Source organism: Aulonocara stuartgranti (genome assembly GCF_965226115.1).
Source record: "Aulonocara stuartgranti genome assembly, chromosome: 5".
Lineage (NCBI taxonomy): Eukaryota > Metazoa > Chordata > Actinopteri > Cichliformes > Cichlidae > Aulonocara > Aulonocara stuartgranti.
In genome coordinates this window covers 19,577,415-19,721,593 of record NC_138943.1, presented here as the reverse complement: position 1 = coordinate 19,721,593, position 144,179 = coordinate 19,577,415, and the positions used below count along the sequence as shown (strand labels likewise).

The window sequence follows — 144,179 nt, the reverse complement described above, 5'->3', positions numbered from 1 at the left end:
TGGCGCTGGTTGACTCGACTCCATGTTAGTGCACAAAGTAAACAGCACGCTGTAGTTGTGAAGCAAAAACGCTGAATTCGGAGAAATAAACCGTGCGAGGGGAACGATAACGACGACAAGAGTCTCCCGATCGTTTACTCTTGCTGTCCTGTGAACAACATCGGCGTGGTGTTACTTGTTTGCTGTTTTCGCGATCGCGTCGCGCATGAGGATATCACCAGGTAAACTCGCCACATTTTTAAACATTTTGTTGTTCAACAGCATCAAGACTGACGGAGTGTGTTTGAGACAACCTCACAAGTGTCACAGATGACACATTTGGCGTTTTTTTGCTGGTTTGTCGGTAGGAGCTACTGAAACGCAAGACTGCCACACATCTGTTCGACCAACGCCAGTTGATCTAAACGCCAGTAGATCTGGAACACCGGAAGTGTGATTTTTATCGTGGTGGAAGCAAAACAGCAAAAGTCAGAGGGAATTCATGACGACATTGATCAAATGTGAAGCGCAGTTTGCTGCTTCTTTTGCTGCTTCTTTTGCTGCTGGCTCGGTGAATTTTGGTTGGAGAGAGGCAAAACCTGCAGCTCAGAATCAGCGCAAAAAGACGTAAACACAGCGCGGACCCGAAGAATCGCTAATCTCCGACAGCGTGTCCGTGTTCAGGCCGTCGGGTGAGAAAGCCGAGAAAGACGAAGCTGATTCTGATGTGTTGGGTCCGCTCCGTGTTTAGGTCTTTGTGTGGAATCCGTTAATGAATTGATATCGCTTTATTCAAGCTACTCACCTCTCTCTTCCACCTGCACTTTCAACTGGACCACGGCCAATCAGAGAGGTCACGCCCCTGACTATCTCTGATTGGTTTAGTCCACGATAGGGGCATAATGTGTGTCTGTTGTTGACCACACAGAGAGTTACAGAGATTTTTTTTTTGTTACCGGAACAAAATATTTATTTTTAGTCGCACCACTGAAAAATTTGGTCGCATTTGCGACCAAATTGGTCGCACTCTAGAGCCCTGAGCTGTCTCTTTAAAAAAAATAAGTATACGTTTTGATAAAGAAATATATGCGTAAATAAGTAGTCACACTAATGTGTTCATGAATGTACTCACTGTTGAGCTTAACTCCCCTTCATGTCCAAAAGACAAATCTATCTGTCTACAAAATAATGTTTGACTTGTAAAACAATTTGCATACAGTATGTTCAAAACACATTCATGGTCTAATCTTAAATTCTTAAAGGTTAAGATGTATACTTCTAAATGTATGATATAATTACAAAATAATTAAAGAATTACTTTGAATGGGGAAATGTGGTGTTTAAACTTTTAGTGATATGTTTTTAATTCTTAGAATAGTTATTACTTGGGATACAAGATTTAGAAGAATTAGGGAATGATATTTAAAAAAACTTTCCTTTTTGCTAAAGCATATAGTTAGGGCTGGACCCGGTGACCCTGAATCCTCCCTTAGTTATGCTGCAATAGACGTAGGCTGCCGGGGGATTCCCATGATGCATTGAGTTTTTCCTTTCCAGTCACCTTTCTCACTCACTATGTGTTAACAGACCTCTCTGCATTGAATCATATCTGTTATTAACCTCTGTCTCTCTTCCACAGCATGTCTTTTATCCTGTCTTCCTTCTCTCACCCCAACTGGTCGCAGCAGATGGCCGCCCCTCCCTGAGCCTGGTTCTGCCGGAGGTTTCTTCCTGTTAAAAGGGAGTTTTTCCTTCCCACTGTCGCCAAAGTGCTTGATCATAGGGGGTCATATGATTGTTGGGTTTTTCTCTGTATCTATGAAGCGCCTTGAGGTGACTTTTGTTGTGATTTGGCGCTATATAAATAAAATTGAATTGAATTGAAGTGAATTGGAAGAATTAGAGATCTGGATGGATGAATAATTGATTTATATTTCACTTATTTTTAAACAAATTTCTAAAAATGGATTGAGCCCTTCGGCAAAGAAGAACTGTTGAAAAAGATGTTAGTGTTAAAGAATTTCAAGGGTCAATGTCTCTATGTGCTGATTTCTGTATGTGTACTTATTTACTGTAGGGCTATGTTCCTTTTTGATTTGACACATAATCTGTCTAGCAGGCAGATGAAGCCTAAAAACATTTTTCACTCAAAATGATACGCAGATAGTACGATTAAAATAAATTCAATGGGCACTCACAGACAATTACATAGGTCTTAATGTGTGGTGCTACAAGGTATAAAAGTATGAACAAAATAAAAACATTTTGTTACTCACTTGTTTCTTGACTGTGACAATATGTCACCATTCACGTAGGAATTAAGAAAGGAAACCTAAAAAAATGAAAAAACGAAATAAGAATAATGGGAAACAGGGAAATTAAAATCTTTTAAACATTAGTGATTTATATTTAATAGTTGGAATTTTACTATTTAAATGTTACAAAAGAGGGCGTTACAAAATGTTACAAAAGAAGGCGTCTAGTCTGGATAGCAGCTGTGAGATGAGCTGATATCCAGTTCTCTTCCATCTCCAAATATCTGTTGGTGTGTTCCAGACATTTTCATTCCCCTAAGTTATAGATATGTTCATATCACTCTTTATCCGGTCTTTAAGTCTGACGTCACTAGCCGTGTCTGGGCTCAAACTCCGCTGCACGTCCATAAATCACAGGATCACTGTGGCATCACTGAGAGTTGAAAAACTATCTAAAGTCTTTCATCTGTAATAAAATGATCAGCGTTCTGCTCTACCATGTGTAACAATTGAGTTTATCATCCAGGCATCCATGAGAACGAAATATAATATATATATACATATATATATATATATATATATATATATATATAAACACCCAGCACGCCCCTGCGGGCGGTTTATCCTTCAAGCTCGGGTCCTCTACCAGAGGCCTGGGAGCTTGAGGGTCCTGCGCAGTATCTTAGCTGTTCCCAGGACTGCGCTCTTCTGGACAGAGATCTCCGATGTTGTTCCCGGGATCTGCTGGAGCCACTCGCCTAGCTTGGGAGTCACCGCACCTAGTGCTCCGATTACCACGGGGACCACCGTTACCTTCACCCTCCACATCCTCTCGAGCTCTTCTCTGAGCCCTTGGTATTTCTCCAGCTTCTCGTGTTCCTTCTTCCTGATATTGCTGTCATTCGGAACCGCTACATCGATCACTACGGCCGTCTTCTTCTGTTTGTCTACCACCACTATGTCCGGTTGGTTAGCCACCACCATTTTGTCCGTCTGTATCTGGAAGTCCCACAGGATCTTAGCTCGGTCATTCTCCACCACCCTTGGGGGCATCTCCCATTTTGACCTCGGGACTTCTAGGTTATACTCGGCACAGATGTTCCTGTACACTATGCTGGCCACTTGGTTATGGCGTTCCATGTATGCCTTGCCTGCTAGCATCTTGCACCCTGCTGTTATGTGCTGGATGGTCTCTGTCCAGCGACAACCCAGCATATATATATATATATATATATATATATATATATATATATATATATATATATATACATATATATAATTCACACTGCACGCGAAAGCGCATCAAATCCGACTTTTTTGACGGTATGCGACCCATATCCAATCATGGTATGACGGTGTAAAAACAGCACAAATCCGATATTTTCAAATCCGATCTGGGTCACTTTCGTATGTGGTACTTAATCCGATACATATCTGATGTTTTAGAAAGCAACTGCTGTTTGAATGGTCATGTCGCCTGAAATCTGTCTTTTATTTCACTGACACAAAACATATGTCAATTATCAGCGCTGGAGAAGACAGAACACATTAGCGCTTCATGTGCATCCCGTGCAGATGTTAGTGAAACTGTTGGGAAGACAACGTGAACATTTTATTTATACTGTATAATCTGCAGATTCTGACAGAAATCTGCAACTATCCTTTGAAGCACCGCTCCTCTCTAAAACAACAATAAGGATCATTATTAGGCCATATATAAATAACAAAATAACTTAAAGCAAACTTGGACAACGTAAAGTGTCATGATCCTGGGTCCTTTTGAACTAGCATTTTGTGTTTTCTCTTCGCGATTTTGGTTCTGTTCTTCCTCTGGTTAGTGTTTACTCTGTTCTGCCCGTGTGTTCTGCCCGTCTAGTCCGCGTTTCTTAGTTTGTGTCCTTTCATGTGTAAGTTCCTGTTTTATTGTGAAGGTCTGCGTCTTATGTGAGTGTTTTCAGTTGCCTTCCTAGTCTCGTCATGTTAATCACTCCCAGCTGTGTTTCCCACCTGTGTGTAATCTCCCTGTGTTCTCTGAGTGTATTTAAGTTGTGTTTCCTGTCTTAGTTGCTGGTTCGTCTGCATTATTTCCCCGCCGCCATTCTGTGTTTATTCCTCCGGCTTCCTGGTCATTCTCCCTGCAAGGTACCCTCGTTCGTGTTCTGGTTTTGTGTTTAGTTTAGTTTTCCCAGTTTATAGTTTTTACCGTTCTGTTTCTCGCCATCCCTTTTTGTTGTACTTCTCCGGTTGTAAATAAAGCTCACCCTCCACTTCAGCAGTCTGCATCTTGGGTCCGTTATTAATCCACACGGCCTGCCTCGGCAAACCGTGACATAAAGTCTGAAACAAGTCTTTATATTAAGGGCCATCAGTCAAACAATACTGTTTGGTCTGGGTCTGAACAGAGCGTGTTGTGTGTGACGTCTGCTTTTGCGTATGTGGGCCACTTTAGTGGTTCACAAAGGAGCGCGTTTGCTGTCACATTTTATTTGTAGTGTGAACAAGCAGACACGAAATCAGATTTAAATTAAAAAAAAATCGGAATTGAGCATTAAGACCTGCAGTGTGAACGTAGCCATAGTGAGTTCAGTGCACTGATGTGACATTGTCCTGAAGGATTTAGTTATTCTCAAGTGGTTAAAGAAATTGCAATTATTTATTCATATTTATTATAAATAATCCTAATTATATATCTTGCTTCCATGTTTGTGTCCTGTGTCACAAAAAATAAATTTTTTACTATAATACATTGATTAATGACCTGCAAAATCTCCTTATCATATTACGTGTCCATAATTGTCACCTAAAGTCAAACTTTATGCTTTCTCCATCTTGAAAGTGATCACATCCTTGCATTACATACTTTAGTTTCATTTTCTGAAGGCAGGTTTCTGAAAGAGAACAGGCAGATTTGGAATATAACATGCAGCGTTCTATAGATGGATACATAAAAAAATGAAAAATTACATGTATGTGCTAACTTTCTAAATACTTTGTTACATTTATGATAAAATGGATTTGAAAGTAGATAAAACACATTTATGTCGGTCTTGGCTCATTAGAGTCCTTGTCTTTAAATTAACTTTGTATGTTTCAGGTACTGCACTCTCAAAGACTGAATGAACCAGCATTGGGTCATTGTGAGCATCACAGGGAGGTTGAAGCCGCCCACTGCACCTGTATGGCCGGAGTCGTGGAGACCTGCATCCATGGCGCTGCTCTTCTGTTTAATGTAGAAGCAACAGTGCAGATCTGTGGCACAAGGACTGTTACAGATGAACCTGCATACTGGGTTTTGCTGGGTAATATGACCAATATACAGCCAGAGGTTGGCCATAAGATAGACTTCTCCTCTTCAGCTGCCCAAAAACTGCTCTGGATCAAAACATAAACAGACCATCCGTATTGAAAGGTAAAAGGAGCTGTCCCCAAAAACGAAAAATCCCACCTGCTACTGTGGAGGAGTTGTCACTGCTATTGGAATCTTTGCTGGAGCACAGTAAAGCTGTGGGTCGTGGGAATGACCCATAATGTTTTATATAGGGATCTAGATTTATGCCTGAAGTGCACTGTCATGTAAATAATTTGCATTTACTGAATATGTACTGACTGAGTACCACTGTTCAAAAGTGAATAGAGAAACAAACTAATTTTTGCTCTTTTTTTATTTTTTTATTAAAACCACTTTATAGAACATCACATCAGTTACAATGTAGAATCCATGTCATTTATAGTTTATAAAGGACAAAATGTTTACACAAAATCATGACAGAATTTACACGATATCACCCACTATTAACGTTACTGTATTTACTATCAATTACTTCAATTTATTGTTTGAAAAATTACCGCTATTTATACAGCACAAGACTTAAGAATATTTAACAGGAGCAGGTTTCATTTTTCCCTGGTTTTATTACCACACTGTTCACAAAAACGGCAGCAAACCTTCACCATCTTATCCAGAAGGGTCACCTCTTCACCCTTACATGGAAGAAGTAATCTGATTGGCATGGTGGTATGTTTGAAGCAGGTCCATTGTGTAGCGCTGGAACCCAGTCACGATGTCATCCATTTCATAGGCTGGTTCGCGGCAATAATGCCAAATAATTAGGAAGTCTATAAATAGACGGTAGTTCTGCAAAATCAGTCAGTAGGATGTTTTTTTTTCTAATTTGCTATGAGCTCAGAGTGCATCGAAAATAAAACTAATAGGCTATAAAGAGTGATATGAACATATTTAGAACTTACCAGAATGAAAATGTCTGGAGCACCAACAAATATTTGGAGATGGAAGAGAACTGGATATCAGCTCGTCTCACAGCTGCTATCCAGGCTAGACGCCTTCGTTTGGTAACATCGATACACGAGCTGCCTCGTGTTGCTTCCAGGTTGGGAAAGAATGAAAAGACAAACCCTTTTCAAGCTTATTCTCTTGCCGGTCGAGTGATCGAACATTGCAGCCGACCACACAGCAAGAACCATGGCTATGCTTTCGCTCCTTTTTCACTTAGACCCCCAAAATGGCGGATCAGGCCAAAATCCTTTCCACGCCCACCCCCGTGACATCACGCTCCAAAGCCCTATTAGGCTAATCGTTGTGTCACCTCCGGTATTTCAGACAATCCCTTTCCGTCAAGGATTTTTAATTTGTTGTGGGGTTTTTGTAATTTGTTGTGGGGTTTTTGTAATTTGTTGTGGGGTTTTTGTATTTTGTTGTGGGGTTTTTGTAATTTGTTGTGGGCTTTTTGTGTTTTGTTGTGGGCTTTTTGTGTTTTGTTGTCGGGTTTTTGTATTTTGTTGAGGAGTTTTTGTAATTTGTTGCGGTTTTTTAATTTGTTTCTATTTGCACTTCCCAGCCACCGTAGAATTGAGATGAAGCTCTTGAAACCTGGGATTGCGTTCTTGGAATTGAGATAACATTTATGGTATTAGAGATTGACTTCTTGGAATTGAGATGAAGCTCTTGAAACCTGGGATTGCGTTCTTGGAATTGAGATAACCTTCATGGTATTAGAGATTGACTTCTTGGAATTGAGATGAAGCGCTTGAAACTTGGGATTGCGTTCTTGGAATTGAGATAACCTTTATGGTATTAGAGATCGACTTCTTGGAATTGAGATGAAGCTCTTGAAACCTGGGATTGTGTTCTTGGAATTGAGATAACCTTCATGGTATTAGAGATTGACTTCTTGGAATTGAGATGAAGCTCTTGAAACCTGGGATTGCGTTCTTGGAATTGAGATAACCTTCATGGTATTAGAGATTGACTTCTTGGAATTGAGATGAAGCGCTTGAAACTTGGGATTGCGTTCTTGGAATTGAGATAACCTTTATGGTATTAGAGATCGACTTCTTGGAATTGAGATGAAGCTCTTGAAACCTGGGATTGTGTTCTTGGAATTGAGATAACCTTCATGGTATTAGAGATTGACTTCTTGGAATTGAGATGAAGCTCTTGAAACCTGGGATTGTGTTCTTGGAATTAAGATAACCTTCATGGTATTAGAGATTGACTTCTTGGAATTGAGATGAAGCTCTTGAAACCTGGGATTGCGTTCTTGGAATTGAGATAACATTCATGGTATTAGAGATTGACTTCTTGGAATTGAGATGAAGCTCTTGAAACCTGGGATTGCGGTCTTGGAATTGAGATAACATTTATGGTATTAGAGATTGACTTCTTAGAACTCAGATACAGCTTTTGGTATCTGGGATTGTATTCCTGGAACTGAGAATGATTTTGGAATTAGAGATTGCTTTCTTGGAATTGAGATTAATGTCTTTGTCAAGGGTCGGCAACCTTTCTGATGATGAGTGACGTCTAAAATTTCCTTGGAAGTCAATGTGCCATATGACTGTATTAGCACTAAATTTAATAACGCTCCATATGGAGAGTTACACACTATGTAGAACAACTTTATAGAATTATATTTGTTTGCAGATGTTGGCAGCTATCAGCGAATCATTATCCACTATTTTGAAACAAAAAAAAGACACTTTATCCATAACAAGAACCAGTTGAGCTCTCAAGATGGCTGCTAGGGTGCAGACACACAGCTTGGCAGGTCCTGTGCGTTTGCCAAAAAACCCACCTAAAAAAAAACCATCTAAAAACCCCTGGATCTTGACATCAACTTGTCTTTTTGTTTTTATACATTTTTATCTGCTGTGGAGTTTGACATGTCCAAGAAAGCTGGATAATTATACCACTTTCCCATCCAAATGGAGTCTACATCTTTTGTTCACAAGATTCTTGGATTTTGGTCATGCTAGACCACCCCCAGGTAAACATGAACAATGAAATATACAACAACCTGGACCTAATTCAAACATCAGTGATTTGGACTGGCTACAACTAATTAGCCTAGTTAGCCTAGGCCTTCCTGGGCCTCCATCTCAGCTGCCTGGTCCTCCATTTCAGCTGCCTGGGTTTCCACCTCGGCTGCTTAGACATACACCTCAGCTGCCTGGGCCTCCACCTCAGCTGCCTGGGCCTCCATTTCAGCTGCCTGGGCCTACATTTCAGCTTCCTGGGCCTCCACTTCAGCTGCCTGGGCCTCCACTTCAGCTGCCTAGACATACACCTCAGCTGCATGGGCCTCCACCTCAGCTGCCTGGGCCTCCACCTCAGCTGCCTGGGCCTACATTTCAGCTTCCTGGGCCTACATTTCAGCTGCCAGGGATTTCACCTCAGCTGCTCGGGCCTCCACCTCGGCTGCCTGGGTTTCCACCTCAGCTGCCTGGGCCTCCACCTCAGCTGCCTGGGCCTCCACCTCAGCTGCCTGGGCCTACATTTCAGCTGCCTGGGCCTCCACTTCAGCTGCCTGGGCCTCCACCTCGGCTGCCTAGACATACACCTCAGCTGCCTGGGCCTCCACCTCAGCTGCCTGGGCCTCCACCTCAGCTGCCTGGGCCTCCATTTCAGCTGCCTGGGCCTCCATTTCAGCTGCCTGGGCCTACATTTCAGCTTCCTGGGCCTACATTTCAGCTGCCTGGGCCTCCACTTCAGCTGCCTGGGCCTCAACCTCGGCTGCCTAGACATACACCTCAGCTGCATGGGCCTCCACCTCAGCTGCCTGGGCCTCCACCTCAGCTGCCTGGGCCTACATTTCAGCTGCCTGGGCCTACATTTCAGCTGCTCGGGCCTCCACCTCAGCTGCCTGGGCCTCCATTTCAGCTGCCTGGGCCTACATTTCAGCTTCCTGGGCCTACATTTCAGCTGCCTGGGCCTCCACTTCAGCTGCCTGGGCTTCCACCTCGGCTGCCTAGACATACACCTCAGCTGCATGGGCCTCCACCTCAGCTGCATGGGCCTCCACCTCAGCTGCCTGGGCCTACATTTCAGCTGCCTGGGCCTCCACCTCAGCTGCCTGGGCCTACATTTCAGCTGCCTGGGCCTCCACCTCAGCTGCCTGGGCCTACATTTCAGCTTCCTGGGCCTACATTTCAGCTACCTGGGCCTACATTTCAGCTGCCAGGGATTTCACCTCAGCTGCCTGGGTTTCCACCTCGGCTGCCTGGGTTTCCACCTCGGCTGCCTGGGTTTCAATCTCAGCTGCCTGGGCTTACACCTCAGCTGCCTGGGTTTCAATCTTGGCTGCCTGGGCCTCCACCTCAGCTGCCTGGGCCTATATTTCAGCTAGCTGGGCCTCCACCTCAGCTGCCTGGGCCTCCACCTCAGCTGCCTGGGTCTCCACCTCAGCTGCCTGGGCCTCCACCTCAGCTGCCTGGGCTTACACCTCGGCTGCCTGGGTTTCAATCTTGGCTGCCTGGGCCTCCACCTCAGCTGCCTGGGCCTCCACCTCAGCTGCCTGGGCCTACACCTCAGCTGTCTGGGCCTCCACCTCGGCTTGGAATTGAGATGAAGCTCTTGAAACCTTGGATTGTGTTCTTGGAATTGAGATAAAATATATGGTATTAGAGATTGACTTCTTGGAATTGAGATGAAGCTCTTGAAACCTGGGATTGCGTTCTTGGAATTGAGATAACCTTCATGGTATTAGAGATTGACTTCTTGGAATTGAGATGAAGCTCTTGAAACTTGGGATTGCGTTCTTGGAATTGAGATAACCTTTATGGTATTAGAGATCAACTTCTTGGAATTGAGATGAAGCTCTTGAAACCTGGGATTGTGTTCTTGGAATTGAGATAACCTTCATGGTATTAGAGATTGACTTCTTGGAATTGAGATGAAGCTCTTGAAACCTGGGATTGTGTTCTTGGAATTAAGATAACCTTCATGGTATTAGAGATTGACTTCTTGGAATTGAGATGAAGCTCTTGAAACCTGGGATTGCGTTCTTGGAATTGAGATAACATTTATGGTATTAGAGATTGACTTCTTGGAATTGAGATGAAGCTCTTGAAACCTGGGATTGTGTTCTTGGAATTGAGATAACCTTCATGGTGTTAGAGATTGACTTCTTGGAATTGAGATGAAGCTCTTGAAACCTGGGATTGCGGTCTTGGAATTGAGATAACATTTATGGTATTAGAGATTGACTTCTTAGAACTCAGATACAGCTTTTGGTATCTGGGATTGTATTCCTGGAACTGAGAATGATTTTGGAATTAGAGATTGCTTTCTTGGAATTGAGATTAATGTCTTTGTCAAGGGTCGGCAACCTTTCTGATGATGAGTGACGTCTAAAATTTCCTTGGAAGTCAATGTGCCATATGACTGTATTAGCACTAAATTTAATAACGCTCCATATGGAGAGTTACACACTATGTAGAACAACTTTATAGAATTATATTTGTTTGCAGATGTTGGCAGCTATCAGCGAATCATTATCCACTATTTTGAAACAAAAAAAAGACACTTTATCCATAACAAGAACCAGTTGAGCTCTCAAGATGGCTGCTAGGGTGCAGACACACAGCTTGGCAGGTCCTGTGCGTTTGCCAAAAAACCCACCTAAAAAAAACCATCTAAAAACCCCTGGATCTTGACATCAACTTGTCTTTTTGTTTTTATACATTTTTATCTGCTGTGGAGTTTGACATGTCCAAGAAAGCTGGATAATTATACCACTTTCCCATCCAAATGGAGTCTACATCTTTTGTTCACAAGATTCTTGGATTTTGGTCATGCTAGACCACCCCCAGGTAAACATGAACAATGAAATATACAACAACCTGGACCTAATTCAAACATCAGTGATTTGGACTGGCTACAACTAATTAGCCTAGTTAGCCTAGGCCTTCCTGGGCCTCCATCTCAGCTGCCTGGGCCTCCATTTCAGCTGCCTGGGTTTCCACCTCGGCTGCTTAGACATACACCTCAGCTGCCTGGGCCTCCACCTCAGCTGCCTGGGCCTCCATTTCAGCTGCCTGGGCCTCCACTTCAGCTGCCTGGGCCTCCACCTCGGCTGCCTAGACATACACCTCAGCTGCATGGGCCTCCACCTCAGCTGCCTGGGCCTCCACCTCAGCTGCCTGGGCCTACATTTCAGCTTCCTGGGCCTACATTTCAGCTACCTGGGCCTACATTTCAGCTTCCTGGGCCTACATTTCAGCTACCTGGGCCTACATTTCAGCTGCCAGGGATTTCACCTCAGCTGCTCGGGCCTCCACCTCGGCTGCCTGGGTTTCCACCTCAGCTGCCTGGGCCTCCACCTCAGCTGCCTGGGCCTCCACCTCAGCTGCCTGGACCTCCATTTCAGCTTCCTGGGCCTACATTTCAGCTGCCTGGGCCTCCACTTCAGCTGCCTGGGCCTCCACCTCGGCTGCCTAGACATACACCTCAGCTGCCTGGGCCTCCACCTCAGCTGCCTGGGCCTCCACCTCAGCTGCCTGGGCCTCCACCTCAGCTGCCTGGGCCTACATTTCAGCTTCCTGGGCCTCCATTTCAGCTGCCTGGGCCTACATTTCAGCTGCCTGGGCCTCCATTTCAGCTGCCTGGGCCTACATTTCAGCTTCCTGGGCCTACATTTCAGCTACCTGGGCCTACATTTCAGCTGCCAGGGATTTCACCTCAGCTGCTCGGGCCTCCACCTCGGCTGCCTGGGTTTCCACCTCAGCTGCCTGGGCCTCCACCTCAGCTGCCTGGGCCTCCACCTCAGCTGCCTGGGCCTCCATTTCAGCTTCCTGGGCCTACATTTCAGCTGCCTGGGCCTCCACTTCAGCTGCCTGGGCCTCCACCTCGGCTGCCTAGACATACACCTCAGCTGCCTGGGCCTCCACCTCAGCTGCCTGGGCCTCCACCTCAGCTGCCTGGGCCTCCACCTCAGCTGCCTGGGCCTACATTTCAGCTTCCTGGGCCTCCATTTCAGCTGCCTGGGCCTACATTTCAGCTGCCTGGGCCTCCATTTCAGCTGCCTGGGCCTACATTTCAGCTTCCTGGGCCTACATTTCAGCTACCTGGGCCTACATTTCAGCTGCCAGGGATTTCACCTCAGCTGCTCGGGCCTCCACCTCGGCTGCCTGGGTTTCCACCTCAGCTGCCTGGGCCTCCACCTCAGCTGCCTGGGCCTACATTTCAGCTTCCTGGGCCTACATTTCAGCTACCTGGGCCTACATTTCAGCTTCCTGGGCCTACATTTCAGCTACCTGGGCCTACATTTCAGCTGCCTGGGCCTCCACTTCAGCTGCCTGGGCCTCCACCTCGGCTGCCTAGACATACACCTCAGCTGCATGGGCCTCCACCTCAGCTGCCTGGGCCTCCACCTCAGCTGCCTGGGCCTCCACCTCAGCTGCCTGGGCCTACATTTCAGCTGCCTGGGTCTACATTTCAGCTGCTCGGGCCTCCACCTCAGCTGCCTGGGCCTCCATTTCAGCTGCCTGGGCCTACATTTCAGCTTCCTGGGCCTACATTTCAGCTGCCTGGGCCTCCACTTCAGCTGCCTGGGCTTCCACCTCGGCTGCCTAGACATACACCTCAGCTGCATGGGCCTCCACCTCAGCTGCATGGGCCTCCACCTCAGCTGCCTGGGCCTCCACCTCAGCTGCCTGGGCCTACATTTCAGCTGCCTGGGCCTCCACCTCAGCTGCCTGGGCCTACATTTCAGCTTCCTGGGCCTACATTTCAGCTACCTGGGCCTACATTTCAGCTGCCAGGGATTTCACCTCAGCTGCTCGGGCCTCCACCTCGGCTGCCTGGGTTTCCACCTCGGCTGCCTGGGTTTCCACCTCGGCTGCCTGGGTTTCAATCTCAACTTCCTGGGCTTACACCTCAGCTGCCTGGGTTTCAATCTTGGCTGCCTGGGCCTCCACCTCAGCTGCCTGGGCCTATATTTCAGCTGCCTGGGCCTCCACCTCAGCTGCCTGGGCCTCCACCTCAGCTGCCTGGGCCTACACCTCAGCTGTCTGGGCCTCCACCTCGGCTTGGAATTGAGATGAAGCTCTTGAAACCTTGGATTGTGTTCTTGGAATTGAGATAAAATATATGGTATTAGAGATTGACTTCTTGGAATTGAGATGAAGCTCTTGAAACTTGGGATTGCGTTCTTGGAATTGAGATAACCTTTATGGTATTAGAGATCAACTTCTTGGAATTGAGATGAAGCTCTTGAAACCTGGGATTGTGTTCTTGGAATTGAGATAACCTTCATGGTATTAGAGATTGACTTCTTGGAATTGAGATGAAGCTCTTGAAACCTGGGATTGTGTTCTTGGAATTAAGATAACCTTCATGGTGTTAGAGATTGACTTCTTGGAATTGAGATGAAGCTCTTGAAACCTGGGATTGCGTTCTTGGAATTGAGATAACATTTATGGTATTAGAGATTGACTTCTTAGAACTCAGATACAGCTTTTGGTATCTGGGATTGTATTCCTGGAACTGAGAATGATTTTGGAATTAGAGATTGCTTTCTTGGAATTGAGATTAATGTCTTTGTCAAGGGTCGGCAACCTTTCTGATGATGAGTGACGTCTAAAATTTCCTTGGAAGTCAATGTGCCATATGACTGTATTAGCACTAAATTTAATAACGCTCCATATGGAGAGTTACACACTATGTAGAACAACTTTATAGAATTATATTTGTTTGCAGATGTTGGCAGCTATCAGCGAATCATTATCCACTATTTTGAAACAAAAAAAAGACACTTTATCCATAACAAGAACCAGTTGAGCTCTCAAGATGGCTGCTAGGGTGCAGACACACAGCTTGGCAGGTCCTGTGCGTTTGCCAAAAAACCCACCTAAAAAAAACCATCTAAAAACCCCTGGATCTTGACATCAACTTGTCTTTTTGTTTTTATACATTTTTATCTGCTGTGGAGTTTGACATGTCCAAGAAAGCTGGATAATTATACCACTTTCCCATCCAAATGGAGTCTACATCTTTTGTTCACAAGATTCTTGGATTTTGGTCATGCTAGACCACCCCCAGGTAAACATGAACAATGAAATATACAACAACCTGGACCTAATTCAAACATCAGTGATTTGGACTGGCTACAACTAATTAGCCTAGTTAGCCTAGGCCTTCCTGGGCCTCCATCTCAGCTGCCTGGGCCTCCATTTCAGCTGCCTGGGCCTACATTTCAGCTTCCTGGGCCTACATTTCAGCTGCCTGGGCCTCCACTTCAGCTGCCTGGGCCTCCACCTCGGCTGCCTAGACATACACCTCAGCTGCATGGGCCTCCACCTCAGCTGCCTGGGCCTCCACCTCAGCTGCCTGGGCCTACATTTCAGCTGCCTGGGCCTACATTTCAGCTGCTAGGGCCTCCACCTCAGCTGCCTGGGCCTCCATTTCAGCTGCCTGGGCCTACATTTCAGCTTCCTGGGCCTACATTTCAGCTACCTGGGCCTACATTTCAGCTGCCAGGGATTTCACCTCAGCTACTCGGGCCTCCACCTCGGCTGCCTGGGTTTCCACCTCAGCTGCCTGGGCCTCCACCTCAGCTGCCTGGGCCTCCACCTCGGCTGCCTAGACATACACCTCAGCTGCATGGGCCTCCACCTCAGCTGCATGGGCCTCCACCTCAGCTGCCTGGGCCTACATTTCAGCTGCCTGGGCCTCCACCTCAGCTGCCTGGGCCTACATTTCAGCTGCCTGGGCCTCCACCTCAGCTGCCTGGGCCTACATTTCAGCTTCCTGGGCCTACATTTCACCTACCTGGGCCTACATTTCAGCTGCCAGGGATTTCACCTCAGCTGCTCGGGCCTCCACCTCGGCTGCCTGGGTTTCCACCTCGGCTGCCTGGGTTTCCACCTCAGCTGCCTGGGTTTCAATCTTGGCTTCCTGGGCCTCCACCTCAGCTGCCTGGGCCTATATTTCAGCTAGCTGGGCCTCCACCTCAGCTGCCTGGGCCTCCACCTCAGCTGCCTGGGTCTCCACCTCAGCTGCCTGGGCTTACACCTCGGCTGCCTGGGTTTCAATCTTGGCTGCCTGGGCCTCCACCTCAGCTGCCTGGGCCTCCACCTCAGCTGTCTGGGCCTCCACCTCGGCTTGGAATTGAGATAAAATATATGGTATTAGAGATTGACTTCTTGGAATTGAGATGAACCTCTTGAAACCTGGGATTGCGTTCTTGGAATTGAGATAACCTTCATGGTATTAGAGATTGACTTCTTGGAATTGAGATGAAGCTCTTGAAACTTGGGATTGCGTTCTTGGAATTGAGATAACCTTTATGGTATTAGAGATCAACTTCTTGGAATTGAGATGAAGCTCTTGAAACCTGGGATTGTGTTCTTGGAATTGAGATAACCTTCATGGTATTAGAGATTGACTTCTTGGAATTGAGATGAAGCTCTTGAAACCTGGGATTGTGTTCTTGGAATTAAGATAACCTTCATGGTATTAGAGATTGACTTCTTGGAATTGAGATGAAGCTCTTGAAACCTGGGATTGCGTTCTTGGAATTGAGATAACATTTATGATATTAGAGATTGACTTCTTGGAATTGAGATGAAGCTCTTGAAACCTGGGATTGTGTTCTTGGAATTGAGATAACCTTCATGGTGTTAGAGATTGACTTCTTGGAATTGAGATGAAGCTCTTGAAACCTGGGATTGCGGTCTTGGAATTGAGATAACATTTATGGTATTAGAGATTGACTTCTTAGAACTCAGATACAGCTTTTGGTATCTGGGATTGTATTCCTGGAACTGAGAATGATTTTGGAATTAGAGATTGCTTTCTTGGAATTGAGATTAATGTCTTTGTCAAGGGTCGGCAACCTTTCTGATGATGAGTGACGTCTAAAATTTCCTTGGAAGTCAATGTGCCATATGACTGTATTAGCACTAAATTTAATAACGCTCCATATGGAGAGTTACACACTATGTAGAACAACTTTATAGAATTATATTTGTTTGCAGATGTTGGCAGCTATCAGCGAATCATTATCCACTATTTTGAAACAAAAAAAAGACACTTTATCCATAACAAGAACCAGTTGAGCTCTCAAGATGGCTGCTAGGGTGCAGACACACAGCTTGGCAGGTCCTGTGCGTTTGCCAAAAAACCCACCTAAAAAAAACCATCTAAAAACCCCTGGATCTTGACATCAACTTGTCTTTTTGTTTTTATACATTTTTATCTGCTGTGGAGTTTGACATGTCCAAGAAAGCTGGATAATTATACCACTTTCCCATCCAAATGGAGTCTACATCTTTTGTTCACAAGATTCTTGGATTTTGGTCATGCTAGACCACCCCCAGGTAAACATGAACAATGAAATATACAACAACCTGGACCTAATTCAAACATCAGTGATTTGGACTGGCTACAACTAATTAGCCTAGTTAGCCTAGGCCTTCCTGGGCCTCCATCTCAGCTGCCTGGGCCTCCATTTCAGCTGCCTGGGTTTCCACCTCGGCTGCTTAGACATACACCTCAGCTGCCTGGGCCTCCACCTCAGCTGCCTGGGCCTCCATTTCAGCTGCCTGGGCCTCCACTTCAGCTGCCTGGGCCTCCACCTCGGCTGCCTAGACATACACCTCAGCTGCATGGGCCTCCACCTCAGCTGCCTGGGCCTCCACCTCAGCTGCCTGGGCCTACATTTCAGCTTCCTGGGCCTACATTTCAGCTACCTGGGCCTACATTTCAGCTTCCTGGGCCTACATTTCAGCTACCTGGGCCTCCATTTCAGCTGCCTGGGCCTCCACTTCAGCTGCCTGGGCCTCCACCTCGGCTGCCTAGACATACACCTCAGCTGCATGGGCCTCCACCTCAGCTGCCTGGGCCTCCACCTCAGCTGCCTGGGCCTACATTTCAGCTTCCTGGGCCTACATTTCAGCTACCTGGGCCTACATTTCAGCTTCCTGGGCCTACATTTCAGCTACCTGGGCCTACATTTCAGCTGCCAGGGATTTCACCTCAGCTGCTCGGGCCTCCACCTCGGCTGCCTGGGTTTCCACCTCAGCTGCCTGGGCCTCCATTTCAGCTTCCTGGGCCTACATTTCAGCTGCCTGGGCCTCCACTTCAGCTGCCTGGGCCTCCACCTCGGCTGCCTAGACATACACCTCAGCTGCATGGGCCTCCACCTCAGCTGCCTGGGCCTCCACCTCAGCTGCCTGGGCCTCCACCTCAGCTGCCTGGGCCTACATTTCAGCTTCCTGGGCCTCCATTTCAGCTGCCTGGGCCTACATTTCAGCTGCCTGGGCCTCCATTTCAGCTGCCTGGGCCTACATTTCAGCTTCCTGGGCCTACATTTCAGCTGCCTGGCCCTCCACTTCAGCTGCCTGGGCCTCCACCTCGGCTGCCTAGACATACACCTCAGCTGCATGGGCCTCCACCTCAGCTGCCTGGGCCTCCACCTCAGCTGCCTGGGCCTCCACCTCAGCTGCCTGGGCCTACATTTCAGCTGCCTGGGTCTACATTTCAGCTGCTCGGGCCTCCACCTCAGCTGCCTGGGCCTCCATTTCAGCTGCCTGGGCCTCCATTTCAGCTGCCTGGGCCTACATTTCAGCTTCCTGGGCCTACATTTCAGCTGCCTGGGCCTCCACTTCAGCTGCCTGGGCTTCCACCTCGGCTGCCTAGACATACACCTCAGCTGCATGGGCCTCCACCTCAGCTGCCTGGGCCTCCACCTCAGCTGCCTGGGCCTCCACCTCAGCTGCCTGGGCCTACATTTCAGCTGCCTGGGCCTACATTTCAGCTGCCTGGGCCTCCACCTCAGCTGCCTGGGCCTACATTTCAGCTACCTGGGCCTACATTTCAGCTACCTGGGCCTACATTTCAGCTTTCAGGGATTTCACCTCAGCTGCTCGGGCCTCCACCTCGGCTGCCTGGGTTTCCACCTCGGCTGCCTGGGTTTCCACCTCGGCTGCCTGGGTTTCAATCTCAGCTTCCTGGGCTTACACCTCAGCTGCCTGGGTTTCAATCTTGGCTGCCTGGGCCTCCACCTCAGCTGCCTGGGCCTATATTTCAGCTGCCTGGGCCTCCACCTCAGCTGCCTGGGTCTCCACCTCAGCTGCCTGGGCCTCCACCTCAGCTGCCTGGGCTTACACCTCGGCTGCCTGGGTTTCAATCTTGGCTGCCTGGGCCTCCACCTCAGCTGCCTGGGCCTCCACCTCAGCTGCCTGGGCCTACACCTCAGCTGTCTGGGCCTCCACCTCGGCTTGGAATTGAGATGAAGCTCTTGAAACCTTGGATTGTGTTCTTGGAATTGAGATAAAATATATGGTATTAGAGATTGACTTCTTGGAATTGAGATGAAGCTCTTGAAACTTGGGATTGCGTTCTTGGAATTGAGATAACCTTTATGGTATTAGAGATCAACTTCTTGGAATTGAGATGAAGCTCTTGAAACCTGGGATTGTGTTCTTGGAATTGAGATAACCTTCATGGTATTAGAGATTGACTTCTTGGAATTGAGATGAAGCTCTTGAAACCTGGGATTGTGTTCTTGGAATTAAGATAACCTTCATGGTGTTAGAGATTGACTTCTTGGAATTGAGATGAAGCTCTTGAAACCTGGGATTGCGGTCTTGGAATTGAGATAACATTTATGGTATTAGAGATTGACTTCTTAGAACTCAGATACAGCTTTTGGTATCTGGGATTGTATTCCTGGAACTGAGAATGATTTTGGAATTAGAGATTGCTTTCTTGGAATTGAGATTAATGTCTTTGTCAAGGGTCGGCAACCTTTCTGATGATGAGTGACGTCTAAAATTTCCTTGGAAGTCAATGTGCCATATGACTGTATTAGCACTAAATTTAATAACGCTCCATATGGAGAGTTACACACTATGTAGAACAACTTTATAGAATTATATTTGTTTGCAGATGTTGGCAGCTATCAGCGAATCATTATCCACTATTTTGAAACAAAAAAAAGACACTTTATCCATAACAAGAACCAGTTGAGCTCTCAAGATGGCTGCTAGGGTGCAGACACACAGCTTGGCAGGTCCTGTGCGTTTGCCAAAAAACCCACCTAAAAAAAACCATCTAAAAACCCCTGGATCTTGACATCAACTTGTCTTTTTGTTTTTATACATTTTTATCTGCTGTGGAGTTTGACATGTCCAAGAAAGCTGGATAATTATACCACTTTCCCATCCAAATGGAGTCTACATCTTTTGTTCACAAGATTCTTGGATTTTGGTCATGCTAGACCACCCCCAGGTAAACATGAACAATGAAATATACAACAACCTGGACCTAATTCAAACATCAGTGATTTGGACTGGCTACAACTAATTAGCCTAGTTAGCCTAGGCCTTCCTGGGCCTCCATCTCAGCTGCCTGGGCCTCCATTTCAGCTGCCTGGGCCTACATTTCAGCTTCCTGGGCCTACATTTCAGCTGCCTGGGCCTCCACTTCAGCTGCCTGGGCCTCCACCTCGGCTGCCTAGACATACACCTCAGCTGCATGGGCCTCCACCTCAGCTGCCTGGGCCTCCACCTCAGCTGCCTGGGCCTACATTTCAGCTGCCTGGGCCTACATTTCAGCTGCTAGGGCCTCCACCTCAGCTGCCTGGGCCTCCATTTCAGCTGCCTGGGCCTACATTTCAGCTTCCTGGGCCTACATTTCAGCTTCCTGGGCCTACATTTCAGCTACCTGGGCCTACATTTCAGCTGCCAGGGATTTCACCTCAGCTACTCGGGCCTCCACCTCGGCTGCCTGGGTTTCCACCTCAGCTGCCTGGGCCTCCACCTCAGCTGCCTGGGCCTCCACCTCGGCTGCCTAGACATACACCTCAGCTGCATGGGCCTCCACCTCAGCTGCATGGGCCTCCACCTCAGCTGCCTGGGCCTACATTTCAGCTGCCTGGGCCTCCACCTCAGCTGCCTGGGCCTACATTTCAGCTGCCTGGGCCTCCACCTCAGCTGCCTGGGCCTACATTTCAGCTTCCTGGGCCTACATTTCACCTACCTGGGCCTACATTTCAGCTGCCAGGGATTTCACCTCAGCTGCTCGGGCCTCCACCTCGGCTGCCTGGGTTTCCACCTCGGCTGCCTGGGTTTCCACCTCAGCTGCCTGGGTTTCAATCTTGGCTGCCTGGGCCTCCACCTCAGCTGCCTGGGCCTATATTTCAGCTAGCTGGGCCTCCACCTCAGCTGCCTGGGTCTCCACCTCAGCTGCCTGGGCTTACACCTCGGCTGCCTGGGTTTCAATCTTGGCTGCCTGGGCCTCCACCTCAGCTGCCTGGGCCTCCACCTCAGCTGTCTGGGCCTCCACCTCGGCTTGGAATTGAGATAAAATATATGGTATTAGAGATTGACTTCTTGGAATTGAGATGAACCTCTTGAAACCTGGGATTGCGTTCTTGGAATTGAGATAACCTTCATGGTATTAGAGATTGACTTCTTGGAATTGAGATGAAGCTCTTGAAACTTGGGATTGCGTTCTTGGAATTGAGATAACCTTTATGGTATTAGAGATCAACTTCTTGGAATTGAGATGAAGCTCTTGAAACCTGGGATTGTGTTCTTGGAATTGAGATAACCTTCATGGTATTAGAGATTGACTTCTTGGAATTGAGATGAAGCTCTTGAAACCTGGGATTGTGTTCTTGGAATTAAGATAACCTTCATGGTATTAGAGATTGACTTCTTGGAATTGAGATGAAGCTCTTGAAACCTGGGATTGCGTTCTTGGAATTGAGATAACATTTATGGTATTAGAGATTGACTTCTTGGAATTGAGATGAAGCTCTTGAAACCTGGGATTGTGTTCTTGGAATTGAGATAACCTTCATGGTGTTAGAGATTGACTTCTTGGAATTGAGATGAAGCTCTTGAAACCTGGGATTGCGGTCTTGGAATTGAGATAACATTTATGGTATTAGAGATTGACTTCTTAGAACTCAGATACAGCTTTTGGTATCTGGGATTGTATTCCTGGAACTGAGAATGATTTTGGAATTAGAGATTGCTTTCTTGGAATTGAGATTAATGTCTTTGTCAAGGGTCGGCAACCTTTCTGATGATGAGTGACGTCTAAAATTTCCTTGGAAGTCAATGTGCCATATGACTGTATTAGCACTAAATTTAATAACGCTCCATATGGAGAGTTACACACTATGTAGAACAACTTTATAGAATTATATTTGTTTGCAGATGTTGGCAGCTATCAGCGAATCATTATCCACTATTTTGAAACAAAAAAAAGACACTTTATCCATAACAAGAACCAGTTGAGCTCTCAAGATGGCTGCTAGGGTGCAGACACACAGCTTGGCAGGTCCTGTGCGTTTGCCAAAAAACCCACCTAAAAAAAACCATCTAAAAACCCCTGGATCTTGACATCAACTTGTCTTTTTGTTTTTATACATTTTTATCTGCTGTGGAGTTTGACATGTCCAAGAAAGCTGGATAATTATACCACTTTCCCATCCAAATGGAGTCTACATCTTTTGTTCACAAGATTCTTGGATTTTGGTCATGCTAGACCACCCCCAGGTAAACATGAACAATGAAATATACAACAACCTGGACCTAATTCAAACATCAGTGATTTGGACTGGCTACAACTAATTAGCCTAGTTAGCCTAGGCCTTCCTGGGCCTCCATCTCAGCTGCCTGGGCCTCCATTTCAGCTGCCTGGGTTTCCACCTCGGCTGCTTAGACATACACCTCAGCTGCCTGGGCCTCCACCTCAGCTGCCTGGGCCTCCATTTCAGCTGCCTGGGCCTCCACTTCAGCTGCCTGGGCCTCCACCTCGGCTGCCTAGACATACACCTCAGCTGCATGGGCCTCCACCTCAGCTGCCTGGGCCTCCACCTCAGCTGCCTGGGCCTACATTTCAGCTTCCTGGGCCTACATTTCAGCTACCTGGGCCTACATTTCAGCTTCCTGGGCCTACATTTCAGCTACCTGGGCCTACATTTCAGCTGCCAGGGATTTCACCTCAGCTGCTCGGGCCTCCACCTCGGCTGCCTGGGTTTCCACCTCAGCTGCCTGGGCCTCCACCTCAGCTGCCTGGGCCTCCACCTCAGCTGCCTGGGCCTCCATTTCAGCTTCCTGGGCCTACATTTCAGCTGCCTGGGCCTCCACTTCAGCTGCCTGGGCCTCCACCTCGGCTGCCTAGACATACACCTCAGCTGCATGGGCCTCCACCTCAGCTGCCTGGGCCTCCACCTCAGCTGCCTGGGCCTCCACCTCAGCTGCCTGGGCCTACATTTCAGCTTCCTGGGCCTCCATTTCAGCTGCCTGGGCCTACATTTCAGCTGCCTGGGCCTCCATTTCAGCTGCCTGGGCCTACATTTCAGCTTCCTGGGCCTACATTTCAGCTGCCTGGCCCTCCACTTCAGCTGCCTGGGCCTCCACCTCGGCTGCCTAGACATACACCTCAGCTGCATGGGCCTCCACCTCAGCTGCCTGGGCCTCCACCTCAGCTGCCTGGGTCTACATTTCAGCTGCTCGGGCCTCCACCTCAGCTGCCTGGGCCTCCATTTCAGCTGCCTGGGCCTACATTTCAGCTTCCTGGGCCTACATTTCAGCTGCCTGGGCCTCCACTTCAGCTGCCTGGGCTTCCACCTCGGCTGCCTAGACATACACCTCAGCTGCATGGGCCTCCACCTCAGCTGCCTGGGCCTCCACCTCAGCTGCCTGGGCCTACATTTCAGCTGCCTGGGCCTCCACCTCAGCTGCCTGGGCCTACATTTCAGCTTCCTGGGCCTACATTTCAGCTGCCAGGGATTTCACCTCAGCTGCTCGGGCCTCCACCTCAGCTGCCTGGGCTTACACCTCAGCTGCCTGGGTTTCAATCTTGGCTGCCTGGGCCTCCACCTCAGCTGCCTGGGCCTATATTTCAGCTGCCTGGGCCTCCACCTCAGCTGCCTGGGTCTCCACCTCAGCTGCCTGGGTCTCCACCTCAGCTGCCTGGGCCTCCACCTCAGCTGCCTGGGCTTACACCTCGGCTGCCTGGGTTTCAATCTTGGCTGCCTGGGCCTCCACCTCAGCTGCCTGGGCCTCCACCTCAGCTGCCTGGGCCTACACCTCAGCTGTCTGGGCCTCCACCTCGGCTTGGAATTGAGATGAAGCTCTTGAAACCTTGGATTGTGTTCTTGGAATTGAGATAAAATATATGGTATTAGAGATTGACTTCTTGGAATTGAGATGAAGCTCTTGAAACTTGGGATTGCGTTCTTGGAATTGAGATAACCTTTATGGTATTAGAGATTGACTTCTTGGAATTGAGATGAAGCTCTTGAAACCTGGGATTGTGTTCTTGGAATTAAGATAACCTTCATGGTATTAGAGATTGACTTCTTGGAATTGAGATGAAGCTCTTGAAACCTGGGATTGCGTTCTTGGAATTGAGATAACATTTATGGTATTAGAGATTGACTTCTTGGAATTGAGATGAACCTCTTGAAACCTGGGATTGTGTTCTTGGAATTTAGATAACCTTCATGGTGTTAGAGATTGACTTCTTGGAATTGAGATGAAGCTCTTGAAACCTGGGATTGCGGTCTTGGAATTGAGATAACATTTATGGTATTAGAGATTGACTTCTTAGAACTCAGATACAGCTTTTGGTATCTGGGATTGTATTCCTGGAACTGAGAATGATTTTGGAATTAGAGATTGCTTTCTTGGAATTGAGATTAATGTCTTTGTCAAGGGTCGGCAACCTTTCTGATGATGAGTGACGTCTAAAATTTCCTTGGAAGTCAATGTGCCATATGACTGTATTAGCACTAAATTTAATAACGCTCCATATGGAGAGTTACACACTATGTAGAACAACTTTATAGAATTATATTTGTTTGCAGATGTTGGCAGCTATCAGCGAATCATTATCCACTATTTTGAAACAAAAAAAAGACACTTTATCCATAACAAGAACCAGTTGAGCTCTCAAGATGGCTGCTAGGGTGCAGACACACAGCTTGGCAGGTCCTGTGCGTTTGCCAAAAAACCCACCTAAAAAAAAACATCTAAAAACCCCTGGATCTTGACATCAACTTGTCTTTTTGTTTTTATACATTTTTATCTGCTGTGGAGTTTGACATGTCCAAGAAAGCTGGATAATTATACCACTTTCCCATCCAAATGGAGTCTACATCTTTTGTTCACAAGATTCTTGGATTTTGGTCATGCTAGACCACCCCCAGGTAAACATGAACAATGAAATATACAACAACCTGGACCTAATTCAAACATCAGTGATTTGGACTGGCTACAACTAATTAGCCTAGTTAGCCTAGGCCTTCCTGGGCCTCCATCTCAGCTGCCTGGGCCTCCATTTCAGCTGCCTGGGCCTACATTTCAGCTTCCTGGGCCTACATTTCAGCTGCCTGGGCCTCCACTTCAGCTGCCTGGGCCTCCACCTCGGCTGCCTAGACATACACCTCAGCTGCATGGGCCTCCACCTCAGCTGCCTGGGCCTCCACCTCAGCTGCCTGGGCCTACATTTCAGCTGCCTGGGCCTACATTTCAGCTGCTAGGGCCTCCACCTCAGCTGCCTGGGCCTCCATTTCAGCTGCCTGGGCCTACATTTCAGCTTCCTGGGCCTACATTTCAGCTACCTGGGCCTACATTTCAGCTGCCAGGGATTTCACCTCAGCTACTCGGGCCTCCACCTCGGCTGCCTGGGTTTCCACCTCAGCTGCCTGGGCCTCCACCTCAGCTGCCTGGGCCTCCACCTCGGCTGCCTAGACATACACCTCAGCTGCATGGGCCTCCACCTCAGCTGCATGGGCCTCCACCTCAGCTGCCTGGGCCTACATTTCAGCTGCCTGGGCCTCCACCTCAGCTGCCTGGGCCTACATTTCAGCTGCCTGGGCCTCCACCTCAGCTGCCTGGGCCTACATTTCAGCTTCCTGGGCCTACATTTCACCTACCTGGGCCTACATTTCAGCTGCCAGGGATTTCACCTCAGCTGCTCGGGCCTCCACCTCGGCTGCCTGGGTTTCCACCTCGGCTGCCTGGGTTTCCACCTCAGCTGCCTGGGTTTCAATCTTGGCTGCCTGGGCCTCCACCTCAGCTGCCTGGGCCTATATTTCAGCTAGCTGGGCCTCCACCTCAGCTGCCTGGGCCTCCACCTCAGCTGCCTGGGTCTCCACCTCAGCTGCCTGGGCTTACACCTCGGCTGCCTGGGTTTCAATCTTGGCTGCCTGGGCCTCCACCTCAGCTGCCTGGGCCTCCACCTCAGCTGTCTGGGCCTCCACCTCGGCTTGGAATTGAGATAAAATATATGGTATTAGAGATTGACTTCTTGGAATTGAGATGAACCTCTTGAAACCTGGGATTGCGTTCTTGGAATTGAGATAACCTTCATGGTATTAGAGATTGACTTCTTGGAATTGAGATGAAGCTCTTGAAACTTGGGATTGCGTTCTTGGAATTGAGATAACCTTTATGGTATTAGAGATCAACTTCTTGGAATTGAGATGAAGTTCTTGAAACCTGGGATTGTGTTCTTGGAATTGAGATAACCTTCATGGTATTAGAGATTGACTTCTTGGAATTGAGATGAAGCTCTTGAAACCTGGGATTGTGTTCTTGGAATTAAGATAACCTTCATGGTATTAGAGATTGACTTCTTGGAATTGAGATGAAGCTCTTGAAACCTGGGATTGCGTTCTTGGAATTGAGATAACATTTATGGTATTAGAGATTGACTTCTTGGAATTGAGATGAAGCTCTTGAAACCTGGGATTGTGTTCTTGGAATTGAGATAACCTTCATGGTGTTAGAGATTGACTTCTTGGAATTGAGATGAAGCTCTTGAAACCTGGGATTGCGGTCTTGGAATTGAGATAACATTTATGGTATTAGAGATTGACTTCTTAGAACTCAGATACAGCTTTTGGTATCTGGGATTGTATTCCTGGAACTGAGAATGATTTTGGAATTAGAGATTGCTTTCTTGGAATTGAGATTAATGTCTTTGTCAAGGGTCGGCAACCTTTCTGATGATGAGTGACGTCTAAAATTTCCTTGGAAGTCAATGTGCCATATGACTGTATTAGCACTAAATTTAATAACGCTCCATATGGAGAGTTACACACTATGTAGAACAACTTTATAGAATTATATTTGTTTGCAGATGTTGGCAGCTATCAGCGAATCATTATCCACTATTTTGAAACAAAAAAAAGACACTTTATCCATAACAAGAACCAGTTGAGCTCTCAAGATGGCTGCTAGGGTGCAGACACACAGCTTGGCAGGTCCTGTGCGTTTGCCAAAAAACCCACCTAAAAAAAACCATCTAAAAACCCCTGGATCTTGACATCAACTTGTCTTTTTGTTTTTATACATTTTTATCTGCTGTGGAGTTTGACATGTCCAAGAAAGCTGGATAATTATACCACTTTCCCATCCAAATGGAGTCTACATCTTTTGTTCACAAGATTCTTGGATTTTGGTCATGCTAGACCACCCCCAGGTAAACATGAACAATGAAATATACAACAACCTGGACCTAATTCAAACATCAGTGATTTGGACTGGCTACAACTAATTAGCCTAGTTAGCCTAGGCCTTCCTGGGCCTCCATCTCAGCTGCCTGGGCCTCCATTTCAGCTGCCTGGGTTTCCACCTCGGCTGCTTAGACATACACCTCAGCTGCCTGGGCCTCCACCTCAGCTGCCTGGGCCTCCATTTCAGCTGCCTGGGCCTCCACTTCAGCTGCCTGGGCCTCCACCTCGGCTGCCTAGACATACACCTCAGCTGCATGGGCCTCCACCTCAGCTGCCTGGGCCTCCACCTCAGCTGCCTGGGCCTACATTTCAGCTTCCTGGGCCTACATTTCAGCTACCTGGGCCTACATTTCAGCTTCCTGGGCCTACATTTCAGCTACCTGGGCCTACATTTCAGCTGCCAGGGATTTCACCTCAGCTGCTCGGGCCTCCACCTCGGCTGCCTGGGTTTCCACCTCAGCTGCCTGGGCCTCCACCTCAGCTGCCTGGGCCTCCACCTCAGCTGCCTGGGCCTCCATTTCAGCTTCCTGGGCCTACATTTCAGCTGCCTGGGCCTCCACTTCAGCTGCCTGGGCCTCCACCTCGGCTGCCTAGACATACACCTCAGCTGCATGGGCCTCCACCTCAGCTGCCTGGGCCTCCACCTCAGCTGCCTGGGCCTCCACCTCAGCTGCCTGGGCCTACATTTCAGCTTCCTGGGCCTCCATTTCAGCTGCCTGGGCCTACATTTCAGCTGCCTGGGCCTCCATTTCAGCTGCCTGGGCCTACATTTCAGCTTCCTGGGCCTACATTTCAGCTGCCTGGCCCTCCACTTCAGCTTCCTGGGCCTCCACCTCGGCTGCCTAGACATACACCTCAGCTGCATGGGCCTCCACCTCAGCTGCCTGGGCCTCCACCTCAGCTGCCTGGGTCTACATTTCAGCTGCTCGGGCCTCCACCTCAGCTGCCTGGGCCTCCATTTCAGCTGCCTGGGCCTACATTTCAGCTTCCTGGGCCTACATTTCAGCTGCCTGGGCCTCCACTTCAGCTGCCTGGGCTTCCACCTCGGCTGCCTAGACATACACCTCAGCTGCATGGGCCTCCACCTCAGCTGCCTGGGCCTCCACCTCAGCTGCCTGGGCCTACATTTCAGCTGCCTGGGCCTCCACCTCAGCTGCCTGGGCCTACATTTCAGCTTCCTGGGCCTACATTTCAGCTACCTGGGCCTACATTTCAGCTGCCAGGGATTTCACCTCAGCTGCTCGGGCCTCCACCTCGGCTGCCTGGGTTTCCACCTCGGCTGCCTGGGTTTCCACCTCGGCTGCCTGGGTTTCCACCTCGGCTGCCTGGGTTTCAATCTCAGCTGCCTGGGCTTACACCTCAGCTGCCTGGGTTTCAATCTTGGCTGCCTGGGCCTCCACCTCAGCTGCCTGGGCCTATATTTCAGCTGCCTGGGCCTCCACCTCAGCTGCCTGGGTCTCCACCTCAGCTGCCTGGGTCTCCACCTCAGCTGCCTGGGCCTCCACCTCAGCTGCCTGGGCTTACACCTCGGCTGCCTGGGTTTCAATCTTGGCTGCCTGGGCCTCCACCTCAGCTGCCTGGGCCTCCACCTCAGCTGCCTGGGCCTACACCTCAGCTGTCTGGGCCTCCACCTCGGCTTGGAATTGAGATGAAGCTCTTGAAACCTTGGATTGTGTTCTTGGAATTGAGATAAAATATATGGTATTAGAGATTGACTTCTTGGAATTGAGATGAAGCTCTTGAAACTTGGGATTGCGTTCTTGGAATTGAGATAACCTTTATGGTATTAGAGATTGACTTCTTGGAATTGAGATGAAGCTCTTGAAACCTGGGATTGTGTTCTTGGAATTAAGATAACCTTCATGGTATTAGAGATTGACTTCTTGGAATTGAGATGAAGCTCTTGAAACCTGGGATTGCGTTCTTGGAATTGAGATAACATTTATGGTATTAGAGATTGACTTCTTGGAATTGAGATGAACCTCTTGAAACCTGGGATTGTGTTCTTGGAATTTAGATAACCTTCATGGTGTTAGAGATTGACTTCTTGGAATTGAGATGAAGCTCTTGAAACCTGGGATTGCGGTCTTGGAATTGAGATAACATTTATGGTATTAGAGATTGACTTCTTAGAACTCAGATACAGCTTTTGGTATCTGGGATTGTATTCCTGGAACTGAGAATGATTTTGGAATTAGAGATTGCTTTCTTGGAATTGAGATTAATGTCTTTGTCAAGGGTCGGCAACCTTTCTGATGATGAGTGACGTCTAAAATTTCCTTGGAAGTCAATGTGCCATATGACTGTATTAGCACTAAATTTAATAACGCTCCATATGGAGAGTTACACACTATGTAGAACAACTTTATAGAATTATATTTGTTTGCAGATGTTGGCAGCTATCAGCGAATCATTATCCACTATTTTGAAACAAAAAAAAGACACTTTATCCATAACAAGAACCAGTTGAGCTCTCAAGATGGCTGCTAGGGTGCAGACACACAGCTTGGCAGGTCCTGTGCGTTTGCCAAAAAACCCACCTAAAAAAAACCATCTAAAAACCCCTGGATCTTGACATCAACTTGTCTTTTTGTTTTTATACATTTTTATCTGCTGTGGAGTTTGACATGTCCAAGAAAGCTGGATAATTATACCACTTTCCCATCCAAATGGAGTCTACATCTTTTGTTCACAAGATTCTTGGATTTTGGTCATGCTAGACCACCCCCAGGTAAACATGAACAATGAAATATACAACAACCTGGACCTAATTCAAACATCAGTGATTTGGACTGGCTACAACTAATTAGCCTAGTTAGCCTAGGCCTTCCAGGGCCTCCATCTCAGCTGCCTGGGCCTCCATTTCAGCTGCCTGGGCCTACATTTCAGCTTCCTGGGCCTACATTTCAGCTGCCTGGGCCTCCACTTCAGCTGCCTGGGCCTCCACCTCGGCTGCCTAGACATACACCTCAGCTGCATGGGCCTCCACCTCAGCTGCCTGGGCCTCCACCTCAGCTGCCTGGGCCTACATTTCAGCTGCCTGGGCCTACATTTCAGCTGCTAGGGCCTCCACCTCAGCTGCCTGGGCCTCCATTTCAGCTGCCTGGGCCTACATTTCAGCTTCCTGGGCCTACATTTCAGCTTCCTGGGCCTACATTTCAGCTACCTGGGCCTACATTTCAGCTGCCAGGGATTTCACCTCAGCTACTCGGGCCTCCACCTCGGCTGCCTGGGTTTCCACCTCAGCTGCCTGGGCCTCCACCTCAGCTGCCTGGGCCTCCACCTCGGCTGCCTAGACATACACCTCAGCTGCATGGGCCTCCACCTCAGCTGCATGGGCCTCCACCTCAGCTGCCTGGGCCTACATTTCAGCTGCCTGGGCCTCCACCTCAGCTGCCTGGGCCTACATTTCAGCTGCCTGGGCCTCCACCTCAGCTGCCTGGGCCTACATTTCAGCTTCCTGGGCCTACATTTCACCTACCTGGGCCTACATTTCAGCTGCCAGGGATTTCACCTCAGCTGCTCGGGCCTCCACCTCGGCTGCCTGGGTTTCCACCTCGGCTGCCTGGGTTTCCACCTCAGCTGCCTGGGTTTCAATCTTGGCTGCCTGGGCCTCCACCTCAGCTGCCTGGGCCTATATTTCAGCTAGCTGGGCCTCCACCTCAGCTGCCTGGGCCTCCACCTCAGCTGCCTGGGTCTCCACCTCAGCTGCCTGGGCTTACACCTCGGCTGCCTGGGTTTCAATCTTGGCTGCCTGGGCCTCCACCTCAGCTGCCTGGGCCTCCACCTCAGCTGCCTGGGCCTCCACCTCAGCTGCCTGGGCCTCCACCTCAGCTGTCTGGGCCTCCACCTCGGCTTGGAATTGAGATAAAGTATATGGTATTAGAGATTGACTTCTTGGAATTGAGATGAAGCTCTTGAAACTTGGGATTGCGTTCTTGGAATTGAGATAACCTTCATGATATTAGAGATCAACTTCTTGGAATTGAGATGAAGCTCTTGAAACCTGGGATTGTGTTCTTGGAATTGAGATAACCTTCATGGTATTAGAGATTGACTTCTTGGAATTGAGATGAAGCTCTTGAAACCTGGGATTGTGTTCTTGGAATTGAGATAACATTTATGGTATTAGAGATTGACTTCTTGGAATTGAGATGAACCTCTTGAAACCTGGGATTGTGTTCTTGGAATTTAGATAACCTTCATCGTATTAGAGATTGACTTCTTGGAATTGAGATGAAGCTCTTGAAACCTGGGATTGCGTTCTTGGAATTGAGATAACATTTATGGTATTAGAGATTGACTTCTTGGAATTGAGATGAAGCTCTTGAAACCTGTGATTGTGTTCTTGGAATTGAGATAACCTTCATGGTGTTAGAGGTTGACTTCTTGGAATTGAGATGAAGCTCTTGAAACCTGGGATTGCGGTCTTGGAATTGAGATAACATTTATGGTATTAGAGATTGACTTCTTAGAACTCAGATACAGCTTTTGGTATCTGGGATTGTATTCCTGGAACTGAGAATGATTTTGGAATTAGAGATTGCTTTCTTGGAATTGAGATTAATGTCTTTGTCAAGGGTCGGCAACCTTTCTGATGATGAGTGACGTCTAAAATTTCCTTGGAAGTCAATGTGCCATATGACTGTATTAGCACTAAATTTAATAACGCTCCATATGGAGAGTTACACACTATGTAGAACAACTTTATAGAATTATATTTGTTTGCAGATGTTGGCAGCTATCAGCGAATCATTATCCACTATTTTGAAACAAAAAAAAGACACTTTATCCATAACAAGAACCAGTTGAGCTCTCAAGATGGCTGCTAGGGTGCAGACACACAGCTTGGCAGGTCCTGTGCGTTTGCCAAAAAACCCACCTAAAAAAAACCATGTAAAAACCCCTGGATCTTGACATCAACTTGTCTTTTTGTTTTTATACATTTTTATCTGCTGTGGAGTTTGACATGTCCAAGAAAGCTGGATAATTATACCACTTTCCCATCCAAATGGAGTCTACATCTTTTGTTCACAAGATTCTTGGATTTTGGTCATGCTAGACCACCCCCAGGTAAACATGAACAATGAAATATACAACAACCTGGACCTAATACAAACATCAGTGATTTGGACTGGCTACAACTAATTAGCCTAGTTAGCCTGGGCCTTCCTGGGCCTCAATCTCAGCTGCCTGGGCCTCCATTTCAGCTGCCTGGGTTTCCACCTCGGCTGCTTAGACATACACCTCAGCTGCCTGGGGCTCCACCTCAGCTGCCTGGGCCTCCATTTCAGCTGCCTGGGCCTACATTTCAGCTTCCTGGGCCTACATTTCAGCTGCCTGGGCCTCCACTTCAGCTGCCTGGGCCTCCACCTCGGCTGCCTAGACATACACCTCAGCTGCATGGGCCTCCACCTCAGCTGCCTGGGCCTCCACCTCAGCTGCCTGGGCCTACATTTCAGCTGCCTGGGCCTACATTTCAGCTGCTCGGGCCTCCACGTCAGCTGCCTGGGCCTCCATTTCAGCTGCCTGGGCCTACATTTCAGCTTCCTGGGCCTACATTTCAGCTGCCTGGGCCTACATTTCAGCTGCCTGGGCCTACATTTCAGCTTCCTGGGCCTACATTTCAGCTACCTGGGCCTACATTTCAGCTGCCAGGGATTTCACCTCAGCTGCTCGGGCCTCCACCTCGGCTGCCTGGGCCTCCACCTCAGCTGCCTGGGCCTCCACCTCAGCTGCCTGAGCCTACATTTCAGCTTCCTGGGCCTACATTTCAGCTGCCTGGGCCTCCACTTCAGCTGCCTGGGCCTCCACCTCGGCTGCCTAGACATACACCTCAGCTGCATGGGCCTCCACCTCAGCTGCCTGGGCCTCCACCTCAGCTGCCTGGGCCTACATTTCAGCTGCCTGGGCCTACATTTCAGCTTCCTGGGCCTCCATTTCAGCTGCCTGGGCCTACATTTCAGCTTCCTGGGCCTACATTTCAGCTGCCTGGGCCTCCACTTCAGCTGCCTGGGCCTCCACCTCGGCTGCCTAGACATACACCTCAGCTGCATGGGCCTCCACCTCAGCTGCCTGGGCCTCCACCTCGGCTGCCTGGGCCTACATTTCAGCTGCATGGGCCTACATTTCAGCTGCCTGGGCCTCCACCTCAGCTGCCTGGGCCTCCACCTCAGCTTCCTGGACCTCCACCTCAGCTGCCTGGGCCTACATTTCAGCTGCCTGGGCCTACATTTCAGCTACCTGGGCCTACATTTCAGCTGCCAGGGATTTCACCTCAGCTGCTCGGGCCTCCACCTCGGCTGCCTGGGTTTCCACCTCGGCTGCCTGGGTTTCAATCTTGGCTGCCTGGGCTTACACCTCAGCTGCCTGGGTTTCAGTCTTGGCTGCCTGGGCCTCCACCTCAGCTGCCTGGGCCTATATTTCAGCTAGCTGGGCCTCCACCTCAGCTGCCTGGGCCTCCACCTCAGCTGCCTGGGTCTCCACCTCAGCTGCCTGGGCCTCCACCTCAGCTGCCTGGGCTTACACCTCGGCTGCCTGGGTTTCAATCTTGGCTGCCTGGGCCTCCACCTCAGCTGCCTGGGCCTCCACCTCAGCTGCCTGGGCCTACACCTCAGCTGTCTGGGCCTCCACCTCGGCTTGGAATTGAGATGAAGCTCTTGAAACCTGGGATTGTGTTCTTGGAATTGAGATAAAATATATGGTATTAGAGATTGACTTCTTGGAATTGAGATGAAGCTCTTGAAACATGGGATTGCGTTCTTGGAATTGAGATAACATTTATGGTATTAGAGATTGACTTCTTGGAATTGAGATGAAGCTCTTGAAACCTGGGATTGTGTTCTTGGAATTGAGATAACCTTCATGGTGTTAGAGATTGACTTCTTGGAATTGAGATGAAGCTCTTGAAACCTGGGATTGCGGTCTTGGAATTGAGATAACATTTATGGTATTAGAGATTGACTTCTTAGAACTCAGATACAGCTTTTGGTATCTGGGATTGTATTCCTGGAACTGAGAATGATTTTGGAATTAGAGATTGCTTTCTTGGAATTGAGATTAATGTCTTTGTCAAGGGTCGGCAACCTTTCTGATGATGAGTGACGTCTAAAATTTCCTTGGAAGTCAATGTGCCATATGACTGTATTAGCACTAAATTTAATAACGCTCCATATGGAGAGTTACACACTATGTAGAACAACTTTATAGATTTATATTTGTTTGCAGATGTTGGCAGCTATCAGCGAATCATTATCCACTATTTTGAAACAAAAAAAAGACACTTTATCCATAACAAGAACTAGTTGAGCTCTCAAGATGGCTGCTAGGGTGCAGACACACAGCTTGGCAGGTCCTGTGCGTTTGCCAAAAAACCCACCTAAAAAAACCATCTAAAAACCCCTGGATCTTGACATCAACTTGTCTTTTTGTTTTTATACATTTTTATCTGCTGTGGAGTTTGACATGTCCAAGAAAGCTGGATAATTATACCACTTTCCCATCCAAATGGAGTCTACATCTTTTGTTCACAAGATTCTTGGATTTTGGTCATGCTAGACCACCCCCAGGTAAACATGAACAATGAAATATACAACAACCTGGACCTAATTCAAACATCAGTGATTTGGACTGGCTACAACTAATTAGCCTAGTTAGCCTAGGCCTTCCTGGGCCTCCATCTCAGCTGCCTGGGCCTCCATTTCAGCTGCCTGGGTTTCCACCTCGGCTGCTTAGACATACACCTCAGCTGCCTGGGCCTCCACCTCAGCTGCCTGGGCCTCCATTTCAGCTGCCTGGGCCTACATTTCAGCTTCCTGGGCCTACATTTCAGCTGCCTGGGCCTCCACTTCAGCTGCCTGGGCCTCCACCTCGGCTGCCTAGACATACACCTCAGCTGCATGGGCCTCCACCTCAGCTGCCTGGGCCTCCACCTCAGCTGCCTGGGCCTACATTTCAGCTGCCTGGGCCTACATTTCAGCTGCCTGGGCCTACATTTCAGCTGCTCGGGCCTCCACCTCAGCTGCCTGGGCCTCCATTTCAGCTGCCTGGGCCTACATTTCAGCTTCCTGGGCCTACATTTCAGCTGCCTGGGCCTACATTTCAGCTTCCTGGGCCTACATTTCAGCTACCTGGGCCTACATTTCAGCTGCCAGTGATTTCTCCTCAGCTGCTCGGGCCTCCACCTCGGCTGCCTGGGTTTCCACCTCAGCTGCCTGGGCCTCCACCTCAGCTGCCTGGGCCTCCATTTCAGCTGCCTGGGCCTCCACCTCAGCTGCCTGGGCCTCCATTTCAGCTGCCTGGGCCTACATTTCAGCTGCTCGGGCCTCCACCTCAGCTGCCTGGGCCTCCATTTCAGCTTCCTGGGCCTACATTTCAGCTGCCTGGGCCTACATTTCAGCTGCCTGGGCCTCCACTTCAGCTGCCTGGGCCTCCACCTCGGCTGCCTAGACATACACCTCAGCTGCATGGGCCTCCACCTCAGCTGCCTGGGCCTACATTTCAGCTGCCTGGGCCTACATTTCAGCTGCCTGGGCCTCCACCTCAGCTGCCTGGGCCTACATTTCAGCTTCCTGGGCCTACATTTCAGCTACCTGGGCCTACATTTCAGCTGCCAGGGATTTCACCTCAGCTGCTCGGGCCTCCACCTCGGCTGCCTGGGTTTCCACCTCGGCTGCCTGGGTTTCCACCTCAGCTGCCTGGGTTTCAATCTTGGCTGCCTGGGCCTCCACCTCAGCTGCCTGGGCCTATATTTCAGCTAGCTGGGCCTCCACCTCAGCTGCCTGGGTCTCCACCTCAGCTGCCTGGGCCTCCACCTCAGCTGCCTGGGCTTACACCTCGGCTGCCTGGGTTTCAATCTTGGCTGCCTGGGCCTCCACCTCAGCTGCCTGGGCCTCCACCTCAGCTGCCTGGGCCTACACCTCAGCTGTCTGGGCCTCCACCTCGGCTTGAAATTGAGATGAAGCTCTTGAAACCTGGGATTGTGTTCTTGGAATTGAGATAAAATATATGGTATTAGAGATTGACTTCTTGGAATTGAGATGAACCTCTTGAAACCTGGGATTGCGGTCTTGGAATTGAGATAACCTTTATGGTATTAGAGATTGACTTCTTAGAACTCAGATACAGTTTTTGGTATCTGGGATTGTATTCCTGGAACTGAGAATGATTTTGGAATTAGAGATTGCTTTCTTGGAATTGAGATTAATGTCTTTGTCAAGGGTCGGCAACCTTTCTGATGATGAGTGACGTCTAAAATTTCCTTGGACGTCAATGTGCCATATGACTGCATTAGCACTAAATTTAATAACGCTCTATATGGAGAGTTACACACTATGTAGAACAACTTTATAGAATTATATTTGTTTGCAGATGTTGGCAGCTATCAGCGAATCATTATCCACTATTTTGAAACAAAAAAAAGACACTTGATCCATAACAAGAACCAGTTGAACTCTCAAGATGGCTGCTAGGGTGCAGACACACAGCAAGGCTGCCTGGGTCTCCACCTCGGCTGCCTGGGCCTCCACCTCGGCTGTCTGGGCCTCCACCTCGGCTGCCTTGGCCCCCAACGCGGCTGCCTGGGCCTCCATCTTGGCTGCCTGGGCCCCCACCTGCTGTACCCAAACTAGAGTCTTCTCATCATTAAATGCTCATAGCATTGTCAACAAAAGGACAATAAATCCTGCTATTAAAATTTACAGAGGAACAAAGATCTGCAAGACATTTAATCAGGCTAAAGTAATCTGGGACACTAAAAATAAACCAAAGGGGCTTCTATGTGGACACATTAACATTTGCAGTATGTTACCAAAGCATGAGCAACTGGAACATATTCTAAGCAATTCCAATATTTCTATTTTGGGTATCTCTGAATCTTGGCTCACAAGTTCTTCTCCTGAGTCTGCGGTTGTCTTTCCAGAGTACACAGTATTCAGAAGGGATAGAATTGGAACAAGAGGAGGAGGAATACTTCTGTATGTAAAAAAAACACCTGGATTGCTCTTTACTTAGTTCACCAATAGATTTCGAAATAGAACATATTTCTGTTAAAATCATTCTTTCCCCTGAAATGTCATTTACGTTGATCTGTTTATATCGCCCTCCTTCCGCAAAGAATATTTTTTATGAACAACTACAGATATTACTTAAATATCATGCTATAAATAATAAGTCTAATGAAATAATTGTAATGGGAGATTTTAATGTCAACTGGGACTGTGAAAAGGATAGAAAAACACTCAAAGACTTAATGGAGACTTTGAACTTTACTCAACACATTGAACAACCCACAAGAATAACAAGACACTCTAAAACTAAAATAGATCTGGTTTTCAGTAATAAGCCCGAGCGAATTATTAAATCTTATAATTTTATCACTGGTATTTCAGACCACAATTTTATATTATTTTCTAGAAAACGTATAAAATCACAGGTTAAGAATGACTTTCAAAGTTCATCTAATAGGAGATCCTTTTATGAATTCATACCAAGAAGTCAGCGACAAAATGTAGCAGAAGAATTAGCATCAGTTAACTGGGAGCCTTTATTGTGTAGTGATGATCCACAATTCTGCAGCAGTCACTTCACTGACATTGTTAAGGATGTTATATCAACATACTCCATTAGAGATCGACAAAAAATAAAGACAACATCTAATTTGCCCTGGTTAAACAAAGAGTGCAAGAATTTAATGAAAACAAGAGATCAATTACTAAAGCAGTTCCTGAAAACAGGTCTAACTCTGGATAGACAGAGATTTACTTAAATGCGGAACAAAGTAACAAGAAGTTTGAGACAGGCCAAAGAAAATTTTTTTATAAATATAATTGAAAGAGCCAAAGGTAATGGTAAAATTATCTGGCAACACCTAAATAAATTACTAGGCCGTCATTCAAACAAAAGTAAAAATACAATTGAACTTTATGTAAAAAAGCTCTATTGTTAGAGAGCCTCTATCTATAGAGATTGACAGACCACGTGACTTTCGCGCATTGCATGCCGGGAACTCGTGGAAAAACAATCCAAGTACCGCATCAAATGCAAGCATTTGCAGCACCGCAAAACATTCATTCTCCGGTTCCAATACCTTCTTGCTTTTTCTTTGTCCCCCAAAAAAGTTATGTACAAAACGAAGGAGAACAATGCCGGTCCGTACAAAGACAGACTTGATGAAAAGTCAAAGAAAAGATACGAGGAAAAAATCAAAGGAGTGAAAGGGTTAGACCCGTACGAGCACACAGAGTGGACAAAATACGTTAGCGTGCTGCCCAACTTTCACCACGCTCATATTTATAATTATGCGGTTCTTGGAGTGAGTGCATACACTCATGAAGTTTAGTAACTTCAGGTCACTGCAACAAGCCCAGGTACAGTTTACCGACGGATGGGTGCAGGACCATGAAATGCACCGTGTAGATCGAAAGACCATCGTACATATCATAAGTTTACCAGTCTCACAAATCGTATTCATAAATACACATTTGTTAACCATTTATTAATAGGACCTTTGAGCTCAACGGTAATTAATTAGTAGTGGAAATAATTTCTGGTTCGCGTTACAGAAATGTAGCAGTGACAATGATATTGTATGCTGTAATCGTACTGGGCAAATAGTGATACAAAGCAACTGTTTTATCCTGTGAATAAAAGTATATGTTTTTGTCAATGTACCATGGTAATAACAGAAGTGAAACGCAATATCGTGTCAGGACAATTCCCTATTTATGCACAATAAACAAAGGAGCATAGCGCGACAATTTCTGTTCAGCGCCAGACTTGCTTGTAACCCATATCACCAGTTATGTTAAGAAAAATGACGCATTAACTACAACAGCAGACTGACCTTTGTGGAAATGTTTGGAGCAGACTAACCTGTGAGCTGGAGTGTTCTGGGACGTTATATTTGGTCTTTGAATGGCTGCAATCCAGGCCATCCGTCGGCTCTTTGTTACTTCGGAAACATGGCTTGAACAATTTCTCTTCAACAACGTAATCCGATAACAACTGATCTCTTTACCCGTCGGCTTCCCGTGGCTGTCATGCGACTGGCTATCGCAGTTAATAATACAACAGCTTCTTGCCATTTTTTGTGTTTCTTTTTATCGCTGTGTAACTGATTTCAATTGAAAGCCTGTGTGCGCTAGTACCTCTTGCCACGAGTTCCCAGAATCCTTTGTGGTTTTACCCCTGAATGACGTCACATTTTCAAATTCTATTGCCAGTAACTTAAACACTTTCTTTATTTCATCTGTTAAGGAGATCAGTCAGAGCTTTGACTCAGTCGTATGCTCTGATAATGTGAATGATGCTGGTCAAAATTTGTTCACCATCACTCATATTTCAGACACTGAAGTTGCTAAACTAATTACAGGTTTAAAACAATCAAAAGCACTTGATGTATATGGTATTAACACAAATTTCTTAAAGGAACATATGGATTTGCTTGTACGTCCAACAACTCATGTTTTGAATATGTCATTCGAACATTCCATTGTTCCAACAGATTGGAAAATTGCTGCAGTTACACCAATTTTCAAAGCAGGTGTGAAGACTGACATGGCTAATTATTGCCCCATAAGCATACTCCCGGTCGTATCTAAAATAGCTGAGAAGTGGGTGGTTAAACTCCTCACTGCTCACCTAGAAAACATCCAACCATCCATTACATCCATTGCAGTTTGGCTTTCGGGCACATCACTCCACAGATACTGCCCTGTGTATGTTAGTGGAGAACTTGAAGAACTTGCTGGACAAGAGTCCCTGTGTTGGAGCTGTATTTTTAGATCTGAAGGCTTTCGACTCTGTAAACCATCAGATATTGTTGTCCAGATTGACTCAGTTTAATATCTCCAGTCAGGCTCTTCAGTGGTTTGCCTCATATCTCTCACACAGGAAACAGTGTGTGGTGTTGGATGGGGTTAAATCTCCATATTTAGACTGTGATACAGGGGTTCCTCAAGGATCTGTTCTTGGGCCCTTATTGTTCTCTCTTTTTATCAATAACTTACCTGAAGTCTGTACAAATATATTTGCTCAAATGTATGCAGCTGATGCAGTTATATATATGCAAGCAAATAGTGTCCAGCAGGTGGCAAAAGATCTTACAGCTGCTTTAGCATTAATGCATAGCTGGCTGGAGGACTCATGCCTAATGTTGAACGCCTCAAAAACTGTCTGTATGTATTTTTCAAAACGCCCCTTAAACTTGAAGCAGTCAAACATATTCCTGGATTGAGTAGAGCTTGAATTAGCTCCAGAATTTAAATGTCTTGGGGTCATTCTAGACCCAACATTATCCTTCAAGAGTCACATAAAGAAAGTGTCCCAGGTACTTAAATTTAATAATCGAAATTTTAATCATATACGTAATAATTTAAATATGAAATTTGCAAAAACTTATTTTTACTCAATGATCATCTCTCATATGGACTATTGTTTGACGTCCTGTTCACTTGCTTGTCCAACAACACTTAAAACTATTGAAAACATTTATAAAAGAAGTAACTACTTGACAAAAAACCGACTTCCCACCACCACTGTCATGTGTTAAAAAAACATAAATTACTGAACTTCAATAACTTAGTGAAACAGTTCATTGGGCATAAAGAAAGCTCAGACAGGACCACTCGAGCTACAATCCGAGGAGACTTGTTTATACCCCACAGACGGACAGCATTGGGCAGAACGTCCTCTCTGTCCAGGAAGGCCATCTGTGGAACAGTCTTCCTCAACCCATTAGAGAATGCTCTACACTCAATTTGTTTAAGGGAAAGGTTAAAAACTGGTTATGGACAAATCAAGTGTGTGATCATGTACGAGTTGTATAGTTTTAATGTTTTAGTTTTTATTATGAATGAATGATGAATTTTTATGAATTATTATGTCTATTTTTTATGTTTAAGGACAACAGATGGAAATTAGCCTTTGGCTATAATCTGGCATGTAATTCATGTATTTTTTTTTTTTTTACATTTATGTTCATTAACATGCACTGTCCTAAATAAATAAATAAAAATAACAGCAAATGAACTGTACAACCGAAAATGTAAACGCTATTTATGGTCTCCTCAGAACAATGATAAGAAAAATAAGCTGGGCCAATATGGCATGTTTGTTAAATGGTAAAAATGATAAATGGCCTGTATTTGTATAGCGCTTTACTAGTCCCTCGGCAACCTTCTGATTACAAGGCAAACTCCCAACTCTTGAGCCACGATCACCCAACAATACAGAGATACACATGTCAATGTGATCTCTGGTCTCCCACTCAGAGACACAGGTCTCCGATTGTCCAGCATTCAGATGGCTGCCTGAGGACACTATTTGTGTGAGAGAAAATCTGCTCACACAGATATGTAGAGCCAAATACTGTCAATAAGGCCTTGGATTAACTGGCTGGACACAGAGGACATCGAAATGCAGCTGATTGAACTGAAAAGATTAACTATGTGGGGTCAAAGGTTGCAGATCTCCGAATGCAGTCTCTGCAATGTTCTGAAGACAATTAAACTTGTCAGGTAGTGATGTCCAGCAGGTGAAAATGCAAGCACAGCTATGGATTCCAGCTGCGTTCGGAAATCTGCAACCTTTGACCCCACATAGTCAAGCTTTTCAGTTCAATCAGCTGAATTTCGATGTCCTCTGTGTCCAGCCAGTTAATCCAAGACAAATCCAGCAGCTCATTAAAGTTTTCTAGTTTGATCAGAAAAGATAACATTGGTCTATACATGCTGGACTGGGACAAATAATCAGTCCGGGCATTTTGACTAGAGACCGGCCCACCAGGTATTAGGAAGAGGAAAAGCCATAAAGTCTTTGAATGAAAACAAACGCTTTTGTGACAGTGATGTACACTGTCTTGTTGGTATATGTATGATTTGTATACATTTTACGTCAGATAAAAACTTTGGTTGTAAGATTCAGATAATCATTTATTAAAAGCTAGCTGACAGCTGGTAACTGTGCAGGGGCGGGTCTAGCAAAGCTTTGCCAGGGGGTCAGGTAGGGCATTAACAGGGAAAGGAGGGCACAAAGAAATTCAGATTCAGATTCAGAAGACTCTTTATCCCCAAGGGGCAATTTAGAGACTGACTTTGCCAACCGTACATACAATACACAAACATCACATTGGGGAGACAGGTCAGGCTAGGTAGTTGGCCGGTCAGCCGCATGAGCAGCGACCTGGAACTGAACAATGGAAAATACACAACATCAGGAAAAACAAGGAGAAAAACAAACTCCCCCAAGACTGAGCTCCAACAGGGAGATCAGTTTGACAACAGAAAAAAACAACTCTGCGCATAGCACATGAAAAAACTCTTAATACACCACAGAAACACATGACAATCGGCACGGATGGGTAAAAGGTGAGAGACAGCCAGTTTAGACAGCGCATCTAGGCCTGCAGCATATGCGCTGGTCCCCTTTGATCTACCATTTGCATCGGGAGGGAATAAGCGTCGAAGGCATTTGGAAGGAGAGGGGGGATGAGTGTATATCTGCATGTGTATATGTGTGTTATCATGGTTCCGAAAAGGTGTCTTCAATGTCTTACAGTCAGACTCACCCAAGCCCAGGCTTCTCGTTGAGAAGAGGGTGTCAATTACATTCAGGGGCCAGTTAATCAAATCCATAATTCGTCTTTTATGTTTTAGAGAACAGATTGTGAGAGAGTGTTTCAGGGAAAAAGTAATAGACAAGACTAGAAAAGGACACAAGACGCTAAGCAGGAAAGATAAGGGAAGGGAGAGGTGAAAAGTGTGACTGCCTTCACCAAGAGCCATTCTTGTCCTCATAGAAAAGGATCCTGGTGTTATTTGTCTCAGAACCAGTTCATAACTTCCCTTCAACTCATTCATGTCACCTAAAAGGTAAACCTGTTTCTCCATCACCTGTTCAGCTCTGTTGATTCAGTAAGGACATCTCCTGGTTTCATGTTTCCCTCAACACCAGATAACCACACGATATCATGACCAGCAGCTTTTACAGCTGGGGCTCCAGCAACAACAACAGCTGATCAAGCTTAAACGTGCTGCTCTTGTTTAGCGTGAAATCCGCTGGTTTCCTCTTTCTGGCGCATAGTGAGCGATAAACAAGCAAGAGAGAAAAGCCGATCAGCTGATCAGTTTCATGATTGAAGTGGCAACAGGAGAGGGAGGAGAAGAGAATGAGAGAAGAAGATGCAGCTGACAGTGTAAAGATGCAGAATAACTCCAGCTTTGTGTCTTTTTTTCATTCTAGCTGAAGTACGGGAAAAACGGTGTTCTTTTTCAGCTCAATACGAAACAAGTAATATTTTCTCTGAATACGAGACGATTCACCGAAACTCCGTCATGCTAGCTAGTACGCAGTACAAGTTATTGTAACTGACTGTAAAAAGTCAGTACAACGAAAATAAACTCCACCTAAACTTGATTTATATCTGACCCAGATGGACTGCAGGTCATAACTTCTTACCTGAAGTTCAGTTCACCTGACACTGTGGTGTTTACACGGTGGCCGCCTCGGGTCTCTCTGGAAGCTCTGCCATAGACATGACCAAACAACTGAGTTATTTTTACACATCAGCCAGCATCTGGCCAATCCACCACCTTTCATTGTTTATACGGTTACAAAAAACAAACAAACAAAGCCTCCACATCGGCCCATAAAAATGAAAAATCACCACCGGCCCATCGGGCAAGTGCCCGGTATGCCCGGTGGCCAGTCCAGCTATGGTCGTGCCATCAGTAAACCCTTCACGTGCCAGCGGTGACACGTGTGCCCAGGGATGCCCTGATCTATGTTATTACAGATTGCTTTCTTGGAACTCACATACAGTTCTTGGTATTTGGGATTGTGTGCTTGGAATTAAGATAATGTTTGTAATATTAGAAATTGCTTTCTTGGAACTGAGATACAGTTATAATAATACTACTACTACCCCATGTTACTAAGATACTAACTCTACAATTCATCCATCGGGGTCTGAATGTGTATGAATGATAGACAGAGCACTTAACAGCTTAGAAGAACTGCCTGTGTGAATTTTGTTTTCAATATTTACATGATGACAGCAACTTTTAAGGGAGCAGGAACAGTTCCCAGTGGTAAGCGAAGAGTAGACGATAGCAGATATGAGAGGAAGCAAAGAGGGTAGACAGGCCTTGACCAAAACTCTAGGGATGGGATCTAGCTGACAAGTAAAAGTTTTTAACTTACAGATGAGATTTGAAATATCAGCAACAAAGGGAAGTTGGAAAGCAGAAGAACAGTGTGATGGGAGTGGAATTGCAATGGAAGAGCTACATGGAACATCAGAAACCAGGTCTTGGTGTATTTTGTGAAATTTCTCAATGAAATATAACATTGGAGAAAAACAGAAGGAAGATGAGTAAAGGTGAGCAGGTAAAAAATCTGGTAACGTGAAAGACTAGTTGAACAGGGAAAATAGTATCTTGGTTGAATCTTCATTTCAACAGATAATGGTGGAGTAATAAGCAGATTTTGTTTGATTAATACACTCCTTATAATACAAAACAGAATTATTACACATTTCCTTATGAATAGTAAGTTTTCTTATAGAGACATTCAAGCCTTTGACTTTTTGCTTTCAGAAGCCTTAGTTCAGCTATAAACCCAGGTGCTGACTGAGAGAATGATACAGATTCAGTTTTGAGTGGGGCAACAGAGTTTAGAATACTGTTGAGACTAGAGTTATAATAGGAATCCAAGTGCTCTTGGCTGAGCAGGTTATGAAAATGCAAATGACTAGAGAAAGCAAAAGAAACGTTCTCAGGATTGATTTTCTTAATATTCCGAAAAATAATTGTACGAGGGCTCTTGGTTATAGAAAAGGTAATTTTGCAATTGAAAGAAAGAAGCAAGTCATCAGAAATTAGCAGTTTATTAGCTTTGCAGTTGGAAGGAGTAAGTCCAGAGCAACAAACAAGGTCCAAGGTAGGTCAAACAGCATCCCACATTCTTGATTTTTAGTTCACACACACTTGTTGTAATGACTAACTACTCCTGACATGTTGGAGATGTTAGCTCTTTATACAGTAAAGTTAGAGTGGGATAAAAATAATATCAGGCTGATCCTGCCGCAATTTGTTCCCCCGGTTCAAATCACAAACAGCATCCCACAGTTGTTTATGTTTTTGAACCCATTTTGCACAGAGAGGCATTTTTTGAAAAATGTATTGATAGCATTGTTGAATATTATTACACAGGAAAAAAAAACAAAGACATGTAAAATAATTACACCTTGACGCCCCTGCCTTTCTAAATGGAGGGACAGTAACTGCGTGTGTATATGTAAGCATGTAAAACCTGAAGATAGTCAGATTAACAGTAACAGTATTTTGTCTCTATCTGCCATTCTGCAAATATACTAAATATTCAGGTTAAGAAACAGTCTGGATAATTCTTAGTATTGTTCATGGTTAAATGTACAGTACTCAGTACAACTTACATCCTTTGAAAGAAATAATTGAAGCATTAATTTTTGTTGTCTGCAAAACTGTAGAACCGAAAAAATGTAACAATAGAACTTCAGATCCCCAGTGTGTGAGGACAGAGAAGGATTGCTTTTATTTCAATTTCGAAAAATAAACTTTATATTTCAGTTTGTGATGATTCTGTTCTCATTATGATTACAGGAGCTGTCATCAGATTCAGACCTCAGCACCAACCAGTGACAGCAGACAGATCATCCAACATGTTCACAAGTTAACTGCAAAATTAATTAATGAAAACAGTACAAAGGTTCAAGGACCACTTGTGCTGTCAGTGAAAGCTGCAACTGTTGTGTTGTGTTGTGATAAAACACTGCAACTGACTGGCAATACACAACACAACACAAAAGCCAAGCCATCATGAGTAGTTTTTAAGTGTTTAGTTATCCATCAGTAAAACATGAAAAAAAAGGCACTGAACTGAACTGCAAGTGTGGATGTCCAGGTCGGTCAAAAAGGATATAGGGTACATCAGTGAAGTAACAGTTTTTTGTTGATCTTAAGGAAAACTCGCTACTCCAGAGAAGTGGTTGTTCTGTTTCTCAGCCAAGATGACAGCAGTTCACACACAGAAAATATATTAATATATTATCATGCTGTTTACAACTACATGAATGTGATTTATTACTATTACTGAAGATCTGCGGCTCCGAACCGTAGTAAAGGGACCTCTGGCTAATACGTCGTAGCCAAAAACTAGCTTCCCAGATAGCAAGGAGACATTGAACAGATGTTGATTTTCCATCTGAACCATCAGAATCGTCAGGATTGAAATGTCAACACAAAACCAATGTTGAAACAACATTGAAATACTGATGAAACCTGACACTGACATTGAAATAACATTGATTCACTGTTGTTCTGTCATCGTTGATTGTTGATCTATTTATAGTTGACAAGGTGACAACAATCACGTTGAAAAACCATCGATTTATGGTTGAGCGGGAAATTAAAGCTGCTACCACTTGGACTATTCCGCAGCACCCCTATCACATTGGTACATCCCTCCAGGTAACCATTGTCTTGTACAGTAGAGCGGGACATTAGATTTACTCTCAGCGGAATTGACCGGAGAAGGCATCAGTTCATGCACTGCACTGGCCTGCACCACGATTAGTATAAGGTAAGAATGAATGACTTTTGTTCTATTCGTTATTTCCACGGTTGCATTTGAATAACAGTTAAAAAAAAACAAAAACTTGTTAATGTAAAGTTTCGGATAAAATGTGGGAGCCCGAAATTGTGTCTACTTTCATCTTACAATCCGGCAACTAATAAATTCCACTGCAAACAAAGTCTATCAACAAAGAAAACATTTTCGTTTCATACTTTTCCGTTATATACCCTTACAAAGCTAGCTTTAACGCTTCGAGGGTTCCTTTGTTCTTGCCGTCGCCTCGGCGCTTGACCCAGACTTTCGCTCTGTAGTTGCTTTTTAGCATAGTACTACAAAAAATTGTAAATCTGTGATATATGATTGATAAACGTAAAGGTAACTGTATAAATGTGTTCAATGACTTTGTTACTTTTAATGATTGGAGAGCACCCGCTTCGATTCGCACTCAATTCAAACTTTACGCTGCACGCTCACCTAACTTTACGCTGCACGCTCACCTAACTTGCGTTTGCACCTTTTGTCCACACGTAAACTGCGTTTAGCATTTACGTGCGGACGAGGAAGACGGAGAAAATGCAGCGTCAAAGGTGTGCGCCTATTTTTACGCCACACTGTGCGCCAAGTTTTTGTCTCGGTGCCATGAATTCCTTTTTTTTTTTTTTTTTTTTTTTTGTGTCCCGTTTGGATCTTTAGCCATCAGAATTGTTGTCTTAAGGCCAAGAAAGATGCCAAGCGGATTTATTTTACCAAGTGGATCATCATGGCCTTGCCATATTGGTCCATTTGATTGACCTTTATTATAATTATGAATTTATTTTATTTTCAGTTGCTACAAACGGGACAGACATGACTGGGGGATAGGACAGGGAGAGAGAATGAAAGAAAGAGAGGGAGAGAAAGAAAACCAAAGGGGAGAAGAGACAGTGAAAAGGGGGAGAAGAAAGAAAGAAAAACAAACAAAAAAAACAAGACACCTGGGTCACCTGTATGGAGAAAAAAAACAGAAGAGAAAGCAAACAACAAAGAGCAACATAATAAAAAAAACGGCACCATCACAATAAACTAGCTAGCAGTAGATATCAGTAGATACTAAATAATAAACGATATTGTGCAGCACGCAAGATAGACAGCGTACAATGTGCTTTGAGGCAGCAGCCAAGAAAGCTGTAGTCCGCGTCTGTGAATACCCGTGTGTACACCTGTGTGCATACCTGTGTGGATCAGCATGCTTGCATTCCAAAGGTTTCTCCATGTAACGATCTGCTAGGGAGTGTGGGGAGCCACAGCCCCGTCCTCCAGGGTATGAAGCAGGTATGGAGGAGATCAAAACTCCAGACATCCAGAGGTCCCCAGAACACAAGAGACCAAGGAAGACCAACAGAGGGGCAGCCGCGCCACTGTCCCAGTAAGAGCTGAGGAGAGTCCCAGATGAGGGCTCACTCAGCAGCCGCGGAGCAGAAGCCAGGGGGAGTTGCAGTGACGCGCCCGTGAGCTCCGCCGGCAGCCAGCTGTGCCTGAGTGACCGAGCCCAAGTCCGAGAGGCCGGGGGCACCCCACCTCCGAAGTGGCCCGAGCGAGCCCCAGGCTCCAGGCCCCGATAAGCGGCCGTCAAGGAGTGAGCCGGTGTGTACCCGGACGCCCACCCCCAGACACAAAGAACCACCAACGCACCGACACCTGAGGGAGTCCGCCACTGGCAGGGGAAGTGGTGGGTGGAGATAGGCCTCCAAACCTTGGAGGGCCTGAGATGTCCCCAGAAAGGTGGCGTCTGATACCCAACCTGACATATAGACACAGACATACAGGCACACACAGACACAAACATCCATCCCCACCCTCATGCTCTCATATGCACTTACTCCACACTCAACCAACGTGGAGACAGACATAAAGAGACGCTGTACACACGATCACACTCCCCAAGCATACTCTACGAACCGGGTCTAGGTACCCTTGCCCCTGGAGGGGGGAACTGCACCCAGACCCAGGTGGTGTTACCCTTTTCCCTGCGGTGGGGAGAGGCAGACCGCCCCAACTCCACAGCAGCAGGGAGGCCCCACACTCCAGACCGCAGTTGGACGGCCAACTCCTCCTAGCCCCCCCGCTCCAGCAGGCCGCAGAGAACGAGGGTGAGAGAAGACTCCAAACCATGGTGCCATGAATTCCTACAATGGCAGACTTAGACAAAATACTGTTAATTTTATTATCTTCAGTGTTTAAATGCTTACATATACGGGTTTGCTTGTAATTGTTGCCTATATACATTTTAAGCTATTATTTATTATTTAGTTCAATCAATAGATCAAGTTTTGTAGTGACTATGAAATATATTGTAATTATCTGTTTCCTGTTTATCCTAGACAGGGCAAAAAAGGACTCCAAATTTAAAAAAAAAGATAAAAATGAAAGACTGGTGCATTGTGCAGTTCAGCACTGGTGGTACAGAAATAGTCCCTAGATCATGGATAAATGGGGAGAAATTGTCATGGCCTCCATATCCTCCGTGAGACACATTCAGGATCCACGACGCAGTAAAGAGGAGAGTTCATCCTGGTGCAACATGGCTCACCTATGCACCAGTCTGACTTCTAATAGGCCATGGTGGGTATCATCTGGATTGGTATTGTATAAATGTAACAATAACAAGTTTTTCGTGTCCTAATTTATGTCTGGCCATACATTGTGTTTGTACTTCCAGACACATTTCACGAAGCAGAACGCAGTCTTCAGAAATATCTAAGTGAACACTGTGATATGTCTGACCTTCAGTCCGAAGCTGAAACTCAGACCAGTCATGAAAGAAAGCACAAGTAAAACTTTTTTTATTTCACAAACATATCTTTGATTGCTAAGAATTTATGATCTTGTCTTTTATACATATCTGTGGTGCTTGCATACTGCAATATCACCACATAATATAGTCCAAAAAGTGGAAGCTTGTAAACTTTTTATAAATGCAAAGCCGTATACACTTGTGCACTTCAAAAATTTCTTGTATACTGTACCTTCTTGCACATCTCCGTTTCCTGTGTGTGTTGTTATAAATCAAACTGTAACTTTAGGAAAAAATATTCCAAAAGCACATTTGTAATTACTTATGACCCTTTTCAACTTTTTTTCTTTAGACCAAATCCCCTGTACACATATAGTGACTCAAAGGATGAGCAGCCCACAAAAAAATGGTTTCCCCAGGCCCCTCGAGTGAAAATACCAGGTAATAAAATACTGTCTAGTGTCTTTGTACATATCTGTGTGTGAGACACAAGGAAACTTTTGACAAGTTGTCTGTATTCTTAAATACTTTAAAAAAAATTATCTTTTTCTGTCAGACCTGACGAGAGCTGTTAACGAACTCTGTGAGGAGGTCAGAGCCATCCGCAATACCGGCTGCAATGAATCGGTAGATGCTGGGGTACTGCCTCTGGATTTGCCCTTGCACAACATTGAGGAGCTAAACAATGCAGAGCCAGCTCTTCAATCACAAGAGGCAAATAAGGCAATGGTAAGTATATAAAGGTTATGTACACTTTGTAACTATAAAGTGTAATAGCTGTCAGATGTGATTTAAATACATAACAACGGCCTGTTGATTAAACACACAAGCACTTGCATACACATTTAAGACATGAGACACGCTAATTCCATCTCTTAAAATGTGTCTATAGGTGAGACGCTTTGCCTTGATTGGAGCCTGACGCAGCAGTTAGGGGCAAACTCTATGTCCGAGTTTGTCTTTGCACAAGCAGTGCAGAAATGGCTCCGATACGCCCCAGATCGTTTGGCTGGTGCAGGACGCACATCATGCAAAAAATTACAAACTTCTGTGAATCATATAAACGTAAATAGGAAACTGTCTTTTAATAAAGTATTTAGCAAACGAAACATGCCTATTGACCTTTTTTTGTTTATTTTTTTTCTCTGTTACATCACATGCAATGCTTTCTTATTTTAGGATATTAATATTGACATGATACATTGTGAGACATTTGGGTTTTTTTTATAAAGGGTGTCCAATTTAAGGAATAAGTACAATTATGTGTTTAGGTGGTTGAAGTATTGATGGAAACATGCAGTAGTTTAGTATTGGTTAAAATACCTATAAAGAAAGGTAGATTTCCAGTCATGATTTAACTGTTGTTTTAATAAAAAGCAACTGTGCGAAAGAGGTGGAAAATCAACACCATAGCTTTACTTTGTTGTCTGGGTCAACTTTGCTAGCAAGAGACAGAGAGAGGCATTGAAAGGCTGCTCCAACAGAACTTATTGTTTCGGAGGAAAATACAAACACGGTGTACAGTCGAGTCTTAATGGCTTACTTACAACTGGGCTCGTCAGGCTCTCTTCTTGGCTGCAGTGGTTATTATTATATTTACATGCTTCCAGCTCCCGTTTCTGCTCAATGACAGCTTGTACTTTTCCACTCTCCTTTTTCTCCCTCCTCGCGCTCACAGACACATAACGGGTATGGCAGTCCATTCTCCCTGCAGCAAGGACTACACTGCCCATGAGGCTACATTCTTTAGAGCTAAGTCTGTAACACTCTCCCTTTTAGCTTAGCACAACAACAACAAAAAGGCGCTCTCTCACCCTGGAAACACACAGTCGCAAAGAGAGAGTGCGTCACCATGTAACCATGGCAACCGTAACGCTGCCGCCTGGAACAACAGAGCATAGCTGTCAAACAAAACCCAAACAATACTGACCCGCAACAATACAGTTACTCATATTTTGTATTTTAAATATGTAACGGCGGTACATGTACTCTGTTACTCCCCAACACTGTCTGTATGAATGACAAAGGGTTCAAACAACTTGACAAGGTTCTCCATCTTGGTCCAATCACTTGTGAGAAGTGTATCCATCCCCAGCTTCTCAAGTAGTTGGTTTAGTTCAGCTCTGGTTTGGTACTGTTCCAACAAGTGGTACAATCCCAGATCAGACTTTTGTCACACCTTTTAAACACTTCTTCATTTGTCACTGATGATTTTCTAACAACATGTACCAGATTTCTTGCTTTCGTTATGACTGAATCAGCAGTTGGGTGTTTCATGGCATCTTTCATTGTGAGATGGAGAGTGTGTGCTAGGCGCGGCATTCTGTGGAACTTGCTGCTTTCCCCATATTCTTGCAGCTCAATGTCTAAAAAACCCCCAAAAAACAGACAATTATAAAACGTGTAAACATTATAGACATAGAAGCAATAATCTAAAAATCTTGTTATATTTCCACTTGAGGTATGTATTTGATTTGATAAAAACAATTTCTCAATCTACGGACATTAGCTCTGTGCTGCAGGTCTCTTCTGCAAGCAGACCTGTTTTAATTAATTTTATTTCTTAATAGTGTGAGTCACATAGCTATGAGTGAAACGTAATCAATATTTAATACTGGACAAAAGATTAGTCAAGATTAGTCGGTTACGTTGAAACCAAGCACACCATTGTTTTTCTTGTGACCAAATTGTGCTCTGCCTAGATTGATTACAAGAAGGCCTATGACTCAATCAACAGCTGGATACTGGAATGCCTAGAATTGTACAAGATCAACAGGACCCTAAGAGCCTTCATCAGGAACTCAATGGGGATGTGGCGTACAACACTAGAGGCCAACTTCAAGCTCACAGCACAAGTCACCATTAAGTGCGGGATCTACCAATGAGATCCTCTATCCCCTCTGCTGTTCTGCATAGGCCTGAACCCCCTCAGTGAGATCATTAACAAGACTGGCTACGGATGCTGACTACGGAACAGAACAGTTGTCAGCCACCTCCTGTACATGGATGACATCAAGCTGTATGCCAAGAGTGGTGGAGGTCAGACAAAAACTGGTTCACCCGAAAGACAAAACGCCAAAACACAGACTTAACAATGTGGTGTATGCTGTACAGTGCAGCGAGGAATGCCCAGACCTCTACATCGGAGAGACCAAACAGCCACTTCACAAGTGCATGGCACAACACAGAAGAGCCACCTCCACAGGACAAGACTCAGCAGTCCATCTGCATCTTAAGGATAAAGGACACTCTTTCGAGGATGCCAATGTTCACATTTTGGACAGAGAGGACAGATGGTTTGAAAGAGGAGTGAAAGAAGCCATCTATGTCCACTGTGAGCGACCATCTTTGAACAGAGGCGGGGGTTTACGACACCAACTCTCTGCCATCTATAATCCAGTTTTGAGATCCCTTCCCAGACGCCTTAACGCCCACTCACATCCTGGGTCATCTGATCTCAGGAATTCGCATGATAAGGTGGGGCCAGGTTTCACAATGAACTCACCCGAAACTCTGGCTGATTGGGACCCACACCCAGTTTCACACCTTGGCTCAGGCGATTAGAGGATCATCAGGGGGTCCTTTTGTCCCTCTGTGGGGGGTCACTCCCACTGGGTTTATATCTGGGACTCTCCACCATTTGACCTTAGAACTGAAGAAGCTTCTCGGATGAGAGGTGAAACGTCTTCAAGCAACTTAAAGAAGTCCAGACGCTTTTCTTTGCAAGCTCCTTTGTCAAAATGGGAGATATCCTCAAGGGTGGTGGAGAATGACCAAGCTAAGATCCTTTGGGACTTCCAGATACAGACGGACAAAATGGTGGTGGCTAACCAACCAGACATAGTGGTGGTAGACAAACGAAGCAGATGGCCGTAGTGATACACGTAGCAGTTCCAAATGACAGCAACATCAGGAAGAAGGAACATGAGAAGCTGGAGAAATACCAAGGGCTCAGAGAAGAGCTCGAGAAGATGTGGAGGGTGAAGGTGACAGTGGTCCCAGTGGTAATCGGAACACTAGGTGCGGTGACTCCCAAGCTAGGCGAGTGGCTCCAGCAGATCCCAGGAACAACAGCGGACATCTCTGTCCAGAAGAGCGCAGTCCTGGGAACAGCTAAGATACTGTGCATGACCCTCAAGCTCCCAGGTCTGTGGAACACTCACCAAGTGTTCCACATTCCTCACACTCAATGTCTGACTCCTCCGACTCAGACTATATCCACAGTTTTGTCTTGGCCCTTTCCAGCAGCTCTTTGCTCATCCTGAGAACCGTTGGTATCAATCAGTTTACATGCGATTCTGAAGAAGCCGTACAGCCTTGACGATGTTGGCCCCATTATTGATTACAACGAGCAGCACCTTCTCTTTCCCTACAGCCCACTCTTCTAATGTCTGATCAGTGCAGCGGGCGATGGCTTCCCTGGTATGTGGGTGCTCCATTCGTTGCACGTTAAGCAAAGCATCATGGACCTGGCCCAGGTGGGTGGTAAAAACAAGTGGAAACACCCATGAAAGATCCTGTTAATCCCCTTTTGCTCCAGCCATCTACACACAGAGTTAGCTTCCTCGCTTCTTTTATTAGTTCTTTCAGTTTCTGCTTTGCTATATCCATCTCGGCCCCAATCAGACTATTAGCTCACACAGTTGTGTAGATATCCCAATCTCAATAAACATATTCACCAACGCTTCCTCTCGCTTGTGATGTTGCTGCGAATAGAATAGAATAGAATAGAATAGAATAGAATAGAATAGAATAGAATAGAATTCAACTTTATTGTCATTGCACATGCACAGGTACAGGGCAACGAAATGCAGTTTGCATCCATCCAGAAGTGCTTTAGTGATATAGATATATTACAATATATATTAGCAATAATATAGATATGTGAGTATATTACAGAAATGGGTCTATTATGGTATGTTATAATGTACACGGTATGAAGTATGTTGTGAATATTCTATAACTATAAGTATGTACAGGCTGAATGGACCAACCTTGGGCTTGGGCGTGCACACTTACCTTCTCAAGATAAGCTAGTTTAGCCTTCTTTTGTGAACTTTTCAAGTGCACTTTAAGGTTTGTGGGATTTTTTGCCCTTTAGAAATGTCCCACAAATTTTTATCTCTTTCCACTAAAAGACACTTGCTTTTATCCAAAACACAGTCATATTCAGAGAAATCCCAAATTCGACTCTAGCGCTTTCTCTTGACTTTTGCTGACAAGATGCTACGCGTGGACGGAGCGGCAACACAGACGACTCGACCGAGGTACTTGCCACCTGCTGGCATAATGAGACAAAGCAAGAAAAAAAATGGAAACTACAGTTCATTTTCCCCCTAGACCAGGCGTAGGAAACGTTAGTCCTCGAGAGCCGGTGTTCTGCAGGTTTTAGATCTCACCCTGGGTTGCCACACCTGAATCAAATGATTAGTTCATTACCAGGCCTCTGGAGAACTTCAAAACATATTGAGGAGCTAATTTAGCCATTTAAATCAGCTGTGTTAGGTCAAGGACACATCTAAAACCTGTAGGACACTGGCTCTCGAGGCCTGGAGTTCCCTACCCCTGCCCTAGACTAATGTATGACACACACACACGTGAACAAAAACTGAACACATTTTCTCTATAAATTCAGTTAATTTTAGTTAGTTTTGTGAACGGTCATTTCAGTTTTAGTTAGTTGTCCAGTCTTGTTTTTATTTCTATTTCTGTTAACATTTTTTTATTTTATTTCTAGTTTTCATTATTTCGTTAGTTTTCATTAAGGATAATAACCTTGCTTCTTGTTGACATTATGCTAAACGCTAGAGATGTTCTTGGAACCTTGATAATGTAATTGAACATTTATTTTGTTATGTATTGATCACTTTAGTATTAGTAAACTTCAGTTAGTCACTTAGTCTTACTCATTTATATGTCTGTAGAATAAATGTGTCTTTATGCTCTATCACACACAGATACACAACACAGTTGAGGCATTGTAAGTTCATGTGAGATGTAAAACAGATATCGGGGCTCCTCCTTATCAGGGAGCAAGTAGGTAGTAAGTATGTTGCTGAATACTTTTGTCTGTGTGTTTGTATAAAAGACATCAAGGCCGTGTTTCTCTGGTTTCTCCTTATTGCAATATGTTATTAAATGTACATCAAAAGATGCTCATCAGGTGTTTGCAATTAATTTTAAAATTTTTCACAATGACACAGCTATTGGTATTTGAGATTTAGATCTTGGAACTGAGATATAACTCTTGGTATTAAAGAGTTTATTAGTGGATTTTAGATGCAAATGTTGGATTTTGGGATTGTGTACTTGAAAAAAAGAAAAAAGTTTTGTTATGATCGAGTGTGTTATTGGAATTTGGGTTTAGATTTTGGCTTCGTTAAAGCATTTTCATTGCTCCACTCAAAACCAGTTGTCTAAAATCTAAAACCCAGCTTTGGTATAATAATGCTACCAGAGAACTCAGATGTGTAGAAAAGCTGAGCGAAAATGGAAAAAAAGACAGACTTCAGGTATGGTTTGATGTACTTAGAGAATCTTTGATAAATTATCAGAAAGCTTTAAGAGCAGCAAAAAGTATTTCTATAAGATTGTGTCTAATAACTGTCACAAACCTCATATCAGCATGATTAAGTCTGTTATTAATCCACCTACTGCAGCTCCCCATGCAGCATCGAAAGCAACGTGAAAACTTACTGAAATTCTTCATTAATAGGATTGCGGATATCAGGTCATCTGTTCATACGGCAGCTTCAATTGCATTTGATCATTTTAAGCCCTTTTCCTTTTCATTACTGAGTGAAGTCAGCAATTTGAAACCCACAAGATGTACGCTGGATATTGTTCCATCCTGTTTAAAGAAAGTCGTTGGATGATGTTTTTGACACTGTGGGTATGTGTTTGCTTTGTATTGTCAATAGCAGTATTCAGTCTGTGTGTGTCCCTGCTGACTTCAAACATTCTGTGGTGGAACCTATTCTTAAAAAAACATAACCTGGATCCAGCAGTTTTATCCAACTACAGACCAATTTCTAAACTGCCTTTTCTTTCTAAAGTCCTGGAGAAAGTTGTCCCCCGTCAGCTCCAGACCTTTGTATGGCATTGGTGAAGTATTTCAGTCTAGTTTTAAAATGCACCAGAGCACTGAAACTGCTATTTTAAAAGTTTCTAATGACCTTTTAACTTTTACTGACTTGAGAGATTTTGCGATTTTAATATTATTAGACCTCAGTGCTGCCTTTGATGATCGTAGATCAGGGGTGTCAAACTCAATTTCACAGCGTGCAAAAACTCAAGGCACACTTAAGGTCGCAGGCCAAACAAGATAAAAATTTACTGACACACTAAAACACACACTAAGACCCACTGTTTTTTAAACATAAAAATTAATAATTTAGTGAACTCAGTGCGCAGTTCGCTCAGTTTATCAGCAAAGTGTGCCGACTTGGTTCAAAAAGTAAGGCACTGGTGCATTTGTGACAGCTTCACTTGAAATGCCTTCATCGCGTCATACATGCCATGTCCATGAACTGACAGGTTTCCTTGCTGAGCTCAAAAACTGTTGAGAACTTTTCCCCAACTCAGCCAATGAACCTCTATATGATAAGGCAAACTGCAAACTGAATCTATTTTCCACATAAAAGACTGAAATTGACAGTGATTTAAACTTTTAGCTCAGATAAAATTTATGGTTTGCGTCACGGTGATGATTACATTCTCCATTTTCAAGACTTTACCACACAGCGTTTCCTGGTTCATGATGCAGTATTCTGTTAAGCAGTACAGTTTTCCTCCTGCATCTTTACTCACATCCTGCTGACTACTCCACTTTTTTCACCTCATAACACCGGCACTCCATCTATTAGAAGTCCAAAACGTTTGTCCCAGGGCATGTCGATTACACTTTGACAGACATTTTTAAAACTTTTCCTGTTGTTGTCCAGTGCATCGATTTAATGTCCTTGTCCTGCAAATTGTAGTCCACTCCACAGATGATGGCCAGCTGTGCAATGTCCATCATGTCTGTACATTCATCCACAGCAAGAGAGTGTGCAATAATGTCTTTGCTTCTTTGACACAACTGTGTTCTTAAATCAGTGACCTTCTCACAAACCCGATCAGCAATCGTATTTCTGCTCAGGCTCACATTTGCCAAATTTGCCATTTGCCAAAATCTGCATTTTGTCTGGACACAAGACATCGCACACCTTCATCATTCAGCTCCTCAGAGTGAAAAATGGGCTGATTTGGCTTTCTCCTCTGCCAAAATAAAATTTGCTTTCACAACAGCTTCCCTTTGTGATTTTGCTGTGATGAAAAACATCTTCTGAAATGTAGCCTAGCCGGCAAGGAGGCTGCAGCGCTACATTATGGGATCTGTAGTTAGTTTGTTATTAGCGCCTCATATCGCCGGGCCATGTGAAAGAATAATAATAAATCTATATAAAATGATTTCGTGGGCCAGATTTAAAAGTACTTTGGAGCGCCGGAAGCAGTGGAAGAGAAGGAAATATATGAAATTGTCAGTGGACATAAAAACAAAACGAGAATGAGTTGGGCAGAATGAGTTTGTACTACTTTTATTTCTCTTATTTCTTACTCAAACCTTCTAATTTTATAATTCTTTTTCTTAACTGTTATCATGTCTTCTTATGTTTTTATTCATTTTGATTATCTTAATTGTACAGCACCTTGGTCAATTGTTTTTGTTTTAAGATAAGATAACTGAACTCTTTATGCCTACCAAGCCTTAACGAGGAACAAAATAAAATGATGATAGCGGAGGTGATGGAAGCTGAACTTATGAATGCCATCAATAGGTTGAAATCAAATAAGTCACCAGGCTCCGATGGTTACACCGGAGTGGTATCGGGAATTCAAACAGGACTTGATCCCTACACTACTCACTACTTTTAACTGGGTGTTAAAAACAGCGCAAATTCCACCGAGTTGGAAGGAGGCTATTATCTCGGCTATTCCGAAAGAAGGGAAAGACAAAATGGAGTGTGGCTCATATAGACCTATTTCTGTCCTTAACATAGATTATAGACTGTTTACTTCGCTAATGGCCAGGAGAATGGAAGAATTTTTACCTGACTTGATTAGCAATGATCAAACGGGGTTTATAAGACGACGACAGACCCAGGATAATATACGTAGAACTCTTCATGTAATACATCAGATACAGACATCTAAGAGTACAGCCATGCTTATGAGTATTGATGCAGAAAAAGCCTTCGACTCTGTAAATTGGGACTTTCTATACAAAGTCTTGGATAAATTCGGTTTACATAAGGGAATTGTTGATACGGTGAGGGCATTATATACTAACCCCACCGCAAGAATTAAAGTTAATGGTTCTCTCTCAAATAGCTTTGAAACCACCAACCTAGCTAATTGCTCACTCCCGACTGGGCTTTTTTTTTTTTCTTTCTTTGGGCTTTTTTGTGTTTTTTTTTTTCTTTTTCGTTTTGTTTTGTTTTTCCCTTGTAAATTGTGTCGATTAATGCCTGTAATCACCTTCGTGAAGTAATATTGTAGAAATAAAGAATATAAAATTTTTTTAAAAAGATAAGATAAGATAAGACTTTATTGATCCCACAACGGGGAAAGTTTTGCGTCACCTCAGCTCAGGTACAGCTATATGAAGGAAATACAAAAATACAAATAAGTACAATCAATGAAAAAATTAAGATAATACACTATATACAATGGTAGCATACACAGTATGTGATTATGGATATAGTTGGAAATATGGAAGACATAAACTATATAGCTTGGAAGGTCATGGAAGATCCATTATGCATGAAGTGGTGACCGTGGATGTTCACAGTGTCCAGTGACTTATGACATCGTGAATGAGGAGTTATAGAGTCTAACTGCTGTTGGGATGAATGATCTGCGAAAGCGCTCCTTCCTGCAGCGAGGGTGTTTCAGTATCTGACTAAAGGAGCTGCTCAGCCCACTCACATACTCATGCAGTAGGTGATGTGGGTTGTTCATGATGGATGTCGGCTTTACTAACATCCTCCCCTCACCAACCACCTCCACAGACTCCAGGGGACATCCCAGCACGGAGCTAGACCTCCGCACCAGTTTGTCAATCCTGCTCCTGTCCCTGTCCGTGCTTCCACTCCCCCCAGCAGGCCACTGCATAGAAAAGGGCAGATGCTACCACAGTGTCATAGAATGTCCTTAACAGAGTCCTGCAGACTCCGAAGGAACTCAGTCTCCTCAGTAGGTGGAGTCTACTCTGGCCCTTCTTATATAGGACGTCTGTATAAGAAGGGCCAGAGTCGTCCAGTCCAGTTTATTGTTGAGGTGAACACCCAGGTACTTATAAGAGTCCACTATAAATGTGCTATATGAATAAACTTTGACTTTGTGGACTTTTGGAATTATAGTTATACTTCACTAATTAGCTGGGGATTCTGAGCCCCTCCCAGAGAAAGAATTTGGAAGGATTCCAAATTTCCCAACCTTTCCCTAATCGTGCTGGTGGTCATTTTTTGCAATGATTTTAGGTTGGAATTCAGATTCCAACCTAAACTTCCATATTCCCACCAATGAACAAAATTGGAAGGGAACACTTTCTGTGGAATTCTTCCAAATTCAATGATAAAGTCAATGGTAGATATTCCAAAAACACAATATAATCCCTGTCCAACCTAAACTTCCATATTCCCACCAATGAACTAAATTGGAAGGGAACACTTTCTGTGGAATTCTTCCAAATTCAATGATAAAGTCAATGGTAGATATTCCAAAAACACGATATAATCCCTTACCTTAACCAGGACTTTAATGATGCGTGTTTCTAAGCGATTTGAAGAAAAAGAGCGAACATGTGTAGGTTCAGTCCAGACGGTTCTCATATTTCCTCTTTTTCCGAGGTCGTCATTTAGGAACGTGGTGGGTAGCCGAAAACGTAATATGGTGACGATTTGTCACCTAGCGTAAAATGTTACGCTTTGGGAGTGAGAACGGGTTGGGGATGAATGTCCAGTATGTTTATTGTCTCCACTGGTTTCAGTTATGTAAGTTCATTATAAATCAAGCTTATGTATATTGCTGACGATTACTATTATATCTGCAGAAGAACAGCAACCTAATCCAAAAAGAAAAAGCGTTGCTGATATAAAAACCCGATATCAATGACTCCACAAAATTAAAAATCAACTGCAAGAATTTAAAAAGAAAAATCAAATCAGGATTCAAAAGATTCAACAAACACAAACATTTACATTTCAAGCATTAAAAAAATGTTCACCCATACAAAAACACAAACTCAATGCATTGACCAAGAACCCAAAAGACAAAACTCAAAGACTATGGCAAGTTTTCACTGGTGAATGCTGAAATGTTTTATTTTTAAAAGATATAAAAAAATATTTCATTGATAACGTAATTTCGAACATAACAAAACACAACACAAGGCCATAAAAATTAAATTAAGTCAGCATGTAGACAATGGAAACAGTGCCTATATGTATTTCTGTAGCCTGTTAAATATGATGTTTTCTGATGCTGCCTGTGGTTTCCTGATAGCAAGTATATCGTGTCTCAAGACCACGTTTCCTTATACTCAGATAGGTGTAGTTTTTATATCTCAGTATTCAGCTTCATCACGGCTGGACATTTGCTATTTGCCATCCTCACCTCTAACTTCAGTTTGTTATCATTGCTTTATATTCGACTTGGTTTTATGTTTAACTCAATCCATATTTAATGTTGATTTTTATAAAATATTAAATGTTTATGTAATTACAGGATTTTACCGTAGACTGACAGAATTACACTTAGTGGGAGTTGCAATCTTTTAACATTTCGTTTTTAATAAATTCTCTCTCCAGCAGATTTTTGTTGATGATATCAAAACGAAGTTAGTCAGAAAACCGAGTATTTACTTTCATGGTCACCTGCCTGATGTGGTGATGTTAGCAGCCTTTCCTCCACCAAAACTGACTTTGAGTAAATCCTTGATCACAGTGACAGCCTCAGTCATATTGAGCTGTGAAGCTCTGTCAGTGTAATTTCTACATTGCAAGCCAAGTGTCTACAGGCTCCTCCTGTGTGCAGACACTAACAGGGACTGTGTTGTTGGAGATGGTTAGAAAGATTTTACCTGTTGAAGCTGAAGTTTGGTGTGCTTATGTTACAAAACTTGATACTTTTCTTTTTATGTCCCATCTACTTTATGACCCATCTACTATTGCTATAAACAGTAAGTAACTGTACTGCCATGAACTTCATATATATATATACTGCAATTATAGTCTATAGATGGACTTGAATCATTTACACCTCTATGCTGACTCTGAGAAAGACCTAACTTCCGTTTTTTCAGGCTTTTTTCACCTAAACTGAAAGTGAGACCACAGGTGATCACAGAGATAGACTCAGTCATACTGCACTGTGAGACTCCACCATCTGTTTCTATATCTGATTGTTATTTCTGCACTTCAAGGCAACAACTTGCCAAACGATTTTCTTGTCTGCAGAAGTTGAATGATCTGAAAAGCTATTCTTTGCACATAAAGGTGCAACTATTACAGTAAAACTGGTCTGTTTGTACATTTTTATATATCAGTCTCCGTGTGCAGACAACAATATTACAATATGCAATAAAACCACTCTATACCTATTTCAGACACATATGTTAAAAGAAAAGTTCTCCTGTCCGACACACCAGACAGCAACTAAACTTCTGGAGATGGCCGGTCTCAGACCACATGGAGAGTGAATTGTTCTTACACACCCCAAACGAGAGGGTCAAACTCTTTGTACAGTGACTCTTCCTCCATCATCATCAAAAGTGAGTGTGCGGCTTTACCACAAAGTACTGATATTATCGTAATGTGTGAAAGCAAAGCATGCTTTCAGTATGTTGGTCAGACACAGATGTGATCCTAACTGCAGTTATTGTTTCAACTCTTCAGCTCCTCTTCCATATTATTACATACTGATACACCACCCTAACAACAGACGTTTGTGCTGTAATGGTAAATGGTAAATGGCCTGCATTTGTAGAGCGCTTTACTCAGTCCCTAAGGACCCCAAAGTGCTTTACACTACATTCAGTCATTAACCCATTCACACACACATTCGCCACCGGGCCCTCTGACCACCACCAGTAGGCAAACATGGGGTTAGTATCTTGCCCAAGGATATTTGGCATGCAGCCAGGAGGCAGCCTGGGATCGAACCACCTTCTGATTAGTGGCTGACCTGCTCTGCCACCTGAGCTACAGCCACCCCTCAATAATATGTCAGTTGTTGTTTATTTAAAGGTTGGAATAAGAACCACAGCTTTAACAACCTTCATACGGGCGATCGTGGCTCAAGAGTTGGGCGTTCGCCTTGTAATCGGAAGGTTGCCGGTTCGAGCCCCGGCTTGGACAGTCTTGGTCGTTGTGTCCTTGGGCAAGACACTTCACCCGTTGCCTACTGGTGGTGGTCAGGGGGCCCGGTGGCGCCAGTGTCCGGCAGCCTCGCCTCTGTCAGTGCGCCCCAGGGTGGCTGTGGCTACAATGTAGCTTGCCATCACCAGTGTGTGAATGTGTGCGTGAATGGGTGGATGACTGGATATGTAAAGCGCTTTGGGGTCCTCAGGGACTAGTAAAGCGCTATATAAATACAGGCCATTTACCATTTACCATTCCTGGGGACAGACTTGATCAAGGTATTCTTCATCTACAGTAAGCTAACCTCCATTACTGTACAAAGTAAGTGACTGTCACTCTTGTCCTATCATATCTTAAAACGAAATGATATTAATAAAACTTTTTCACTTTTGAGTTTTAAAAACCTTCATTACAAGTAAAATGTTTTCTACAGTAAGATGCAGCTCATTGTTTTTTGCAGGTTTGGTTAACATTTTGTTGTAATCTGTGTGATCCTGAGAAGTCAATATTTTAACTCCATTGATTACATATTGATTACAAAATACACAGATTTATTCTCGTAAGTGTCACAGAGATGAGCTGCCCGTTGACTTGTCAGTTCAAATATTAAAATCCGTTTAAAACTTTAGCAGAATGAGGCCTGTTTGTTCTCCAAGTCTGTCATGCTTCTCGATATTTAGAGGCCTAAATCAATTTTGAGACATTATGGAAAGAGACTTGATGATAACATTAGTACAGCCCCAGGAGAGACATGTATCTACCCAGAGGTCCACATCATTATCACTTAGCAGTTTATATCACTTAAATTTATTGTTTTAAAGGTTTTGTGAACAGGCATTTATTTATTATTTGTACTACTTTTGTCATGTTAAAGCTGCTGCAGGCCTTCTCCTGTTGAGCTGGGTCTTCTCCTGTTGAGCTGGGCCTTCTCCTGAAGTTGCCTGTGTGGGCGTGTCCTACTGTCCTCCTGCCTTAGGTGCCACCGTTTTCTTTGGTACAGCTGACTCCCATCAGCAAATAAAGGTATTAAAGGCCAGAGAAAGGTGAGCTCTAGGGCCAGAAAAAGCAGATGGAATGGCTAAGGAAGTTATTAAAAGAGTAGACGCAGAGGTACAGATACCATTATCTAAATCTGAAGGAAAGTGTATAGTTTGGAGTGAAAGTAAGAAGTTGTGGAAAATGGTGTGGGATAATGAAACTAGAGGGAGACAATTGTATAGGGTACAAAATACAATAGAAGTAAAAGAAATAGAGAACTGAATAGGAGGGAGGAGATTGTTATGAACAGGGCATTGTTACCTGAATGGCACTCTTTTTAGGATGGGGAAACATTTAAAGGGGCTGTGTAATTGGTGTGGTGTTATGGAAACAATTGAGCTTGTATTTATTAACTGCAGGAGGTATGGTAACTATAGGAGAATGATGAGGGTAGAAACTGGAATGAGGGGGGACTCAGGTTTGAAAAGGTGGTTGAATGGCTAGGATGTCATGAAAGGAAAGAAGTGGTTCTTTGGTTTCTGAGAAGTATGGGATTATTTAAGAGGATTTAAAGAGCTAGATGCAGTCTAAGTAACACAAGAGGGTGGCAGTAATGCAACTTCTATGGAAGTGCAAGCTGCCGTTAAAATGGAAGATGAAGAAGAAGAAGAAGAAGAAGAGCAGCTCTAGGGCTCTGTTGATTTGCAGCTAGTGAGCTGTGTGTTCTGCTCCTACTCGTGGAGAAGAGTGTGTTTGGCAACTAATCCTCTTTACTTACTTTTCATTTTACTGACCAACGCTTGAGTTTTGTTTTGTTTCTTTAAATGGTGATAACAGCTTGTCTGTCTCTTTTAGTTGAGTTATTAATAGAAACTTTAATAAAACTCTTTAATTGAACCCCTTTTGCCTCCCTGTCTCCTTTTTCTGACCTGGACACTTTTTGTTACTTTCCCTAATCGCCTGGACCCTTTTAAGGGAACGTGACAAAGATTAACAATGACTAACACTGAGCAGTGCTGATTTTCTAACACTGGAAAATAACTAAACATGCTAGTAACTTTACAGTGTTAGAGAATCAACACTGCTAATGTTAGCCATTGTTAATCTTTAACACTGACTAGGTTACTGTTAGCAATATAACACTGTCAAAAATGTTCATTTAACACTCAGAGTGTTAAATGAACATTTTAGCAGGTCTTTAGAGACAATTAGTTCAAAATTACTTTTGATTTTGTCTGGAAACACATGAGAGAGAGACAGCTCATTTATAATACATAATTTAGCTTCCACCAACATATTTCTGAGGAAAAGACTGTTGCTCGCCTATTGAATAAATTCCTTCCTGTTAAGATCACCTCTGTGCTTGTGTCCAGATTTCCATTTAACTTAACAATATCATCATTATATGGGTTGAGGGTTTCAAAAAGTGTGCTACAGCAGGTCTATTTGTGTCTCTCTGAGTTTTGATTACAAAAAAGTATCCAGCATTTAGGAAACAGACAAAGAAAAAAAATTAGTGTGCATTGTTGTTTATCTTTTGTCTTTTTCCTGTTTTACTTGGAAGGTTAGTTTTCTCATACTCCTTGCTTTCATTTGACTTCCAGCTTTTGTCTGTAATTAGCTTCTCTGCTCTCATTAGTTTCACTTTAGTTTGCTTTTACCCGTGTTCACTCGCCTATTTGTGTATATGGTCTTGTCTTGTCCTCTACAAAAGCCTTGCTTCACCCACAGCCTGTGCTAGCTACCTTTAAAACAAACTTTCTTCTGATTGGCTGAACATCACAATGAGGAGATTTGAACAGCAGTTAGGTGGAGATACGTCTGTCCTCGAAGTCAAACCTCTTTACTTTATATGGTCTCATTTTAGACAAGTTATTTATAATTCTGTTTGTCCATTTATTGTCATGTATTGAGGTTGTTGCTATGCCTTAGAAGAAAAAATATGGCATAGGCATTCATGGTTTATAGTAATGAGACCTCTGCTGTATAGTTTATATGAACTCTAGCTGTAGCTATACTGTATGCTAAAATGCATTTTTACTTGAAAGGAAGTTTTATGATGGCTGGTGAACAAACACAAAAACTATACTGATAATCAGGTGGAAATGGTATCCCCATCTGTGTCTAAAGATTTCTATAACCATTTTTACCAACATCTCAAAATTTCATTAATAATCCATTTACTAAAAAGCAAATTACTTTTGTTTTGACATACATGATAAAGCATGTATTCACTAATCTTTCTGCCATGGTAGAAATAAACATGTATAAGAAACACAAAAGTGATCAACAGACACTTTAACTGTTATGTGCCTACAAAAAGGTTTACTAAATATATTCTAGTTATATGTGTGAGGGTTTAAAAAGTGTATATTTGCAGGTTCTCAGTATGTGACGTGTGTCTTACTGTGGCCAGTTAGTGTGACACTGTGAAAACTGTGGTTTTCCTGAAAACAAGTTCTAAAATTAACATTTAATGCACATGAGAGTCAGAGCAGTCAGACTGTTGTAGTCTGTTCTGCACGTTCACATTGTTCTTTTAATCATGGCTGATCTACTGCTGCTAGTCGTTCTCATGTGTAAGTTAAACTTCTTATGATTCATTGTTCATGTCACCTATTACTAAATATAGTCTCACCTATTATTACTGTTAGGTGTTAGCATGTTTACCTCTAACACAAGTTTACATTTTGAATCTTTTTATTGTTGATTCTATTTTGTGTTTTCTTCTTTCCTTCTTCAGATTCCTTTCATGAAATTAAAGCACAAGGTCAGTCGTAGTTTCATGTGTTTATCACTGTATGGGTTTATTAATTTTACTGTTTTGTCTCTAGAGTTTCTCTACAGTAACTCAGCTTTGTTCATCATGAATACTTTTTGTGCATATATAAAACATTTAACATAACATCTGTGTAAATGTAATTTCAGCCAGTCTTCCACCTATACTGAGCGTGAGTCCACCTGCGATCACAGAGACGGACTCAGTCACACTGAGCTGTCAGACTCCATCATCTGTTTCTGTGTCTCAGTGTGATTTCTACACTGCAAGCCAAAAACTGTCCAAAGGTTCCTCCTGTGTGCAGACACTGACAGCGACTGAGCTACTAAAGATCGCACATAAGAGTTTACCTGCTGAGCTTGAAGTGAGATGTTCTTACACTGTACAAATTGATACTTTTAAACTGCCATCTCCTGAAAGCGAGCCATCCACCATCACCATAAACAGTGAGTGACAAAAGTACATGAACAGTTTATAATATGTTTCAATTGTAATTATGGGGTTGATTAGTTATTATCTGAGTACTTGCAATAATTATTCATCTAAATGTAATTATTATAAATCTACAATATAAATAATATAATATAGATGCGAATGTGCTTAATTAATCTAACATGTACCTGAATTTTTCAGATCTCCGTCCACCTAAACTGACAGTAAACCCACAGAAGATCACAGAGACAGACTCAGTCACAGTGAACTGTCAGACTCCATCATCTGTTCCTGTGCCTCAGTGTTATTTCATCATTGCAGGGAATGAAATTGCCAGAACAGCTCCTTGTCTGCAGACTCTGACAGGGTCTGAATTTCTGTCATGGACACGTCAGAGTTCACCTGTAACAGTTGAAATGACCTGTTATTACATTTATATATATAAATCTCCAGTGAGTAACATATCACCAATCACAATACAAAGTGAGTAAATGCTACTGCAACGAACGCAGTAATATGAGGTTTAAATGTGCATCAGATTAAAACTTTCAGAGTAGTTTTTTAAATTTTATTTTCAAATAAATGTAATGTTTTCTCTTTTAACTCAACAAATTTTTAAATTTTTAGCTCCTCGACCTGAACTGACAGTGAACCCAAAGAATATCACAGAAACAGACTCAGTCACAGTGAAATGTCAGACTCCATCATCTGTTTCTGTGACTCAGTGTTTTTTGTACTTTATGAGAGGAAGAAAATCTACATCCATCTCCTGTCAGCAGACACTGACAGCAACTGAGCTCCTCTCTATGACACAGCAGAGTTCACCTGCTGAGGTGGATGTGACATGTTTTTACAGCTCAGAGCATAAAGGAGGACAATACCAGTCTCCTCACAGTAACAGATATTCCATCAGCATACAAAGTAAGTGATCACACTGTGAGTTAAGAGGAAAATTTTCATGTGCATCAGAAAAAAACCTCTCACAACAGTTTCTATTATTAGATTTTATTTTAAATAAAATAAAAATTTGCTTATTTAACTCTACAAATGTTTACATTTTTTAGATCCTCGGCCTGAACTGACAGTGAATCCACAGATGATCACAGACACAGACTCAGTCACAGTGAACTGTCAGACTCCATCATCTGTTCCTGTGTCTCAGTGTTATTTCATCATTTCAGGACATAAACCTGATAAAGCAGCTCCTTGTCTGCAGACTCTGACAGGGTCTGAATTTCTGTCATGGACACGTCAAAGTTCACCTCTTACAGCTGAAGTGACCTGTTATTACTTTTATATACAGAAATCTCCAGAGAGCAACATGTCACCCATCAACATACAGAGTGAGTAAATTCTGCTGAAGTGCACTAATGTGAGGATGTTTGTCTACAGTATCAGTACAAAAAACAAAGCTGCTCTCAACTTAAGGGTTGGGGGAAGAAATTGTGTGAAATGTGTATTAAACTTGATCATTTTAAAAAGTAAAACTCTCAGATTAGTTTCTATTAATATATTTTATTTTTAGGTAAATGAAACATTTGCTTATTTAATTAAAAAAAATCTTTACATTTTATAGCTCCTCGGCCTGAACTGACAGTGAATCCAATGATGATCACAGAAACAGACTCAGTCACAGTGAACTGTCAGACTCCATCATCTGTTTCTGTGACTCAGTGTTTTTTGCACTTTATGAAAGGAAGAAAATCTACGTCCATCTCCTGTCAGCAGACACTGACAGCAACTGAGCTCCTCTCTATGGCACAGCAGAGATTACCTGTTGAGGTCAAAGTGACATGTTTTTACACATTAGAACATAAAGGAGGACCACATAAGTCTCTGCATAGTAACACGTCCTCCATCAGCATACAAAGTAAGTGATCATAACATGCTGCTCTACAGTATACCTCTGTACAGTATGTGCATAAAGTTTTAGCTTTTATAAACCAAAGAATGAAACTAAAAACTGATTTTTATAAAGTTTTTCATTTACATGTAACCGATGTTACATTCTTAAATAAACTGCAATTTGTTTGAATTTAAGAGTCAATTTAAAACAAAATTTCCACTGAGTAACATGTCAGAAATTACAGCTGTTATACAAAGTGAGTAAATACTAATGCAGTTAACTAATATGAGGATGTTTGGCAACGGTATCAGTAGAAAAAAACAACTTCTCTCAACTTGTCGGTTGTTTGGTGTGAGGAAAATGTAAATGTGCATAACATACATATATTTCTCTTATTAGGTTTTATTTTCAAATAAATGAAACATTTCTTTAATTAACTTGAGAAATCTTTACATTTTTTAGCCCCTCGACCTGAACTGACAATGAATCTAATGATGATCACAGAAACAGACTCAGTCACAGTGAAATGTCAGACTCCATCATCTGTTTCTGTGACTCAGTGTTTTTTGTACTTTATGAGAAGAAGAAAATCTACGTCCATCTCCTGTCTGCAGACACTGACAGCAACTGAGCTCCTCTCTATGGCAGAGCAGAGTTTACCTGCTGAGGTGGAAGTGACATGTTTTTACATGTCACAGCATAAAGGGGGACAATACCAGTCTCCTCACAGTAACATATCCTTCATTAACATACAAAGTAAGTGATCACAATGTGTCGCTCTCTATTATACCTCATTACAGGATGTGCATTTATTTCTACAAACCAAAAAGGGAAGCTAAAACCTGATGTTTATAAGGTTCTGTTTACCTTTAACAATGTAATCACCAGATATTAGGAGGTGATACATATTTCCATCCTTAAATAAACTGCCTATCTCTTGAATTAAATTAACTCCGTCCAGGGAGCAGAATTCTGAGTATTGATGGATGTATTTACAGTGCATTATGTGTTATGTACTGACATCAGATGACAGCAAAACAATATCATAGGGCTTCAGCTACCGATTATTTTTAGTAATTGAGTAAGCTTCCATTTTTCGAAATTATAAAGTTTATTGCATATAAGATATAAGATCTGTCAAAAAAATTTTATTTAAAATTATATGTAAATTATATATATATATATGTATGTGTGTGTGTGGGTGTGTATTTATATAAAATGTATTTTAAGAAAGCTTTATCTTAAATTAAAAAAAAGTATAAATAGTTAAAAATATCGTCAAAGGTCCAATAAAACAAAACAAGATATATGTGTAATCTAAACTATGGCACAAAACAGATGATACGATGGTCTAGATGTTAATAATTAATATTAATAATATTTTAGTGTCCAACCTAATAGCTCTCAGGTCAGCGGATCAGAGTTTAAATGCCCATTTATATTTTATTAGGTTGTTAAAAAAGTTTTTATTCCTATATTTTTAAATATTAATGCAGTTTAATTATCACATTATCTGATATGATTTCACTTTCAGTGTGAAAATGTTACAAGAGTCTTCAAGTTAATACGGTTTAGCCCCTGTTTGCTGCAGATACCACTTCCATGTACAATAAGACTGCTACCGTCAGCCTTCAGCAAGCTGTATGATTTAACCAGTCTGGTGTCAGACTCAGTTAACAGATCATCTGCATATTTTAATAGTATTTCTGGAGGTTTACTGCAGATTTTTTTCTCTGTTTAAAACAAATAGCGGTGGATGGAGCAGCTGCAGAGTTTACTTCTCTTCACGCCAGTTTGTTGATCAGGTGCTTTGATGACGGACTCACTCACTAAAGTAAAGGTTTTAATGGTGATTACAGGAACATCGCTGCTGTTTTGACATTAGAAACACATTCTGTTTCACTCACCTTGACCTCACTGTCTCAGTAACGCCTCCACTTCTTTGCTCTTGCGCATAAACAAACTCCGGCTGCATGTTAAACTGTGTCAGCGTCATCATCACTGTTGCTATTGTGTTATCAGTGTGTGTGGGATCAATGTTGTCAAACCTTTTATTCACACACTGCTTCTAAATACTTTTGTATTGCAGGTCGTTGTGTTTACATCGTTTAATACATCGGAGCACTACAGAGCCGCGTGTTAAAGGAAGCATCGAAGCAAAGACTGTGTCGAGAGTTTTTTATAATCAAAGTATTTGAATCACTCAATCATTATTAAAGCCCTACAACATTGTTTAAGTGTTGTAGGACTAATTGTAAAACATTGACACTTTGGTGTTTTATGACAGTATTGCAGAAGTGGAAGAAAAATGCCTTTTGTGGTGAATCCACAAGAAACTTAAATAATGAAACAATCACTACACAATCTTCTTTTATTGCAGCTGAAAAAACACTTTGACCTTTGCTCCTCCCCCGTCTATGGACTTTACAAGTCACACAATCAGGAAAAACACAATTATTGTTAAGATTTTTATAAGTAAATAAAAATGCCCAGGTCAATTGCTGTGGTGTTTTTTGACATCTAGAGATATTCGTTTCAGTGGGGACGACTTCTTCTGTGACCACACCAAGGACATCTTCAGGTTAGCAAAATTTCTTTAAATTGCATATTCATCACACTAAGAGGATTTTTCTTTGCATATCAGTGAAGTTTCTTCTTTGCCTACATGCCATTCAACATACTTTGCTGTTCTCAGGACCGTAAAATAAGAGATTTGTTGGTTTTTAACCGTAGACATTTCAGTAGACCCAATTTCTACAAAGCTCAGCACTACAGGGACGACTTCTTCTGTGACCACACCAAGGACATCTTCAGGTGAGCGAAATTTCCTTGCACTGTGTATTCATCATACTAGGAGGGTTTTGCTTTGCATATCAGTGAAGTTTGTTCTTTGCTACATGTCATTCGGCATACTTTGCTGCTCTCAAGACCATAAAATAAGAGATTTGTTGGTTTTTAACAGTAGATGTCTTTCTTCTTTACTTTCACCAAAATTGGAAGTAAGACTGACACTTGTTTGTGGTCTGTGCTTTTCTAGTACCTTCTGCTCATAAACTTCTACCTGTAGTTGCAACTGGTTTTGGTGTAATTGTGGGCATCATCTCACTGGGAATGGCTCTTGTCTGCGTGAAAAGAAGAAATGGTAAGGACAGTAACAATTCCTTATGTCATGTATAACCCCAAAGCTTTTCTACAGTCTGAGGTATTTGTGATCACACTATATTATAAAAGGTTTATACACAAAATCGACCGACCAGCTCCACCGCCGTTCTGTTCATAAACCGACTGATTTCCTCTGACCTCCATATCTTTTACTTCTCTTACATACTTACACGCTTTCCCACAATTTTCTTATTCCTCTTTAAGACTCAGCATTATGTTTCAGCTGCTCCGCACCAACACTGTACCTCACTGCTTCAACACAACAGTGAATATATTAACTCGCCCAGCTCTTTTAATCTAGCTCTTACTCTATTGATGTCACATCCTAACGGTGTGTGGTGACTTTTAGAGGAAGGAAAGCAGAGACATACCCCTCCTGCCCCCTAATACATTAATTCATTAAAAAAAATAAAAAAAATAAAGCCTCCCTTGTCATCTAACAAACCCTATTTTGGCAAATTGCACCAGATTAAAACATACCACTCTTTTGCTGCACTCTCCTTGGTAGTCTTCACCTCTCTGCACTCCCTCCTGCCTATAGAATTGTAAAATGTTATTACTGCTATAGTTATCTAACTATTTACTATTAGCTAAAAATGATCAGTGGTGATGATCCTGATTCTAACATGTATCAAATATATCTATATTAAAAAATAATCTGAGCTGAATTAACAGCACAAGAACTCTGTGACGTGATTAACTGCCAATATGTACAACGACATTAAATATCAATGAAAAAAGTAAGTAAAATAAGTTTTAGCATAAACAGTTAAACTCTGTGCATTTGGTCAACTAAGTGATTACTCCGAGATATCAATCTAAAAGTCTTAATGGAGCCTCCAAATGATCCGCTGGACATGGCAGACATTCCCTTCTCTATCATTAAAACTTTCAACACCTTAAAGGAGTTATTAAAGATTTCTTGCATCATAGGCCAAAGTGGCCAATGAAAGCACAGTCAGTGTTAAGTTGTCTAGCACACTAGTCTTGTCAAGGTCCAGAAGTTTGTCTACAATGACAAAACAACTAGTTGCAAACTGTAGGCAAATTTTGGTATCAATCCGATACCAGGTAAATTAACAGCAGTATTGCCAATACTGATACTTTTAATCTATAAAGAGATCTTATGTAGGGGAGAACAGTGTATCATGATTTATGAGATGCATTATCGTGTTAGGGTACCTGGGTTGTTGACCCAGTGTTTTCTGTTAGAGTTTTGAGTCTTGTTTATTCATTCTTATGTTCTCTGTGTGTCTTATGTTTCACAGTTCAGTTTGCTTGTGTTCAGGTTTATCAGTATTTTAGTTTAGGTTGTCTTGGTTGGTAATTGGTCCCATTCATGTCTTTGTCTTGTCTCTGTGTTCCAGAGACACAGAGATAAGACAAAGACATGAATGGGACCAATTACCAACCAAGGTGGCTGTGTTCTACCTGTGTTTTGTTCCCTCATTTGCCCTCATGTATTTATTGTCCATCTACCACCGTCACGTGTCGCAATCTCCCTCTTGCTATGCCCTTTCCATATGTCCATTTTGTATCTGCCCTTAGCCCTCCCAGTTTTCTTATGTATCTATCAACCAAGCAATAAAACTCTTAAGTTCAGTCTTGCTGAATGAGTGCTCTGACTTTTACTAAACACAATTAAAAAACACAGTAAAAAAATACTTTTAGCTTTTCTAATATATTAAGTGTGTTTTTTAGAGACTTGGGATGTAAATGTGCCAGTCTTTAAAAGACTTTGTGTCAGCTTCTGTTGTTTAAATGTGCTACGGGGTAAAAAGCATTGACATGACAAAACAGAGAAAGGTTTAGATATTTTTCATAGTGCATGTTTGAAGTATATTTTTTAATTTAAAAAATATATAGTAAAAATGTATTTAACAGAGTTCAGTGGGGAGCATACAAACTGGATAGAAGCAACCTTTGATCCAACTGCATTAGTATCTGTCCAATACTGATACCAGCGTTAGTATCGATATTATCGATATTTGGCTCGATCTGCCCACCCTATCACACACCCATGAGAATGCCTGTCCCCACATAGATTTCAAGTAGTATTCTGCTTCCAGAGTCAATTGACAACTGCTGCCACAAAATGACAGGGTTTTTTTTCTCATACCTGTTTGGATGGATGCAAACATGTACGCCAGTGTGTTTGTGAAATGGACTCAAATGCAGAACATGAGAGGAGATGGTAGTGAGCTTTAAACAAAAGGCGAGCCTTTATTAGATAACAAGAAAACAAAACAAAACAACATGAACAGTGGTGAGAGCTAAACTAAAACCTAAATGGGAAAAACTAGGAAAGACTATCATGACTATGAACATGATTTTGAGCAGGAGCATGAAAGAAACTATGAAATACAAACATAAATGAAAACCTGAACTAGAATAAAACTCAACTTAAACCTAACTGGTAATACCAACAAAAGAACATATTTTCAATATAATATAAGAAAGCAAAAATACAAAATGAACTCAAAATGGACAAAAAAGGTATGAGAGAAGCTTAATGACAGATTGCTGTTTGAGATTAAAGCAGAGAACACTTTAGTATGTATTAACTAACAATCACTTGACAATTAATGCTTTTCTTTTTCTCCGTGATGTAACATCGCTGTCAAATCCACTATGACTTTAATTAATTAAATATTTATTCTTTAATCATTTCTGGTATTGTGTTTAATAGGATATCCTTGAGTGTTGTCTTTTTCTCCCCCTGTGTGGTAGTTTTTATACTGATTTTTGTTTTGCCTTTTGTTGTAGATAATTTTTCAAGCGCAAAAAAAACTGGCCGAGGAGGATGGGTACTTTCTTTTTCTTTTTTGTCTTAATAAAATTCCCTTTATCTACTAATAATTCACGTATTTAATTACAGGTCATTCATGACTTCTCGTCTTACTCCTTTTCTTCTCTTTTTTATCAAACAAGATGTCTCCAAATGATACTGAAGCCTTCAATATGACCAGTTTGGTCCCTGGTGATGACCCACCTAAAGGTTAGCTACTGCTTTTTATTTCCTTTTTTTAAATTTTGGTCTAAGGGTTGTTACAGTTGTATAACAAGTAACATTATTTTGATGAGGAACCAAAATGATATAATTTATTGTGCAAAGCATTTATACAATAAACACCATCTTAGTGCATGAATATCAGAGGGGTATACTACAAACCAAGATCAACGTAGCCAGGCTTTCTTTGCATTAGTGGACTTGAAACTAGGGATGGACCAATCCGATATACAGTATGGGTATCAGTCTGATCCTGATGTAAATTACTGGATCAGATATCGGGGAGAAAAAAAATTTAATCAGATACATTAAATATCACAAAAGTACCTCACAAAACTTGCAACATGGCGCAACCCACAGGGAAAGAGAAATGTTCTGAGGGTGGCATGAGGTTGGTAAGGAAATCAAATGGAGTGGCAAAATCAAAGTTCTTTTTATCAAACACATATGCAGGTGGTCACATATGGTTAAAATGCACTAAGTATACATGATTTTCATATAAATATAGTCTGTAACTTAATTATTTTCTGTAGCCCACACTTTAGTTACATAAAACATGCAAATTTTAATTTTATGCACTGTATAGCCTGTATAATAAATAAATATGTAGCCCAATAAGTATAAAATCCAGAAAGCTACACAACATGTGGTGGTTGCTTTAAAAACACAAGTCTAACTTTCTAAAGTTTCTAAAGTCCAAAGTTTCACACTTTTTTGGTTTAAAAAAAATCAAATTGTTACATGCTTAAATTTACAAAAAATGCCAGAAATCTGCATTGTCATGAACAAAAATTTAAACCTAGTTTTTCGCTATTTGTTGGGTTAGCACTCTGAGGTCCAAAATATAACTGGCTGCATTTTTGACAACTTTTGATTTTACATTTGTATTTCACGTTCAAACTGCTTCATTTTATTTTTTTTCTGCCTTGCTTCGTATAGTTCTTTTCAGCTCAACCTCACGTGTCTGAATGTAGTTGTTTTTTCATTTACATACTGTGTTAACACAACTGATCTGAAATCACACAAAAAACATAAAATCCCAGTAGTATTTTTTACTTGTTGAGTAAATTATTTTTACAACTTGAAATGCAAATATAAATTGTACATTTTGAAAACTTAGGCACATATTTTGTAAACATATACAGCTAGTTATCCAAAAATGCAGCCAATACAGCTGTTTTTGTTTTTTAATTTGTACAACCATTTAAAAATATTACTATAATTAAAATGAGAGAACAATCAGGTGTCACAGTAAGATGCCCCACAAAATTATTTGTGCCAGTAAAAAAAAAATAGTTTATCCATCACAATACAGAGGAGAACACCACAGGGATAAACCCTGCAGGCCTGACTCACTCCTCTTTTTCACCTAGAGATAGCGTTTACATTGCAATCTGCCTTTGTGACATTCATTAGTACCATCACTCAAACACAAAACAAAACAACAACTACACAACAGACTAATTACACAAGACAACTCAACACACAAACTAGATAATCCATGCTAAAAGTCACAAATCTCCCTCATCTCAAAACTCTCTCTCTCACTCACTTGCTCTGTCTCGCTGTCTACCTTCACTCCCAGCTGCACCTTATGCACAATCTGTGGTATTCATTTTATTTCTGTCATCCTGTATTTTATGTATATAAGATTTAGATTGGTTATTTATGGTTGGTTTATACACCTTTGTGTATGTATGTGTGCATATGTTCATGGGTGATATGGCCCAAAATACATATCTCGGTATTCTTTAGCTGGATGGTGATATACAATAGATATCTTGATATTTTTTTAAAGCCATAAAGTAAGAACAAAAAAAGAATTCCTAATCAAAGCTGTGTCCCAAATCTCACATAGGCACTTTTATTAACATACAGCATAGATGTACATGAAAAAATTACTCAGAAATAAATTGTCAGCATTTATTAAATACTAATGCTCCATAAATAAATGTATTACTCTGCGAGGCTCCTGACTACAGTATCCGTAATGCTCCTACAATCCATCAAGCGGTGGGGCTTCGTAGCTTTACCAAAGTCGTACTAAAACATTTTTTGACAGATTGCTGAGCGCCGTGTACCACACAAAATTACAGACTTGGATGCAAATATTCTGATTGGCTGTCACGGTCTCCAATCAGCTGGCTAGCTACTGGATTCTGAAAAGACAGTCCAGAATGTAGCTAAATCCAGTGGAGTGGTTTGGTTTAAACTAGATTAAAACCAACAAGGGTCGTAAGAAATGATATATTTTAAAATAAAATAATTAAACATACTAACCGAAAATGGATTTAGCAAAGTCTCCTTTTGGAATTGGATCCAGCTGACCATGATCATGGTAACCATTCACAAGATCATCACAAGTGTACAGAGCACTAAAATAAACGTGTTAATCTATTTATATTACTGCTCAGTGAAATCTTGGTGCTGCTGTCTATTTCTAAAGTAACAGCTGTAAAAGCTCTAAAGGGTTAGACTGCATGCGATTAAACACAAAAGAGACTTGGAAATTGTAGTTTGTCACCAAATAAATGAGAAATTAATTTTAGTGATCAAATAGATATTCCCTGTGATAAACAATCTACAAATGTAACTGATCACTTTTCTAATCTGTGTTCTAGTAGCTGCAATTACAACAGTTTCAAAACAAAAGTTTGTTAAAAGAATAGGACCAAGCAAAAAAAGATTAGATATTTTCTACTTCGCCATCTGAATGTGAATGCATGCCATGACAATGTGACATGTTTGCTGGGCTTTTTTTTACTTCTGTTTTCTACATGTTGTTTATATAAAATGGTTTCCTTCAGTAGTGAATCGATATTGCACTTACTGGATACTATAAAAACAAGGATTAGTGAAAATGTGTCACTACCAGCCAATTGTAAGCCAAAAGTTCTAACATAGACTGGTCTGGACCAGGTAATGTGTTCATTATAGGTTACCATAGTGATGTAGGTGCTAAAAAGATATCCACTTTTGTGACACTAAATCTCCTGCTTTACACTCAACGTACCTTGCTAACCCAATAATTTTCCTTTATGGTAAACTCCTCAGACATTTTCCTATTTCATACACATACAAGAAGACATACAAAGTGAAATAAAGGTAACTCTGGTTCTGTGTTACTCACAGGGTCTAATCAACTCAAAAGACAAGAGTCTCAAACTGAGGATGTAAGTGAGACAAGTGCATCCTCAGCATTTAATATATTTACTACAGAAAAAAATACAGATGCAAATAACTTTTGCTCTATTTTTTTTCTAGTCTTCCTTATACCACTTGTACTCCAGCATCCCTGAGGAGCCAGATAAAACACCTACAGTGAAAACCGACCTGGCATACAGCACTCTACAGGCACGCTGAAACACATTAAAAATAATTAACTGGCAGAAAACAGAAGATAAGACTAAATGGCCATTACACACTCAAGCCATATTGATAAGACAGGAAAATATTTTTCTTTCTTTCTTTCTTTCTTTCTTTCTTTTATTTTGTAGGAATCTCACCTGGATAATATTTCTACTTAAGACAATAATTTCCAAAAGATTAATAGAGAATTATTGAACCCAATTTAACATTTTGTATGTGCATGGCTTGCTTTCTGGTGTCAGCCCAGAGATTTGTATTACCAGTGCAGTATTATTCAAGTAGCATTTCTATGTTCTACATAATGTGTTCTGTAGAACATTATGGAGTCTTTTTATATACTGTCATTACTGTGTCTCACAAGGGCAGTGCCAGCAAAAATGCTGGAGCTTTCTTTATGTTTATCTACCTTGTTAGGAATGATCTTAATAAGGGCACCACTTTTAAAAGAAGAAAAACCAATAAAGCAATTAAGCTGATCTTTACTGATTAACCATTAATTTAGAGATTCTAATAACTAAATTTGTTAAAATCAGCAGGAAATCTAAATAAGTTCTTAGTTTAATCACTCTTATAAAATAGACTATTGGTTTGAAACCAGTTTATAATAATTACAATCACAGTTATATGTCAATAGTCAGTGAGGTTGAAGGATTTGAGAATTTTGCAAAGGTTGGCAGCATTCATTCCTATACAACATAGGTGTCAAACTCTGTCCCGCGGGCCAAATTTGGCCCGCAACCTAATTACATTTGGCCCGCGAAGCCATACCAAATTACTATTAAAGCTGGCCTACTGGTATTATACAGCTAATATATATATTGTTTAGTATTAAGCTTTGCTCGTTCCATATTCAGTTTTTCAGCAAAACTTGTTTGAGTCCATAAGAAAAGATTCATTCTTATATCTAGAGGAAATTTTTTTTTTCAATAAATATTAATGTTAGCCCGCGACTTTGTTCCAGTTTTGAATTTTGGCCCACTGTGTATTTGAGTTTGACACCCCTGCTATACAACATTAATTATGCCAACATTTGTATTAAAGAAAAAAATATTTACAACAGCGCTGAGGAAAACCAAACAAAGATCTAACTAAAAACTAAGAGAAGAATATATGTGCATGTGAGAAAATTTCCTCACCATGTGCTTCAATGTTAATAAGAAATGACAAAAAAGAGAGCAAAAACTGCCTTGGTGTAAGAAGGAAAGGAGATCTGATAGTGACCATGAGAAAACCACCTGATCCACCAGACACGTTTGCAGAAAATGCATTACTGCATGCAGACATTGCAGGGGAGATGATATATGTAAAGCCAAGAAGTTTCTATTGACCATGGATGGTACAGTATGAAATACAGTCCTTCTATACCAATACATGGCAGCTGCATTAAACATTGTCTGTATTATGTTCAAGATATTTTTGTAACAGGATATGTTTTATTCTTTTGGACACAGATTCACATGAGTACACACACAGACAAAAAAACAAACTGTAAATCAAGTTTTTTCTTAAATATCATTGGCTTTAAAACAAGAACAAATAGAATAAAGCCATGTTAAAATCTACACTGTCTTTCTGGTAATTTATATTATTTCATCAATGTGAATTTTAAAAAAGTAAACAAAATATGAATGTACTTCAATACTAAAAAGGGAAACCGTCTCATTGTGCAAATTTATATCTGTTCATGTTCTCTAAAAGCAGACCGTGAATAAAATTTTCTTGTGCAGATGCTGATGAAGTACATTTAAAAGTCTTGCCTTGAAAAAGTGACACCCAAATATATAATTAAATGCAGACCACACGGGTGAGAGAACAACTCTGCATTCTCTAGCCTCTATTTCTATACTTCATATATTTACATCAGCCCCAGCATGAGAACAAATGAATACTTCAACATTACATCACTATTTACAATTATGGTATTGCATTTTTGACTTGTGTATTTTTTCCAGTTCCATTCTTGATGGTTTAACAAAACACAAAACATGAGCTGGCTTTACTTAGCCATGAACTGGTAATTTATTTAAAAACCAGGTCAACTGTGATAATTGATCTAAATATGAGAATAAATGCTGTGCCTTTGAATTCTAATTGAAATTAGCACTTTAACTAAATAAAGTGCACATTATCAAGTCATTATCAAACTTTAAGTTTTATAATTACTTTTAAAAATAGTTAAGCATTTATGTTGCCAATAAACAAAATATCTTTACAGCTGGGTTTGTTTGTTTTTGGACAAATTCATTCTTTTTAAGGATGTGCCCAGATATCTTTTTGTTTTTTCTTCAAATCATAACAGCACATTTGCATCAGTGTGCATACCACACAGATATGCACACGGGTGTTCACTGCTCGTAGACCCAAATTACACCTTTCTTGGCCGCTACTTCGAAGCACATCTGTCCTGCGTGCTGCACAACAACATTGAATATTTAGTATTTACTGCTGTTTACACTTAGCTAGATTAATGCGATGGTGTTGTGTTTAGTATGTTGCTTTGTTTTTTTTTGCTTGTTTTCTATTTTTCTCTCAACAGGTGATCCAGGAGATTTTTTTTTCTCCCCCCCTTTCTCACTGTCCCTCTCCCCTTCTGTTTTTCCTTTCCTTCCTCTTTCTTTCTCCCTTTCCTATCCCTCACTCATGTCTGTCCCGTCTGTAACATCTGAAAATAAAATATAATAAATAATAAAAACAAAGATCCACCAAATGGACCAATACGGCAATGCCACGATGATCCATTTGGCAAAGTAAATCCATTGGGTATCCTTGTTGGTCTTCAGACAACAATTCTGATGGCTAAAGAACCAAATGGGACAGGCAGGGGAAAAAAAAAGTACCGTATAAAGACTTGAAATGTCATGTCAGATTAGACCTCTGACCTCTCATTCAAGATCAATAGACTGATATGAAGGTCAATGCGATATTACAGTTTTTCTCAAACGCTAAAACACAAAAGCCAATCCTCTAAACCAAATGATCAGTTGTCTAAACACGTTTACTAAATCTAGCCATCATTTACCAATATCATAAACACATGTCACATGAAGACACAATTCACAGAACACAATCCTCCATTGTCATAAATCTAAACACATCTTTCCTTGATAAAACACAAGTTGCAAAAGAACTCTGCTCACATGCTTGCCACAGTCAGCAATATTTGAACACAATGAACACACCTGGCGTCATTCATTACCAGTGTTGGGTAAGTTACTTTAAAATAGTAACTTAGTTACATTACTAGTTACTTCTCTCAAAAGTAACTCAGTTACTTCAAGTTACTCGTTACTTTCAAAGTAACTAGTTACTAGGGAAAGTAACTTTGGTTTTACTCAGAATTCTCTTGTTAATGTGTTGCTTCCATAACTTTGCCAATCTTCTAGCTTGCTTACTTGCCACAAGTGCACTGTGCCACCTACCAATAGAAAGAAAAAGATAATGTGCATATTTCCACGAGAGAAATCCCACGCCTGGACCGTCATTGACTGCTGCCATGATTCTAGCCTACGTCACAGTGTCATCTGCGCCTTTTACATCCAACACAAAAACTGCAGTCGTGGTGCTTTCGATTGTACTCAGAACTCGGAAATTCTGCCTTCCGAATAGGAAGATGTAGGTAACACCAGACTGCAGATGAGCTGCATACAGAGCTGGACTGGGACAAAAAAATCATCCCGGGCATTTTGACTAGAGACTGGCCCACCATTATAGGAAAAATCATAAAGCCTTTGAATGAAAATAAACACTGTTGTGACAGTGATGTACACTGTCTGATGGTATATATGCATCAATCTATCAATCGTTTGTTGTAAGATTCAGATAATTATTTTTTAAAAGCTAGACATTTTAAATGAGAATAAGAAAGAAAAGTATTTCTTTGTGCCCCCCTTTCCCTGTTAATGCCCTACCTGCCCCCCTGGCAACACTTTGCTAGACCCGCCCCTGCACAGTTACCAGCTGTCAGCTACTTAGAAAAGGATCCTGGTGTTATTTGTCTCTCAGAAACAGTTCATAACTTCCCTTCAACTCATTCATGTCACCTAAAAGGTAAACCTGTTTCTCCATCACCTGTTCAGCTCTGATGATCCAGTAAGGACATCTCCTGGTTTCATCTTCATGTTTCCCTCTCACCACATAACCAAACCATATCATGACCAGCAGCTTTTTTGCAGCTGTGGCTCCAGCAAACATCAGCTGATACTAGAAATTAATATTAAATAAATTCTAACAACAGCTGATCAAGCTTAAACGTGCTGCTGTTGTTTAGCGCGACATCCGCTGGTTTCCTCTTTCGGCGCAAAGTGAGCAATAAACACACAAGAGAGAAAAGACGATCAGCTGATCACTGATCAGTTTTCATGATTGAAGTAGAAACGGGAGAGGGAGGGGAGAGAATGAGAGAAGAAGAGGCAGCTGTGCAACGTAAAGACACAGAATAACTCCAGCTTTGTGCCTTTTCCATTGTAGCTGAATTACGGGACAAACTGTCACCTCAATAAGAAACGCGTAATATTTTCTCTGAATACCAGACGGGACGGTTGGCAACTCTAATAACTTATGAACAAAATAAAGTTTAACATCGTTAACATCATAGCACCACCCAGCTGTATAGAAACTCCGTCATGCTAGCTAGCACGCAGTACGGAAAAAGTCAGAATAACGAAAATAAACTCCACCTAAACTTGGTTTATATCTGACCCAGAGAGACTGCAGGTCATAACTTCTTACCTGAAGTTCAGTTCACACTTGGACCGGCGGCCGCCTCGGTCTCTTTTCCGTCTGCGTCCCTTTTCCTTCATCCACCTGCTGGCCTCACCACTTGCTAATGTTACTGAATCTGTGGAAGCTCCGCGATAGCCACCACACGAAGTAACGAGTAACGACCCTATCTAAATCCCAGTAACGAGTAACGCGTTCCTGATTTTGGCATAATAACTAGTTACCGTGCTCGTTACCACAATAATAACGTAGTTACTGTAACGCGTTACTTAATAACGCGTTAGTCCCAACACTGTTCATTACACACAACGACTCAAAATTGAAGACACTTGTTGCTAATGCTGTGACCACATGTATAAAAGCAAGTTCAGAGTGCAGAGTATACTGAAGATTCCAAACAAACACAATGGATGAAGGCAGAGTCAGGGGAAGAGGAATTCGATGCAGAGGAGGGAGAAGAGCTGGCCCTGGAAGAAGAGGAGCAGGCCAACGAGGAAGAGGAGTTCAAATGGGAGGAGGAAGAGGAGCAGGCCAACGAGGAAGAGGAGGAGGCCAACATGGGAGAGGAGAAGGTCCAGGAGGGAGAGCAAGACCACCTCACACCATCATTACGGATGAGATGCAAGCAACAGTCATTGACCATGTCATTGTCCATGGCATGACAATGGCTGAAGCAGGACTAAGAGTCCGTCCAAACCTGAGTAGGTTCACCGTGGCCACCATTATCAGGGCATTCAGACAACACAACAGGTATTGTACTCGATTGCTTTCTTTGTCACAATACAGTTTTACAAACCTGTGAAAGTAGTCAATTGTTTTCAAATCAGTTGTGACTGTATTGGCACTGTATTGTAGTGTCAATTAGCAACACGTTTCTTTCTTTAGAGTTGAAAGAATGCCACATAGAGGTGGGAGGGTTGCCATATTTACAGCGGCACAAGAAACCCTCATTGTGGATATGGTTCGTGGGAACAACCTCATCAGACTCCAGGAGATCAGAGACAAAGTCATTGCCGATAATGTCAACTTTGAGAGCATTGACGATGTCAGCTTGGCCACAATAGACCGAGTTCTCCGGCGCCAAAAGACGCGGATGAAACAGGTCTATAGGGTTCCCTTTTAGCGCAACTCTGCGCGACACAAAGACCTACGTTACGAGTATGTGCAAGTAAGTATAAGATAAGATAACTCTTTATTGTCATTGCACAGTTATACATAGTACAGTAGTATAGTACAATGAAATTGGAAAAACTGTTCTACGTCGGCACTACATATAACACAACACGGCACGATATGACACATCACAACGCAACAAACAACACAACACAGTATATTAACTTAGTATAAAAAAGAAGAATAAGTGTATGTGTATTGCACACTGTTATTATTGCACATTAATTATTATTGCACCTTGTTATAAATATAAATATTATTGTTATCGTTTTAAACATTGTTACCTCCCCCCTAAAAAGTCCAGGGAGGTATCCAGTCAGGTCAACTATTTACATTGATCAGGGCTATTGCCCTGTTGTAAAAGCTGTCCTTGAGTCTATTTGTTCGGGACCTCAGCAGCCTGAACCTCCTGCCAGAGGGCAGCAGCTTAAACACCCGGTGTCCTGGGTGTGTGCAGTCCGGTAGGATGCTGCGTGCCCTCTTGAGACAGCGAGTGCTGTACAGGTCCTTCAGGGAGGGAAGAGGATGTCCAATGATTTTTTGGGCCATGTTGATGACCCTCTGGAGTGCCTTTCTGTGTGCTGTGGTGCAGCTGGAGAACCACACACCGATGCAATATGTCAGCACACTTTCAATGGAGCAGCGGTAGAAGACGGTCAGCAGCTCCTTCTTCAGGTCCATTTTTCTGAGGATTCTCAGAAAGTGGAGACGCTGTTGGGCCTTCTTTAAGACCGCAGAGGTGTTAGAGCTCCATTGGAGGTCTGTGTCTATGTGCACACCCAGAAACTTGAAACTGGAGACCCTTTCCACGCACTCCCCGTTGATGCTGACAGGCTGCAGCTCGGACTTCCTCCTTCTGAAGTCAACTACCAGTTCTTTTGTTTTGGTGGTATTGAGGTCCAGGTTGTTATCTGCACACCAATCTGACAGCCTCTGAACTTCAGCTCTGTATGCAGTCTCATCTCTCCCTGAGATGAGCCCCACCACAGTGGTATCATCTGCAAACTTGATGACTGTGTTGTCTGGGTGGGAACTAACACAGTCATGTGTGTACAGAGTGTACAGTAGGGGACTCAGTACACAGCCTTGTGGAGAGCCGATGTTGAGGCTGAGGGCTGAGGAAAGATGAGGCCCCACTCTAACTCTCTGTACACGGTCTGAGAGGAAGTCTTTGATTCAGCGGCAGGTGGTGGAAGGAAGTCCAATTTCCAGCAGTTTATCTATTAGTCTGTCCGGGAGTATCGTATTGAAAGCAGAGCTAAAGTCAACAAAGAGCAGCCTGGCGTAACGGCCCTGCACTTCCAGGTGAGAGATGGTGGTTTGGAGCGTTGTAGCAATGGCATCTTCAGTTGATCTGTTAGCTCTGTATGCAAACTGGAGCGGGTCGAGTGTGGGTGGCAGGCAGGACATGATGTGACATCGGACCAGTTTCTCGAAGCACTTCATTAAAACAGGTGTTAGAGCAACTGGTCGGTAGTCGTTGAGGCTGCTAATGTTAGTACGCTTTGGCAGTGGGACAATTGTGGCTGACTTTAGGCACGGCGGGATGCAGGACTGGGACAGTGAAGTGTTGAAGATCTTAGTGAAGACCCCAGCCAGCTGGTCTGCACACTCTTTTAGGACCTTTGTGGTTACCCCATCTGGTCCGGTGGCCTTCCTGGGGTTCACTGCCCTCAGTGTGCGCCTCAACCCCTTATATTCCTGCACTATAAGGCTTGGGCTACTGCTGCTGTCCGATGTTTTTGCTGCTGTTGCCTCTGGTCCCTTCACCTCAAAGCGTGCGAAGAAGTGGTTCAGCTCCTCTGCAAGCTCCGCGTTACCCTCAGTCAACGTGGTATTGCCAGGTTTGTAGTTGGTTAAGTGCTGAACTCCCTGCCATACCTGTCGTGAGTTGTTGGTGGTGAAGTGGTCTTCAATCCTTCTCTTGTACGCTGCCTTGGCCTCTCTGATGCCTCTTTTCAACTCAGATCTGGCTGCACTGTACTGCATACCATCACCGGATCTAAAAGCGGCGTCACGTTGCTTCAGCAGGACCTGGACCTCTTTAGTCATCCAGGGTTTCTGGTTGGAATACACCCGGAGACGTTTGTCCACAGTGACACTGTTGACACAGAAGTTAATATATGAGAGCACTGATGTTGTGGCTCTTCAAGGTCCTGATGTTCGAACACGCTCCAGTCCGTGTTTTCCGTGTATACATCCATGTTCACAGTACAGTTAGTGGACATACTGTGTTGCTCACTGGCCTACATTACTTCTGGACAATACTGTGCTACCTGATTGACTGTTGTTCTGAACACCTGTGCACTTTCACATTTTCACAGAGGATATTACAGTTGGACGCGATGGCTAGACCTCATGAGTACCTCTTCCTGGATGAGGCTGGCTTCAACCTGCAGAAACGAAGGCAAAGAGCCCGTAACATCATTGGCCAAAGAGCCATCACTGAGGTCCTTGGCCAACGGGGGGGTAATATTACCCTTTGTGCGGCCATGGGTTCGGAGGGGCTTGTCCACCGGCATGCTGTCCTTGGGTCTTACAACACCCAACGTCTCCTCACCTTCCTAGAGGAGCTAAAAGACATCCTCCTGGACCGCCAACAACACCATCCTGGGCCCGCACATCACATTTATGTGATCATTTGGGACAATGTCGCTTCCACAGAACAAACCAAATCAGAGAGTGGTTCACCACCAACAGTGACCACTTTTTAAACGTCTGTCTGCCACCCTACTCCCCTTTCCTGAACCCTATAGAGGAGTTCTTCTCATCGTGGAGATGGAAGGTTTCTGACAGACAACCATACACAAGAGAGACCCTCCTAAGGGCAATGGAGCTGGCCTGTGTTGACATCCCAGCGGAGGCCTTCCAAGGATGGAATCGCCATTCCAGGGCGTTTTTCCCATGGTGCCTGGCAAGAGACAATATAGCCTGCGATGTGAATGAGGTGATGTGGCCCGACGCAGCTCAATGACATGATGCCGCACAGTGATTGTGGTGTGAATAACGTAAATAAAAAAACTTCACACCCTGATCATGTTTTCAAGAGTACTGTTGTGTGCAATAGATTCTGTTTTTGCATTGAGTTGTGTTACAGTAGTGTACATACATGCAGGATTTTTTTATAGATTTATACTCTTCATATGAAACTCAGAAATCTAAATGCCTAATCCTCTGCAGAGATCTACGACGATCCGTTACTGTATAGTTTCTAAAAATATGCATTGGCAGTTATGAAACAAAGAACCTTCTCACAAATTGAGCATTGTGTTTTCAATTGTTTTGCTGTAGTGTGTAATGATGTGTATAGTGTTTACATTTTTGAAAGCTTCGAGCTGCTCTTTTGGTGTGAAAGTTTGAGTTTTGCAGTGGGAAGGTGTGGTTGTGTTTATGTAGCTTTAGAAAAGGGTGTTGTGTTTAGACATTGGGGAACATGGTGGAAACATTTGTGAAATGTGTTTTAGCATTTGAGAAAAACTGTAATATCACTGCGGTAGGAATTAGAACAAAACTAATGGGAAAGGAGACCCCTTGGACATAAATCAGTGTGATGAGAACTATTGATAACAAAAGAAAGAAGCTTTGGAAAAAATATATCTGTCCCATCCGCTAACATGGAGGAGGCAGGGTTTATGACCTATACTGCAGCCAGATACCAGGGGGCAATAGAGACGTTTTGGCTTCATTTTTGGGGAGCTGTCGCCTTGTCCATGTTTTCTGCAGTCATTGGTACAAACAGACCAGTTTTACTGTAACAGGTGCACTTTCATGTGCAAATGATAGCATTTCAGATCGTTTGGCAAGTTGTTGTGTAAGGACAAGAGAGGCATTGTGGACAAAACAAGAAACCCCCCATAATCTTTAGTTAAAATATTATATTTGGTTAAAATGTTCTGATTGTTCAAATATGTTATTTTCTTTGGTTGTTGTAAAATAATGTGTGCCACAGTCTCCAATAAGACATGGTACGCGAAGGGTAGTTATTCCTCAGTTCCTAAAGATGAGCCCACAGATTGCAGAGAATGTGGGAAAGTTGGCTGTTAATCCCCATTATGTGTCATTAGTATATATTCATTGGTAGCGATAGTCATGAAGCTAACAATTAGCAGCTAGAGCTAATTCTCTAATGCTTGTGGAAACCTTGCGGCGCTGTAGTGGACATATACTGACATATACAGTTGTCCTGAGACAACTGGGGAAGTACAGTCTTCCACAGGAGCTGCTGATCCAGTTCTACACTGCGGTCATTGAGTCTGTCCTGTGCTCCTCCATCACAGTCTGGTATGGAGCAGCCACTAAACAGGACAGGAGCAGACTGCAGCGGACTGTACGGGCAGCAGAAAGGATCATCAGCACGCCCCTGCCCTCCATCCAGGATCTGTACCTCTCAAGAACCAGGAAACGGGCAGGGAAAATCATCACAGACCCCTCACACCCTGGACACAGACTTTTTGATCTGCTGCCCTCTGGCAGACGGTACAGAAGCCTGCAGACCAGGACCACCCGACATAGGAACAGTTTCTTTCCCCTCGCCATCTCCCTTCTTAACAGTTGACCTGTCACACTGCTCCCACTGCCAGACTGCAGCTGCACCTTATGTACATTTTGTAGTATTCATTCCACCTCATTCATTTCTGTATTTTATGTATATAAGTTTAGATTCGTTATTTATAGTTGTGTTACGGGCCCCAAGAATGGTGCCACAATAACAAAGAAGAAATCCCTGCAAACACAGGTAAAGTTCAGGAGCAATGAAGACAGTGCACTCGGTTTGCCTCTCAGATTGCATCTCTTATTCAAGTTTCAATAAACATGAACAGCATTAACAATATCCACGTGTGCATGACTTTTTCAGTCCCAGTGTCCATATCTGTCCATTTCCCCAAAGTCACAAGTAGAAAAATAAATGAATTCACACTCTACACGTTCCACTATTTTACATGTACTTCATGCAATCGCTCAGTCTAAGCAAAACAAAAGTACACACCTGCTCTTACTTAAGCAGTTGGAAGCCACTGTAATCTACAATGAATTTACAGCAATATACGACTGTACAGATTCTGAATACTGGAATTGAGCAGAATTAGACACACATTTACAGCACACTGAGGATGAAATTCACTTTTGCATAACATGGACAACTTCTTTCTACTTCACATGTCATTAACACTCACATATTAAACAGCTATATACTTTTCAAACCTCAATGACACTTAACAATAAAACATCTTTGTATCATAAGCTTTATATAAAATAGTAAAGTGTGCGGGAGTACCAACCTTCATAATGAAAAGAAAATAAATCGATATGAATGACCTTCCTACAAGACAATGCTCTGGGCGCTAACGACCCACAATGCAAAACATTACCGCGCCGTTTCTGCTAGCGGCCTGCGCAGCCTGACGCCGCTGTCTCACACTGATGCGAGTCGACTGCGCGGCAGTGCCCATAAGTGTTACAGGTACTGTTCTACTTCTTCACAAGTTAACATGGAGATAAAACATTGTTATGTACAAACAGTGGTAGTATTTCTTTACCAGGTACCAACCTGCAAACACAGGTAAAGTTCAGGAGCAATGAAGACAGTGCACTCGGTTTGCCTCTCAGATTGCATCTGACTCGTGGGCGGAAGTCCATCCCCCTAAAGCAACCGGGTTGCACCTGTCTTGGAATAATAGTTCCGCCTGGGGTGTTGCTCCATTTCTTTGTACCTTCTATACAGTTTATGTGACAAAATAATGCACTGGTTAGGTTGGTCATGTTGTCAAAGTCATTTTGGATATTAATAGCCACAGAAAATAACTGATAAACAAATTAAATAAATTAAATTAAATGATTAACACAAAAGTGGCCATGCATTTTGGGTGTGCCACAGTTGGTTTACACAGCTTTGTGTATGTATGTGTAATGTGTATATATAGACACGTGTGTGTGTGTGTGTGTGTGTGTGTGAGAGCCACCATCTTTTTTTTTTTTTTTTTTTTCTTTTTTTTTTTGCCTGTCCCATTTGGTTCTTTAGCCATCAGAATTGTTGTCTGAAGACCAACAAGGATACCCAATGGATTTACTTTGCCAAATGGATCATCGTGGCATTGCCGTATTGGTCCATTTGGTGGATCTTTGTTTTTATTATTTATTATATTTTATTTTCAGATGTTACAGACGGGACAGACATGAGTGAGGGATAGGAAAGGGAGAAAGAAAGAGGAAGGAAAGGAAAAACAGAAGGGGAGAGGGACAGTGAGAAAGGGGGGGAAAAAAAAAATAAAAATCTCCTGGATCACCTGTTGAGAGAAAAATAGAAAACAAGCAAAAAAAAACAAAGCAACATACTAAACACAACACCATCGCATTAATCTAGCTAAGTGTAAACAGCAGTAAATACTAAATATTCAATGTTGTTGTGCAGCACGCAGGACAGATGTGCTTCGAAGTAGCGGCCAAGAAAGGTGTAATTTGGGTCTACGAGCAGTGAACACCCGTGTGCATACCTGTGTGGATCAGCGCGCTTGTATTCCAAAGGTTTCTCCATGTAACGATCTGCTAGGGAGTGTGGGGGGGCTGTCACTACCCGATCCGTACCGGAAACCCGATCGGTACCCCGCATGCGCAAATCTTACGTCACTTCCTGTATTTGCCAGCATTGCGACATTTAAATATATTTGAATGATACGTGTCAATACGGTTAGCGCTCAGTTAGCTCCTAGCATTTGTCGACAGCTCTTCCTCCTTTTCGACAGCCCGGGACATTTAAACAATGGATGTATACAAGCAAATTTATGCTTTTCTCCTTGTCACTACCCGATCCGTACCGGAAACCCGATCGGTACCCCGCATGCGCGAAAGGTTTCTACTTCCGGTCGTAGCGTTTTACGATAGTTATGGGTCAGAGTATCTGTTAAAATGTTAAGAATAACAAGTATATCTTAAAATGTTTGCAATAATGAAGCATTTCAGTACAATGTAGACAAAAACGAAAAATAAAAAGAAAGTTACGGATCAGGACTCTCCAATCCTTACTGCGCATGTGTAAAGTCTGACCGGCGCATGTGCAGATGTTTTCTTCTTCTTCTGTTCGTTTAATGGCAGTTTACTCCCCAGTGTACGAGGATACCGCCACCTGCTGACCGAGCGAATAAACCCTATTATAAACTGAATTATCATCATTACAAACGTGTGTTAAATCTGATTTAGCGATAGTCGAGTGTGTTTATGCTCGTCTGTGAGGAGAGGATTGATTAGAATAGTGATGATGACGTCAGCTATCACTGTCAATTGTCAGTAAACACTTCATCTGGCTGATGAATCTACACGTGAGATATTACAAAGTCTGCATTATTAACTCTGTAATTAGGCGCCATTCTCCTTATGTTACGGCGCTGTTGCTCAATCGGGGGACGCTCTTTGTTGAGGAGAAAAGCATGAATTTCTTTGTATACGGATTATCCATTGTTTAAATGTCCCGGTAGTCGAAAAGGAGGCAGAGCTGTTGAGAAATGCTAGGAGCTAACTGGGCGCTAACCGTATCATTCAAATATATTGAATGTCGCAATGTTGGCAAAGAGAGGAAGTGACGTAAGATTTGCGCATGCGGGGTACCGATCGGGTTTCCGGTACGGATCGGGTAGTGACACTGACTATGCTGTCTGTGTTGAGCGCTCAGTGGATCTGCGCTCGACAGTGCAGCCTAGGCGGAGTAGTCGAACACAGATTCACTGAGCGCTCAACACAGACAGCATCGTCAGAAGGAAAATTGATAAAATAAATTACAAATGTTGTATTGTTCGATACATATGCGTACCGAACCAAAAGCACTGTATCGAACGGTTCAATATCGATACGAATATCGTTGCACCCCTAATATATATATATATATATATATATATATATATATATATATATATATATATGTATATGTATATATATATATATATATAAAACAAACAGGGGCTAAAAGAAGCTAAACTTTCATATGGTATGTCTCTGGCAACTTTAACATGATGTCCCAGGGACAACATCTACGCGATGTCCCAGGGACAACATTTACGCGATGTACCAGGACAAATTTGTAAATTTCTGGATTACTGTTAATCTCCATAGAATCAAGAACTCATGTCCAGTTTCACAGCTATGGACCAGTTAATTATGTTTCCAGGTGATAGTTTGATTCATAGATTCAGCACACAACCATAAGTCTAGGCCTTTTAGTCCAGATTCTCTTCACTTATGTTTGTAAAATGATCAGGGAAGCTACTGCAATTTTGCCTGACCCAACCCCCGGGCCACGAAACACCCAAAAAGTTGGGGAACGCTGGTCTAGAGAACACTGGTTAGCTAATAATGTCGTCAAGTAGCCTATAACAAACAGCAAGCCAAGTGAGGAACATATGTATAATGCTTACCGTAACACTGGTTAGCTAATGCTGTCGTCAAGTAGCCTATCACTAGCAAACAAACAGCAAGCCAAGTGAGGAACATATGTATAATGCTTACCGTTTATTAAAGGAAAGTATCCTAAATTGACTTCAAATTCGGCGGACAGGCGGGGGTTTCTCGCTTCTTCACTTGTATTTCGAAATACTCGAAGGCGGGTATTTCGAAGTCGCAAAGGAATGACATCACAAGAAGGTGATTGGTCACTTGCCATGTTGAACCTGGAACAACATTAATTATGATGATGTGGGAACAATGCTGACACGAGGAAATCAGATCGTCCAATCACAGTGGGTGAAAACTGGTGAATCACACTATCTTTGTTTATGTTATTTCATTCATGTTACTGTTAGGAGTATTAGCATTTGAATTTAAAGACTAACCATAAGGCAGTGCGCCTAAAAAGAGCTGTGTGAGACTGTACAAATGTGTAACGACGTGCTATGTCTATATATTTGCAGGCACAGTAAAGTAAAACTAATAAAGCTACACTGGTTGCAATTCCTTTCAATCCAAGTGTGCAACAGTTGACTTGAACTGTGGGAAAAAAACAATCAGATATAGTAGGGTGACCATATTTTGATTTCCAAAAAAGAGGACACTTAGCTCAGTCATGAAGAACTTGCTTAAAGAAACTGTTGTGATATTTTGATACCATGGTAGCATTTACAGGATATTGTTTTATTGTGATATTATACAGAAAAGAGTTACTCAATAAGGCCCATTTAATAGTTGTTTTTCTCTTTCTCTCTGACCCAAGAATTGATGTGTAAGACTCACAAGCTGGTACCCCAAGGTCGAAAATACCACAGAGACGAGACCACTTCCTTACTCCCATCCTCCCTTTTTCTTTATCTCTTAGAAAAAGGCTCGTTAAAGGCCAGGTGGTTTGTTTCAGAATTCACTAATGAAAGAACTCTGTATTCTATGTCTAGGAGTGTATTTTGCTGGGATGATCATAAATTGTAGCTGAACTGATAAACTACACACAGGATACTTCTTTGCTCACAAGGCAGGAAGACGTTTCCTTATTTGGTCTGTACCGGTTTGAACTGAGAACTTGCTGACACACGAACCTTTTTTTCCTCTATATAAGCTGTTATGTACTAAATAAACCTTTGAGTCGATTGGGAAGGCAACCTAAAGCAGTCTCTGTTTTCTTGTTCTCCCAAGCTGCTCCCGAGCTCGTACTAACACGCTGAATGGCATACCTGAGTGTTACTTTAAATAATTAGGAATCTTAGAAGGAAAGGACAGAACTCTGCTTATCGCTCGTGCCTTGGAGGGAAAACCGGGATGGACATTTTTTCCTTCAGAAACATATTTAACATATTTAAACGATGCCTTCTCTGTGGAGTTAATGAATTGTGAAAGAAAATATGTAATATAGGCTTTTACAAGACAACAAGTGCAAAAAAATAGCTTAAAAGCCTCTGGAATAACAAATAATGGTACAGAAATAATGCCTCATCTGCATAAGAAAAATCATATATATATGTATATATAGTATATATATATATGAAGTTCATGGCAGTTCAAGTACTTACTGTTTATGGCAATAGTAGATGGGTCACTGCCAGGAGACATAAAAAGAAAAGCATCAAGCTTTGCAACATAAGCACACCAACTTCAGCTCCAGCAGGTAAAATCTTTCTAACCATCTCCAACTACACAGTCCCTGTTAGTGTCTGCCCACAGGAGGAGCCTGTAGACACTTGGCTTGCAAAGTAGAAATTACACTAATGAAGCTTCACAGCTCAATATGACTGAGGCTGTCACTGTGATCAAGGATTTCCTCAGAGTCAGTTTTGGTGAAGGAAAGGTTGCTAACATCACCAAATCAGGCAGGTGACCATGAAAGTAAATACTAGGTTCTCTGACTAAATTCGCTATTGATATCATCAACGAAAATCTGCTGGAGAGAGAATTTATTAAAAACTAAATGTTAAAAGATTGCAACTCCCACTAAGTGTAATTCTGTCAGTCTACGGTAAAATACTGTAATTACATAAACATTTAATATTTTATAAAAACCAACATTAAATAGGGCTTGAGTTAAATATAGATACCAGGGGGCGATAGAGACAATTGGCTTCATTTTTGGGGAGCTGTCACGTCGTCCATGTTTTCTACAGTCACTGGTTTTGTACCTTTTAATATATCAGTCTCCGTGTGTGCAGACAACAATATTACAATATGCAGTAAAACCACTCTATACCTATTTCAGACACATATGTTAAAAGAAAAGTTCTCCTGTCCGACACACCAGACAGCAACTAAACTTCTGGAGATGGCCGGTCTCAGACCACATGGAGAGTGAATTGTTCTTACACGCCCCAGACGGGAGAGTCAAACTCTTTGTACAGTGACTATTCCTCCATCATCATCAAAAGTGAGTCTGCGGCTTTACCACAAAGTACTGATATTATCTTAATGTGTGAAAGCAAAGCATGCTTTCAGTATGTTGGTCAGACACAGATGTGATCCTAACTGCAGTTATTGTTTCAACTCTTCAGCTCCTCTTCCATGTAAACTCATCATTAATCCACCAGTGATCACAGAGACAGACTCAGTCACACTCAGCTGTGAGACTCCTTCATCTGTTTCTGTGCCTGAATGTTATTTACAGTAGCATGTTGACCATTACAGTACAAATGTCTTTTTTTCTTTTCCATATTATTACATACTGATAAACCACCTTAATAACAGACATTTTGTGCTGCAATATGTCAGTTTTTGTTGATCTAAAGGTTGGATTAAGAGCCACAGATTTAACAACCTTCATTCCTGGGGACAGAATTGATCAAGGTATTCTTCATCTACAGTAACCTAACCTCCATTACTGTACAATGTAAATGACTGTCACTCTTGTCCTATCATATCGTAAAAGAAAATCAATATTAATAAAGCTTTTTCACTTGTGAATTAGTTTTTAGTTAAATGCAGAAATTACTACTACAACTACTACTAATAATAATAATAACAACTGAGTTTTAAAAACTTTCTGTGGCGTGGGTGTGGTCCTTGGCCAGCTGCAGAGGAGGGGTGACGCAGTGAGCTCCCGGGGCGGCGCAGGGGCGGGGTGAACAGGTGTGCTGGGATCTGACAGTGATTGTGTCTCTTTATATGTTGGCAGTGACAGACGGAGACGGAGGTGACAGCAGAGAAAGAGAGCGCGGGAGTATATGTGTCCACGTACAACCCCGAGTTTAATAAAAAGTTCTGCATTGTCAAAGTCGCTCCGGCTGGTATTTCTTGGGTCCACCGTTACACTGGTGCCGAAACCCAGTCGTGATGTCCGGTCCCCTGCCGGCTCCCCCTGCTCCCCCGGCGGCGCCGCCGCCCGCCCCGCCGCCCGCCCAGCCGCTGCAGATCTTGGGCCAGATGATGGTGGACATGGCGGCGATGGCGGCTCGTCAGGCGGCCACGCAGGACCAACAGTTGGCGTTGCTTCGCCTGCAATCGGAGCAGCAGACCGCGGCTCTGGGGCAGCTGCTGGGGAATGCGGCCGCGCCGGCTCCCGCCCCTCCGCTGTCGGTGACGTTGCACCGGATGCGGGATGGGGAGGACCCGCTGGTTTTCATCGAGGCTTTCCAGGCCACGGCGGTGGCCTGTCGTTGGCCGGAGGAGGAGTGGGCCGCCCGGCTGCTGCCGCTTCTGTCGGGTGAGGCCCAGACGGCGGCGCTGAGCCTGCCCCCCGGCTCGCGGGGGGTGTTCGAGGACGTGTGCCGGGCGGTGCTGGATCGTTTGGGGCTCTCCCCAGAGGATTACCGCCGTCAGTTCCGGGCCGGCAGGATGTCGGGGGGGGAGCGGCCGTTTGCCTGGGCTCGGCAGCTGGAGGATGCGGCAGCAAGGTGGCTGCGACCGGGCCCCTCGGCTGGGGAGACGCGGATGCTGAACATGGTCGTCCTCGAGCAGTTCGTGGGAGGCCTGCCCGAGGCGACGGCTCGTTGGGTTCGCTGCCACCGCCCGGCGGATTTGACGGCGGCGGTGACGCTGGCAGAGGACCATCTGGCGGCCGACCCGGTACCGGGCCGTGAGGAGCCGCGGCGGGGCGCCCGTGTTCCGCCGCCCAGGCCACCGGCGGCGGCGTCGCAGAGGAGAGGCGGCGGCCCTGCGGGAACGGAGCAGGCAGCAGGGTGGAGCCCCAGGAACCCGTTCCGGCCGCTGCTTCCCGCCGGAACCCCGGCGGCCGCCGAGGTTGCCCCGGAGCCACGGGGAGCCGCACAGACGCCGGGGCCGGACTGTTGGAAGTGTGGGCGGCCGGGGCACCTGCGCCGAGACTGTCCGCTCATGGAGGTGGGGCAGGTGTTCCGCGTTGCCGGCGCTCCAGCGCCCGCCCCCGGTCCAGGAGTGACGTACCGCGTGCCGGTAAGGTGTCAAGGGGGTATTCGCCATGCTTTGGTGGACACGGGCTGCACGCAGACTCTGGTCCACCAAAGTTTGGTTCGCCCCGGGGCATTGTTGGAGGCTGACTGGGTGGAGGTTAAATGTGTGCACGGGGATATTCACAAGTACCCAGTAGTGTCACTGTTGCTGAAATTCAGGGGCAAAACGCATAGAGTGAAGGCGGCGGTTAGCCCGCGCCTGTCGCATCCCCTTATTTTGGGTACGAATTGGCTGGGGTTCCACAGCTTACTGGGGCAGTACGCGGGGATGCGATCGCGGTCTGTAAATTCGTGTGACGTTTGCGCGGCGCTCGGCGGTGACGCGGGGTCGACCGACGCTGACTCTGGGGGGGAGGAGGAGGCGGGGACTTCCACGGAAGCCCCGCCGCCTCCCGTTGTGTACCCCACGGAAGATTTTCCACTAGAGCAGTCTCGGGACGACACCCTACGCTCAGCCTATGACCAAGTGATGGATATTGATGGTCGCTCGGTGCGCCCCGACGCTGCGCGAACGTACCCTCATTTCCAATTGCGGAACGATCGGCTTTATAGAGTGAGCCGTGACACTCACACTAATGAAATCCGCACACAGTTATTGGTGCCGCAAAGCCGCCGGGAAATGATTTTCCAGGTGGCTCATTCGAACCCCATGGCAGGGCACTTGGGTGGCGAGAAAACTCTGGAGCGCATAATGGCCCGATTCTATTGGCCGGGCATTTGGGCCGACGTGCGCCGCTGGTGTGCGTCGTGCCCCGAATGCCAGCTGGTTAACCAGCCGGCCGTGCCAAAGGCGCCGTTGCGCCCATTACCGCTGATGGAGATCCCGTTTGAGCGTATTGGCATGGATCTCATCGGGCCATTGCACCGGAGTGCACGCGGCTATCGCTTTGTGCTGGTCCTGGTGGACTACGCAACGCGGTACCCGGAAGCAGTGCCGCTACGCACCATTTCAGCGAAGAGCGTGGCGCAGGCACTGTTTCAGGTCATCTCCCGAGTCGGTATTCCGAAAGAAATACTGACTGACCAGGGCACGTCGTTCATGTCGCGCACATTGCGGGAACTGTACGAATTACTGGGTATTAAATCTATTCGGACCAGCGTCTACCACCCTCAGACTGATGGGTTGGTGGAGAGGCTGAATAAGACTTTAAAATCCATGATTCGTAAGTTCATTCGCGAGGATGAACGCAATTGGGATCGCTGGTTAGACCCTCTGTTGTTTGCAGTGCGGGAGGTGCCCCAGGCCTCCACGGGATTTTCTCCCTTCGAGCTGTTATACGGCAGGAAGCCGCGGGGGGTGCTCGACCTGATTAAGGAAAACTGGGAGGAAGGTCCGAGCCCTGCGAAAAGTGAAATTCAGTACGTGCTGGACCTGCGAGCAAAGCTGCACACACTGGGGAGGCTCTCACGGGAGAATTTGCTCCAGGCCCAGCAGCGGCAGCGACGCCTGTACGACAGAGGGGCTAGACTCAGGCCATTTTCACCGGGAGATAAGGTGCTTGTGTTACTTCCTTCTTCCAGCTCTAAATTGCTCGCCAAGTGGCAAGGACCCTTCGTGGTCACACAGCGAGTGGGGGACGTTGATTATGAAGTGGTACGGTCGGACAGGGGCGGGGCCACGCAGATTTACCACCTCAACCTCCTCAAAGCCTGGAGGGAGGCGGAGACCGCTTCTCTAGTGAGCTTGGTAAGAGGGAGAGATGAGTTGGGGCCGGAGGCGCCAAAGTCTAGCATCCCCGCCTCCCTCCATTGCAGTGACCATCTCACACAGGCCCAGAGGGCGGATGTTGCTGCATTGCAACAGCGCTTTGCCGACGTGTTCTCCCCCTTGCCCGGCCGTACTTCTCTCATAGAGCACCATTTTGAGACGCGGCCTGGCGTGACGGTGCGTTCACGGCCCTACAGGCTGCCGGAACATAGAAGGCAAATTGTTTTCCGGGAATTGAAGGAAATGCTGAGGCTGGGAGTAATAGAAGAATCACACAGTGCTTGGTGTAGCCCCATCGTCCTTGTAGTAAAGAAGGATGGGTCTATACGGTTCTGTGTCGATTATCGCAGAGTGAATGAGGTGTCACGTTTTGATGCTTATCCCATGCCCCGGGTCGACGAGCTCCTGGACCGGTTGGGCACCGCTCGCTTTTTTACGACTCTGGATTTAACCAAGGGCTACTGGCAGATTCCCTTGTCTCCAGAGTCCCGGGAAAAGACGGCCTTCTCCACTCCGTATGGGTTGTACCAATTCGTGACGCTTCCGTTCGGCTTGTTCGGCGCCCCTGCCACTTTTCAGCGCCTCATGGACCGGGTGCTGCGGCCCCACGCTGCCTATGCTGCCGCCTACCTAGACGACGTCATCATTTACAGTGACACGTGGGCGGGGCATGTGCGGTGTGTGGCCGCGGTGCTGGAGTCCCTGAGGCAGGCGGGGCTCACGGCCAACCCGAAGAAGTGTGCGGTTGGACGGAGGGAGGTACAGTATTTGGGGTACCACTTGGGGAGCGGGCAGGTGCGACCTCAAGTGGAGAAGACGGCGGCGATTGCATCCTGCCCGCGTCCCAAGACGAAAAAAGAGGTGAGACGGTTTCTGGGGCTGGCCGGCTATTACCGGCGGTTCGTCCCAGGGTTCGCGGACCTGACCAGCCCCCTGACTGATCTCACCCGCAAGGGTGCCACAGATCTGGTCCAGTGGACGGAGCGGTGCCAGGCGGCGTTTGTGCAGGTGAAACGGGCTCTCTGTGGAGAGCCGCTGCTGTTCACACCTAACTTCTCCCTCCCTTTTTGTCTGCAGACTGACGCCTCGAGCAGAGGGCTGGGGGCCGTTTTGTCCCAGCAGGTGGGGGGAGTTGACCGGCCGGTCGCTTACATCAGCCGGAAGCTCACGGACCGCGAGTCACGGTACAGCACCGTGGAGAAGGAGTGCCTGGCAATCCGGTGGGCGGTCGACTCCCTTCGCTACTACCTCCTGGGCCGCCCGTTCACCCTCTGCTCGGACCACGCCCCGCTGCAGTGGCTCCACCGCATGAAGGATGCCAACGCCCGGATCACTCGGTGGTATCTGGCCATGCAGCCCTTTAAGTTCAAGGTGATCCATAGGCCGGGCGCGCAGATGGTCGTGGCCGATTTCCTCTCTCGCTCGCGGGGGGGGGGGGAGTAGGTTCGGCCGGATGGGCCCCGGCCTCAGTCGGGCGGTGGGGATGTGTGGCGTGGGTGTGGTCCTTGGCCAGCTGCAGAGGAGGGGTGACGCAGTGAGCTCCCGGGGCGGCGCAGGGGCGGGGTGAACAGGTGTGCTGGGATCTGACAGTGATTGTGTCTCTTTATATGTTGGCAGTGACAGACGGAGACGGAGGTGACAGCAGAGAAAGAGAGCGCGGGAGTATATGGGTCCACGTACAACCCCGAGTTTAATAAAAAGTTCTGCATTGTCAAAGTCGCTCCGGCTGGTATTTCTTGGGTCCACCGTTACACTTTCATTACAAGTAAAATGTTTTCTACAGGAAGATGTAGTTTATTGTTTTGACAGGTTTGGTTAACTTTTTGCTGTCATCTGTGTGATTCTGAGAAGTCAATAATATAACTCTATTGATTTGTCTTAGATATTGATCACAAAATACCCACAGATTTATTCTGATAAGCATCACAGAGATGAGCTGCCCTTTGGGCCTTCTCCTGAAGTTACCTGCGTGGGTGTGTCCTACCATCCCTCCTACCTTAGGTGCCACCGTTTTCTTTTGTACAGCTGACTCCCATCAGTAATTAAAGGTATTAAAGGCCAGAGAAAGGTGAGCTCTAGGGCCAGAAAAAGCAGATGGAATGGCTAAGGAAGTTATTAAAAGAGTAGATGCAGAGGTACAGATACCATTATCTAAATCGGAAGGAAAGTGTATAGTTTGGAGTGAAAGTAAGAAGTTATGGAAAATGGTGTGGGATAATGAAACTAGAGGGAGACAATTGTATAGGGTACAAAATACAGTAGAAGTAAAACAAATAGAGGACTGAATAGGAGGGAGGAGATTGTTATGTGTAGAATAAGAACAGGGCATTGTTACCTGAATGGCACTCTTTCTAGGATGGGGAAACATTTAAAGGGGCTGTGTAATTGGTGTGGTGTTATGGAAACAATTGAGCTTGTATTTATTAACTGCAGGAGGTATGGTAACTATAGGAGAATGATGAGGGTAGAAACTGGAATGAGGGGGGACTCAGGTTTGAAAAGGTGGTTGAATGGCTAGGATGTCATGAAAGGAAAGAAGTGGTTCTTTGGTTTCTGAGAAGTATGGGATTATTTAAGAGGATTTAAAGAGCTAGATGCAGTCTAAGTAACACAAGAGGGTGGCAGTAATGCAACTCCTATGGAAGTGCAAGCTGCCGTTAAAATGGAAGATGAAGAAGAAGAAGAAGAAGAGCAGCTCTAGGGCTCTGTTGATTCGCAGCCAGTGAGCTGTGTGTTCTGCTCCTACTCGTGGAGAAGAGTGTGTTTGGCAACTAATCCTCTTTACTTACTTTTCATTTTACTGACCAACGCTTGAGTTTTGTTTTGTTTCTTTAAATGGTGATAACAGCTTGTCTGTCTCTTTTAGTTGAGTTATTAATAGAAACTTTAATAAAACTCTTTAATTGAACCCCTTTTGCCTCCCTGTCTCCTTTTTCTGACCTGGACACTTTTTGTTACTTTCCCTAATCGCCTGGACCCTTTTAGGGGAACGTGACAAAGATTAACAATGACTAACACTGAGCAGTGCTGATTTTCTAACACTGGAAAATAACTAAACATGCTAGTAACTTTACAGTGTTAGAGAATCAACACTGCTAATGTTAGCCATTGTTAATCTTTAACACTGACTAGGTTACTGTTAGAAATATAACACTGTCAAAAATGTTCATTTAACACTCAGAGTGTTAAATTAACATTTTAGCAGGTCTTTAGAGACAATTAGTTCAAAATTACTTTTGATTTTGTCTGGAAACACATGAGAGAGAGACAGCTCATTTATAATACATAATTTAGCTTCCACCAACATATTTCTGAGGAAAAGACTGTTGCTCGCCTATTGAATAAATTCCTTCCTGTTAAGATCACTGTTAGGTTTGTAGCTTGAACCCATCCGCTGGAACGTTGAAGACAATATAATTACACTGCTAAGCAAGACACAAGTAGGCAAACTTCTTCATGGTACTCGTGCACGGGAGAGAACCGGACAACCGCTTGACTCCAGTTGGTCTCGTCCGTTCTCCCATACACTGTCCTTTTATTGAGGTTACATGAATATGCATAGGTTCATTAACATACGACGTCTACATACAAACAAAGAGTACCTTGCCTGTGTGTGTGTGTGTGTGTGTGTGTGTGTGTGTGTGTGTGTGTGTGTGTGTGTGTGGGGACTGCTGATCAAAGGGTCAAACATTCTTGGTCAGGAAGAGGGTAGCCTCCCCCTCACCCTAGATGGTTCATCCTAGATAACACGGTGAGGAAGTCCTGCAGTTCATCTAAACAAAGAGCACTTAGACTAGAACAGACGCAACTATGTTAATCCTACCATAAAATAATAAGACACGGTATGACCTCTCATGCTCCCAAAGTGCTGTCTAATACACACAAAGTTTGCAGACTATCAAGGATCAAAACCTCTACCAATCTACAACTAATTACAAAACTCTAAGCATATATAAGTAAATATTTCTAAGCATAAATGACAATCAACAATACAAATCTAACATTTCCCCCCTTTTTGACCTTTATGCCTGAAAAGTTCCCAGGTATGAATACGTCATGTCTGACAGTTTCAATGCAAACCTTTTTATACTCAGCATCTGTCAAATCACCCTAAATTACTGAAAGGTACACAGTTTAATAAATGTATTAGCAGTTACCCCATTCATTGAGCTCATCTCATGGCAAACTGCATCTTACGAGCAACCAAAGAAATTGTTAATTTAATAGTGAAACTAAAAAAGTAACATTTTGAAAAACATCTCAACTTGGTGGTGCTTCCTCCGGGTGTGCACATCACATGTCTTTCTGCAGAGTGGTTTAAGCTCTGCAGGGCGTCATGAATGTCTCTTCCAGTTGTTTCCATCACTGTCCATAGGACCAGAGTCCAAATGTATGTAGAATAGACATTCAAACATACTAGTTGGTTTTGTGGTTCGTCAACATGGGTCTCAGCTATTTCCAAGCTGCAGACCTCTCAGCACTCTAGTTTTATGGCCTCTTACCAGCCCCCATCACCTGACTTCAGACCTTCGTCTTGTGAGGGGGATATTTATGACTCCTTAATTGTCCACGCTCTGCAGAAAAAGCTCTCTGTGGAAAGGGTGCTGGGTTCCGTCATCTTACTGCTGTTATGATCCCAGCAGCCTTCAGAGTGTCATCGTATGCACAGTATAGTGGCACAGCATTAGGTGATGTTCATAGGAAACTGCTGTCATCACCACCATAGCTTCTGGTTCCTGTGCTTTCACAGAATCATGATGTCATCCTCGAACTCCTTCTGCGCTGTCGATGGAGCTTGGCACGCTCCCCTCATCCCACGAGTTTTCATGTTCCAACGCTGCTGAAGGTTTAAGGCAGAGCACGTCGTACACCTTAGTCGTCTTCCTCAGCGTCAATATTGAATCTTTCATTTTATTTAAAATCTTGCTGTGGGAAGTCTCCTCTTGATTTCCTGGAAGCTTAGTAGCACAGCTCTCTGTGTGATGTTTGCTGTGCTGAAGATGATCTCTGATCCTCCTGAAGCCTCTCTCCCATCTTGTGGACGATCCTCTCCTCTATTTTGCAGGCAGTTTCATGGTCCTTGCTGTGGCTCCAAGGTCTGATTTCATGATGGGCCCCAATCAGCTTGATCTTTGACCTCAACCACTGCCTGGTCCTGTCAGCTATGCGCTTCTCACTGGGCCTCTGAAGATTTCTCAGGAGATTACTGCTGCACCTGTATTTCCTTGCTAGGAAGACAAACTATTTGGAGAGTATGTCAACAATCATCAAACCACATTCTTTAGTTCAGTGAACTTCACTTATAGGCCATCAAAGCCTCATCTGAACATGGGTGCACCACTTGCATAGGTTTAATATTTGTAAATAAAACGGCTAATCACACAAATCACTGCAACAATAATAAAAAACATTGTTTAATGTTAATCCTTGGACCCCTCCTCTTGACGCATGGACACACCCATGCGTCAACTCACCAAACCTGGATTCCAGTCTTAAAGAAAAAGATTAGCTAGATCATATCCCAGGCAACATCAGGGCATCTCCTCCCCTGGAGCAGCACCACCCTGGACCTATAATCCTGCAATGAAAATGTTAGTGTGCTTTGCATATTAAGTTTGCTTAACACCTGGCTCTCCCAGGAGCCTGCATACACACCATCATGGCCTGGAAAACAAAATCTGGAAGTAAAATCAAACTCCATACCTGCAAACAATTGTATCACAAGGACAAGAAGCATTCAACATCAGCAAGACAAGTGTCATGTGCAGGTTTTCTCAAATCAGTAAACTACAATTATTTTCATAAGTCGCCTCAGACATGGATCATCCCATGTACTCAGGCAACATTAATGTAATCGGTGACTGCTCTTAAGCAAAGTCACTCCACTTATATATTACTATGGGCTCAAAAGTGGCCAGCTAATGAGCCCATATCAAACTATCCCAGAAACACTGTATCTCTTATTTGTTCTTCTCATGTCACTTGTCCGCTTCTGCCGAATCCTCTACACGCAGTCATAGAAAAACAAACATTAGCAATACACATTGACTGTGGTCAGACGGAGGTCAGACACAGGTCAACAGATTCCAGAGGTGCCATAAAAACACCATAAAGTCAACCCTAGCTGTGGAAAGAAGTAACACCAGTTCTCAACACAGGAAATTTCACACAGGTTATTCACATTATCAAAGTAACCTTCACATTTTCCCATCAACACAATGCAACAGCATCACCACTCATAACCTGTAAACACAGTTTTCCTCACACATAAACCCAGAAATCCTGTAGTAGGAAAAAACATCAACCAGTTGTCCTGGTATAAATCGCATCATCAATTCACATGAAGAACTGGCATGCTGTAAGAAAAGAAAATGCAAATATTAGCGCTTGCGCAGGCGTATTGCATACTTTGTCACCATTACCTCCGTAAGCAACACAAGGTAGTGAATAACACACACATAGTAAATTCACAGACACAGAAAATGGCATTTAAAATGTTAAATCATCACGCAACTTCGAGTGTTGCTGTCATCTTTCTGCTTCTGTAAAGGGAAGCACACACAGACTCATCTGCACCCCTGCCAGGCGGGGGTCAACTTCACACAGTCGTGTTACATCAGTAAAGTCTTGTCAGCTTTTGTCAGCTTTTACCAGTCAGTCAGTTTGTTTTCCTTTCACTCACTCATTCATGCATTCATTCTTTCTTTCTTTGCTGATAGTGGAACCTATCGTCGCATTTAGTTTCCACTCTCAGCAAAATGACGTCATTTCAAAAAGAAAAAGAAGTTTAGATAGGATTACATCGCTAAATCCTTTTTAGGACAGGGACTCTCATTTAATATTGTCCCAATAAGTAGCTTTCTCCTGAGCCCATTTCAACGTGGAGAAAACTCACTTGTAACAGCTTTCTCGACAGGTCGTATAGCACTTGTAATTCCCGACGTGCAGATCTGCTTAAAGAAAAGAAATAGACAAACAAAATCAGTGCCTGTTCAAAAAATAAAAATGAAAAATAACAGAGATTATCAAACAAAACTTTCAGTGCACTGTGAAAGTATCAAAATAAAAAGGCCTTGTTAAGTCATGACACAAACTCCTCATCAACTTCACAACAGGAGAAGAATCATCAGCTAGATTCACTCCAAACCAACCATCAGCTGCACAACACACAACATAACCCTAATGTCATATTAGCTATGAGTTTAATCACCCGGTCTGTGCTCTTCACTCATTTAAGCCACAGATCTATTTTATTCAATTTTTCCTTTTTCCCTTCATCATAAAACATGTGACATGCTGTCATGCACTTCACAAAACAGTCTGTTCTGACGTATTCAGAGTTGTGTATCTAAATACAGGATTCACTCGCACATCAAAGCAGGAAACTCAGTGTTTTAGAGTCTCTACTCAACACACAACAAACTCCAACACATCTCATTCACTCGTGCTAGAATTCAGTCACCTTTCATTAATCTAAAACCGATCAACTAATTTGCATATCAGCTATTAACCCACTAAGTTGACAGGACGACAGAAAAGCATGTTCAAAATAGTATCACAAAAGACAATTTCCCTCATACAGTAAATTACTTATGCTGCCTCAATCAAGCAGGAAGCTTCTCCCAATTTACCATTTTAACACTAAATTTATTGTCTGATCACTGATTTATCAAACCAGGATTTTTTTTTTTTTTCCCACAAAAGTTAAATTGTTGTCCTGCAACTTGTAGAGTCAATTTTTTTCTTTAGGATAAATTCAGCATTTGATAACAAGTGTCTGCTAAATTGACACTATTTTAACACTGATGAAAGATAACAAGCTAATTTTCATTGCATGGGTTTGTGTTATTAGGCAGGTCTAATGCATGTCTGTGGAGCTGCATCTCCAGCAGAGCATGTTCTTAAAGCTGCCTTTCCTACACACTTCTCTACTATTGTTTAATCATTTCTTAACTAATGTGCTATGAGTCTTCATGAGTCATTTTGTGTTTGGAATTGTTAGTAGGGTTAATGCATGTTCTGCTTGTGTGTGTGTGATTTTGTATATGTTTCTATTTTCGCAATGTTTCAGACTCCGTCTCAATTTTCCAACTTAAGCAGTCAGTTTTCTTTTCCCCAGGTTTGCTAACCCAAATTTTGATTTCCCACATTAAATAATTCCTATGTGTTCTCACCTAGTCTTCTCACTCTGTTGTCCTCTCCCACTTCAACAGTTCAACAGCCGGCAGTTCTCCTTCAGCTTTGTCCTGTGTAGTAGCTGAAGTGCTGCTGCTGCCTTCTTGGGCGACTTCTTAGCAGCTGCTGCTGGTTTCTTGGCTTTGGCCGCGGCGGGCTTCTTGGCTTTGCTCTCAGTAGCCTTGTTCATCTTGAAGGATCCGGAGGTCCTGGTGCCCTTGGTCTGCACCAGAGTGCCCTTCGCCACCAGGCTCTTGATGGCGGTCTTGACACGGGCCTTGTTCTTGTCCACATCGTAGCCTCCGGCAGCCAGAGCCTTCTTGAGAGCGGCCACGGCTTTCACAATCAGCTCGCCCACGCTGAGGCCGACCTTCTTGGGCTTGGAAGTCATCGTCTTCTTCTTCTTGGCCTGAACCTCGGCGCAGGGCGTGTTTATGATGGAGCCTTTCCCACCACAGCGCTGGCACGTTGAACGCATCATGAAGGGTCCATTTCTTTCATGTCGCTAGCCGCATGTGGCTTGCCCGAGTCACTCAGTCCTTTTTGAGCATTTCAACATGCTGCCGCCGCAGACCCTGGCCTCAGATCCAGCAAGTTTAGCGCGCTGATCTCCAAAAAAGTCCCGAAGGCCAGAAAGACATCAAATAAGTGTCTCGTGCTGAGAACTCAAACAAAAACTCCTCTTCACGCTGCCATCTTGCTCGCCCCTCCGTGAAATTCAACCAATCAGACAGGAAGATGGGTTTGCTTTCTTCTTCTGCTGCTGTTTATCCACATTGCTGCTGCTTTGCTGGGACTTTTTGTGCTCAGGACTTGCTGCTGTCTCTTTATCATGGAGCTGCATTCCTTATCTTCAGGGAGGAGTGAGCTCGCTTGTGAGGTTGAGAAACACATGGCACTGTAAATAAGTCAGCCAGAAACTTGGCCTGCATGTTTCCAATGATGTTAAACTATAACTTTCTTCCGACCGCTGCATGTGGAAAATTGATTCAGGTCTGCTTTTCACCTGAAAGTGACAAACTAAGACATTTCATTATTATCATCACTGCTTAATCAACACACATCTCTCTCTGTGTGTGTTTTTGTGAACAGTCTTTTCTTAAAAGCAGAAAATGAAATTGTAGTTGTTTTTGGCTGATCAACACAAAACCTTTTTCCTATGATTTTTCTTTTTCACTCTTTTTTTTTTCGTTACAATAGCTGGTGACCTGCAGAATCACCGCTCTCACTCACAATCAAAGGCAATTACTTTTACACAGCGCACAAAAACACTGTGATGTCAGACACATTCACACTCACTTTTTCATCTGCATAAATAAACCATATGGCTGGAGATATGTGCCATGGTGATCCATAAGCATGATCACCAGTTTATTTAATTATTTTTAATCCAACAAAACAAATAAACAAAAACATGATGCTGATGCTACACACACACACACGAGTCAAGGTGCAGAAAAACTGCTCATGGAAACGCTGCACACTCTCTGTTTCCCTCTCTTTGAGTAGTTCTCAGACAGCTCTTGATCTGATAATGTGCAGCTTGCTCATCAGCTCAAAAAACAAAAACAAAACTGCAACGCGACATCACACAGTAGTTGCATGCTCTGCCCACAGTGGCAAAGTCTTACACTTACATATTCAACACAGCTTCTCCATCATGTATTTTTAGATGTTTCATACAGGGTTGAGCATATTAGTTGTTTTCACAGATGTGCTCTATATCTCAACAATGGCTCATAACAAGACGACAGTCTTTCACACAGGTCAAGTGCCTCTATGCACTTCATGAGTTTAAATATTTACCTATATCACTTCTCCTCACATGTCATTGTACTGAATTTAAGCAACCACAAGTTTAATGTAGGTTACTTTTAACAACTATCCACCTCAATTAAATCTATGGTCTGGCACACAGGCTGCTGTCGATCAGGGCAAGCTAAAGAATAAACATTGTGTCAGCAAGGGGTGGGGGGAAAGCCATTCACCAGAGCATATCTTAAGTGCTGCTGATGTGGGCTGGCCTTCTCCACAGCTCTCCAAGGCTGGTGTGTTTTCTGAAAACTTCTAACATTTTAATCTCTTCCATTTATAAGCCTGCGATTAACCGCACGGCTCAGGTCCGCGTGAAACCCGCGTGACCGCGCTCGCGTGAACCCGCGCAGCTGTGGAGCCGTCGCTCTCTCTCTTTTTTACATAAATACTTTGTGCTGCCAGGAGCAAAGTCCAGCACAAACGTCTGTCTCCCTCCGACTCACTCTTGGTTGCTTAGAAACCCATGATAACAACAACAGTCGGTGTCACAGACCACATGTTCTGCTCCGCACACACAACAACAACAACAACGACGACGACAATGACAACAACACAAAATAGGCCTACTCCGGACTCACACCGGACCGCTCGGGACCCTGACCCAGTTGTGGGACGCTCACCCACTCGCGCGACAAAACCCAATGAAGGGACGCTCGGGACACACACCCAGGGCGATTTCAAAACCGGACACTCACCGGACGCTTGGGACCCTTGGGCGATTTAACCAAAACTTCTTTTTCGGGACACTAACCCAGTTATCGCTCCACAAAGCAGCGAACTTCTCAACGCCTCACAAAATGGCGGAGACTGCACAACGACACGGTTATAGAGTCGGCCTCTTTAAACTTACTTGGCGTTGCTTAGCGTGTAATATCAGCCTGAATCCCGCCGATCGCCATTCATCGAGGAGAAAGACAGACAGCGAATCCACAGGAACTTCCTGGCTGACGTCAGTCTTTCAGCGTGCCTCCCCCCCCTCGGTGAATGCGATCCCAGGGAGCCGGCATCGAAGGACCAATTAATGTTAGGTTTGTAGCTTGAACCCATCCGCTGGAACGTTGAAGACAATATAATTACACTGCTAAGCAAGACACAAGTAGGCAAACTTCTTCATGGTACTCGTGCACGGGAGAGAACCGGACAACCGCTTGACTCCAGTTGGTCTCGTCCGTTCTCCCATACACTGTCCTTTTATTGAGGTTACATGAATATGCATAGGTTCATTAACATACGACGTCTACATACAAACAAAGAGTACCTTGCCTGTGTGTGTGTGTGTGTGTGTGTGTGTGTGTGTGTGTGTGTGTGTGTGTGTGTGTGTGTGTGTGTGTGTGTGGGGACTGCTGATCAAAGGGTCAAACATTCTTGGTCAGGAAGAGGGTAGCCTCCCCCTCACCCTAGATGGTTCATCCTAGATAACACGGTGAGGAAGTCCTGCAGTTCATCTAAACAAAGAGCACTTAGACTAGAACAGACGCAACTACGTTAATCCTACCATAAAATAATAAGACACGGTATGACCTCTCATGCTCCCAAAGTGCTGTCTAATACACACAAAGTTTGCAGACTATCAAGGATCAAAACCTCTACCAATCTACAACTAATTACAAAACTCTAAGCATATATAAGTAAATATTTCTAAGCATAAATGACAATCAACAATACAAATCTAACAATCACCTCTGTGCTTGTGTCCAGATTTCCATTTAACTTAACAATATCATCATTATATGGGTTGAGGGTTTCAAAAAGTGTGCTACAGCAGGTCTATTTGTGTCTCTCTGAGTTTTGATTACAAAAAAGTATCCAGCATTTAGAAAACAGACAAAGAAAAAAAAAATTAGTGTGCATTGTTGTTTATCTTTTGTCTTTTTCCTGTTTTACTTGGAAGGTTAGTTTTCTCATACTCCTTGCTTTCATTTGACTTCCAGCTTTTGTCTGTAATTAGCTTCTCTGCTCTCATTAGTTTCACTTTAGTTTGCTTTTACCCGTGTTCACTCGCCTATTTGTGTATATGGTCTTGTCTTGTCCTCTACAAAAGCCTTGCTTCACCCACAGCCTGTGCTAGCTACCTTTAAAACAAACTTTCTTCTGATTGGCTGAACATCACAATGAGGAGATTTGAACAGCAGTTAGGTGGAGATACGTCTGTCCTCGAAGTCAAACCTCTTTACTTTATATGGTCTCATTTTAGACAAGTTATTTATAATTCTGTTTGTCCATTTATTGTCATGTATTGAGGTTGTTGCTATGCCTTAGAAGAAAAAATATGGCATAGGCATTCATGGTTTATAGTAATGAGACCTCTGCTGTATAGTTTATATGAACTCTAGCTGTAGCTATACTGTATGCTAAAATGCATTTTTACTTGAAAGGAAGTTTTATGATGGCTGGTGAACAAACACAAAAACTATACTGATAATCAGGTGGAAATGGTATCCCCATCTGTGTCTAAAGATTTCTATAACCATTTTTACCAACATCTCAAAATTTCATTAATAATCCATTTACTAAAAAGCAAATTACTTTTGTTTTGACATACATGATAAAGCATGTATTCACTAATCTTTCTGCCATGGTAGAAATAAACATGTATAAGAAACACAAAAGTGATCAACAGACACTTTAACTGTTATGTGCCTACAAAAAGGTTTACTAAATATATTCTAGTTATATGTGTGAGGGTTTAAAAAGTGTATATTTGCAGGTTCTCAGTATGTGACGTGTGTCTTACTGTGGCCAGTTAGTGTGACACTGTGAAAACTGTGGTTTTCCTGAAAACAAGTTCTAAAATTAACATTTAATGCACATGAGAGTCAGAGCAGTCAGACTGTTGTAGTCTGTTCTGCACGTTCACATTGTTCTTTTAATCATGGCTGATCTACTGCTGCTAGTCGTTCTCATGTGTAAGTTAAACTTCTTATGATTCATTGTTCATGTCACCTATTACTAAATATAGTCTCACCTATTATTACTGTTAGGTGTTAGCATGTTTACCTCTAACACAAGTTTACATTTTGAATCTTTTTATTGTTGATTTTATTTTGTATTTTCTTCTTTCCTTCTTCAGATTCCTTTCATGAAATTAAAGCACAAGGTCAGTCGTAGTTTCATGTGTTTATCACTGTATGGGTTTATTAATTTTACTGTTTTGTCTCTAGAGTTTCTCTACAGTAACTCAGCTTTGTTCATCATGAATACTTTTTGTGCATATATAAAATATTCAACATAACATCTGTGTAAATGTAATTTCAGCCATTCTTCCACCTATACTGAGCGTGAGTCCACCTGCGATCACAGAGACGGACTCAGTCACACTGAGCTGTCAGACTCCATCATCTGTTTCTGTGTCTCAGTGTGATTTCTACACTGCAAGCCAAAAACTGTCCAAAGGTTCCTCCTGTGTGCAGACACTGACAGCGACTGAGCTACTAAAGATCGCACATAAGAGTTTACCTGCTGAGCTTGAAGTGAGATGTTCTTACACTGTACAAATTGATACTTTTAAACTGCCATCTCCTGACAGCGAGCCATCCACCATCACCATAAACAGTGAGTGACAAAAGTACATGAACAGTTTATAATATGTTTCAATTGTAATTATGGGGTTGATTAGTTATTATCTGAGTACTTGCAATAATTATTCATCTAAATGTAATTATTATAAATCTACAATATAAATAATATAATATAGATGCGAATGTGCTTAATTAATCTAACATGTACCTGAATTTTTCAGATCTCCGTCCACCTAAACTGACAGTAAACCCACAGAAGATCACAGAGACAGACTCAGTCACAGTGAACTGTCAGACTCCATCATCTGTTTCTGTGTCTCGGTGTTATTTCATCATTGCAGGGAATGAAATTGCCAGAACAGCTCCTTGTCTGCAGACTCTGACAGGGTCTGAATTTCTGTCATGGACACGTCAGAGTTCACCTGTAACAGTTGAAATGACCTGTTATTACAGTTATATATATAAATCTCCAGTGAGTAACATGTCACCAATCACAATACAAAGTGAGTAAATGCTACTGCAACGAACGCAGTAATATGAGGTTTAAATGTGCATCAGATTAAAACTTTCAGAGTAGTTTTTTTAATTTTATTTTCAAATAAATGTAATGTTTTCTCTTTTAACTCAACAAATTTTTAAATTTTTAGCTCCTCGACCTGAACTGACAGTGAACCCAAAGAATATCACAGAAACAGACTCAGTCACAGTGAAATGTCAGACTCCATCATCTGTTTCTGTGACTCAGTGTTTTTTGTACTTTATGAGAGGAAGAAAATCTACATCCATCTCCTGTCAGCAGACACTGACAGCAACTGAGCTCCTCTCTATGACACAGCAGAGTTCACCTGCTGAGGTGGATGTGACATGTTTTTACAGCTCAGAGCATAAAGGAGGACAATACCAGTCTCCTCACAGTAACAGATATTCCACCAGCATACAAAGTAAGTGATCACACTGTGAGTTAAGAGGAAAATTTTCATGTGCATCAGAAAAAAACCTCTCACAACAGTTTCTATTATTAGATTTTATTTTAAATAAAATAAAAATTTGCTTATTTAACTCTACAAATGTTTACATTTTTTAGATCCTCGGCCTGAACTGACAGTGAATCCACAGATGATCACAGACACAGACTCAGTCACAGTGAACTGTCAGACTCCATCATCTGTTCCTGTGTCTCAGTGTTATTTCATCATTTCAGGACATAAACCTGATAAAGCAGCTCCTTGTCTGCAGACTCTGACAGGGTCTGAATTTCTGTCATGGACACGTCAAAGTTCACCTCTTACAGCTGAAGTGACCTGTTATTACTTTTATATACAGAAATCTCCAGAGAGCAACATGTCACCCATCAACATACAGAGTGAGTAAATTCTGCTGAAGTGCACTAATGTGAGGATGTTTGTCTACAGTATCAGTACAAAAAACAAAGCTGCTCTCAACTTAAGGGTTGGGGGAAGAAATTGTGTGAAATGTGTATTAAACTTGATCATTTTAAAAAGTAAAACTCTCAGATTAGTTTCTATTAATATATTTTATTTTTAGGTAAATGAAACATTTGCTTATTTAATTAAAAAAAATCTTTACATTTTATAGCTCCTCGGCCTGAACTGACAGTGAATCCAATGATGATCACAGAAACAGACTCAGTCACAGTGAACTGTCAGACTCCATCATCTGTTTCTGTGACTCAGTGTTTTTTGCACTTTATGAAAGGAAGAAAATCTACGTCCATCTCCTGTCAGCAGACACTGACAGGAACTGAGCTGCTCTCTATGGCACAGCAGAGATTACCTGTTGAGGTCAAAGTGACATGTTTTTACACATTAGAACATAAAGGAGGACCACATAAGTCTCTGCATAGTAACACGTCCTCCATCAGCATACAAAGTAAGTGATCATAACATGCTGCTCTAAAGTATACCTCTGTACAGTATGTGCATAAAGTTTTAGCTTTTATAAACCAAAGAATGAAACTAAAAACTGATTTTTATAAAGTTTTATTTACATGTAACTGATGTTACATTCTTAAATAAACTGCAATTTGTTTGAATTTAAGTGTCAATTTAAAACAAAATTTCCACTGAGTAACATGTCAGAAATTACAGCTGTTATACAAAGTGAGTAAATACTAATGCAGTTAACTAATATGAGGATGTTTGGCAACGGTATTAGTAAAAAAATAACAACTTCTCTCAACTTGTCGGTTGTTTTGTGTGAGGAAAATGTAAATGTGCATAACATACATAAGCAATTTCTCTTATTAGGTTTTATTTTCAAATAAACGAAACATTTCTTTAATTAACTTGAGAAATCTTTACATTTTTTAGCTCCTCGACCTGAACTGACAAGGAATCTAATGATGATCACAGAAACAGACTCAGTCACAGTGAAATGTCAGACTCCATCATCTGTTTCTGTGACTCAGTGTTTTTTGTACTTTATGAGAAGAAGAAAATCTACGTCCATCTCCTGTCTGCAGACACTTACAGCAACTGAGCTCCTCTCTATGGCAGAGCAGAGTTCACCTGCTGAGGTGGAAGTGACATGTTTTTACATGTCACAGCATAAAGGAGGACAATACCAGTCTCCTCACAGCAACATATCCTTCATTAACATACAAAGTAAGTGATCACAATGCGCTGCTCAACCTGGATTTAAATAAACTGAGTGTTTCAGCTGATCTGAGGCTTTCTGGGAGTTTGTTCCAGATATAAGGAGCATAAAAGCTGAATGCAGCTTCTCCGTGTCTGGTTCTGACTCTGGGAACTGATAAAAGACCGGATCCAGATGACCTGAGGGATCTGGACGGTTCATACTGGGTCAGGAGGTCATTGATGTATTTTGGTCCTAAACCATTCAGAGCTTTATAGACATTAGGCAAACAGTTTGTGACCGTTGCGCTGTTATGCTAAGTCGATACGTAATAAAGACCAAAAAGGACAAGATACATACTGCTGGATTTATTGGACTGTGAACTTAATTCATGCATACCAGTGACATCGCGTCACCCCCGTTAACGAAGCGTAGGCTTAGCTTCTACATAAGATATATGATCTGTCAAAAAATTGTATTTGTAAATTATATGTAAATTATGTGTGTGTGTGTGTGTGTGTGTATTTATATAAAAATGTATTTTAAGAAAGCTTTATCTAAAATTAAAAAAATGTATAAGTAGTCAAAGGCGATCGTGGCTCAAGAGTTTGGAGTTCGCCTTGTAATCAGAAGGTTGCTGGTTCGAGCCCCGGCTTGGACAGTCTCGGTCGTTGTGTCCTTGGGCAAGACACTTCACCCGTTGCCTACTGGTGGTGGTCAGAGGGCCCGGTGGCACCAGTGTCCGGCAGCCTCGCCTCTGTCAGTGCGCCCCAGGGTGGCTGTGGCTACAATGTAGCTTGTCATCACCAGTGTGTGAATGTGTGTGTGAATGGGTGGATGACTGGATATGTAAAGCGCTATATAAATACAGGCCATTTACCAAAGGTCCAATAAAACAAAACAAGATATATGTGTAATCTAAACAGATGATACGATGGTCTAGATGTTCATAATTAATAATAATTCAGTGTCCAACCTAATAGCTCTCAGGTCAGCGGATCAGAGTTTAAATGCCCATTTATATTTTTATTAGGTTGTTAAAAAAGTTTTTATTCCTATATTTTTAAATATTAATGCAGTTTAATTATCACATTATCTGATATGATTTCACTTTCAGTGTGAAAAATGTTACAAGAGTCTTCAAGTTAATACGGTTTAGCCCCTGTTTGCTGCAGATACCACTTCCATGTACAATAAGACTGCTACCGTCAGCCTTCAGCAAGCTGTATGATTTAACCAGTCTGGTGTCAGACTCAGTTAACAGATCATCTGCATATTTTAATAGTATTTCTGGAGGTTTACTGCAGATTTTTTTCTCTGTTTAAAACAAATAGCGGTGGATGGAGCAGCTGCAGAGTTTGCTTTTCTTCACGTCGGAGTTTGTTGATCAGGTGCTTTGATGATGGACTCACGCTAAAGTAAAGGTTTTAATGGTGATTACAGGAACTTTGCTGCTGTTTTGACGTTAGAAACATTCTGTTTCACTCACCTTGACCTCACTGTCTCAGTAACGCCTCCACTTCTTGCGCATAAACAAACTCCGGCTGCATGTTAAACTGTGTCAGCATCATCATCACTGTTGCCATTGTGTTATCAGTGTGTGTGGGATCAATGTTGTCAAACCTTTTATTCACACACTGCTTCTAAATACTTTTGTATTGCAGGTCTTGTTCTAGTTGTGTTTACATCGTTTAATACATCGGAGCACTACAGAGCCGCGTGTTAAAGGAAGCATCGAAGCAAAGACTGTGTCGAGAGTTTTTTATAATCAAAGTATTTGAATCACTCAATCATTATTAAAGCCCTACAACATTGTTTTGAATTTGAATGTTTAATGTTAAGTGTAAAACATTGACACTTTGGTGCTGTATGACAGTATTGCAGTAGTGGAAGAAAAATGCCTTTTGTGGTGAATCCACAAGAAACTCAAATAGTGAAACAATCACTACACAATCTTCTTTTATTGCAGCTGAAAAAACACTTTGACCTTTGCTCCTCCCCCGACTATGGACTTTACAAGTCACACAATCAGGAAAAACACAATTATTGTTAAGATTTTTATAAGTAAATAAAAATGCCCAGGTCAATTGCTGTGGTGTTTTTTGACATCTAGAGATATTCATTTCAGTGGGGACGACTTCTTCTGTGACCACACCAAGGACATCTTCAGGTTAGCGAAATTTCCTTGCACTGTGTATTCATCATACTAGGAGGGTTTTGGTTTGCATATCAGTGAAGTTTCTTCTTTTCCTACATGTCATTCAACATACTTTGCTGTTCTCAGGATCGTAAAATAAGAGATTTGTTGGTTTTTAACCGTAGACATTCCAGTAGACCCAATTTCTACAAAGCTCAGCACTACAGGGACGACTTCTTCTGTGACCACACCAAGGACATCTTCAGGTGAGTGAAATTTTCTTAAATTGCATATTCATTATACTAGGAGGGTTTTTCTTCAAATATCAGTGAAGTTTGTTCTTTGCTACATGTCATTCGGCATACTTTGCTGCTCTCAAGACCATAAAATAAGAGATTTGTTGGTTTTTAACAGTAGATGTCTTTCTTCTTTACTTTCACCAAAATTGGAAGTAAGACTGACACTTGTTTGCGGTCTGTGCTTTTCTAGTACCTTCTGCTCATAAACTTCTACCTGTAGTTGCAACTGGTTTTGGTGTAATCGTGGGCATCATATCACTGGGAATGGCTCTTGTCTGCATGAAAAGAAGAAATGGTAAGGACAGTAACAATTCCTTATGTCATGTATAACCCCAAAGCTTTTCTACAGTCTGAGGTATTTGTGATCACACTATATTATAAAAAGTTTATACACAAAATTGACCGACCAGCTCCACCGCCGTTCTGTTCATAAACCGACTGATTTCTTACCTCCGTATCTTTTACTTCTCTTCCATACTTACACGCTTTCCCACAATTTTCTTATTCATCTTTAACCCTTTAAAGCCAGTTGGAGCGGGCACGCTCCACTTTGCATAACTATTTTTAAATCCCGGTAGCACTGCAACCACGTGAGCTAGCGCAATAATTTTTTTTGCATATGAAACTGGAGGAGTTGTACTTACATCTTATGCCATCAGCTTGTCCTAGGTCACAGTTTCCTTCCAAATATAGCTTTGCAAAAACTGCATAAAAAGCACTTGCAGCACCAAAAACTTGACTTAAATTATTTAAATATTTAATCACCTTTGGTATTATGTGTGTAATAAATCCACGGCAGACCCAGCTACGTTTCCATGCTTTTCAGCATACACTTTACTAATGGTTGCTGTACTATATATATATATATATATATATATATATATATATATATATATATATATATATATATATATATATATATACACACATGTGGTGTGACTGCCTCCCTCACAGCCGTGCAGCAGACCACAATGTCCTTGAGTGTTGTTGTTTTTTTGTATGGTAGTTTTATATGCTGACTTTGTTTTGCCTTTTGTTGTAGGTAATTTTTCAAGCACAAAAAAAACTGACCGAGGAGGATGGGTACTTTTCTTTCTTATTTTTGTTGTAATAAAATTCCTTGTATCTACTAATAATTCATGTACTTAGTTGCAAGTCATTCATGACTTCTCCTCTTCTCCATTTCTTCTGTTATCAAACAAGATGTCTCCAAATGATTCTGAAGTCTACAGTATGACCAGTTTAGTCCCTGTTGATGACCCACCTAACGGTGAGTTGCTGCTTTTGTGCTCACAGGTTTCCTTTTTTAATTTTGGTCTGAGGTTTGTTGATTATTTTGATGAGGAACCAAAATGATATAATTGAATGAACAAAGCATTTAAACAACAAAACCATCTTATTGTATGACTATCAGAGGGGTATACTACAAACCAAGATCAACATAGCCAGAATTTATTTGCATTAGTTGACTTAAAAGATTCTAAAACCCCAGCTGGAGATAACAGGTGTCAAGACAATGGTTATTGTCATCATGACAACCATTCACAAGATCATCACAAGCGCATGGAGCACTAAAATAAACATGTTAATCTATTTGTATTACTACTCAGTGTATTCTTGGTGCTGCTGTTTATGTAACAGCTGTATGGAAAAGCTCTAGAAGGTTAGACTGCATGACCCTAAACAATAAAGCAGACATGGGGATTACTGTAGTTTGTCACTAAATCAAAGTGACATTCGTTTTATTTATCAAATAGATATGGTGACAGTCTACAAATGTAACTGATCACTTTTCTAATCTGTATTCTTGTCACGGTCCTGGATCAGTGCACCTGTGGTCTGATTTCATCAATGTTTGTGGTTAAATTCAAATTCAAATTTTATTTGTCACGTACACAGTCACACACAGTACGATATGCAGTGAAATGCTTAGACAACTGCTCGTGACCTAAAGAAAAAAAGAAAAGGCTATGAATAAGATAGGAAATAAATATGAAAATTAAAAAGGGTAAATTTAACTAGGAAGGAATACAATAAAATATAAAAATTAAAGTTGAAAAATAAAATAACTGTACAACAAAATACACAATACACAGTATAGAACTATATAAGAATGTATGAAGAAATATAAATATATATATACATACAATAACAGCAGCTGTACAAGTATTAACTGGAAATGAAGAATATAATGACCAGTGTTTATTACTAGTGTTTTGGTTTCTGTTTTTTATTCCTAGCGCTCTAGTCCTTCTTTGCTCTGTTAATTCTAGTTCTTAGGTTTAGTTCTGGTGCCCCTATGTTTAGTGTAGGTTTAGTTCTGTCCTTATGTTTGTCTTCTTGTTCCTCAGTCAGTCGTGTCTCTTGTCGCTCCTGTCTCTGTACTCTGTGTTCTTTCTGTTCAGTGTCTAGTCTGGGTCTCTGTGTCTGTCGAGTCAAGTCAAGTCATTTTTATTTATATAGCACATTTAAAAGACATCAAATGTCAGCCAAAGTGCTGAACAGAGGGATAATATGATAAAAATAATTAAAATAGATAAAATGAAAACACTATAGAAACATTGTAAGACATCTATATATGTTTGTAAAAAGTATATGTGTACATGGAAATATGCAACTACATATACAAAAATGTACACATTCACACACAAGCACACATACGTGAACATAAAATACATGTATACGTGTATACACATGCAAACATCATCCAATGAGATAAATGACCAGAATAGTTAGAACAGAATAAAAGAGGTGTCAGAGAGATCCGGAAGCCTTAGAAAATAAGTAGGTCTTCAGTTTGATTTGAAAACTTCCAAGGATGAAGAGGATTTTATGAAAGGGAGAAGACTGTTCCAGAGTTTCGGGGCAGCAATGGAGAAAGCCCTGTCACCTCTAGATTTGAACTGGGAGCGTGGAACTAATAACAGCATCTTACTGGAGGAGCGCAGAGTTCGAGTGGGTAAGTGCAGGCTAAGAGGATCTGAAATGTAACCTGGAGCCAAACTATGGAGAGCTTTAAAAACAAATAATTATATCTTAAAAAATTCTATATGTAACTGGCAGCCAATGTAGAGATGCGAGTATCAGAGTAATACTCTCTCTTTTTCTGTTACCCGTCAGGAGCTGTATTTTGAACAAGTTGCAGGCGGGACAGGCTGGAGTGACAGATGCCTAAGTAGAGAGAGTTACAGTAGTCAAGACGTGATGATATGCAGGCATGGAAAAGGGTTTCCAGGTCTTTAGATGACAGGATATTTTTGAATTTAGAAATGCTCCTGAGTTGGAAAAAACTGCCACGAACAACTGAATTTATTTGTTTGTCCAGCTTGAGGGTAGAATCAAAAATGAAACCAAGATTTTTTACATGGGGTTGTACATTAGCTGATAATGGACCCAGATTGTTTCTTTATAAGACTAATAGAGTCCTGCTTACCGAAAATCAGAATGTCGGTTTTGTCGTGATTTAGTTTGAGGAAGTTCAGAGACATCCAGCAATATATGTTGCTAAGACATACACTGAGACTTTCAGCAGTGTACCATTGGCACCTGGTTTTAGAGAGAGGTAGAACTGTGTATCATCTGCACAAGAGTGATAGGAGATCTGGTGTTTCTGAAAAATGGAGCCTAAAGGGAGCATGTATAAGGAGAATAAGACAGGGCCCAGAATAGAGCCCTGAGGTGTTCCACAAGTTAGTGAAGCTGGGGAAGAGTATTTGTTACCCAGCATCACAGAGTATGATCTGCTCTCCAGGTAAGAGGCAAACCATTTTAGAGCAGAGCCTTGAATCCCGACACATGTCTTTAGCCGGTTTAATAGGATTGTGCGGTCGACAGTGTCAAATGATACACTCAGGTCTAAAAGAATCAAAACTGTACTTTTTCCAGAGTCAACAGCTAAAAGCACATCATTGAACACCTTCAATAGAGCAGACTCTGTGCTGTGGAAGGCTCTGAAACCAGACTGATATTTATCCAGAATATTATGTGTGTCTAAGAATGAGGATAATTCGGAGGACAACGTTTTTGAGAACCTTAGACAAAAATGGCAGCTTAGAGATTGGTCTAAAATTGCCAAGAATTGACAGATCCAAACCAGTTTTTTTTTAGAAGCGGCTGGACAACAGCTTGTTTAAACAAATGAGGAACAGTTTCATTTGAGATACTGCCATTTACAACAACGAGGATGTTAGGGCTGACTGTCTTCAGCACATCTCTGAGAAATGGTGTAGGTAACACATCCAAGGGGCACGTATTTGGTTTCATGTTCATTATTATATTAGTAAGATGGGATAATGAAACTGGTTTAAATTCGGAGAAAAAGAATGACCATATAGGTGGTTCAGAAAGGTCTTGGGATGAGAGCGGGATATGTGGTCTGATATTATGAATTTTTTCAGTAAAGAACTTTCAAAAATCCTTAGACGTGTGTGAGGCAGTCTCAGATATGGCTGAAGTGGTGGGATGCAGGACAGAGTTGATTGTGTTGAATAGAACTTTAGGATTACCAGAATTCTTAGTAATGATCTTGGAGAAATAATTTGCTCTTTCTACCTTGATGGTGCACTGATAGTTATTTAAACAATCTCTAAACACTCTGTAAGAAACGTGGAGCTTATCTTTCTTCCATGTACTTCCTGTTTTATTTTGACAGTCTGGTGTTCGGCCTCTGTTCCCCGTGTTGTCTGTGTAGTTAGTACCAGCTGTGTTTCCCTTCTGTCCTGGTTACTCCGTCATGTATTTTAGTCCTATGTCATCCCCTGCTTGTTGTCACATCGTACCCTCTCTTTGTGCTGTGTTTCTCCCGTCATGTTTCAAGCCCATGTTCCTTAGTGTCTATTTTCCAGTGCCAGTTTAGTTTAGGTTTTAGGTTTTGGTTTCTTTTTGTAAGTGTTAAATTCCATGAAGAGCAATAAAGCTGCGCCCTAAGCTTAACCCTCTGTTACTGAGTTCTGCATTTGGATCCTCCCTCCTGCCCGCTGCATGGCACTAACCATGACAATTCTAGAAGATGCAATTACAAGAGTGCAAAAGCAAATGTTTGGTAAAAGAATAGGACCAAGCATAAAAAAGGTTATATATTTCCTGCTTCACCATCTGAATATGAATACATGCCATGACAATATGGCATGCAATTTTCTCGGCTGTATTTACTGCTGTTTTTTACATGCTTATATATAAATTGTAGTAAAACTATATTGCATTTATAGGATACTATTAAAAAAAGAATTAGTGAAAATATGTCACTTCCAGCCAATTTTAAGCCAAAATTTCATACAAATACTGGTGTGGACCAGTGATGTGTTCAGCATAGGTTACCATAGCGATGTAGGTGTTAAAAGACATTAAAATCTCCTGTTTATATTCAACTTACCTTGCTAACCCAATAATTTTGCTTTATAGCACGGTCCTCAGACCTTTTCCTATTTCATACACATTATATTTTTATGCATAGACATACAAAGTGAAATAAAGGTAACTCTGGTTCTGTATTACTCACAGGGTCTAATCAACTCAAAAGACAAGAGTCTCAAACTGAGAGTGTAAGTGAGACAAGTGCATCCTCAGCATTTAATGTATTAAATACAGAGAAAATGCAGATGCAAATAACTTTTGCTCTATTTTTGTTCTAGTCTGCCACATACTACTTTTACTCCAGCATCCCTGAGGAGCCAGATGAAACACCTACAATGAAAACAGACCTGGCATACAGCACTCTACAGGCACGCTGAAACACATTAAAAATAATTAACTGGCAAAAAACAGAAGATAAGACTGACACACTCAAGCCATATTGATAAGACAGGAAAATATTTTTCTTTCTTTCTTTCTTTCTTTCTTTCTTTCTTTCTTTCTTTCTTTCTTTCTTTCTTTCTTTTATTTTGTAGGAATCTCACCTGGATAATATTTCTACTTAAGACAATAATTTCCAAAAGATTAATAGAGAATTATTGAACCCAATTTAACATTTTGTATGTGCATGGCTTGCTTTCTGGTGTCAGCCCAGAGATTTGTATTACCAGTGCAGTATTATTCAAGTAGTATTTCTATGTTCTACATAATGTGTTCTGTAGAACATTATGGAGTCTTTTTATCATTACTGTCATTACTGTGTCTCACAAGGGCAGTGCCAGCAAAAATGCTGGAGCTTTCTTTATGTTTATCTACCTTGTTAAGAATGATCTTAATAAGGGCACCACCTTTAAAAGAAGAAAAACCAATAAAGCAATTAGGCTAATTTTAACTGATTAACCATTAATTTGGAGATTCTAATAAGTTCTTAGTTTAATCACTCTTATAAAATAGACTATCAGTTTGAAACCAGTTTATAATAATTACAATCACAGTTATATGTCAATAGTCAGTGAGGTTGAAGGATTTGAGAATTTTGCAAAGGTTGGCAGCATTCATTCCTATACAACATAGGTGTCAAACTCTGTCCCGCGGGCCAAATTTGGCCCGCAACCTAATTACATTTGGCCCGCGAAGCCATACCAAATTACTATTAAAGCTGGCCTACTGGTATTATACAGCTAATATATATATTGTTTAGTATTAAGCTTTGCTATTACGTTGCAGGGGAGATATGTAAACCTAAGAAGTTTCTAGTGAGCATGGAGGGTACAGCATGAAATATAGTCCTATACCACAAATGCCAGCTGCATTAAATATTTTCTGTATTATGTTCAAGATATTTTTGTAACAGGATATGTTTTGTTCTTCTGGACACAGTAGATACACACACACACGCACGCGCACGCACGCACGCACGCGCACACACACACACACACACACAGACAGACAGACAGACAAACAAAACAAAACTGTAAATTAAGAAGTATTTTTCTTAAAGATCATTGGCTTTAAAACAAGAACAAATAAAGCCATGTTACACTGTGTCACGGTTCTGGGTCAGTTTCGAACCAGTATTTTGAGTTTTGATTGTTAGTTTATTTTTTGAATGATTATTGTGGTTTTGGGTGGGATGATTATTATTATTATTATTAGAGTTCCGTGTTTCTGTTTATTTGGGTTTAAGATTTGTGTTCTCATGTTTTGTGTGGGTTTAGTTTCATGTGTCATTTTCTGTCTGTCTCTCTATGTCGAGTCTGCGTCTTAGTGTGATGGTTTCTTGTTCCTGTTTTATTGTGAAGGTCTGCGTCTCATGTGAGTGTGTTCAGTTTTACCTCTGTCTCGTCTTGTTGATTATTCCCAGCTGCGTATCCACCATGTTTCTTCCGTGTGTTCCCTGCCGTCATCATCATGTACCATCGTCTTCCTTCCTTTATGTTCAGGTTCGTGTTCTTGTTCGTGCTCAGTAGTTTAGTTGTCCCAGTATAGTTTAGTTCTCCATTTTGCCGTTTGCCTCTCTTTTTTGTGTTCTATAAATCACCTTCACGCCTTCACGACTGCCTGCGTTTGGATCCTCCTTTTCCTTTTCCACACGGCTCTTCTCACTCGCCGTGACACACTGTCTTTCTGGTAATTTATGTGATTTCAGTAAAGTAAAGTAAAAAAAAAAAATGGATGTACTTCAATACTAAAAAGGGAAACCGTCTCATTGTGCAAATTTATTTCTGTTCATGTTCTCTAAAAGCGTGACCGTGAAAAAAATTTGTTTAAAATTTTATTGTACACATATTGATGAAGTAAATTCTCTAGCCTCTATTTCTATACTTCATATATTTACATCAGCCCCAGCATGTTTGTTTTTTTGTGACAGATTCATTCTTTTTAAGGTTGTGCACAGAGATCGTTTTTTATTTGTTTTTTGAAGGTAAGGTTATAGCTTAGAAATTTTGATTCTTACAAGTGTCATGTGTATGGTCAGCATATAGAAAGTACCGTATAAAGACTTAAATTGTCATGTCAGATTTGACCTCTGACCTCTCATTCAAGATCAATAGACTGATTCGAAGGTCAACGTGATATTAATGCAATAAAGAGCTATTAAGAACTATGTCCCTTACTGCAATGTTGTACTGAAAACATAAAGGGACTGATAACCCTTTTTCAAGGTCAAGCAAGATCAAACTATAAAGATAAAGACGCGTCAAAATCACATGACCAATTTAAGACTGAACATAAACTATTTTTTTGGACTGGCACAAATAATTTGTGTGACTTCTTATTTCATGCAGCACACCTGATTGTTCTGTAAATAGATTTAAATGGCTATATAAAAAACGCCTGAGGCCTTGGCTGCATTTTTAGGTAAATAGTACCATATAACTTTGTTGTTTGCAAAACTTGTGCATAATTTTTAGAAATATACAATTTCTATTTGAATTTCAAGTTATGAAAATGATTCGTTAAACATGTTTGTGGGTTTTACAGTAAAAAAATATATAACTTTTCTATTCGGATTTTGATTTTTTGTCTAAATTTAGATCAATTGTGCTAATATTGTATGAAAAAAATGAAAAAATAACTCAAATTTCAGATATTTGAGGTTTTGCTGAAAATAATAATACCAAACAAGGCAAGATAAACAGTTTTTAAAGGTAAAATCAAAAGTAGTTAAAAACGGCCAATTATACCCTGGACCCCAGAGGGTTAAAACTATGTTCCTTACTGCAATGTTGTACTGAAAACATAAAGGGAATGATATGAGAATTCTAAATATCACCTTCTTTGACATCTGACCTCTTCTTCAAGGTCAAGCAAAGTCAAACTTTAATGAAATGTCTTTTATCTCTAAAACTATGCTTTAAATTCTGCTGCCTTTGTGTGTGTTGGCCACTTTTAGGAAATAATACTGGTATATTGGGATTCTAAATATCACATTATAGTTTGCATTTAAATATCATGTCAAATTTGACCTCTGACCTCACTTTCACATTTGACAGCTGCCTTTCTTTTACACTGACCCCCAAATGTGTTATATCTTTATAAAAGACAGTTTTGTTAAGAGAAAGAGGATAACTGTTAAGTATAATAAAATAAGTTTCAACAGGGCACTTGGCAAAAGTGTGGATTTTACACTTGATTTTATTCCAGTACAAAAAATTTCAAGTACGTTAAAAAAGAACAAAAAAAACAAAATGATTATGATAATGCCCAGAGAGGGGTCTGTCCGTCTTCTTGTTCTACATCACATCTATGGGATGAATAATAAACATAGGTCCAATATGTTTATTGTCTTCATCTTTTTCCTGAAGTCAACAGGCGCAGGATGTGAGTGGGCGTTAAGCCGTCTAGGAAAGGATCTCAAAACTGGATTATAGATGGCAGACAGCTGATGTCGTAAACCACCGCCTCTGTTCACTGCCACTGTGAACGATCATCTTTGAACAGAGGAAATCAAATGATAGGGTGGGGCTAGGTTTCACAGCGGGTTCACGCAAAACCTTGGCTAATTGTGACCTACACCCGTTTTCACAACTTGGCACGTGTGATTAGGTAGAAAATCAACAGGGGGTTCATGACCCCCTTGGGGGACACTCCCCTAGGACTTAAATCTGGGACTCTCCACCATTTGACCTTAGAACTCAAGAAGCTTCTCAGATAAGAGGTGAAATGTCCTCAAGGAACTTAAAGAAGTCCAGATGCTTTTCTTTCCAAGCTCTTTAGACTACACCATGACCTGGATGACTGAGAACCTTCACAGACTTATTTCACACAAACACCACATGAGGCCACAGCATGAAGTTGCTATTGGCAATGGAAACAGTGCCTATATGTATTTTTGTAGACTTTTGAATATGATATATTCTGATGCTGCCTGTGGTTTCCTGACAGTAAATATAACAAGTATGAAAACTACATTTACATATAACTCAGATAGGTGTAGTTTTCACAGTCACAGTATTCAGGTTCTTCATCATGGCTGGACATCTGCTGTTTGTCATCCTCATCTGTAAGTTCAACGTTTTATCATTTCTTTGTATTTGAAATGGTTTTGTATTTAACCCGATACCTTTTTAATGTCTGCTTTTAAACAATATTAAATGTTTATGTAATTACAGTATATTATATTAGACTGACAGAAATACACTTAGTGGGAGAAGCAATCTTTTAACATTTTGTTTTTAATCAGTTCTTTCTCCAACAGATTTCTTTGATGATATCAAAGCACAAGGTCAGTCACTGAGTCTAGTATTATGTTTCTTGGTCACCATCATGGATATTATTTGTATTTCATTCACTTATGTTCGCCTCTAACTTTTCAGCCTTTAATCTGCCAAAAGTGATTCTGAGTAAATCCCTGATCACAGAGACAGACTCAGTCACACTGAGCTGTGAAGCTCCATCATCTATTTCTGTGTCTCAGTGTAATTTCTACATTGCAAGTCAAACAGTGTCTACAGGCTCCTCCTGTGTGCAGACACTAACAGGGACTATGCTGCTGAGGATGGCTCGAAAGACTTTACCTGCTGCGGTTGAAGTTAGATGTGCTTATGTTGCAAAGCGTGATGGGTCTTATTTAACATCTCTTGACAGTGAACCATCTACCATCGCCATAAATGGTACGTAACTTTTCTGACATATATATTGCAATTACAGTATATACATGAACCTGAATCATTTACATCTTGGTGCTGACTCTGATAATTACCTAACTTCAATTTTTCAGCCCTTCTTCCTCCTAAACTGAAAGTGAGACCACAGGTGATCACAGAGACAGACTCAGTCATACTGGACTGTGAGACTCCACCATCTGTTTCTATATCTGATTGTTATTTTCGCACTTCAGGACAACAACTTGCCAAGAAATTTTCTTGTTTGCAGAAACTGACTGGATCTGAAATGCTATCACTTGCACATCAAAGTGCACCTGTTACATTAAAAGTGACCTGTTTTTACCTTTTTATATATCAGTCTCCAATGAGTAATGTGTCTCCACTCACCATAAGATGTGAGTAAATATGACTGTAAAATATTACTTTTAGTTGCAGTATTACAATAAGCAGCAAAACCACCCTATACCTATTCCAGGCACATATGTTATAATCTGTCTCTGCAGCTTTTCTCCAACCTACACTGACAGTGAGTAGATCAGCTATCACAGAGATGGATTCAGTCACACTGAACTGTGAGGCTCCATCTTCCGTTTCAGAGTGTTATTTCTACACTTCGAGTAAAGGAACTGTTAGAAAGTTGTCCTGTCTGACACAACAGACAGCAACTGAACTTCTGGAGATGGCCGGTGTCAGACCACCTGCAGAGATTAAAGTGAGTTGTTCTTACACGCCCCAGACGGGAGGGTCAAACTCTTTTTACAGTGACTCTTCCTCCATCATCATCAAAAGTGAGTGAGCGGCTTTACCACAAAGTACTGATGTTATCTTAATGTGTGAAAGCAAAGAATGCATGATGGTCAGGCATAGATGTGATCCTAACTGTATTTAATGTTTCAACTTTTCAGCTCCCCTTCCACCTAAACTCATCGTTAATCCACTGGTGATCACAGAGACAGAGTCAGTCACACTGAACTGTGAGACTCCTTCATCTGTTTCTGTGCCTGAATGTTATTTCTACACTTTGAGTGGAGGGACGGTGAAAGGGTTTTCCTGTCTAACAACACTGACAGCAACCACGCTGCTGGAGATGGGAAATCTCAGGACACCTGCTGAAATTAAAGTGATCTGTTTTTACACTGCACAACCTGGAGAGTTAAAGTCTCGGAACAGTAGCACATCGACCATTACAGTACAAAGTAAGTGACCTTCTTTTTCATCACATTATATACTGATACAGCATCCTAACAACAGAAGTTTTGTGCTGTAATGTTTCAGCTTTAAATGTGTTTTTAGGGGGAAATATAAAGAATGGAAAAAGAACCATGGATTTAGTAACCATCTTTCCAGGTGACAAAACTGGTATTCCTTATGTTTTTTTATGACACAACCTGGAGGGTCAGGCTCTCCATACAGTAACCTAACCTCCATTACTGTACAAAGTAAGTGTTTGCCACTCTTGTCCCATTATCATTTTGTACTACTTTTGTGTATTTACTACCGTTGCAGGAATGCCCATAACGCCAACTTCAGAGAAACATGTATCAGGTGATGAAACTGTAAACTGATTCTGAGACACTTTACGTAAAGCGATGACACATATGTAGATTTCAGTATGTTTTTTTGCATTTCAGACAGACAGCATGTGTATATACCCATTTCTTCAGATAACACACATCCAATGGATCCATCACCACAAGATGAAAAAACCGGTAGACTGGCTATTAACAAGCACAATCGGTCATATATTATACCTGCTGACACACATATCTCCCATTCTACTTTTAAATACTACATATTGTCAATCCTACTTATTTGTTTAATATGTGCATTGAAGGACATATCCTGATCAAAAATGACTCCAAGATTTCTCACAGTGTTACTAGAGGCCAAGGTAATGCTATCTAGAGTAAGAGTCTGGTTAGATACTATATTTCTAAGATTTTCAGGGCTGAGTACAATAACCTCAGTTTAATCTCAATTTAGAAGGAGAAAGTTAGAGGCCATCCAGATTTTTATGTCTTCAAGACCTTCCTGCAGTTTAACTGAATGGTGTGTGTTAACAAAAACTTTCATATGATAGCGTTCTTTGCTAATAAATGTTTCCATTGCAGGGACGCTGCTGATAACTGTAATTGTTGTGAGTTGTTCCGGAGTAGCTGTGGCCTTCATCGTCATGGGATTTTTACTTCTCTACACTCAAAGAAGAGCTGGTGAGAATCTGAGCTTTTTTGTTTTTTGGAGATACTGGATCTCTAGTGGATTTTTAATTAAAAATCAAGATATAATTTCTGCAGATTTTTAAGCTTAGTGAAAGAAGATTAACAAAAGTACTACATTATCTGTTAACATTTACATTCATTTTTATATCTAGGCCATCATTTGCAGACAAATCAAAGTTGGATTCTCCTTTATTTTATTTCCTAGTAATATTTTTTTCCAAATTATGATAATTATAAATTTATGGCTCTGGAATAACATTACAGAAAATTATAGAATATAAAATTCTATTTATATGTGTAAACTGGGCACATATAACTAAGCTTCAATTATTTAAGGCAAATTACCTTCATATTTTATATACAGTAGGGAACAAAAGGGAACAAAAGTATATTAAAGTATAATATAAAAAGTTTCCTCATGAGCAACAAGTTTTTGCATGAACAAGATTTAAAGTACTTCAGCTTGGACATGACGGGATTTATCTGCTAGCAAACTGTATATTTCCCAAAATGTTCAAAAAGTGCTGTCTGTTTTTTCTGTTCATAGAGTGAAGAATACCAACAGAGGCACCTCAGAGAAATTATGGGTGTCATTTCAAAAGAATACAGTGTTGACAATGGGATTAATTATGAAGTTAAACATTTTATTACTGTTAGCTTTTGTGTGTTTTTTTTATAATTTACATTTCATTTAAAGTTTGATCCCCAAATGGTTTCATAGTGTTGACACAGAGATGCAAATTAACTATAAAGAAATAAATAGTGTGTTCAAACAAGATGATAAAACCAATAAAAAGTAAATTATCTATAAATAATAAAATAATAACTATTTTAGAGCTCACTGATGTTGGTTTTGTCCTTAAAAACAAAATAAACATATTGTAAGAACTCCAGCAAGAGAGAGAGTGTAAATTATTGGTCAGATTGTCTGTATACTTCTCTCATTATGTTTTTTTCCTTTGTTTTTGTTTCGTTTGTGGCTGCTATGGACTGGATTGCACAGCCACATCTTTAATTTCAGTTAATATCATCAGTGTAGCATTTGCAGTTGTTTTAAGGTTTCTAATAACAAATAGTTTTTAGATGGTATTTTTGATGTTCTTATGTAGACTCACTCTTTCTCTCTGTAGGCATAAGAAATGAAACAGGAAGGGTAATGTGACATGTACTGTTGCACTAACTTTGAAGCCCTAGCCTAAAAATGACTCCCACAGACCCTAAAACACATTTAATGCAGTTCTTTTCAGCATTTGATGCTAATCTGAATAAACACACATACAGAATTAGACTGCTTAACTGGTAAGACAGAAATGAAACTGATATTGACGTCTGTCTTTTTAGTTTATTTCACTGGTTCTGAATCTGCACCAGTTGGTCTGTACTAAAATGAATAAATCTAAATATACAACATGATGGGGGGTTTACAGAGGAAGACTAAATGTGTTTTTGTGGTTATTGTATTTTGATGCTGTTCTGGTTTCCTGGCATGTATAAAGTGTCGACAAAATGTGTTTGTTAAAGTCAGGTAGATGTAGTGTTTGGAGGTATTCCTCTCAGTTGTAGTAATCTGCTGTTTGCCATCTTCCTCTCTATGCTGAACTCTTCTGTCATATACATTGTTTAATTGTTCATACTGCTACTTAACCTCAATTAAAACACGATGCCTTAATTAATTAACCTTCTAGCAATCGATATTATTATTAGTGGATTTATTTAATTTGTTGACAATTTGTTTCTCCGACAGATTCTTTTTGTGAGAAGTTACATTTGATGAATCTAATATGTGTTTTAATGGTTTTAATGGTTTTCTTTATTGACAACTGACATTGTTGGACACCAGCATCTGCCTCAGTATTTCAGTGCTATTTTGATACTGGAGAGAAATAAACTACTAAAGGCTGGCATTAAAGTGCTTTGATGTACATGATATGAAAATGTAAAAGAAAAAGAAATAGCAAACAAACATGTAAACTGTTTTGTACAATTGACAAAGAGTTCATCTAAATATATTTGTCACGTTCCCCCGTGTGCTGTTTGGATGAGTGTGTTTTTTATATTCTAGAGTCTGAGTGTGTCAGAGGTCTCCGCCCGATTGGCCACATGTCAAATCTTTCACCTGAGCCGTTGGATTAGTTCCCATTGGGGTTTAAAAGCTTGGATCTTCTCAGGCACTGCCAGATTGTTGCACTGCATGTTGTGAAGGAAGCCTGGATCCAAACTATTGCTTCTCTGTTGTTGCCTTGTTATCATTGTTCTCGTTACTTTTTCTTTGTCCAGAAACCCACCCCTGAGGAGAAACTGTGCGAGAGGATTTTGTCTGGAAACACACGAGGGAGAGTCAACCACTGAATTATTGATAATTCACCTTTTACCAACATGTTTCTGAGGAAAAGCCTGTTGTCAGCCTATTGAATAATTCCTTCTTTTTAATCTTACCACTGTGCTCTGTGCATGTGTCCAGGTTTCCATACAGCTTGACAATATTATAGTTTTATGAGTTGAGGGTTAAAAAGAGTGTGCCAGAACAGGTCTATTTGAAGAGTGTCTTTCTGTGGCCAGAATAGTCAGAGTAGTTTTAGTTTGTACATTCACATCATTCATTTTAATATGGCTGCTGCTAGTGGTCTTTATGTGTCTCATCTTTTTATTGCCCACTAGTCTCTGTGTTTCTCTGAGTTTTGATTAAAGAAAATTATCCAGCGTTCAGAAAACAGACAAAGAAAAAAAGTTAGTGCATTGTTGTTTATCTTTTGTCTTTTTCCTGTTTTACTTGTGAGGTTAGTTTTGTTGCTTTGCTTTGATTTCCAGCTTTTATCTATAATCATCTTCTCTGCTCTGCTCTCATTGGTTTCACCTCAGTTTATTTTTACCCGAGTTCACTGGGCCTATTTGTGTATCTAGTGTTGTCTTGTCTTGTGTTGTCTTCTACAAGAGCCTTGCTTCACCCACCATCTGTTCTAGCTTTCTTTAAAAACAAGTTTTTTTTCTGAATGGCTGAACATAGCAATGATGAGATTTGAACAGCAGGTAGGAGGAGCGTCTGTCTTTTAAGGCAAAACTCTTTTACTTTATATGGTCTCATTTTAGACAAGTTATTTATAATTCTATTGGTCCATTTATTGTCATGTATTGAGGTTGTTGCTATGCCTTGCAAGAAAAAAATATGGCATAGGCATTCATAGTTTATAGTAATGAGACCTCTGCTGTATAGTTTACATGAACTCTAGCTCACCTGTAGCTATCTGTATGCTAAAATGCATTTTTACTTGAAAGTAAGTTTTGTAATGGCTGGTGAACAAACACAAAAACTTTTAATATAGGTGAGAGTCAGAGCAGTCCGACTGTTGTAGTCTGTTCTGAACATTCACATTGTGCTTTTTATCATGGCTGATCTCCTGCTGCTAGTCGTTCTGAGTACCAGCAGTGAGTAAATACTACTGCATTAGTATGAGGACGTTTGGCTACAGTATCAGCACACAAAAAAAAGCTGCTCTCAACTTTGGTTGTGAGAGGTGTGTGGAAAATATTCATGTGCATGGGGCATTTTTTATAAAATAAAAAAAAGAAAATCCGCTCAGAGCAGTTTCTATTAATACATTTTATTTTCAAGTAAATGATAAATTAGCTTATATTGCTTCTATATATTGACTGTCTCTTTTTTAGCTCCTCAGCCTGAACTGACTGCGGATCCACAGATGATCACAGAGAGAGGTTCAGTCATCGTGAACTGTCAAACTCCATCTGTTTCTGTGACTAAGTTTTATTTGTACTTGAGAAATTCTGTCAATCTCCTGTCAGCACACACAGATTTCACCTGTTGATGTTGAAGTGGCATGCTGTTAAACTTCAGCCCACAAAAAGAGATAATATCATTCTCCTCACAGTAACATATCCTTCATTAGCATACAAAGCAGGTGATCATACTGCTTTTCTTGTTGTTGTTTATTCTTTCAGGATCATATATTGTGTTCTCAGTTTTGTCATTTAAGTGAATAAGAACCTCTTACATGTAAAACATCAAAACAAAATAAATAATGAAGGAACATGTATATTATTCTGTGTCAGTTACCCAACACTGTATCAGAGTTTATTTAAATTCATTATAATTTAATGTTCAGCAAATGTTTACACATTTTAGCTTTTTGGCGTGAACTCACAGTGAATCTATGGGTGATCACTGAAAAAGACTGTCAACTGTCAGACTCCATTATTTGTTTCTGTGTCTGAATGCTTTTTGTTTTCTATCATCGTCTCTTTTATCCAGATTGTTTCAAAGCTTTTACTTGTAGTATTAGTAAGCCAATACTACAAAAAAGAGGGGAACAAAGTAGTCTCTTGATATAGTGCAGTATGTCGATATATTTAGGTGTTATAAACTAACTAAAGAACTAATTTAACAAAATCTCAAAAATATGACGTGTGAGAGCTAATATGAAACTAATTTAGATAATACTTAATGTGCTTATTTTAAGTGACACAGTTGCAGGTTAAATGTAATAAAAAAATAAGAATTAGATGATTTAGTAGCCACACCTTTGTGAATTTCAGAGATATGGGCAGATCTAGAATGATCTCTTGCCACCCCTAGGTTTTGCATATGACAGTGTTGTATATTAAAATAAGATAGAATAAACACTTTGAGCCTAGGTACAGTTCACACTGAAAATAAATTCTAAAACCAAATATATTGCATGGTGTTACCCCCTTCCACCATTAACAAATGGTTCAGCCCATAGCAGAGACAGGCTTTATTTCTTGTTTTCAGTAGCAACTGTTGTGGCAGATTTCTTTTCTGATGTATTGATCATATATTTTTAATCATATTGTAACAGCAGTCTGGCGAGGAAGGAGCGGCTAGCCGGTCCAGCGGGCATGTGGTGTGGAGGTTAGCCGGATAACACGGAACCAGTCGGTTAAATCCAATAACAGACCTTTATTCGCCGTCAGCAACATTACACTTTGTAAGCCAGGTCTCCTCGGCTGTACTCGTCCGAACCTACATGCGCGGGGATTGGTACCACCAGCGCCAGCTTGTCACAACAGTAGTAAGGTGCTTTCTTGGAGCATGGAACATGAGCAGCATGAAATGGCTGCCGCTAACAACTCACACACCCACTAGGAGACCCCCACAGCTACTACAATAGTTGGGCAACCCCCCCTAGTGGTGCTATAACCCAAAAGGTTTGTTACATCACCCCCCCGGCAATTCGCAGGCTGTCCTCAGCCGGACCCAGGTGACCCTCCTCCCGCTACCCTTCTTCACTATACATAGTTACATTAGGTACTAAGCAGGTTGTGGAGGAATTGTTAGACACCCTTACCTTATAGCATTGGTACAGTCAATAAACAAAATTAGTGCTTGAAGCAAACAATATAGAACATGCAGTATTACTGCCAATCCATCTTCCAGAGATGGTCATAGACAAGGGAAACAGTCAGACATACAACACAACCGGTCACTCAAATCAGTATAACAGAAAACCAAACAAAGGCTCTCACGGGCCACGATTACCAGGGCTCAGTGGAACAGAACAAGTAATCACCCCTTATGAACAGAACAATTACAGCATGTACATGTATGAAACCAACCCTCAGTCAACATTGAGTCTGTCCGTATGATGACGGTTAGTCCACCTGGTAGCAGTCCAACCCTCAGTGATTCTGGGGCACCGGCGGGGTCTCAAATGATATTGTTCCCCCTTGGCCGGTGGCGACTCAGAGGCGCCCTCAGCGGGGTGCCCGCCTGCTCCGATATCCCCTGAACTCGGGAATGAGGGCTGTTCCCCCGTTTCAGTCTCATCCAGGCTCTCCTGGGACGAAGTCCGGTGCCCTGAAGGAGATGTGGAGTCCCAGGAGTAAAATGGCTGAACGTTCACGACGTGGAAGACTCCTGCGTCTTCACCAGTGTCAATCTTGGCTAATCTGTAGTTGACCTCCCCAAGCTTCTGAGTAACCCGGAGGGGCCCTGTAAACAAGGGTGCCAGCTTGGCCGCGAAGCAAGATTGAGCGTCCGATCGATGATGAGCTTTGACTTTCACCAAGTCTCCGACTGCATAGGTCATCGGCCGGCGTCTCAGGTCGTAGTAGCGTTTCTGCCTAGCATGGCTGCGAGCCAGTGTCTCCCTGGCTCGATCGTGGGCCTCCTGAAGCGACGCTTTAAGGGTCTCCGGATAGGGCATGGATGACTCCTCGCTCTCTCCAGACGGCTTAGTAAGCAAGTCAAGGGGTGTCTCCAGCTCCCTACCATACAACATCATAGCAGGGCTGAGTCCTGTACTCTCATGGGGGGCTGAGCGCAGCGCGAAACAGATTTGGGACATGAACTTATCCCACGACGCGTGCTTATCGCCCACGTATGCACGGATGGCCGTTTTGAGAGTTCTGTTCACTCTTTCGGTCGCATTAGTTTGCGGATGATACGCCGTCGTGAGGCGGTGGGTGGACCCAAGAGTGGAGAGAACAGAATCAAACAGCTCACTGACAAAAGGTGAGCCCCTGTCCGAAATAAGGTACCTAGGGGCCCCATGCCTAGCAAATACCTCGTTAATGAACTTACTGGCTGCCACTCGAGCCGTCGCATCCCGAACCGCACACACTTCGATCCACTTCGAGAAATAGTCTACGAAGACCAGTATGTACGAGTTCCCCGAAGCGGTGCGAGGTAGTGGTCCGACAAAATCGACCCCTGCGTATTCCCAGGGTCGCTGGGGCGAAATGGGGACCATGAAGCCCGCTGGCTTTCTTTGACTGGGTTTTGTGAGTTGACATACTGGGCACGACAAGACGTAGCGTTTAACTTCCGATGCCATCTTGGGCCAGTAAAACCTAGACTGCATTCTCGCTAGTGTCTTAGCAATCCCCAGGTGACCTGCTGTAGGGTGGTCATGATAATAACCGCACAGGGTACCCCGGAGAGCCGTAGGAGCATACAGCTTCAGCTCCTCCTGGGGCCGAAGACTGCGCTTATGTTTCGGGCCTCGGTAATAGAGTAGGCCGTCATTGACCACCAAGGACGGTGAAGGACTGGCGTCCGAACCCAGATTGGGGGAACACTCCAGGTCTCGGAGCCTTGGACCTGCACCTGGGTCATCTAACTGCAGCTGCCTTAGTTGTGTTCGGTCCTCTAACAAAAGGGGAGGCTGGGCACGAAGATCCATGCCCCACATGACAGCATGCTCTGGCAAGATTTCAATAGGAGGACCCTCTGGTGCAGGCAGTGGGTTGCGAGACAGAGCGTCTGGCACCCTGTTGTGTACCCCCGCCTTGTGTACGATGGTAAAGTCAAAGTCCTGCAAGCGCAGGGACCACCGTGCCAACCGGCCAGTAGGGTTTGGGCGTGACATCAGCCACTTAAGGCTGTTGTGGTCAGTCAAGACCGTCACATGAAGCCCTTCCACATAGGGACGAAAGTGTTCTAAAGCCCAAATCACAGCCAGACACTCCTTTTCTGGCGTAGAGTATGGTTTCTCTGCCTTGTGAAGAGCTCGACTTGCGTAAGCGACCGCTACTTCCCTACCCTCTGCATCCTTCTGCATTAAGGCCGCCCCCAAGCCAAGGTCACATGCATCCGTATGGATGAAGAAAGGCCGGGAAAAGTCAGGGAGTGACAGGACAGGCGCTGTCGCAATGCTCTGTTTCAGGAAGTCCATGGACTCCTGACACCTGTCATCCCACTGAAAGGTAACATCCTTCCTTGTCAGGGCGTGCAGAGGTTCTGCATGGCGAGCATATTCCTTTACGAATCTGCGGTAGTATCCCGTCAGACCGAGAAACTGCCGCACCTGTTTCATTGAGGACGGAGTTCTGAACTGCATCACAGCCTTGATTTTGTCATCGTCCGGTTTAATGCCATCCGGGGTAACCCGGTAGCCCAGGAAGGTGAGCTCCTTCAGGCAGAACTGGCATTTCTTAAGCTTCAATGAGAGACCCGCAGACCTAAGTCTCTCAAGGACCTCCCGCAGGTCCAACAAATGCTGTTCGAAGGTAGGGGACACAACCACAATGTCGTCCAGATATACAGCACATGTCTTGTAAACAAGGCCGCTGAGGACGTTGTGCATCAGCCTCTGAAAGGTGGCTGGTGCGTTGCAGAGGCCGAAAGGGAGCACGCGAAACTGAAACAGCCCACAATGGGAAACAAAGGCTGTTTTAGGACGTGAGTCCCCTGAGACCGGCACCTGCCAGTAACCCCTCGCCAGGTCCAATGTTGAAATGAATCGACCTCTCGCTAGGAAGTCGAGAGACTCATCGACCCGCGGTAAGGGGTATGAGTCCTTCCGAGTCACCTGGTTCAGCCCCCTAAAGTCCACACAGAACCGTGGGTCAGCGCCCAACCTGTTAACGATCACGACAGGTGCGGCCCAGGGGCTCATGGACGGTTCAATTATGCCATCTTCCAGCATTTTCTGGACCTGCTCTTCAATGAGTTGTTTCTTTGCAGGGGAGGTGCGGTATGGGGGGAGGTTAATAGGCCTCGCATCTCCCGTGTCGATCACATGTTCAGTTAAAGACGTGCGGCCCAAATGACCATCAAACATGCAGCTAAATTGTTCAAGGAGGACAACTAATAGTTCTCTCTGACTATCTGTTAGGTTTGCCTCCAGAGCTTTGGACTCCAGCGAGGGCTCTACCATGTCAAGCGTCATAATGACATTATCATCGCTCAACAGATCAACTGAGCAACCCTCCTCTTCATCCGCGCCTGGGCATGGACTGTCGTCCATAACTACGGTTCTCGAGGGGATGTGGATTGTCAAAGAGGCCCTGCTCATAAAGTCCATCCCTAAGACAAAGGGGGACGACAAGTTGCGGATGACAGCAAACCGGTGATAAAACCTTTTGTTCAAGAACCCTATGGGCAGCCATGTAACACCCTCCGGGAGACAGCGAGCACCGTCTACTAGGCTCACCGGTGGACCCATCCACTGGTGGGTCCTGCTGGGAGACAAGTTGTTCTCCAAAATGAGTTCAGCCCGCACAGCAGACAGGGATGCCCCTGTATCTAGCGTAGCGTTCACTGCCACTGAGTTGAAGTTAATTTTGGCTTTCAGTGGGGTGTTCCAGTGTGCTCCAGACTCTACATCTTCCATGTGCCCCACAATGCCTTGCACAATCTGGTGGGCATCATGCGGGCGAGGCATACTTTGTGAATGGGGGGAGGGCTGCCTCATTAAAATGTCCTCCCCCCCCGGGGGTTTCCCGACTGCTGACTGGCCGCACGAGCTGCCGGCAGTGAATCCAGCCCCTCAGCATCGGCCAGTTCCAGGCCCGGTGGTGGTCCTGGAAGAGGTCGGTGGGAGGTTGCCCTGGGTCTGGCAGCACCTCGTTCTTTTGGGGCAACCCAGGTGCAACTTGGGCACGTGCGTGTGGTAAACCCTGGGCGGGAGCATTTAAAACAATGTGGTTCTCTCGCGGTTGCAACACTAGGAGATGAAGTAGGGGTTGAGCGGCCAACTGGACCTAAGGCTGTGTGGAGCTCGTGCGCGCGAAGCAGTAGGTCCATAACCGACGGGACCGGCGTACCGTACAACGCAACCCGATATTTCTCCAATGAATGTTTACATATGAGCTCGATCTGTTCATGCTCCGGCGGCGGGCACCTTAGCTTATTAAACTCACCGAGCATGTGAGCTACAAACGTTGGGAGGGGCTCCTCTAGTGATTGGACGCGATCGAGGATGCCCCGCCAAACGTGCTCTTGGTTATCAGCTGACACAAACACTGATTCAAAAAGTTGGTAAAAATGTGCCCATGTAGTAATGTGAGAGCTGAGGGCCCTAAACCATTTACTGGGCTCTCCCTTGAGGAAGTGAGGGAGCTCACTCAGAACCTGCGAGTCGGTTAGGCGCAGCGACGATCTGTAGCTATCCACTGATTGGAGCCACTCCTCCGGTGACACTCCGCCGTCACCAGCGAACACTGGGGGCTCCAGCTTGGCCTGGTGCAGCGCTGCGGCGATCATCCTCGATGTATTGCAGAGTTCCGCCGACTGACGCTGGAGAAGCGGAGGGGGCTCTGTGTTGATCCCTTTCTGCGTGAATGGCGTGGAAAAAGCCACTGGGTTGGGGGTCCTCTGAGGAGGTGTTTGCTCCCCCGGTTCCCCTCTCGCGCCACCATCCAAGTGCTTCAGAAGGCTCTTTTGTAGCTCCAGCGAATCGTGCAAGCAGACTCGCAGTTTCTCCACCTCTTCTTGCAAGCTTTCCACCTTAAGATTGAGGTCATGAGGGGTAGAGCGAGGGATGATGTACTTAGTCAGGCTGGGAGCTTCAGCATCTGAGTCGCAGCCGTCTCCCTCGCTGCCTGTGTCTGGGTGGGACGCCATTTCAAAAGTATGGCCGAAACCACTCTCTCTCTCACAAAAGTTATGGCAAAGTGAAAGAGCGTTCCCACAGAGTACCTAAGCGTTAATATCCATCAGACAGAGAGCGTCCGTGCACACTCTGATGCTTCACACAAAACAAAACGTCCCTCTGGATGAACACTGAGTCAAAGTCACTGTAGCGTTAGCCTTAGCTTTAGCACCGCCGATGTCGTAACGGTCCAATAGCACTGAGTTAGCGGTCCGACGGACCGTACAGTTACTCACGGAGTACTCCCCCTCGCAGGCGAGCGTGTCAAGCGATGGGTCGGCGCTCTTCCATGCCTGCAAATGTCGTTGAAATCCCGGGGGGTCGGCTCCTTCACGGGGTCCTATCGGCCCGGCCAATACAGCCAGACGAAGAGAAAAAAAAAACACGCCACCTCAGCCGAAGTGTCGATCGTTGAAAAACACGGGAAAAACATCCGAGCCCACCGTCTGTCGGTCCGGATGACGATGAAGATCCAGAGAACAATGTTCGGGCGCCACTTTGTAACAGCAGTCTGGCGAGGAAGGAGCGGCTAGCCGGTCCAGCGGGCATGTGGTGTGGAGGTTAGCCGGATAACACGGAACCAGTCGGTTAAATCCAATAACAGACCTTTATTCGCCGTCAGCAACATTACACTTTGTAAGCCAGGTCTCCTCGGCTGTACTCGTCCGAACCTACATGCGCGGGGATTGGTACCACCAGCGCCAGCTTGTCACAACAGTAGTAAGGTGCTTTCTTGGAGCATGGAACATGAGCAGCATGAAATGGCTGCCGCTAACAACTCACACACCCACTAGGAGACCCCCACAGCTACTACAATAGTTGGGCAACCCCCCCTAGTGGTGCTATAACCCAAAAGGTTTGTTACAATATCATGTCTGTTAAATTCACACTATTTTAACACTGATGAGAGATAACAAGCTGATCTTCATTGCATGTGTGTTTGTGTTATTAGGCAGGTTTAATCAATGTCTGTGGAGCTGCATCTCCAGCAGAGCATGTTCTTAAAGCTGCCTTTCCTACACACTTCATTTTTTAACTAATGTGCTATGAGTCCACTGGTCTTTGCATCACTTTTCATCACACAAAGTGACTTGGACAAGATGATAAACAGACTCACATGCTCAAGATGCTGTCTAATCTTCATAAGCTCTCTTGTGTTAGTAGGGTTAATACATGTTCTGCTTGTGTGTGTGATTTTATATGTTTCTTTTTGCAGTGTTTCAGACTCCTTCACAATTTTCCAACTTAAGCAGTCAGTTTTCTTTTTCCCAGGTTTGCTAACCCAAATTTTGATTTCCCACATTAAACAACAGCATTCTCACCTACTCTCAGAGGCGGTCCTAGCCTGTTTGGCGCCCTGGGCGAACACTCCCTCTGGCGCGCCCCTCCCCCCTCACAAACACACACACACACACACACACAAAACATATTAAGGATTGTACATTAACATAAAACTGTTGTACACACACATATGAAGAGAGAGAGAGAGTATGCAAATAGCCACCAAACAGCCATCATAATTCGTCATACAATGAGAACAGGACAAATCAACAATTGACAAGGACTAATTAATATTAAAATCTGTAACATAATGTATTGTTTGGAGTTTAGTCTGTTACTGTTGCTATTTTTACCATTTCTTCTTGGAGCAACTGTAACCCACATACCGTATTTCCCGGACTACAAAGCGCACCTGAATATTAGCCGCACAAGCTAAAATCCTGTTTTGTACATACATTAGCTGCACCTGACTAAAGGCCGCAGGTGTTTCAATGTTGACTTATCATATGTAAGAGAATATGCACAAAGCGAATTGTCAGGAAAGAGATGGCTGTTTGGAAACACACCCCTTTTATTAATATTTTGAAAAACAAGTTATGGGTACATATTTGCATAACTTTTTAGGTATATGTACAAGTAGCGGTAATTACAAGTAGGAAACATGTACTGTGCTTCATAAATGAGTAACAAATGTAGTACATAACAATAACCTACAGCACACCAGAAAAATAGATTCAGACTACCTTTTAGGCTCAGGTGCAGTGACACGGCTTTAACAAGAAGAAAAGTCAGTCATTCACCACCATCTTCCTGCGCACTAAAACCACCAAAGTCCTCTTCTCCAGTGTCGGATACAAACAGGCTCAGGATGGCTTCGTCATCCACTCTCAGCTTCTTTCCTTCGTTGTCACTTACAAAACCAAAGAAATCCTCATTGTCAGTGTCAGAGTCGAACACCCTCTGAAGGGCCGTGGCGGTGTCCTCCTCTCCATCATGCAGCAGTCCAGCCCTTCGAAATCCGTTGGTGATCATGGATATTTTCACACTTTTCCACGCTGTCAGATTCCACCGGTGGAGTTGAGCATAACTTGCTTTTCGCAAGTTTATCGCCGCACATCATCCACGACTCCCGCTGAACGCGTAGCGCTACTTTGAAGTTTGTTTTTCGCGCTACTTGTACGGCACTATGTTGCCTTGTGGATGGACACGTGACCAACATACCACTCTTGAACCCCGATACTGTGTGTCTGATCACATGCCCTTCCGCCAGGCAACGTAGTGCCGTACAACAGCGGAACAAACAAAACAAATCGTCTTACGATATCACAAAAATCATGTACAATCCACAGAAAAGCCGCACCTGACTAAAAGCCGCAGGGTTCAAAGCTTGTGGAAAAAGTAGCGGCTTATAGCCCGACAATTACGGTAATTTCCTTAGGGATTAATAAAGTATTCTGATTCTGATTGTTTCAGGATGACCTGCCATTATCCAATGACACATCTGCATACCTGCATCTTTTGCTCGTTTCTCCTCTTCTTTTCTCTTTTTTCTAAACTGAGCACCTGATGGCTTTGAACTTTTCTTGTCCATCTTCCATTGGTTTTAATTTTGCACTCCAGTATGAACACCCATCCCTCAACCCGAGGATCACCACAACATAACCTAATAGACCAACACCTTAGTTCACAGATTCGCTTTGTCTAGGGTGCATTTCTGAGATTTCACACAACCCAGGATTCATATCATGAATACATAACGGGCTTGGATTTACAACATTATAATTGAAATGTGCTCTATTTGGAAGCAGCCGGGCCCCCTCCCCTTTCGACGGGTTGTGTGTGAGACTTTAAATCATCAAACTGTAAATTTTAAATTTTAAATTGTTATTGATCCCTTTACCCCGAGTCCTAAAGTGTATATTTATTTTCTTACTCTTCTTATATATATTGTTTGTTTACTTGCACTGCTGTAACTGGAGCCTTGTCGTCTCTCTATATACTGGACTGTATGTAGCGGAGATGACAATAAAGTTGACTTTGACTTCAGCAGCGAGCAGGCGCACCGAGGGCTCTCGCGCTCACTTTTCGTGTATAGAATTTCGAAAAAACATCGGTGCAAATTCTACGTCTGTATTATAATGTCTGGTGTTGTCGTGTTTGTTGGTTTGTTTTTATTTTGTTTTAGTTTGCGAGTTGGTCATTAGACGCTGCTCCAGCCAGTCAGAAAATCCCCCACCGCCCCGCCCTCTCCTCCCTGTGTCAAAAGCAGCAGGCGCACCTCGCAAACGAAGGGCGCCCTTACTCCCAGCAAATGGGTGATAGAAAACCGATTGGTGCTTATGTGAGAGATACACATATTGACGGGGCCGGGTTATTTATACTTTGGTGGTCATTGGTTCAAAGGTACCCCACACTTCTTTTTTTGTTTGCTTGTTTGTTCTGGTGTATTTTTCATTTGAACTGTTATTCTGCCAGAGTACTCATATTTACAAGATGGCATTGAACGCCCCATTGGTGTGTCAGGAAAACTC

At 42.8% G+C, this 144,179-nt stretch overlaps 4 protein-coding genes and 1 long non-coding RNA gene across 6 annotated transcripts; 4 read left to right on the top strand and 1 right to left on the bottom strand.

Moving 5' to 3' along the window:
* Positions 1 to 49,048: 49,048 nt before the first annotated feature.
* On the top strand, positions 49,049 to 51,130 carry LOC309706739 (uncharacterized protein). Its single transcript, XM_082533518.1, has 4 exons — positions 49,049 to 49,437; positions 49,753 to 49,841; positions 49,957 to 50,129; positions 50,293 to 51,130. The coding sequence occupies exons 1-4, from the start codon at positions 49,382 to 49,384 to the stop codon at positions 50,320 to 50,322; spliced, it is 348 nt and encodes a 115-aa protein (XP_082389644.1). The 5' UTR covers positions 49,049 to 49,381; the 3' UTR covers positions 50,323 to 51,130.
* A 15,164-nt stretch (positions 51,131 to 66,294) lies between these two features.
* Positions 66,295 to 123,381, top strand: LOC309706018 (uncharacterized protein). 2 transcript variants are annotated; one of them, XM_082532194.1, is made up of 14 exons: positions 66,295 to 66,360; positions 66,525 to 66,551; positions 66,710 to 66,732; positions 68,296 to 68,335; positions 68,569 to 68,862; positions 113,905 to 114,198; positions 114,639 to 114,932; positions 117,032 to 117,073; positions 117,226 to 117,306; positions 117,530 to 117,634; positions 118,382 to 118,422; positions 118,543 to 118,609; positions 122,839 to 122,879; positions 122,970 to 123,381. In XM_082532194.1, exons 1-14 carry the CDS (start codon positions 66,327 to 66,329, stop codon positions 123,066 to 123,068), a joined length of 1,482 nt encoding a protein of 493 aa, XP_082388320.1. In that variant the 5' UTR covers positions 66,295 to 66,326; the 3' UTR covers positions 123,069 to 123,381. The 2 variants fall into 2 exon arrangements, with proteins under 2 accessions (XP_082388320.1, XP_082388321.1); XM_082532195.1 differs by lacking the exons at positions 66,295 to 66,360; positions 66,525 to 66,551; positions 66,710 to 66,732; positions 68,296 to 68,335; positions 68,569 to 68,862 and adding an exon at positions 113,418 to 113,671.
* Positions 83,400 to 87,456, top strand: LOC309706020. Its single transcript, XR_014276661.1, has 3 exons — positions 83,400 to 83,848; positions 83,984 to 84,266; positions 86,596 to 87,456. It is a non-coding gene; the product is annotated as an uncharacterized lncRNA (long non-coding RNA).
* Positions 104,779 to 108,482, bottom strand: LOC309707369 (histone H1-like; the record flags this gene model as incomplete). Its single annotated transcript, XM_082534681.1, has 3 exons — positions 107,076 to 108,482; positions 105,696 to 105,750; positions 104,779 to 104,804 (listed from the first exon to the last, which is right to left on the bottom strand). The coding sequence occupies exons 1-3, from the start codon at positions 107,454 to 107,456 to the stop codon at positions 104,779 to 104,781; spliced, it is 462 nt and encodes a 153-aa protein (XP_082390807.1). The 5' UTR covers positions 107,457 to 108,482.
* A 3,022-nt stretch (positions 123,382 to 126,403) lies between the features above and the next one.
* Positions 126,404 to 132,035, top strand: LOC309707109 (uncharacterized protein). Its single transcript, XM_082534227.1, has 11 exons — positions 126,404 to 127,195; positions 127,376 to 127,417; positions 127,509 to 127,805; positions 127,913 to 128,194; positions 128,303 to 128,587; positions 128,705 to 128,995; positions 129,075 to 129,158; positions 129,306 to 129,344; positions 129,431 to 129,508; positions 129,911 to 130,009; positions 130,566 to 132,035. The coding sequence occupies exons 1-11, from the start codon at positions 127,162 to 127,164 to the stop codon at positions 130,568 to 130,570; spliced, it is 1,536 nt and encodes a 511-aa protein (XP_082390353.1). The 5' UTR covers positions 126,404 to 127,161; the 3' UTR covers positions 130,571 to 132,035.
* The last annotated feature ends 12,144 nt before the right edge of the window (positions 132,036 to 144,179 follow it).

Bases quoted from the DNA above. Each gene is read 5' to 3' on its own strand.
- LOC309706739 (XM_082533518.1), top strand. From the start codon at position 49,382: ATGTCTGACCTTCAGTCCGAAGCTGAAACTCAGACCAGTCATGAAAGA. The intron at 49,438-49,752 runs GTAAAACTTTTT...TTTTTTCTTTAG, and splicing joins AGTCATGAAAGAAAGCACAA to ACCAAATCCCCTGTACACAT. The intron at 49,842-49,956 runs GTAATAAAATAC...TTTTTCTGTCAG, and splicing joins CCCTCGAGTGAAAATACCAG to ACCTGACGAGAGCTGTTAAC.
- LOC309706018 (XM_082532194.1), top strand. From the start codon at position 66,327: ATGGCTGATCTACTGCTGCTAGTCGTTCTCATGT. The intron at 66,552-66,709 runs GTCAGTCGTAGT...ATGTAATTTCAG, and splicing joins TCATGAAATTAAAGCACAAG to CCAGTCTTCCACCTATACTG. The intron at 68,336-68,568 runs GTGAGTAAATTC...TACATTTTATAG, and splicing joins GTCACCCATCAACATACAGA to CTCCTCGGCCTGAACTGACA.
- LOC309707109 (XM_082534227.1), top strand. From the start codon at position 127,162: ATGGCTGGACATCTGCTGTTTGTCATCCTCATCT. The intron at 128,588-128,704 runs GTGAGTGAGCGG...TCAACTTTTCAG, and splicing joins TTCCTCCATCATCATCAAAA to CTCCCCTTCCACCTAAACTC. The intron at 129,159-129,305 runs GTATTCCTTATG...CTACCGTTGCAG, and splicing joins CTTTCCAGGTGACAAAACTG to GAATGCCCATAACGCCAACT.